Source organism: Pseudorca crassidens, chromosome 11 (assembly GCF_039906515.1).
Source record: "Pseudorca crassidens isolate mPseCra1 chromosome 11, mPseCra1.hap1, whole genome shotgun sequence".
Classification (NCBI taxonomy): domain Eukaryota; kingdom Metazoa; phylum Chordata; class Mammalia; order Artiodactyla; family Delphinidae; genus Pseudorca; species Pseudorca crassidens.
Window position 1 is genome coordinate 75,720,140 of NC_090306.1, and position 121,896 is coordinate 75,842,035.

Genomic DNA, 121,896 nt, shown 5'->3' on the forward strand with positions numbered 1-121,896 from the left:
CCTTGATGGCTGAATTGTGGTTATTATGTGGGAGAATGTCCTTGTCTTTTAGGAAGTTCACATTGACACTTCCAGTGAAACTGGGGCATCACGTCTGCAACTTTCAATTATTTCAGGAAAATAGCTAGCTAGCTAGCTAGACAGATAGATAAAGATAGATACATAGATAGATAATAATAAAGCAAAAGTATCAAAATGTTAGGAATTAAGGACTTTGGGTAAAAGGTATATGGCAGTTCTTTTTATTATTCTTTCAACTTTTCTGTGTCTAAAATTATTTCAAAATAAAAAGTAAAAAAAAAGAGAAAGAGAAAGAAACATTAAAGAGTATCTTAAAGCAAGAGACATTAGGTTACTTACCATTTCTCTTAAAGTGAGAAGGTTCGGGCTTCCCTGGTGGCGCAGTGGTTGAGAGTTTGTCTGCCGATGCAGGGGACACAGGTTCGTGCCCTGGTCCGGGAAGATCCCACATGCCGCGGAGCGGCTGGGCCCGTGAGCCATGGCCGCTGAGCCTGCGCGTCTGGAGCCTGTGCTCTGCAACAGGAGAGGCCACAACAGTGAGAGGCCCAAAGGTTCAATATTGCCATAAAACAAATATCTGTACCCATATCTGTTCTTATATAAGATATAGATAGACATCTATCTATCTATTTATATCTATCTTACATATGTACATGTATATAATTTTTCTGGGACCCTGCAGGCCTGCTGAATTAGAATATGGGTAGGAGGTGGGGGGTTGGTCCTAGAAAGCCCAGAGGTGACGATGGTACACAGCCAGCATGGCACGTCACCCTCTAAGCAAGTCCCCTCAGTTCCGGGAGCTCTTGGGTGGGTCTGGGAAGGAAGCAGCAGTTCTGCTTCTTGTCCTGGCTTCTCTCTCTTACATTCCAAGTCCAGTACCTACTGTCTTCTCTCTTTTGCTACTTCCTAGAGTGTAAATACCTGACAATGACTCAGCAAAGCTTCCCAAACTGTGTTTCTCGAAATGCTAATGTGTTCTCAGAAAACAAATGAAAACAGAAACAAATAATCCATTTGGTTCTGAGTTGAATCTGCTTAATATAATAGTTCCTTCCTGGACATTTATAAAATGCATTTGTTTATAAATGGCTTACAAGTGGCTGCATTTTGTGTAATTCAATATTTTGCAAACGTTTTTGGCCACGGAACACCTCCCCCCCCCCCCCCCCCCCCCACTTAACACCTATCACATAGCAGCCAGTGACACTTGTGTTTCTCCAGGTGCTTAGTCTCTAAGGCTGTGTGGATGCTGATGGGAAAGGTGTGATGCTGGTTTAGGATGCTGATGGGAAAGGCGCTGATGGGAAAGGGTGCTGATGGGAAAGGCGTGATGCTGATTTAGGATGCTGATGGGAAAGGCGCTGATGGGAAAGGATGCTGATGGGAAAGGCGTGAAGGTAGGATGCTGATGGGAAAGGCGTGAAGGTAGCCAGCCTCAGGCACGGCTCACTCAGGGCCTGGCTCAGGCCATTTGTTGTTATCCTCACGCATCTGCCTTCTTGCCTGTGTCAGCTTATGTGCAGAGTGACTTCCCACAAGAGATTTCAAGATGCTGGAAGCAGCAACTGGGTCTAATACTTCTGCCTTCGCAGACAGGCAAAGAACGTATTGTGCCCATCCTTCTCAGACGACCCTTGAACCAATCACCAGATCCAGGGAAATGGGATTGGCCTGTTCGCATGGACCAGCCAGGGCTCATCCATCCGTCCATGCTGGCTACGCGATGGTGAGGGGGTGGGATGGATGTTGGGGCCCGGGGTACCAGAACGTCCTCCACAATGTGGAATTTAAGTGAGCAGAGAACTGGGGTCTTGCAGTTGGCTCAGGTAAAACTCTCCCCACCCAAGTGTCCCCAGACAAACACCAGCTCCTCGGGCAGTTCTATACCCGGTTAGCCTGTCCTGGGGTGAGGAAGGGGCCCCCTGAGAGTAGAGGGCAGGGGCGAGGCTGACCCAGTGGCTGAGGAAAGGACAAGCATGCCAGTGAATTGAGTTGCCTTTTCCAGGTTTTTCTTCTCTTCTGCTATTTGCACGCTTTCCCGTGAATGGATTTTTCTTTTTCTTTAGCCCCACCTGGCAAGCCCTGGTCTCTAGGAGCCCGGCTCCATTCAGGACACTTCTGAAAAGAATACTGAACACAGTTTGCTTGCCAGTGCCCCCACTGGAGGCTGAATTCCAAAGGTTATTTTCTTTAAACCTTAGTCTCAACCTTTTGCCTCATAATTTTGAAGTAAAATCCATCTCGAGACAGGTCCTCACAAAGTGCTAAGAACTGAACAACGTGTCATTATTACACTTGCAGTAACTCCCAAACGGCATCAGTGAATTCAAATATTTGTACCTTTGCGTGGGTCAGCCAGGCTGTAGCCAAGGAGACTCCCATGCTAGGTTAACGCTGAAGCTTTAGTTTGATCTAATGCAAAGAAAGAACAGAAATCAACACAGGTCGCATTTCCCCTCCTTTCCTGTGAAATAGTTCATGTTAATGCCACAAGTACAGTGATTTCAGAGGACTACAGCTGGCTTTGAAGATGGGCCATCACTCATTCATCGCCCAGGTAGATGAGAGATGGCCTCAGCTGCTTACTGTAGGAAGCCTCAGAAAGTGCCCAGGCCTGTCCCAGAGCAGGTGTCCAATTAGATGTTCGCTCTCCTTGCTTCCATTCCTTCCCTGCTTCTTTTCCTTCCCCCAAACAACTGCCCCAGAGGAAAAGACCCAAAAAATTACTGAACGTTAATGTAACAAGTTACTCCTACAGCTACTCTCCAGTTGCCATTCCTGCAATTATCTGTCCCTTGTTTTTAGGTTACTGCCTAATTCATTTGATAAATTACTATGTGATGAGGTGTGTTATCACACACACACACACTTTTTTTTTTTTTTTTGCGGTACGCGGGCCTCTCACTGTTGTGGCCTCTCCCGTTGCGGAGCACAGGCTCCGGACGCGCAGGCTCAGCGGCCATGGCTCACGGGCCCAGCCGCTCCGCGGCATGTGGGATCTTCCCAGACTGGGACACGTACCCGTGTCCCCTGCATCGGCAGGCGGACTCTCAACCATTGCGCCACCAGGGGAGCCCCATACACACTTTTTTATTGAAGTATAGTTAATTTACAGTGCTGTGTTAGTTCCTGGTTTAGCACAGTGATTCAGTTATGCATCTATATGCATATAGCTTTTCACGTTCTTTTCCATTATGGTTTATTACAAGATATTGAATATAGTTCCCCTGTAGTTTATTTTATATATAGTAGTTTGTATCTGATAATCCCAAACTCCTAATTTATCCCTCTTCCCCGCTTTCCCCTTTGGTAACCATAAGTCTGTTCTCTATGTCTGTGAGTCTGTTTCTGTTTTTTAAATAAGTTGATTTGATTCTTATTTTAGATTCCACATATAAGTGACATCATATGATATTTGTCTTTGTCTGACTTACTTCGCTTAGTATGATAATCTCTGGGTCCATCCATGTTGCTGCAAATGGCATTATTTCTTTCTTTTTTATGGCTGAGTAATATTCCATTCAGACACATTTTTAATGTGAGAACTTCAATGCCTCAATTCAAAACAGTGACAAGAGCTGAGAAACTTAAGCCTTCTCCTCACCATCAAGCACTTGCTACTCTTTTAAACCAACCCTAGTGACGAATTGGGTTTAAATTTTTTTAGGGTCCCTTTGGGATACAAATAACCCCTTAAGGCCTACTGCTTGTCAAATATCTGCCTCAGAGGAGATTCAGAGCCTAACTATTGTAAGAGTTTCTTGAGGCTCAAAACTCCTCAAGGCCATCTTAGACGTGTGAATCTCCTCCAGTCCCAGAATGACTTCTACATTGACCAGTTTAGCAGATGTAACCCCAGGATCATAGAGTCTCAGGGTTGGAGCTGGTCTTGAATGTTCCATCATCTATTCTAAGCTACAATTTCCTTGCCAAGTGGTAAGCTAACCTCCCATAAGCTAGCCTCTGCCTGGCAGGGTCATCGAGATTCTTGCCTTCTTTATTTTCACGTATATCCTTCTAAAAATTCTTGCATTACCTGAAACAAATCAAATGGATGTCTAATCCTTAAACCCATAAGAATTTACCTAAGCGTTCTCACGTTTTCCAAGTCTTCTCCAGGCTAACCATCTGCAAACACTTAAACCCTCCTTCTGAAATGGCTTCCAGTTGCTGCAGCTTCTCCGCCCTCCCCCATCCTCTCTCTAAAGTTCTTGGTCCCACCTCCTCAGCCCCAATAACCAGCCTCACAAACGAAGCACATCAAATGGCAGCCCGTCCTAAGCGTGTGCTCTGTACCTCCGGCAGAAGCAGAAGGCTTTTATGAAATCAAATCAATATACATTATTTTGATGATCGTAGTAAAGATTTCCCTACCTAATCAGTCCCATGGCTCCCAAGGATTGTTAGAACCAAACTTGTGAAAAATGAACTAAAATGCTCTTGAGGGGAACATGATGAGGAATCTTCTGTTGATCTCCTGACCACTCCTCTCCATTGGGTAAGATAATCAAAAGTATTGGCTCTTAGTTCAACTTACTTAGCTAGTATTTGGAAAATAAGTATCTGAAAGAAAATGTAAATGTTCTTATGTATATTCATTTTTTGGCTGCAAGTAATAGAAAACCTAATAATTTCATAAACCTTAGGATACCATTGAATGCAGGTACCTGAAACTGGGTGCATGAAAAGGTCTATGCTTTTGCTTTTGTTTTCCACTCAAGGTTAGAATCTGTAATTCTGCCTCCAGAATTCTGCTTGGCATTTTCACATAACTGTGTTCAAGACTGAAAGTTCTGAAATGTGGAGCCACCGGCAGACTTCCCCTCCTGTCTCATTAGTCAGGGTGGAGACACCAGGCCAATCTGAGCTACAGGGAAGCAAGGAAGTGCGTTTCTGGCAAAGGGAGGTGGGATGGTCATGACCAGGCAAAGCGTCTGCTTCAGTGCGTTTAGAATGTGTAAAAATAGAGTTTTATTTTATTATAAAAGTTAATGCATAATTATTGAGAAAGTGAGAAAAAAAATCCCCCAATGCCACTACCCAAAGTCTTTTCTCAATGTACTATTTTAACACTGTTCTAATCATATTGTACAGTGTGAGTTTTTTTTTTTCACTTAACATTATTTTAAATCTCTATAGTTTTTGAAATATAGTTATTTTGAAATAAAATAGAAACCAAAGGAGGCAGCGTAGAACAGTGGAAAGAGGGCTGGCTCTGGTGTGAAGAGACCATGAGTGTGGCCCGGGTCCAGGCACTAATCCATCAGTGTATTTCCATTTCCTCAAAATAGAGAAAGGCATTTCCTTAGTTCTACCATTTCTGAGTCTTCACGATCATGAGAACTGTATCTTTGAGACACATAAACCATGCTGTTCAGATACTGATTCAACCCAGCAGGTCAGGACCACAAGGACAAACAGACAAGTGAACTGGAGGTTACCACCATGAGAAAGTGATGCATGACATGTAATAATATAAAATATAATATGTAATATGCACTATATCACATTACCAGTTCTTCCTATTTTTCAATGGAAGCCAGAAATCTGGATTTTCATGTGAAATTGGTCGCTTCTTAAACATGGGCACCTAGTTTGAAAAACAAAATACTCTAGAGGCCAAACAAAACATGTCTGTTGATTGCCTGTCGGCAACTCTGGCTAAAGCAGCAGCCAACTTGATCAACACTAGTTGATACTAACTAGTTAGTGTTGATAGTAATACTAACTAGTTTAACACTAGTTAAAAAGATGTACAGATGGGGGGTAAGAAGAGCTGCTTATAAGACATTTTGGCTCCACAGCAACTGGATTATTACAATCCGTCTAAAACTTCAAATGCTTATATTAATGGTGAATAAATATAATCTAGGATTTCATCATCTCTAGTTTTTTACATTGACAATATAACTACTTCCCATTGCTGATTCTGAAACACCCTTGGGTATGAACTGAGCTTTGATGTGCTCTCTTGTGTGCTCTCTTGGAAACAACTAAGTCAGGACCCTGCTAGGATGACTCCTTTCATATGTGTTTTTCATGATCATGATTTTTATGGTTCAAAATCAAGTCCTGTGTCTTTTGCCTCAATCATTCAGTTTAAGGACAAAATGAAAAAGGAAATGATGTAAGTCTTAGGTGTTCCCTTGAGTTAAGAACTGCCACCTCAAGCAGTTTGCTCTCTTCTCACCCTGATGTTGCACCTTTAATCTCTCCTTTTCAGAGAGAGAATGATCAACGTCACCAGTCACTGCAGGCCTTTGCACCCAGCAACTCTATCACTCTCTTAAGAGCAGTGCAGAAAGAGGATCTAACAACTTTGAACTTTTTACGTGATTTTTTACCTTCGACACAGTTGTTAATTAGAGTTCTAAAAAAGCAACAGCTCGCTACAAGAACATCAGGTTTTTAAATGATTCATCTTCTCACAGACCTTGATATTCAATCCAGGTGCAGGAATAAACAGTATAGCCCTTGGGTTCTATCCTCCGGGCTTGGAAATGCTTCAGTGAAATTCTATAGCGAAAGGCCCCTGTGCTTCCCCTGACTTTCTCTTTGTTCTACTAACTTTTTATCTCTGAAAAGCAAAGGGATTTCCTTTGGGGATTAAGCAGAGGAAACAACCTAAGGTAGCGATAGTGTTTCATTAGAATTATGAGATGCAAAATTATCCTGAAGTCAACTCAACAAGAAGTTCTTTGCCCCAGTCTTGGAAGGGTCCCCCTGTATATCCAGCAGAGAGCATCACAAGCCCTTGCCCCACTGAGGCTTCTCATCCTCTGTTCTCCTGGCGCCACGAATATCTTGGACAAACGGTGGGTTTTGAGTGAGGTGGAGAGTTGTCTCATCTGAATGTGATACATGACAATCTTTTTTCCTTTTTCTTTTTAAAACTTCTTACGTGTATTGTTTTGCTAACATGAAATCATTCTGAAATAAATATTTAAAAACGGATAGGTGCCATCCTCATCCTGCCACGTCCTGGTTTTGAGTCACTGAAAGCAACAGGTAGAAGAACAAGACAGATGATTAATTTTCTTAATGATAGATCTTAGAAGCTTCTGTTCAAAGAATGAGATGCAAGTGGAGAGTTTCCTGTTCACAGAAGACCAATGTGCTACTCTACAAACCGTTCCTAGTCACACTTCTTCCAAACTGGGAGTCTGCAGAAGGATTAGCATATGACGGTAAAAGAAAAGGATTTGTGTCAAAGCAGCTACACTAATGCCAGCCTGACATATCCATCTTCTGTCAACACAAAGCTGGATAAAAAGTACATACTTAGCTGCTATTCGAGAGTCACTAAAAATTCTTGAAATAAACAGCAACATAAATCACTTTTCTATTAGATTTCTCAAATATTCACATTCTGATTTATGGCTGACATTTACTTTAAAAATGTTCGATGGTAACCTGAATGGCCAAATTTTTTTTTTTTTTTTCCATACATGGGCCTCTCATTGTTGTGGCCTCTCCCGTTGCGGAGCACAGGCTCTGGACGCGCAGGCTCAGCGGCCATGGCTCACGGGCCCAGCCGCTCCGCGGCATGTGGGATCTTCCCGGACCGGGGTACGAACCCGCGTCCCCTACATAGGCAGGAGGACTCTCAACCACTGCGCCACCAGGGAGGCCCTGAATGGCCAAATTTTAAGTTAACTGTGTTTTTATTAATTACTTTAGAAGTAAAACAAGCTTTTTTTTTTATCCTTTTGGTTAATGATTAAAATTTTTGAAGAGCCAGCTATTTTTCACATTTCCTTATATAACTTTGTTGTATTTTCCTTTCACTTATTATGACTGCTCTTTACATTCTTAGGGATATCCTTGGTTCATACTTTTATTGTTTTGGCTGTATACCATCTAATTTGACATATTGCATTTCTATTTGTATTTTAAAATACTCTTCATGACATTTTGGGGTTTCTTCTCTGGTCCAAATATTATTTAGTGGAGTTTAAGTTTTCCTTTTCATATTTTCTGTGTGATTATTTTATTTTGTTATGTCTAATTTTAAGATTTACTCTCAATATATGGAATGTAGAGTTGTGACTTTATTATGTAGTGCAGAACATGGTCAATTTTTGTCTAAAATACACTTGGGCAAAAAAGCAAACTTGCTTATATTTCCACGTAGTTTTTTGCACAGATGTTATATCTGCCTTATTAATTTTGTATCACTTTGTGTCATGTGGATGAACTAAATTCTACTTCTGAACTGTTGATATTTCTAATTACATTCTGTATTTTATTTCTGTCAATTATTTCTATTCATGTATTTTGTAAATTTAGAAGTTTAAGATGACTGAGTTACTTCTCCTACTGCTTTTGTTGTGAAATCTACCTTATTATGAGAAGAATCTCAAATCAGAGTCTTTATTTTTAATAGAAACATGCTTGAGATTTGACCCAAAAGAAAATGCAACTGATGGACTTTGCAAACAAAAAAGTTGTTATACACACCCTCTCCACCCCCATTAACCTCTGCCTCTTGGCAAGCCATTGACCTATTTTCCTAGTAAGCCCAGGCTACCATTGTGTTATCAGGCTGAGTCACAGTTAGAGCTTATGGAGGACAACCTGGAAATTACACCGTGTTCCTAGATTCAATGTACATTCATAAATCCTCTGGTTCATGAGGTCTAAGATCTTGTGACTTGCTAAGGCAGAATGTTGTATCAGCCATCAAGGAAAATGAAGCATATAGTGTATTGATATAATTCCACTTAAATATCTACTATAGACCCATCTATTTTTATCATTAAAATTGCTCATGAGTTGAGCATAATTATTTGTCAGTAACCTCCAAATATTTGGATTTTTTTTCTCAACAGCCAAATATTTCTACCCACAAACAGACGGTTTATCTTCCAATCCTCTTGTATGTTCAGGCCAGTCAAGATGGCTGTTTTCTTGTTCTTTGTACATCCCCTCTTCCATCAGTCCTGCCTCACCTACATCCCACGCACGTGAATGTCCTTTCCCCTGCCCCAGCTAGTGCTTGCCCTAATCCTTAGGCCAGCACAGCTCCACTTGCTAGTTTATTAAAGGGAAATATCTACCCTCATGATGGTCATTAACCAGAGGGTCTGTGAGGGATGTGGCTCAGCTGCCGGTTCCCCTGGTAACTGATAAGCCAATCCGATGATAATTCCCCCTGTAAATGGTAGCCTCTTCCCCTCGGTAACGAAGATTGCCGCCATGTCCTGCCTGCCTGAGGCCACACAGAGTGGGAATGTTGCTCCAGGACCTTTTGCTTTCGTGAGTAAGATCCCCTGTCCAATAACCCATGGATGTCTCTGTGGCTGTCTCTGGGCTCTTTCTTTAGTCTCCGGGCTGGGCAAGTACAGGGCTTGCAGGCTTTGGCCACAGGAGGCCGGGGAAACTCCCATGAGCACCACGATGTCAGGAAATAAGGGCGGGGAATGGAAAGTTGTGAAGGTACCTCCACTGGTATCTGAGGCCTGAAAGTTGAGGGGGTAACCTCGGGCTGTCTGTCCACTAGCATGTGAGGCCCTGTGGCAGCTGACTACCGTGAGAGCTGTCTTTCTTTTCCATTATATTGACATACACTGTTAACCTCAGTCTCTTTCCAGTTGAGTGAGGTGGAGGGGAGTCTCAGCTGTGTCTAGTTGGGGCTGAGCGTGAGACTGGCTACGACCACAGGCCCCTCCACTGGGCCTGCGCAGGTGTCCGCCGGAACCTTGTGAACGTGGGCGGGCCTAGAGCCTAGTTACGCCTGCGCAGGAGGACCATACCCGCACGTTTTCCCAATCACCTGCCCCGCCCTGCCTACGCTGCCCACGCTTTAGCCCGCCCCGCAGCGTCACTCTAATCCGTCAGTCTCCAGCCCGGGCTTTCTCGGAGGCAGACTTGAGGCCTGTCCTCCCGGCTCCTCGCCTAGACTGCCTAGTGAAGAAACGCTCTCCTCGCTTCCACCGTCTGCATCTGGGCTTGCCGTGCGTCCGGCAAAACGAACTTGGTTTGGTGACCAATTCGGAAGCCAGCGGGAGGGAGTCCAGAGGAACCTTTGCCCGAGGGTCGTGGCCCCCGGGGGCACTGAGAGCCTGTGTGTGAGCACCAGTGGCGTCGGGTCCCTTGGTTCCAGCACCAGCCCCGGATTCCTCCAGGCGCCGCCGACCACCTGAGCTTGGTTTGGTTTTGCGTGGAGAAGCGGTTTGGGTATGAAGCCGCCTTTGGGTGAGTAACCTGGTTATGGAAACGCACCTGGCTCTAAATTGTTAGGCAGTTCTGAGCAGGTTGTGGTTGGAGGCCCCGCTGGCGGGGTTTTGGAAACAATAGGAAAGGTCTCAGCTGCTGAGGTCCTCCGTGCCTGCAGGAGAGGCCGGTCTCTGCTTTTTGGTCTTGTTTGTACTGGTCTCACGTGTCCAGGACCCTCTATATCTGATTGGCTTGTTAAGGATTGGATATTGGAGACTGAGCTTCTTGGTGACCACAGCAAGGACCCTTAGATTTCTTTACTGCAACCGTCTGGAAGCAGAGCCCCTTCAGAATGGGAGATGTTAATTCAACAACTTGCAATTCCCTCTAGGCTGCATTCTCCAAAATTGGGTACTTTGAGTTATGAATCCAGGTTGGAGACACTGTTTTAATTCTTGTTGTAAAATGACAGGTTTTGGAATGAGCTAGATGCATTCATGAATGGTAACGTGTTCTGTTGGGTTCAAATTTCCCACTCCAGAATTCAGTTAGGTGACACCACCCACGTGTGTCACAGAGACGCGTGCAATGGAAGAATAATTTATCTGAGTATGAGATGGAGACATCCTGGATTCTTATAGGCACGTTTAGAACAAATGCACATCATTACTAAGAAGTCTTCTCTTCGACCATGGTTGCCTTCCCCTATAGATCCCCTACTAGGGTCCTGACCCAGAATGCAGAGAGGCCGGGTCCCCCTGTGTGTTCCCTTCACCATAAACCATGAACATGCACATTCGTTTTGTCTTGGTGTCCCTGACAACACGACCCTTTACTCTCCAGGGGTTGGCCTGGTAAACATACCAAAGGCATCCAGCACGTGGGTGGTCTTGCTTTTCGCATTCTGGCTGACTGTGTATTTTACCAGGAAATCATGTGTTGAGTGAATAATGATGAGGTCAAGTTTGCCTGCCTCTGTGAGAGTGAAAAGATAGAACATGTATCACTTGAGTGGGTTTATTCCACTTTGGCTTTCCCCTGTTTAACATGTTCTCAGCATCTGTGCATTTCAGTCTCATCTCTCTCTCCCCCTTTTTCCTCCCTCCTCATCTCACTCCCAAAAGTCTTAGAATCAGTTATGAAAGCTACACAGTAGAGACGGTTTCTGTTCAGGCGCTTCTTTAAGCATCAAGAGCCTTATGTGTATATGTTTCCATTATAGTATATGATGGTATTTTCTGCATTTTAAAAAATTTGTAACAGAATTGCAAACAACGTAGGGACCACTTAGGATACTGCTTAAGTAAATGTGAGTACACGGTGTGCAACTCTTCACAAAGCATTCTTCTGGACAGTGTAGGTCATTGCTTTTCGTTCTTTTTTAAAATTTTTATTTTATTTCTTTTTTGAAGTATAGTATATGCAATACTCTAAATCCTTTGTTGTAATTTCAATAGTCTTCACAGCGTCTTCAACAGGACTGAATTCCATCTCAAGAAATCACATTTTTAAAAATTTATTTTTTAATTGACGTGTAGTTGATTTACAGTGTTGTGTTAATTTCTGCCGTACAGCAAAGTGCTTCAGTTGTACATATATATTCTTTTTCATAGTCTTTTCTATTATACTTTATTAGAAAATATTGCATTTTGTTCTCATCACAATCCAGACAATACACTTAATGTATGTAAGATTCCGCAGTATTGACAGATCCTTCTCTTGAGAGTCATGGTAGTCTTTGTGTCATTCTCTCCTCTCTGACCTTTTCGGAGGACACAGGTAAAGAACAGAACATCGCAATTGCGTTTTCACCTGCTTGTGAAACCCATCCCTTGCCTTCTTACTACCCCAAACTTCAAGATGTTCATTCCGCTTGCTTCCTTCTAGTTTCCTTTGCTTTGGCGGGGCGGGGGTGGTGTTGGTGGTGGAATCTTAGACTGTTTTCTTCAACATACGCTTTTAGCTTTTTATGTGTGCAGTTGCCCCCTGTAAGAAAGAGGAGATGAATGTCTGTCAGATGATGATCCAGCATTCCTTGCTTACTCTCACTGTCCTGAGCTGACTGATAATCACCAGGTGATACTTTTCATCATCCTCACCCAGGCACTCAATCTGTCCTGCTTAGTGCATTTTCCAGAGATCTTGTCTTACGATCCTAACTCCACACACGTGGAGTTTGCCCCAAGGCATCTCCATCTACAGTAAATTTATCATCTCAACTAATAATGATTCAGATAATGTCTGTGGGTCCATGAACACAGACTACTCTGCATTTATGTATAACTTCTTAAATCAGAGATTTCTAGTTTTCCAGATGTAGGTCTTATAAATATTTATGGCTAAATATTTAACTTGATTTGGTGATAATGTAATTTTTCTCTATTTCAAATTCACATTGTTCATCGCTGGCATCTAGGTAAGCTGTTTATTTTTGGCATATTGATTTTACATCCTGCAACCTGACTATTGTCATTTATTATAGAACTATTTTATCAACTTTCTGGGATTTTTTTTACATGAACAATTATGTCACCTGCACATAAAGACAGTTTTATTTTTCTTTTCAAATTCTAAACATTTCACCTCCTTTGTTTTATTGTTCTAGGTAGGTTTCTAGCGTGTTGAATAGGACGTCCTTGTCTTGTTCCTGATCTTAGGCTAAAATCATGCACTTTCTCAGGATTAAATATGATGTTATATTTAGCCTTTTTATAGATATTTACTATCAAGCTGAAAATTTCTCCCTCTATTAATAGTTTACTGTGATATTTTTCATGAATTTTTACTTTTTTCCAGGTGCTATTTTCTCTTGTTTTTTTTTTTGCGGTACGTGGGCCTCTCACTGTTGTGGCCTCTCCCGTTGTGGAGCACAGGCTTCGGACGCGCAGGCTCAGCGGCCATGGCTCACGGGCCCAGCCGCTCCGCGGCATGTGGGATCCTCCTGGACCGGGGCACGAACCCGTGTCCCCTGCATCGGCAGGCGGACTCTCAACCACTGCGCCACCAGGGAAGCCCCAGGTGCTATTTTCTGCATCAGTGCTAGGATTATATAATTTTCTTCTGCAGCCTGCTGAGTGAGGGGTTACTTTGAATTTTGGATTTTACCACTCTTACATACCTGTAATACATCCCCTTTGTTCATGATGTCTAAATCTATCTATCTATACAGATGTATACATACACCCATATATAATTTTTGTAAGTATTAGGCTGAGGGTATTCGCATATACAGTTATAAGAAATATTGATCTTAGGGTTTTTTCTTATAATTTCTTTATCTAATTTTTGTATTAGAGTAAACCCAGACATATAGAATGAGTTAGGAAGTGATTCCTCTGCTTCTCTTTTATGGAAAAGCTTACAGATCTTTGGCATTTTTATTCATTAAATTGTTAGTAGAATTTGCCAGTGAACCTATGGAGGCATGCTGCTTTCTTTTATTCTGAAAATTTATTAATTATTAATTTGATTTCTTTACTAGTGATAGGCCCATTCAGATTTTATATTTCATCTTGTAAAAGTTTTGGTAGTTTGTGTCTTTCATGAAATTGGTCCAGTTCATCTAAGTTACCAGATCTGTGAGCATAGAAGTGTTTGTAGTATTTCTTAACACAGATTGTATTATTATTAACATTGTCCTTATCATGACTCTTGGTTTTGCCTTCCAGCGTGCTTTGTAATTTTGTTGTTGTTGTTGAAAGTCCCATATTTTGTATCAGGTAATAGGAAGTAAAATCAACAAGACCTTTGTGTGAGGGTTTATGACAATCTGGCTGGTAGTTGTGCTATAATTAATATTTGTGGGTTTCACATTCCACTCAGGTCTCTTGACTGTGAGCTTCCTTAATTACTCCTCCTCAAAGAGAAACTGCATCTTGAAATTCTTTCTGTGGGATCTACAGTTTTTATATCCGACTCTATTGGTGTGATGCTGAGGTATGGGGAAGGGAATGCATTTTATAATATTATAACCAAATCAGTATTCATGTGGCTTTGTGTCTTTGGACTGAGACTTTCACAAGTGTTTCTCCAGTCAAATATGAAGTGTGGAATATGAAGATGGCTTTCCTTCAGCTGGGTTAAGACTGGCAAAATACTTTTTTCCTGGAGTGTAAGCTTTTATCATGGAAAATGCAGTGGCCATATTTCATGATAGTTTCTCTTCCTCACTCTTGACACAGCCACAGTGAGAAGTTTCTCGGTTTTCACTGTGAAAACCTGGTAGGGCACCTGGAGACACAGCCTATGAAGATGTGTGGACACCTGACTTTAGTTACCAGGATGTTTTCCTTCTCAGAGTCCACACTCCACCTCCAAGAATTTGACGAAATTACCATTTAATCTGAGCTACCCTGTGATGGCTCCAGACGCTTGTGCTTCAGCTTGGCAAGTCTCATCTCTGACTCTGTACACATCTGTCCCTCCAGAATTGGATGAATCTGTTGGCCCTTAGACCTCAGTTCTCTAATGCGGCCAAGAAAAGCTGATCTTTTTCATTTTGTTCATTTTCTTCTTCTAGGGACCTGAGTGATGACTTATAAACTTTACATGTGCAGCCGATATGAAAAGTCCTAGTAGTTTGTTTGATGTGTCTTCCAAAATAAATGTACTTCCCTCAGATTTAACAATGTTAAGATATAGCTTCCCTCTAACATACTTGGGAATTACACCTCTAAAACAGTGTGCATCTATCATGGTATCCATCCAGGAGATCCAGAGTTAAATTCAGTAACATTTTAACAACAAGGACCTATGCTGATCCTCACTATGCCGGTAGCATTTGTTGAATGGCGCCACCCAACACCATACTCACACGATACTCCTGATTTTTCTGCCCTCAAATATTATGACTGTCCTTTCAAATCATTATCTTGAACTATCCTTTCAGCAGCTTTCTCAGACTACATAACACATGGGAGGGAGGTCTGTACATAATGTAGCCAGTTTGCTCTAGAATTTCCACATGCGTTTAAAGGTGGTCCAAATTAATAGTTAAAATAGATGGGGCTACTTGAAGTGAAATATAAGAACAAATGTCTGAGGAGAAAAGACAGTACATTTGGCAAGTGTTATAATAGTATGAGGCAGGTACTCCTTAATGACATAAACAATGTGTTGAACTATTTGACAGGCCGTAGTGCCATTTATAGATGTAGAGATGATGAAGACGGTCTTGAGAGACAAGGAAAAGATGTTCAAAACAAAACAGTGTTACAAGCCGACATTCTAAGTGCAAGATTGCTAGGCAATGGGGTACACATGTGTGCTAGGTCAGCTGCTTTAACTTCCACAAATTGCTAGAGCAGGAAATTTAAATCATTTAATGGTATTTCTGGAAAGTAGAAAATTCCCACTTGTGGAGTTTTAAAGAGAGTGGCAAAGAGTGAAGCCTTTTATTATTTGTACAGTTCAGAGAAAACTGGTTTTACACAAGGGGGCAGCATGAACAGATGAGCTCTAACACTGCTGTCTCATCTCCAAGTGCAGGATGGAAGGTGGAAATAGGAAGTGCTATCATCAAAATCCAGGGGAAATCTGGGAGCAATGCAGACCAGAGATGTTCTCAAAGGTCTTGAAGTCAGAGGTTGTAGACGTGAAGGAGAAAGCACACATCCCCATCATCAGAACAAATCTGAAAAGTAATTCTGGCAATTTGGACACTAAAAAACCTCAGGCCATACGGGATCTCCTAGTGAATGGCATTAAGACTCATAAGGGAGCTGTGCATTGAATCAATTCTTGCACAAAAAGAATGTGGAAAGAGCAGAGACAGTTAAGAGGCACTGCAGACATCCAGGTAAGAGATGATGGTGGCCTGGGTTTTGGTGGCTGATGGAGGTGTGAGAAATGATCAGGTGTTTCATATGTTCTCATGAGATTTGCTGAAGGAATGGGAGTGGAGAGTGAGACCAAGGATTTAAGGATAACTCTGAGGTCTTCAGCCTGAGCGCCTTGAAGGAGAGTTGCCATTTATGGAGATGGGAAGACGAGGGGAGGAGCTGGCTGTGGGTGGGGGTGAGGCGCAGCAGAGTTTGGCTGTGGACATATTCAGAGGCTGCCTGCCATGTTGTCCAAGTGGACATGTTGATCATGCAGTGAACATGCAGCTAGGACAGATGAGAGGCTGGCATCTGACGAAAAGAAGCCTCAAAAGCATAAAAGAGGTGTTGGGGGGCTTATAAAATAACCCTCCTGAAAAAGTGTCAAGGCTTTTAAGCTTACATCATCACTGTTTTTATATCACTTATAAAGTTCTATGACTGTAAAAGGTGTGGCAATACCATGTTGCAGGAAGTGGCTATAGCTGGTCAGTGGTTTCTAAAGTGTGGGCCTGAGGCCAACAGCATTAAATCTCCTGTGAGCTTGTTAGAGATGCAGATTATTGGGCCTCACCAGACCAGACCTAGTGAATCATAAACCCGGGGCAAAGGGCCGGAACTGTTTTGACAACTTCTCCAGGAGATTGTTATGAAGGTTAAAGTTGAGTGAGCTAGATAAGAAGTTTAGCATTTCTAGATTTTAATCATTTAAAAAGAAACAACTTTTTTAAAGGTAAAATGTCTTTATTGTTTGAAGCATTAAAAAAGTAGATAAAAATTGGTATGACATTTCATTTCTTAGTCTTCTCAATGAGGTTATAAAAATACAGTGCCACTTAGTCTTATAAACTCTTGAATCTGTCTAGAAGTTCACACTTAGTATTATCTAAAAAGTCACTTAAAACACACGAGATGATAAAACAAAATCACCTCATAAATACAATCAAAATTGCTTTGAGAAATTTCTAAATATAGACTCCTAAATAGGACTTTTTTCTTTTCCAAAGCATAGACAGTATTTTCCCCATGATATGCCTACAGGCATCATAAATGTGGACTGCCTTCTCCTACCTTCTGTTCTAGATATAGGTTAACAGAAATGCAAACTGAATTCAGTTTTTTTCAATTTAATCTCTTATTTTGTTTAAGATAATATTCTTAATTTAAAACCAAGATCTTTTAGAATGCCTGGCTCATTTTCATTTTGTTTCAAATCACAATTCATTAAAAGGAAAATAGGAAGATGATGCAAATGTTCTTTATTCAGCTAAAAAATCACCCTAAACATTTCTGAAGAATGTGAACATACATGTGTGAATATTTTTAAATATTGCTGTTGCATCGTTCTGGGTTTTGAGGATTCTGCACTAACTTAATCTTCGTAAACTGAGATCACAGGTTTGGATACAACCCAAATCATTCAGTGCATTCATCTACGGAAGCAGATTTGTACACTTTACATATTTCTAACTCTTCTTTTAGGTTGGTCAAAGAATAAACAATGTATACCATAAATTAAATCGAAACCCCCTGCCGTATGTCCTGTATGTGCTGTTGCTAATTAAAATAAGTGTATTCTTGCTGTGGAAATTCTGCGGTTTGGGAGTTGTATGAGATCATCTTTTCAAGGCATAGGTAAAGAATTTTTTTTTAACAGAAAGAAATACAAATCAGATCATTAATTCATTCTCTGCATACAAAATGCTGTTTTAGAGGTAAGTGAATTATTTCACCCCAAGGGTACTGTTTACACTAAAGAAGTACACCAGGTGTTTAAGGAATTGCCTGAACATGGTCAATTTGGAATAACAGTGAAATAGAGATTTGACTACTTTACTGGCAGGATTTGGACTATTAATGAAAACTGACATTTAAAATAATATGGGGGAAAATACAGAGCCACTTGAACGTGTATCACTTTATTACTGCAATCATAAATGGTAATGATTTGAATTAGTCCTCGGCATTGATTTGTGTGTTTAAATTAGTCCTTAATTATGCCTTTTCTGCCTTTTGTTCACCCTTTTAAGAAATGCCATGATAATTAGCACATGGTTGTGTTGCATAAAGCATCTTGTACTACCTTCCTGAGTACGTGTACATGTGTTCATTTCTCGTGCCTCTGCTCATATCTTTCTATTCAACTTTTCTGTTGGATAGCATTGAAAAGCCTTTGCTGATTTTCAAGGCAGTCTTTCAGCTTATCCTCTGTCAAAGTCAGTCGCTGCTCCAGGATTGAAACAGTCTGCAAAAAAGGGGGACAAAATAATCAATGCCTGGTGACCTGGTGGTGAGGATGATGATGATAATCTCAGCATTGATCTTTTTCAGAACTGGAATGCCACCCTTTTGCCAGGAGGTTGGCTCAGAAATGAACCCTAGAACTTGCCCCACTTCTGTGCCCTAACACAAGGCAAAGCACTGTCAAGCAGTTTGAGGAAAAGAAAAAAAAGGAACCATTTGAGGAAAATGGAGTAAATGATCAAGCCTCTGTAGGCAATTCTGAAGTCTGATCTTCTAAAGCATCGCTGCCAGAGAACAGGCCACAGGAGGCATGTTAGGTAGTGTCACAGGTGACATGGAATGTGGGAGGTGGGGATGGAATGCCACATAACCCCACCGCTACTTAAATGGCATCACTGGTCCTTCTGTCACAATCAATCCATGATGGACCATACCTATATTACACTAGACGGCTGGATACCTAGCTTACTTTGAAAATATAATGACTGCTACCCCTTTCTGCACCCAGAAGATGACAGCAACTCCTAGGGTTGTTATGAAGACTGACTAAATGAAATACGGCACGTAAAATGCTTAAGCTGGTGCCTGCCACACAGGACTTCGTGAATCTTATTCTAACTCCTTCAGCTCGTGAGTATATAACTACACACACGCGTGCGACTACTTTTAAATCTAATTGTGATAGACTACTTCATCTTCAGTCTTTTATCTTTTAAATAAAACTATACGATAAAATAGATTCAGGAAGTTGCACAAAAAACATGTGGCACTTAATGAACTCTCACGAGAAAAGCACCCTTATGACCAACACCCAGGTCAAGAACTAGAACTCTGCCAGCCACCCCCGAGTGCCTCGCGTGCACCTTCCCCCATAACAGCCCCTATGCTGACCATTATAATAATCACTCTTCTGCAGGTCTTTATGGTTTTATCTTTCAAGTGTACATCCCTAGACACTATAACTATATCTTACCCATTTTCAAGATTTGATGTCATTTAAAGTCTTTTAATCTACAGATCCCTACTCTCTCCATTTATTTTCTTTATAATTTGTCTTTGGACAGGTTCAGGCCATTTGACCTGCAGCGCCTCTACCAGTCTGGATTTTAGGGACTGCGTACTCTGGGTACAGTTTAATCTGTTCTTCTACCCTCTGTATTTTATTTAAATTGGAAGCTGGATTCAAAGGCTTGGTAAGACTCAGGTTAGATCCCTTGGTAAGACTATTCTTTCTTTGGAGGGCACAATAATAACATTTGCTTCTTTTTCTGTGTTGTCAGTAGCTACTTAATGTCTAGATCTATCGATTCTTAGAGATTGCCAGTGATATTCTAATTCCATCATTTAAAAAATGTATTAGTTGGGATAATTTATACAAGACACTTCTCTCATATATTATTTGGTTACCTGGTAGTACAGTTCATGTAGGAAAAGCAGCATAATAAATGCTTGGTTACAACTGATTCCCTACCAGCCTCTGAAGGCAATCAGTTTTAAAAAAAAAAAACTAATACTTTTTGCTCTCATATTCCATACTATAGATGATTCATTGAAATTAACGGCAATGCTGATAATACTTTCTACTATTTCTTGAGTGCCTACTATGTGCCAAGCATTTTGCCTGATACTTATCACAATGTAAGATGCAAAAGCTTTTGATATGTGTATCATCAACACCTTTAACCCTGGTTAACTCCTCACCTACCAACCATCTTAAAAGTTATAATGAGAAAGTGATACTACAATCTGTACTGAATTATAAGCACTGCCACTGGGTTAGGAGATGTTCAGTCATCTGTAATTAAAGTGAATCTGAATGTGTTTATTTTACTTGTTATTTGCCCACAGATTCACATTGTTCCCATTTTGCAAGTGTGCTGTGCCTGCTTTTAACTTTTCATATTTGAAGGAAAGTCAGTCCTTAAAAATTAAAAGTAAAAAATTACAGACTTTCAATAAAGTTTAAAGGGATCCATTTTAACCTTAAATCAGGAAAAAAGAAGGCAAAATGAGTCACGAAGCTGACAGAGTAGAAGATGGAAAGAGCCTAAAGAGGACTTGCCACCCAATGTGACAGTGCAGGTGAGGAAGCCAGGGCCCTGGGAAACAGGCCAACCAAAACTAAAGCTGGCATGAAGCTGAGAGAAAAACTGCCTTTTAAAGGAAAGGAAAGTCCGATAAACACAGTCACCATTAATTTTGCAAAGCAAAAATTGATGATTTTCCTATTATTTTCATTGAACAGATCTTACGACTCCAAGGTCTCACAAGGCTCGTTCTCACAATTTGTCATGACCCCCATCCACATCCCTTAACTCCAAGGCCCTGAGATGTTATCTAAAGGGTAAAATTTTTAATTACTGGCTCTTAACCCAAAATGGAACCTTAAAAGTCCGATGCCAGGGCCTTGAATTCTCTGGAGATGAGACCTGGACGTCTGGATGATTCTTAACTAACTGCCCTGGCGATTAGAATGTACAGCCAGTGTTGAGAATAAGAATTAGATGATTTCTATGCATGAGCAATTTCAACTTGAAATATTTATTCTGCAAAAGTAACTGACGTCTTCTCTAGTTCACATTATAGCCTCTTTCTGTATAATTTAGGACAGTGTCTGATAAACAGAATGAGGATCCAGGGCAAAGAGGAACAATAAGAATTCTTCAAAGGAAACACTGAGCAGAACTGGAAGGGCAACCTCTGATGTATCCATCTTAATACACCGCTTCCATTAAATGACATCTGTATTTCCTGACCAAGAGTTGGAAGACCTTCGATATATTAAGATCCATGGTATCCCTTCTTGCAAAAGTATATTGGCATCAAAGGACTGCGTAATATTCTAAAAGGGGAATGTGGAAACCTCACCTCCAGAAGAACAGAGCATCATGTAAGGAGCTTTGGAATGAGGGAAGTTAAACATTGGACAGAGAGAACTTCTTCAGAGTGAAAAACTAAAGCAATGCCAAAATTTCATTCTAACCGAAATGATTAATCCCAATACATTTTTCTTATTGCCCTAAATATTTCTTTGATAATGTCCAAATCTGAATACATGGCATCAAAAATTCTTACGGCAAAACATTACTGTCCAAAATCAAATTAATACATTTGTAGCATGAAGTACATGGTCTCCTCTATTCGCTTGTGGGCCTCAGATGCTAGAGTACAGTGTGTGTGTGTGTGCACACATGCATACGTGTATATGTGTGCATGGGCTCTGACTTTGCCTCCATAAGGTTTAGAGCGGCTCAGCACAGCAGGCACTGCTATATTAACTACCACCTTTGAGCTTGCCTTGCTAAGAAAGAAAAACTTCTTACAACCAAGTGAAAAGTGCGCCAACCCACCTGTGTCAAAACATTGAGCTGTTCCATGATATGCTCTAAGGCGTCGGTCACAGCGAGTGGTATGCTTCGCTGATTCTCAGAAGGGAGGTCACTCATTTCTTCTGTTTTCTTTTTCAAGGTTGTAGGTGAACATTCTGATGACATTAAAGAAGGGTTCAAGAAATATCCGCAGATCTCTTCACCCTTGTCTGGTAGAGTATGAACAGTGGTCTCCGTTGTCTTTGACACCATAGAAAAGATAGGAAGAGTTATATTTTCCAAACTTTAAAATGATATATATTAACGTTTTCAACATTCCTCTTTTAAAAGCCCAGGTTTCATTTAATTGTTCATCTTCAACTACAGCAAATTATGGAAATTACAATTATAAGAAGGAAAAAAAGGCTAAAAAAGGATGGACAAAATTCACGATTCTCCTTGATTTTGTTTTTCAATAAAATTGTATGTATCTGTCTGAAAGATCAGGTGTTCTACCATTAAAAAGGTGGTTACATGCTAATTCTTCATTTTTAAAAAGTCACATCCATTAAGGTGAGTATTATTTGATTTCTATGGGGAGGAGACAAGATGGCAGAGTAGAAGGACTTCAGCTTACCTCCCCTCATGAAAACACCAAAATCACAGCTAACTGCTGAACAACAATCGAAAAAAGATGAGAACCTACCAAAAAGATACTCTACATCCAAAGACAAAGAAGAAGCCACACAAGACAGTAGGAGGGGTGCATTCACAGTATAATCAAATCCCATAACCACCAGGTGGGTGACCCACAAACTGGAAAATAATTATATCACAGAGGTTTTCCCACAGGAGTGAGAATTCTGAGCCCCAGCCAGGGGGACTGGCATCAGGAGGAAGAGGAGCCCCCAGAGCATTTGGCTTTGAAGTCCAGCAGGGCTAGAGTGCAGGAGCTCCACAGGACTGGGGGAAACAGAGACTCCACTCCTGGAGGGCCCACACAAGGTTTCATGTGCACTGAGATACAGGGCAAAGCAGTGACTCCACAGGAGCCTGGGCCAGACCTACCTGCGGGTCTTGGAGGGTCTCCTGGGGAGGCGGGGGTTGACTTTGGCTCACTGTGGGGACAAGGATGACAGTGGTGGAGGCCCCGGGGAATATTCATCTGCGTGAGCTCTACTGGAGGTCACCATTTTGGCACTGAGACCTGGCCCCACCCAACAACCTGCAGGCTCCAGTGCTAGGATGCCACAGGCCAAACAACCAACAGGGTGGGAACACACCACCACCCATCAGCAGACAGGCTGCCTAAAGTCATCCTGAGCCCACAGCCATCTCTAAACACACCCCTTGACATGGCCTTGCCCATCAGTGGGAAAAGATGCAGTTCCACCCATCAGTGGGCAGGCACCAGTCCCTCCCACCAGGAAACCTGCACAGCCCCCTGGACCAACCTCACCCACCAGGGTGCAGACACCAGAAGGTAGAGGAACTACAAACCTGCAGTCTCAGAAACGGAGACTGCAAACACAGGAGTTAGATAAAATGAAATGGCAGGGAAATATGTTCCAGACAAAGGAACAAGGTAAAACCCCAGAAGAACAACTAAGTGAAGTGGAGATAGACAAGCTTCCTGAAAAAAAAGAGTAATGATAGTAAAGACGATCCAAGATCTCACAAAAAGAATGAAGGCACAAGAAATGTTTAAAAAAGAGCTATAGAAGATTTAAAAATCAAAGAGGTGAACAATACAATAACTGAAATGAAAAATACTCTAGAAGGAATCAATTAACAGAATAAATGAGGCAGAAGAACAAGTGAGCTGGAAGATATTGCTGGAGATCACTGTCATGGAACATATTAAAGAAAAAAGAATGAATAGGAATAAGGACACTCTCAGAGACGTCTGGAACAACATTAAACACACCAACCTTCACATTATAGGGGTCCCAGAAGGAGAAGAGAGAGAAAGGGCCTGAGAAAATATTTGAAGAGGTAATAGCCAAAAACTTACGTAACAGGGGAAAGGAAACAGTCACCCAAGTCCAGGAAGCACAGAGAGTCCCGTACAGGATAAACCCAAGGAAGAACACAGCAAGACACACATTAATCAAATTGACAAAAATTCAAGGCAAGGAGAAAATACTAAAAGCAACAAGGGAAAAGCAACATGTAACATACAAGGGAATCCCCATAAGGTTATCAGCTGACTTTTCAGCAGAAACTCTGCAGGCCAGAAGGGAGTGGCATGATATATTTAAAGTGATGAAAGGGAAAAACCTACAACCAAGAATACTCTACCCAGCAAGGCTCTGGTTCAGATTTGAGGGAGAAATCAAAAGCTTTACAGACAAGCAAAAGCTAAGAGAATTCAGCACCACCAAACCAGCTTTATGACACATGCTAAAGGAACTTCTCTAGGCAGAAAAGAAAAGGCCACAACTAGAAAATTACAAATGGGAAAGCTCACTGATAAAGGCAAATGTAAAGGTAAGAAGTCATCCACATACAAATATGATATCAAAACCAGCAATCACGAGGAGAGTACAAATGCAGGATATATTGGAAATGCATTTGAAATTAAGAGACCAGCAACTTGAAACAATCTTGTGTGTGATATATACATACACACACACACACACACACACACACACACACACCTATATCAAAACCTCACGGTAACTTCAAACTGAAAATCTACAGTAGATACACCACACAAAAGAAAAAGCAATCCCAACACAATACTAAAGTTAGTCATCAAATCACAAGAAGAGAAGAGGAAGGGAAGAAAAAAGACCTAGAAAACCAAATCCAAAACAATTAACAAAATGGCAATAAAAACATACATATAATTACCTTAAACGAATTTAAGGTTCAAACCAAAAGACATAGACTGGCTGAACAGATACAAAAACGAGACCCATATATATGCTGTCTACAAGAGACCCACTTCAGATCTAGGGACACATACAGACTGAAAGTGAGGAAATGGAAAAAGGTATTCCACGCAAATGGAAATCAAAAGAAAGCTGGAGTAGCAATACTCATATCAGAAGAAACAGACTTTGAAATAAAGACTGTTACAAGAGACAAGGGCAGTACATGATGATCAAGGGATCAATCTGAGCAGAAGGTATAACAATTGAAATATATATACACCCAACATAGGAGCATCTCAATATATAAGGCAAACACTAACAGCCATAAAAAGAGAAACTGACAGTAACACAATAATTGGGGGGGGGGGTCTTTAACACCCCACTTACATCAATGGACAGATCCAGACAGAAGTTCAATAGGGAAACACAGGCCTTAAATGACATGTTAGACCAGATAGACTTAATTGATATTTATAGTGCCTTCCATTCAAAAGCAGCAGAATAGACATTCTTCTCAAGTGCACATGGAACATTCTCCAGGATAGATTACATGCTGGGCCACAAAGCAAACCTTGGTATATTTAAGAAAATGGAAGTCATATCAAGGATCTTTTTTGACCACAACGCTATGAGATTAGAAATCAACTACAAGGAAAAAACTAAAAAACACAAACACGTGGAGGCTAAACAATATGCTACTAAACAACCAATGGATCACTGAGGAAATCAATAAATACCTAAAGACAAATGAAAATGAAAGCACGATGTTCCAAAACCTGTGGGATGCAGCAAAAGCAGAGAAATTTACAGTGATACAGTCTTACCTCAGGAAACAAGAAAAATCTCAAATAAACCTAACCTTACACCTAAAGCAACTAGAGAAAGAACAACAGACAAAACCCAAAGTTAGTACAAGGAAAGAAATAAAGATCAGAGGAGAAATTAAAAAATAGAGACAAAGAAAACAATAGAAAAGATCAATGAAACTAAAAGCTGGTTCTTTGAAAAGATAAATAAAATTGATAAACCTTCAGCCAGACTCCTAAGGAAAAAAAAGGAGAGACCTCAAATCAATAAAATTCGAAATGAAAAAGTTGTTACAACAGACACCACAGAAATACAAAGGATCATAAGAGACTACTACAAGCAACTCTATACCAATAAAATGGGCAACCTAGAAAAAATGGAAAAATCCTTAGGTATAATATTCTAAGACTGAACCAGAAAGAAATAGAAAATATAAACAGACCAATCACAAGTACTGAAATTGAAACTGTGATTAAAAATCTTCCAACAAAGAAAAGTCCAGAATCAGATGGCTTCACAGGTGAATTCTATCAAACATTTAGAGAAGAGTTAATACCTGTCTTTCTGAAACTATTCTAAAAAATTGAACAGTATAGAGGTTCCTTAAAAAACTAAAAACAGGGCTTCCCTGGTGGTGCAGTGGTTGAGAGTCCGCCTGCCAATGCAGGGGACACGGGTTCGTGCTCCGGTTCAGGAAGATCCCACATGCTGCAGAGCGGCTGGGCCCATGAGCCATGGCCGCTGAACCTGCACTTCTGGAGCCTGTGCTCCGCAACGGGAGAGGCCACAACAGTGAGAGGCCCACTTACCGCAAAAAAAACAAACAACAAAAAAAAACAACTAAAAACAGAACTGCCATATGACCCAGCAATCCCACTCCTGGGCATATATCTGGAGAAAACCATAATTCAAAAAGATACATGCACCCCATTGTTCATTGCAGCACTATTTACAATAGCCAGGACACAGAAGCAACCTAAATGTTCATCGACAGATGAATGGGTAAAGATGTGGTACAGAAGATGTGGTACATATATACAATGAGATATTACTCAGACATAAAAAAGAATGAAATAATGCTATTTGCAGCAACATGGATGTACCTAAAGATTATCATACTAAGTGAAGTAAGTCAGACAGAGAAGGATAAATATATGGTATCACTTATATGTGGAATCTAAAAGGATGATACAAATGAACTTAATTACAAAAGAGAAACAGACTCACAGACTTTGAAGACAAACTTATGGTTACCAAAGGGGACAGGTCAGGGGGAGGGATAAATTAGGAGTTTTGGATTAACATCTACACACTACTATATATAAAATAGATAATCAACAAGGACCTACTTATAGCACAGGGAATTCTACTCAATATTCTGTAAAAACGTATATGGGAAAAGAATCTGAAAAAGAACGGAGATACATATATATATATGTGTGTGTGTGTGTGTGTGTGTATATATATATATATATATGTATAGCTGAATCACTTTGCTGTACACCTGAAAGTAACACAACATTGTAAATCAATTATACCCCAATATAAAATTAAAAACTATTACTTTAAAAAATGAAAATAATAAGCGTTGGTGGAGAAATTGGAACCCTCATGCATTGCTGTGGGAATATAAAATGGTCACCTGATTGGAAAACAGTTTGGCTATTCCTCAAAAGGTTACAACAGAGAATTAGCATACAATCTAGCAATTCCACTCCTGAGTATATATCCACAAGAACTGAAAGCAAGGACTTGAACAGATACTTGTACACCAATATTCATAGTGGCATTAGTCACAATAGTCAAAAGATAAAAACAACCCAGTACCAATCAACAAATAAATGTATAAACAAAATGTGGTACACATACAATTGAATATTATTTAACCATAAAAATAAATAGAATTCTACTACATGCTACAACATGGATTAACCTTGAAAACATACTAAGTGAAAACAAACAAGACACAAAAGAAAATACCATATGATTCCATTAATATGAGGTACCTGGAATAGGCAAATTCAGAGAGAGTATAGGTTACCACGAGCTGGAGGGGAGAAGAAACATGGAGCTTATGTACCCATTGCTTAATGAGGACAGAGTTTCTGTTTGAAATGATGACAAAGATCTCAAAATAGTGGTGATGGGTACATAACATCGTGAATACTTAACGCCAGGGAACTGTACACTTAAAAATGGTTAAAATGGTCAATTTTACAATATGTATATTTTACCACAATAAAACAAATAAGCCCTCCGAACATATAGCAATAAAAATCTAAAAATAAAATTAAAGGTGCTGGTCCTAGGCAGCCACCTCTGACTGGGGACATTGTATGGATGGCCATGCACAGCCATCCTCACCTTAAATAATTCCTGCTCAAAAGACAGACTTTTTTTTTTTTTTTTTAACACTGCTTCTGCTGTGCCTTCTCTGCCCTCCTAGCATGACTGAATCTTTTTTGATCTCCAAATTTCAGCTTAATTGTCACATCTTCAGAAAAGTAGTCCCTGACCACCCTAATGAAGGTGGTCTGTCTACTGGCTACCATGGCCTCCTGATTCTTCCGTAACTGATCAGAGTTGTCTTTTCCTTCTCTATTGTCTGTCTCCCTCAGTAGACTGTGCTATGCCTACTCTTCTGACCACTGTACCCCCTGGATTTAGCAGAAACATAAATATTTTTGAATATGTTAACCACTCACATGCAGAGTTTATCACCGTTCTCACAGATGGAAACCAAACTCTCTATGACCAGGACAGTCTTTTTTACACGGATCACAACATACCTAAGTATGTACACACATGGTCGCAAATATAACTAATTATAGTAGCAGCTCTGGCCCTTCGTGGGAAAAGCCTCAATCTAATTAACAAGTTGGTCATCGAACCCTGGGGGATTCCAGTCAGGGTGGTTAGTGAAAAAGGGCAGTAGGAGATGGGCAAAGAAAGATTTAAGGCCGTAGACAGTCTAGGCAGAAAAAGATCCCAATAACCTTAACAATAGTTTTCTTGTTTGGGACCCCCCCCCCAAAAAAAATATATATATATACTATCATATGACACATAAAAATGAATAGAAAAGGGAAAAGGGTATGGGCAGAGAGACAAAAAAAGTACGAGATCTCCATCCCACATTAGCCAACTGACAGATCTGTTCTCTGGTCTCTCAAAGCTATTTGGACCTAGATATGAGCAGATTCTTTCCCACCGACCAAGCCTGCCTTTGCTTCCTGTTTGTACAGGAAAAGAACAAGATGCACAGCTTGGGGAAGTTTCAATGCTCTCATTCATAAAATTTTAAAAAAAATGAAAAGGGAAAAAAATATATTTAAGATTCTGGGTTATTAAAAGTCTAGCAAATGAGGCTGCAGTACCTGCTTGCTCCCAGTACACTGAGGTCCTCTCCTACTTCAGAGTTGCTAATATTCATTTTTTGGGTGAATGCTTACTGAACACTGACATCATACTAAGCATTTACCAATGTTAAATGTGAGTACAATGTGATACCAGCAATCAAGGAGGAGTCTCTATTATGGGGAGAGAATTAAGACAGAGCAAGGCTCGGATCCCCTGCAGTGCCTGGCATATACCAGCAGTGAATAAGCAAGAAACACAAGCAAATGACTGTAAGAACAGAACAAATGCTTTGGAAGTCCATAAAAGGAAGAAATCACGCATGTTCCCTTACCTCTTACTTTCTTTGCAGACACTTGAAGTACAGCAGGGTAACAATAACATTCATTGATTGATTCAGCAAATGAAGGCCTCCTATACTTAGGCATTAAAGCTACAGCAAAGAACAAATCAGATATGGTACCTTCCTTCAGGAGCTTACAGTTCTCCAGGGAAGCAATTCCTTCAAATGGATGGCAGGGCAGTTACCACGCTTAAGTTCTCCTTGGATAAACTCATGGTTGCCATCTCAAAGATGGGAAATACAGCCTCACCAAGTGCACAGAATGAATGTGTGTGGCTAAGAAATCCTTCTCTCTACAGGTTAAAAGGCTCCACTTTCCCTCTGAACATACAAAATAGAGTAAAAAATACAGAGTTGACTGATGCAAACTACTTTGATAGTCCTGAGAGCTATATATAAAACCTGTTACATTCTGGGGACAAACGACTCTTAACAGGTTGTTTAAATGCCATGATTAATTTTAATGCATAAAGTTTCATTTGTCACATTAGAGAATGAATTCTTTTAATGCATCAACAGAAAGTGAAAACTGTGGCATCTGCAAGTAAATTTTTATTGGGAAGTTAACCATTCAACAATGCAATCAAGGTCTACACATTTCAACTACTACTATTTACATCATTAACAGTGAGACATTCAAGATACTGTGGTGCCCAATTACATACGGAAGCTCATGCATTATATTTATTCTCTTTCTTCCTCGCCTCTTCTCTCCCCCTCCTACTACCCTTCCTTCTTACCCACTCAACTGCCTGGGCTGGCAAGTCAGAACTAATCACTGGCACCACTTCACTCTCGAGGAGGCAAAAGACCTGTACTCTGAAAACTACAAGACGCGGATGAAAGAAATCAAAGATGACACAGACAGATGGAAAGATATACCACGTTCTTGGACTGGAAGAATCAATATTGTCAAAATGACTATACTACCCAAGGTAATCTATAGAGTCAGTGCAATCCCTATCAAATTACCAATGGCATTATTCACAGAACTAGAACAAATAATTTTTAAATTTGTGTGCAACACAAAAGACCCAGAATAGACAAAACAATCTTGAGAAAGAAAAACAGAGCTGGAGGAATAATGCTCCCTGACGTCAGTCTATACACAAAGCTATAGTCATCAAAACACTATGGTACTGGCACAAAAACAGAAATAGAGATGAACGGAACAGGATAGAAAGCCCAGAAATAAACCCACGCACTTATGGTCAATTAACCTACAACAAAGGAGGCAAGAATATACAATGAAGAAAAGACAGTCTCTTCAATAAGTGGTGCTGAGAAAACTGGACAGCTACATGTAAAGGAGTGAAATTAGAACATTCTCTAACACCATACACTCTCATAAGTCTTTGTTGATGCCATTAGTAGAGCATTCATCACTTCTCATTATATTTGTGCTTTCATGTCTAATATTCCCTACCAGGTCATGGGGATTACTCTCGAGGGTAGGAGCCATAACTTGGTCATCTTTCTTCCTCAGGTGCCTAGCATAGTGCATGAGACACATACAGGGCTTAACATTTGTTGAACTGAATTCAACTGACCGTCCTGCATCTGCTGAGCCATCCTCAAAATGTAAATATTAATAATTTGACAGTATTTGGAGAGAACTATTGATATAAACTCAAAGTCAAGCCAGTACGATTCTCTACTAAAAATTACTATCTTAAAGGCCTCCTCAAAGGCACAATGAGGGAGCAATGGAAGCATTTATCACTTAAGTGCAAATCACTTCTTGATTTTTATCCCCCAAAAGTGTATTTGATGGTTTCTGGTGAAATAGCATAAGGATCTTCTGACAAGTGTGAACATGCAAAAGGAGGTACTTCAGGTGTACAGATAAGCAGTGACCTGAACTGCAGATACATATTTAATAAATGGGTTAAAATAAGTCAGTTTGGGCTTATACTTAACATTTCTAGTTTTGATTTAATTCTGTAAGTAGAGAACAAAACAGACCAAAGTCAGCAAAGTCTATCCCAAAGTGGTCTTGATCCCTCTAGCTAAAGTGAGTTTTCCATCACTGAAGGTTCTAAAGTAGACTAGGGATGATCACTTATCAGGGATATTGTGAGAAGTATACAAACATCGGATCAGGAAATGCAAACTGAATGCCCTTTAAAAGTCTGTTCCATTCCTGACATTCTGAGATTTTTTTTTTTTTTTCTGCGGTACGCGGGCCTCTCCCTGCCGTGGCCTCTCCCGCTGCGGAGCATAGGCTCCGGACGCGCAGGCTCAGCGGCCATGGCTCACGGGCCCAGCCGCTCCGCGGCATGTGGGATCTTCCCGGACCGGGGCACGAACCCGCGTCCCCTGCATCAGCAGGCGGACTCTCAACCACTGCGCCACCAGGGAAGCCCCTGAGATTTTTTAAATCACTACACACACACACACACACACTCTTATAAAATGCCTGCCTGAAACAGACCAGGATAACAAAAAATACCTTTTGCCTGGACAAAAATAAAAGCAATTTCAAAGAAAGAATGGGTCATTTATCTTCAACAATAACAATTAGAATAGGGATTAGAAACTCCAATAATCTTTATATGGGATATAAAACAATGAAGACATACCATTTATTCAAACAAAATTGTTTTTACTTAGCACCTACGTGCCAGGAAAATTCTAGGTGCCAGAGATATAGGAGTATATTAGTTTCCTACCACTGCTGTAACAAATTACCACAAGTTTAGTGGCTTAAACCAACACAAATTTACTTACTATCTTGAAGTTCTGAAGGTCCAAATAGATCTTATGGGGCTAAAATCAAGGTGTCAGCAGAGCTGTGTTCCTTCTGGAGGCTCTAGGGGAGAATCTGTCCTGGCCTCTTCCAGCTCCTGAGGCTGCCTACATTCATGGCTCTAGGCTGCATCACTCCAATCTCTACTCCTCTGATTCCTATGGCTCCCTCTTCCCCTGTAAGGACCATTGTGACTGTATTGGACCATAATCTAGGATAATCTCCCCATCTCAAGATCCTTAACTTAATCACATTTGCAAAGCCCCTCTGCTGTGTAAAGAAACATATTCACAGATTCTGGGGATGAGAACTTGGACATCTTTACGGACCACTGCTCTGCCTAACACAAGAAATGATTACACAAAAGAGACCCTGTTGGGTTCCCTGGTGGCGCAGTGGTTGAGAGTCCGCCTGCCGATGCAGGGGACACGGGTTCGTGCCCTGGTCCAGGAAGATCCCACATGCCGCGGAGCGGCTGGGCCCGTGAGTGAGCCATGGCCGCTGAGCCTGCGCGTCCGGAGCCTGTGCTCCACAACAGGAGAGGCCACAACAGTGAGAGGCCCGCGTACCGCAAAAGAAAAAAAAAAAAAAAAAGAGACCCTGTTGACATGGGGTTATATTCCAGTGAATAAATATATAGATATGTGATGTAATGTCAGGTAGTAACAATGGTTATGAAGAAAAATAAAGCTGGGCAACGTGTTACATTATGATTTAGCTCCACTGATGATGCATTTTTAAATTGGGGGCATGTTAAGTTTGAGATGCCTATGAGCCCTCCAAGGGGAAGAATCATGAATACAATTGGAAATGTATGATTCTAGATTTCTGTGGAGAGGTTGGGGCTGAAGATATAAATTTGGGAGTTATCGGAATATATATACATATATTTACCAGTTTTTATAAAGGATACAAATGAACAGCCAGGTGAAGAGGTACATAAGGCAAGGTCTGGAAGGGTACCAATTGCGGAAGCTTCTGTTCCTTGGAGTTGGGGTATTCGGCATATAACTATTTACAGCCATGGCTCTATGATCAAACAAGAGGGAGAAGCCAAACAAGAGAACAGCTGCAAAGACTTTAGAAGGCAGGAAGAGAAGGAGCAGGAAAGGTGACTAACGACCCATGAGGTAGGAGGGGTACTGGACCCGAAGGTAGGTAAGGAAAAAGTTTCAAGGGGAAGGGAGTGATCACTAAGATCAAGTCCTATAGAAAGGCTAATTCGGATGAATACTGGGACCTTGACATGAGTGGAATGGTGGGGACAAAAGCTTAACTGAAGTGGATTCAGAAGAGTAGAAAGTGAAGAAATGAAGACTGAATATATGCCTTTCTTTTGAGGAGTTTTGCTATAAAGGGGAGCAGAGCAATGAGACAGGACTTGGAAATGGATGAGGGGTCAAATGAAGTTTTCCTTTTTAAAGATGGGAAATACATTACAAACGTGGGCTGATGGAAAAGATCGAACAGAAAGAGAGCACTGATGTCACAGGACGGTGAGGAGATAACTACTTGGTAAATGGATTGCTAGGCAGTACTGAGTGCCCCTGGAGCTTTGTATAAATAAATTTAAAGGGAGATCAGTCAGCATGGCAGTCTAGTCGAATTCAGTTGCTTGGGTGTAGGTAGAGAGTCGGCAGAAAAAAATAGATTTAACCAGGCTGAAGTTTTTTGGGGTGAGTACAATGGAGAGAGAAAGGGGCAAGCGTATGGCTACGATGATGGACTATAGAATCTAACCCCATAAAGGCGAGACACACAGACACAGAAGGTGGGCAATGAAAAGGCAGAGGCTCAGTGGACTGGAGGTCCTTCTGGGGTTGATGAATTATCAAAACTGAAGGACTAGAGGAAGTGGTGGCCAGTGTGTGGGAGGTTTTACACTGAGTTTACCGTTAACACAAAGGATTTAGACAGTCACTGAGTTCATCTGACCAAGAGAGGATGGCTGTCTTTCAGAAGTGACTCAGAGTGTTGCTCTGTCTTTGGTTCTTTCCTTGAGATCAAAAGCCAGTGTTAACCAAGAAGTGGATGGATTAATCAGAAAAACAGAATGAAGAGCTATGGAGTCACCCATGTGGGGCTGTCACAGGACCACAACACAGGCAAGATTCGTTCCCAATTTCTAAAACTCTTAAGAAGAAAAGGCTGTTAATCCTGAAGAAGAAAACCACATCTCTTCTATGTTATATCTGCACAGTGTATTGTATATCCTTGTAGGAACATACCCACCTGATCCAGTCTCATTGATTTAAAAATACTTCTAGGATAAAATCAGAGAATGTCATGTGAAATTTGTGTCTCCCAGACTAAAGTCGCTGAGCGGAGAAAGCCTTCTGTTTATCCCTTGGGAAAAATCATACATCTTTTTCTCAAAGAGAGAAAAAGAGGCTTTGGGGATAAGGTTTTACTGAGGGCTTTGATTTTTCTTCTTCAAACCAAATTGGACGTTTCATGTTTGTCAGAAGACTTGAAAAACCCCCCCGCCCCAATGCAACTATCAACTAGGAAATCTGAGTGATTAATTCAGTGCCCTTGAAAATGACAGCCGAGGCCATAAATCTATCTTTGTCTTTAATCTTTACTGTCATCTCCAGAGAAGCTTATTAATTTTGAAGCCATGAATAGGTAGGATACAGCTAGGACAAATAAAATCTGTACAAAACTTTCCTTTCATGTTTCACTATTTACATGATTAGGCAAACAAACTATGCATCCCTTAAAGGAATATTTGTCTTGTAATGCCTTATGCTGAGTCTAGAACTGTGCACTGCACCAGATAAATTTTAATTAATGATAAAGTACTTACCAGAATTATCTGGGGGAGGTGGAGGGAGACAGCAGGTAGTCAGTGAACTAGAATTAGTACTCTCTCTTCTGAGTTAATATAAAATTAAAAATTCTAATCCCAGTATTCTAGACAAGTAGAATACCAATAAAACTTTCTATAAATTCCAAAGAGAAAACAAGTAGTCATTACATCTTTTGTGAATCCTGCTGTTATACCCCAAAGGCCTACAGAATAAGGGATTCATTCTTATTATCTCTTCCATATAGAATCAACAAGAATATTTTATGCAAGTTGCTGAAATGACAAGGGCAGAAATCAACCATTATTTATAGCGATACCTTACTGTGTTCAAAAAAGGTGTGTGCACGTGTGAATCTAAATTCTGAGGCAGGTAATAACTTATATTGTACAATGATGTACTTTTTTAAAAGATATTTTACATTCAAGTAAGGATTACATCTTGGAGAAAACTGAAGTTTGACTTGGAAAACCACATTTGGTTTAGTTTCACCCACATCATGTCTCCAAAAAGCCATCTGTTCACCTTTCAGAAAGCTGCCCCTTCTTTGCATGCAGAACAGCAATCAAGTAAAATGAATACAGGCGTGAATAAGCAATGCAACCTCACTGCAACACTAACATTTCTGAATGAATCTGTAATCCCTCTTTTTATCTCATAATAACTGATTTTTTAAGTTCCAATTTTGCTTTCAAAAATTCGTTGAAAATAAAACTACTAAGTGAAGTAAGTCAGAAAGAGAAAAATATCACATGGTATCATTTATATGTGGAATCTAAAATATGACACAAATGAACCTATCTATGAAACAGAAACGGACTCACAGACATAGAGAACATACTTTGGGTTACCAAAAGGGTGGGGGAGGAATGGATTGGGAATTTGGGATTAGCAGATATAAACTATTATATGTAGAATGGATAAACCACAAGGTCCTATGGTATAGCAAGGCAACTATATTCAATACCCTGTGATAAACCATAATGGAAAAGAACATGAAAAAGAATGTATATGTATGTATAACTGAATCACTTTGCTGTATGGCAGAAATTAACACATTGTAAATCAACTACAATAAAGTAAAAATTTTTAAAAATTCAATGAAGAGATATAAGAATAATAAAGCAACCCTCTCCCCTACCTTAAGAAACAAAGTATACCCTTTTATGACCTATCTCCCTACCTTTCCCTCTTAAAGGATACCACCATCTTGAATATTGTGTCTATCATCCCAATCTATGTCCCTTTACTTTTATCACATAGGTAGACATCCCTCAACAGCAGTATTGCTTTTGTGTGTATTCGAGCTTCACATAAAATAGTATTAGATCTCTTTAGTATTTTCTGTTAACCAACATTGTTGGATTTGTCTATGGTGTTGCAGGTAGGTCTACTTCACTTATTTTCCCTGCCGAATAGTATTCCATTGATTGGGTATTCCACAATTTATGTGTCCTTTGTACTGTTAACTAGCATTGAATTCCACAGTAAGCATTCTTATAAATGTCTCCTGTACACAGGTAGGTGAGTTCCTCTAACGTGTCATAGTTCAGTTATAGTTTTACCAGATACTTTCCCAAATGGTAGAATCAACTTATTCTTCCATAAGCAGAAGAAAATCCCCCTTTTTCTACAAAGTCAAAAATATTTGATTGTCAGGCATTTTAAATTTTAACAAAATTATGGGCAGGAAATGGTATCCCATGGTTGTAATTTCATTGTTTGTTTCCTTGATTATTGGTAACTTGAGCATATTTTATGTGTATATTGATCATTCTTCTGCAAATTACCTATTTAAGTCCTCTGTCCACTTTTTAGTTGGTCTGCTTTTTTCTAATTTATATTTAAGAGTTCCTTCTATAGAGAGAAATACAAATCAAAACAACAATGAGGTACCACCTCACGCCAATTAGAATGGCCATCATTTAAAAGTCTACAAATAACAAATGCTGGAGAGCATGTGGAGAAAAGGAAACCCTGTTACACTGTTGCTGGGAATGTAAGTTGGTGTAACCACTGTAGAAAACAGTATGAAGGTTCCTCAGAAAACTAAAAATAGAACTACATATGATCCAGCAATCCCACTCCTGGGCATATATCCAGACAAAACTATAATTCAAAAAGACACATACATCCCTATGTTCTTAACAGCACTACTCACAACAGCCAAGACATGGAAGCAACCTATATGTCCTTCGACAGATGAATGGATATATAAGATGTGGTACATATATACAGTGGAACACTACTAATCCATAAAAAAGAATGCCATGTGCGGCAACATGGATACAACCAGAGATTATCATACTAAGTAAAGTAAGTCAGAAAGAGAAATACCATATGATATCACATATATGTGGAATCTAAAATATGACACAAATGAACCTATCTATGAAACAGAAACAGAATCAGGGATATAGAAAATAGACTGGTGGTTGCCAAGGGGAGAGGGAGGTGGGGGAGGGATGGAGTAGGAACTTGAGATTAGCAGATGCAAACTGTTATATAGAGAATGGATAAGCAACAAGGTCCTACTGTAGAGCACAGAGAACTATATTCAATGTCCTGTGATAAACCATAATGGAAAGAATGTGTGTGTATATATATATATATATATATATGTATAACTGAATCACTTTGCTATATGGCAGAAATTAACACAACATTGTAATTCAACTATACTTCAATAAAAATTTTAAAAAGTTGCTTATATATTATGGATACCAATACTTTGTTTATATCCACATCCCCTACTCTGTGGATTGTGTTCACTTTTATGGGATTTTTTCAGAAGTTTTTTGTTTTAAATGTAGTCAAATTTATTAAACTTTTTCTTTTATGATTTGTACATTTTATATTTTGCTTAAGCAATCCTTGCCTACCCAGAATACATAAATATATTCTTCTGTTTTCCTTTAGAAGTTCTGAAGTATGGGGTTTCACACTTAAGCCTTTAACCCATCTGGTATTGATTTCATTTGTGGTTAAAAGTAAGAATATAATTTTTTATTTTTCATATAGCTAGCTGTCCCAGCAACATTTATTGAACAGTTGACTTAGTGACAAACCCATCTTCATGGGTCTACAAAATCAGGCCTTTCATAGACCAACCATCTGCACTTGTGTGGGTCTGCTTATGTGCTCTCCATTGTGGACTCTTTGTCTCTCTAACAATATCACACTTAGAGCTTAAAGAGTCCCCAACCTTCAAATTTCTTCAAAATTGTCCTATTTTGGGACCTTTGCTCTTCCATGTATGCCATAAAATCAACTTTTTAGGTTTCATGAAAAATCTTAATAGGATGTTTATTGGAATTGCCTTGAATTTGTAGATTTATTCAGGGAGAACTAACGTCTTTATGACACTGAGCCTCCCTAACTACAAACATAATATTCCAAAACACGTGGAACATTTAATAAATTTCAACTTATCCTCTCGTGGAGGCCACTCTAATATTTTCTGTATCTTTTCAATTTTAGTATACGTGCTGCAAAAGCAAATACACCACCACCATTTTAGTATCATGATAATGTACATGGAGAGCCGACCAAACCAACAAGCCAAATGTTGTCCTCAAATAACTATCCTCATTATTTTTATGAAACACAAAATTATCAGAGTCAGGATTATTTAGAATAAATTTATGAAAAATTATTTCCTGGGCTTGCTGACTCTCTTAAGGTAAATAATGCCATTCTTTGACCTTTTTTACAGGCCTATTTTCTGTTCCTCAAAACTCTTCAAGTGCCAAGTTCAGGAGAAGTGAGCTGTGTGTTAAAAGTCATGAGACAATTTTTTTTTTTTTAATTGCACATACACAGTAACTCATGCTTTGCTCACTTCAATAAGACTAGCTTCTTTACTGTGTTTTAATACTATGAAGAGGCAATTTTAAGGCAGGAATTTATCCAATCATTTAACAAAGCTACATCCAGAAAACATCTTTTAGAGGGCAAATATTATATTTATTTATGTTCTATTCACCATCTAGCATAATGTGAACATTCTAGTACGATTAATGATAAAACTGTGATTATAACAGTATGTATATTCACAGCTGGGTATTGAGAACCACTCTTCTATTTATTGTTCATTATATCATTCAGAAGACAGAGAGTGAAAGCTTTCTATGAGATCGCAGTATACACAGTGCACTTTATGTAAGTTTGCTTCAATTTGCATTTGCAAAATAATGAAGTCTTTCCTCATCCTCCCCAAATAGATGCAATTTGCCTGTTCTAGATCTCTAGAAAAATTCAATTTTGTTTCTTAAAGGTAATTATCAATTTTCCCTGCATTTCTGCTGTTTGTGATACTGTATAATTATCCATGCTATCATATAATATGGCGCTATATTAATGGGGCATCAAGTCACACGGACTTGGGTTTAATCTTGTCTCTTCTGTGTACTGACTGTATGACCTTGGACAAATTACTTGGCTTCTCTAAGTGTTAGTTTCCTCACCTGTAAAATGAAGAAAATAACCCTGGGCTACATTATAAGGTTGCTGTGAGAATACAGGTAAAGAGTTTAATCTATAGTTTGTGATCAATTACCTATCATTATCAATATTATCAAATTGTGTCCTCCCCCCAACTCCACTAAAATCTAAATTGCACTTTTCTAGAAGGCAGAAGCCATAGCTCACCTTCTTTCGGATAGCTGACAATATGGTGAGTGCCTCCTATGTGTAAGGCATACATAAAGTAATTAATAAAATTTGTTGAATTAAAGATATTTTTCTATCCATTATATTCAAATTAAAAAAAAATTCTTCTGTCTGGTTTCTCAAATAAGTTAACAGGCTACTTAAGGGCAGGTGGAAGTTCAAAAAATAAATGAACAAGCCATACTAAATAAAGTAGTAAATGGATAAGCATATGCTGAATATACATTTAAAATGAAAATCACTGTTCAGCAAATCCAAAACAAAATATTAAGACATTTTCAGATATAGTTAAAAAAGAAAAAAGTTTCCATTTTCAAGCAGCTGCCTGAGAAATGTACATAATACTTTTTTAAAACACTTAGTAAACAAAGATACAACATCTTTTTAAAAATTCTGGTCCCATCATTTAATGCGTGAAAAATGATTTCCTAATAATAATACAGGAAGCCAATCTAACATCAAGCATTTAAATCTATGAATCTCATCTGAAATATTTAACCCCTTGATAAATATTATATAACTGGACATAGTTGAAAAATTATGGCATAAAATCTTCAGGACAAAGAGCTTATGAGTAGAAAATCAGTAACAAATACTTCATTATAAATAAGAGGCCATGATAACAATATTACTGTTTGATAGACATGCTATATTTTTCTTTCCTACAGTTTTGTATATAGAAAGGTATGGGTGTTTTGCTCCTTTCTAATTTTGCTGGTGGAAGAAACTCAGAAACCAAAGGATGACAACAATGACTGATAACTAACAAGGACCTACTGTATAGCACAGAGAATTATACTCAATATTATTTTAATAACCTGTAAGGGAAAAGAATCTGAAAAAAAAGTATATATATATATATATATATATATATAAAAATATATATATATATATATAAAACGGAAACTAACACATTATAAATCAACTATACTTCAATTAAAAAATTAATTTTAAAATGACTGTCTTTATAAAGAAAGATTTTCCTTTCTTTTTTTTTAAACCAATTATCATGGGGAAAATGGTCCAGGAGAATTAATGTTCAAATGCTACCATAAAGTTCAAAAATATTTTTCACAGATGTCATGAGTCAAAGAGAATATGAACTATATTCTATAACTTTATTAAAAGTGTGGTTAAGAATCATGAAAATTTATCTACACTAAACACACACCCAGAGGAGTAAGCAGGAAGTTCTTAAAAAAGGAAGCCGTGACACCACTAATGCACGTCTGCTACTTACAGCCATTAAATGCAACCAGTTTTATCTGCTTTATATTTCAGTCACAGTATTCACCAAATAACCAGCATTATTCAAGCAAACAGTCTTCTAATTACCACTCCCGATGAATGAGATGAGATTACTAGTGATCATCTATTTGTCATAATCATTACCGTATTTAGTATGAAGCTGCAGTTCAGGGATCACCCTGTGGGACCTCACGGCTTGATCAATCAATTAAAGATTCCCAGATCTATACTTCTGCCTGGATGCTCCATACCCAAGACCGGTCTCTGTCCTATCTTGGTAAACAGTGCCATTATCTACTCAGAAGCTTCAAATTTGGGAGCTATTCTAGAGTCTTCCCTCTCCTATGTCTAATCAGTAAACAGAACTTAACTCTTTCTCTTCAAGATCTCACAGCTCAGTCTCCTCTTCTTCATTTCCCCCTATGTTACTGCTCAAGATCAAGCACCCCCCCCGTATCTAGATTATGACTGCACTTGCCTCCTAATTTTCATGCCTCCCAGCCTCACCTCCCTCTAACCCCTCCTTTATCACATCTCTAGAGTAACTGTCCTAAAACTCAAATTTGCTCTTGTCATGGTTCCCTGAATTCACCATCCCCTCTTAAGCCTTGTCACCTATACAAATGCTGAACTCTGTCCGTGTTCTGCATAATGGTAGGCAAATTCTTAAAGAAACAGCTCAAGTTTCAACCATTTCCAGGAAGTTATCTCTGATTAAGTTTTCTGTCCCCCACCCAAATTTTCTAGCACTCACACACATGCTCATGTGTACACACACACACACACACACACATACACACTCCTTATTTAACCACTCCACTGATGTACTACTCCCATAGCAACTTAGGCATTTATCACTATTATTGGACTCTTTCATCTGTGCATTCTCATTCCTTGGTATATAATAGACGCACAGCAAATGTATTCAATAAAAGAAAGAATAATCTATTCTAGCTGTCTCTTTGCTCACCCTGCCCCCTCCACTCACTGTTCAACTCACTTCATACTGGCTCGCACCTGTATTAGTCCATTGAAAAAGCTCTCCAAAAGGTAACCAAAAATTTCTGCTAAATTGATTATTATAAAAATCCTTCTCTTGGCTTTCAGCAATGTCGACACTCCCATCTTCTTTAAACACTCCTCTCTTGGCTGTCCTGATACCACATTCTCCTGCCTATCCCTGGGCTCCAGCCCTCTTCTCAGTCACTAGAGCATACCAAGGTCCCTGCAAGCCAGTCTTTGCATACACAGTTCCCTCTGCCTAGAACACTCCACTACTCCTAATCTTCTCACATCCACTCTTACTGAAGCTTTAGATCAGCACTTCTCAAACTTTAATGAACACATAAATCACCTGGGGATCTTATTAAAATGCAGAGTCTGATGCAGTAGGTCTGGGGTGGGACCCAAGACTCTGCATTTCTAAGAAGCTCCCAGGTGATGCTCAAACAAACCATGGACCACATTTTGAATAGCAAGGTTTTATATCTCAGCTTAAAACAACTTTTTCAGGGAAACTTTCTCTGATTTCGCCTCACCTATACTCCTGACTTAGTCAAATGCCCACAATTCATACTGTCACTGTACTATGTAACTTTCCATGATAGCTTTTGCTTATCATTATAACCCACATTCATCCTCCTCCCTCTCAACCCCCTACTCCTATCTAGTGCCTGGCATGTTCATTTTTGAGAAATGAATGAACAATGTCTATTGAGTCAGCCCCTAACTTAGGCTGAGTCACTTCCCTTCGTGATGCTGCACACCAAAGGTTCACTGCCCTGAGCTCAGCTCCTGCAGAAATACAGCTCATCTGTGGTTAGTACTCTGAAAGATTTTCTATTCCTGCCAAGATTTACTCATTTGGGGTCTGCAGAGCTATGGCAGGAGAGTAATTAATTCCATATGTACTCGTTTTGCTACTCTAACAAGCTGGTTGGCCACAGTCTCCACATACAGTCTACTAGTACTCCAGATTTTCTTGTGCCAGGTATATAAGCAGCAGAGGAAAAAAAGCAAATCCTAGTTAATGTGGTCAGATCCAAATCTCCCACCCTGGTGTGAGGACTGGCACCAGGAAGGGTAGAGGCAGGAGGAAAAGACAAAAACTTTCAGTACATTCTGATTTTTTTCCATTAAAATTTCATTGTTTAGCTTCTCATAAAATTCATTTTTCCTTTATATTTAGGAAAATAAGTTTGACTAAAAATACTGTAGGAAAAATTATATAAGTTAATGGCTGGATACAACAGCTAGAACATTTGCATGAAATAAGTTGTGATGGGGAATATACTGGAAGAGCTTAATTGCATAAAACATGACAAGTAGAAGCAATGCCACTGTTGCCAAGAGAACTGCCTGGAAAAAGTGCCAAAGCAAAACTAAAAATAAACAAATAAAACATAATTTGAGAGAAACCCCAGGAATGTCATTTCGCTTGACTAATAAATACATAAAAATAATCATAGCACATAGTAACAGAAATAACAAGATCCTAATGCTTGATTAAAATATTAATCATATAATACCTTAGGGAAAACTATTGCTCTCTAAATAGAAAGTTTCAAATACATTTCAGGGAAGAGATAATTTATTTTTAAATAGAATTTATTTTTTCTCAATTCTGTGTCATAAACGTATCAGTTTACTCAATTTAAAAAATGGTGATATTTTAAAAAACATATTATTTGTTTAAAATTTTTCATGTCATTTAATTGTATATCAGAAAGAGGTTGTTTTCCCTGAGTTGGGAGGAAGAGGGTGTGACTCTCTGATAGATTAGTGCCCAAAATGTAAAACAGCCATAGTTTTATGGCATTTATAATTCACAGAACATATATAAACGATTTCTTGAAAAAGAACAAAGTTTTTAAATAGTGTTAACAGCTTGAATTTTTTTCAGTAATTTTACTGTGTACTGAATTTTACAGAAAGTACACAGAATTTTCTAAAAGTACAAATCTGGGAGAGTGCATTTCTTAGTCAAATTCTTCAAAATTTCAACTTATTTTCCAAAGCACACAACTGTCTTCACTTTATCTTAAAATAATGCATTTCCAGTTCTGTTTAAAACAAGTAATTGTTTATCAACAAATAATTAAAATTTCATTAGATGATTAATTATTATCCCTAAAATGCATTGTTTCTGAATTTAGAATAACATTTACTCTGGTACTTTGCCTGATGCTAGATGTCATTTAAAATGAATTTAGTTTACACAATATCAAGCTTAGAGAATGGACAAAATGGGACACAGATTCTTTCTACTGAACCTGTAGCTTCAAACAGAAGAACTTTCCGAGTGAATTACAAAATGTCTTTTAAAGTTTCAGCTATGGGAACAAGGTGTACTATTACTGTAACACTGTAATTATGGATTTGGGCATGCTTTCAAGCGTAGCCCATAAGATTTCCAGCCCAATAAACAGAATATTTACCAAGAAAACATAGCTCTGCTTAAAAATAAAAGTCAATGGAAAATAGGATTCACTTCATAAAATTCACACTGTAGCCAAATCTGATGGAAACTATCACCTATTCCACAAAGGAAATAATATCTGCACACACCAGAATGAATAGCAGTAACACCACCAAAGAAAACTTAGGCACACACAATTCTTGCCACAAAGAATACTCTTTCTTAAAAAAAAAAAAAAAAAAAAAAGAACAAACAAAAAAATGAAAATAATTGATTGGGTGAGGTTGGGGACCTGGGAAGAGCAGTAAAAGAAAAGTAACTACAAAGCCCTACCAAGGAGGTAAAGCCCATGCTCAATTCTTGTCAACTGGCATAGTGATGTTCTTTATAGCAATTCTTCTATTGACCCAGAATCAAATTCAGAATCATACACATGCATTTAGCTGTTGTTAAACATGGCATGGCTATATAATATTCCATCACTTGATGTACTATAGTTTTATTTAACTAATACTCTCTTAAAGGATATTTGACTTGTGTCCATTTGTTGTTATAAGTAATGCTGAAATAAACATCCTTGGATACAAGTCTTTTTCTGTACTTCTATTTCTCTAGGATGGTTTAGGATCTTTAGGATGATTATTCAGGATCCAGCAGGAAAACAGAAACCACAACAGTTATTTTAGCAGAGAGAATTTAATATAGGGAACTGGTTAAAAAGGTTTGGAAGTCTGCAAAGGCTAAAAGGGATCACAGAGGTGAGAAGAAATAGTAAATGCATGAAGCAACTAACTCTAGGGCTGAAGGAACAAAGGAAAGAAGTTGGTTTGTTAGAAACTTAGACACTTAGAGGCCCCTCACTGAGTTGAGATGGTTTGTTCATAGGAGGGAAGAGGAATGTTCATTAAAAAGACATTCTGAAAGGAAGAGGAAATGCCTGACATTCCTTTCCTCCATCTCCCCTTCAACTTAAAACAAACAACATGTAACTCTTATGTGCTTCAGTAAAATAATCCAAACAAATACATGAAAAGTAAAGGCATTTTGCCACCATAAATGCTGAAACCCACCAAAATTCTGTAGTGATCTGGAAAGCAGTTTAAAAAGAACATATGATATAAAAACTGGGCTTTACAGTGGCCATCATTATCTCAAGTAAAGGAAAAAGAAAATACGTAGGAATTAGGGGAAAAAAATTATACCAGAACATTCTTCAGTTGTAAAAGTCATTCCAAGTCAGTCTCAATGTTTAAATTATAGGGGTTGGTGGATCGGCTGGTTTGAAGCAGCAGAGTTTTCTGTGTGCTCAAGGATGTATGATTGTGCACACAGTATATCTTCTGCTGACGCCTGACTGTTTCAGAAAGTAAAAGCAAGGAGACTGAAAGACATAGATGGAACTCGGCAAGAACCAGCACTGGGCATCAGCAGCCAGTTCACTCAGATTACGAGGGTTTTAATCCCTCTGAAGTCCTAATATAGTTTACATAACCTGACTTCATAAAGCACAAAGAACTGACTGAAAAATTCATTTCAGCAGACTTGCTGACTACTTCCACCGAACAATTAGCTGTCAGGTGGCTAAGTAAAGGAGCAAAGCCAACTAGCTTCACTGTATAAGCAGCACCAAATTACTCAAAACCAGATGGGTGTAATGTACAGAACAGCTGAAAGGGAAGCTCGCTATCTTCCAGGCAACTCTGACAGACCTGCCAACGGCATTTAGCTCCATAGTAAACCATCCTCCAGGTCAGCAGGAAGCTCATTATGGGCTGACAGTCCAGGAGACAAGCACTTTGCAGAATGCTCCCCTAGTAATTTCCTGTGTGAAAAGCTCACTGCTGTTCCTGCATTCCTCAGGGTGCATTTCTTCTCATCTCCGAGGATGTTGCTCTTCCACAGGAAGAGGAAGGAACCAGTTGTTACTGGGTGTGTGGGCTGAGGCTGTCGGGCATTTTCTGCACGCCTCAGTTTCAACTGTGGGAACTGGGGATGTGGCTTAGATTCCCAGGCCTGTGACAGTCCAGATGACTGCAGCAGTTTAGAAATACAGTAGCTCAGGAAGTTGGAAGGCAGAAATAATACCTGGAACATCAAAACCTCCAGTTCCCAGAAATGTGCTAATTTTCTAAAGGAAATTAAAAAACGTATTTACTCTGTTGGGCTCCCAAATAGCATGTTTTATAAAATCCTTTTGTAGAGTTCTCTCTCTCTTTACATTTCATAAAGAAAAGTTTAAGTCCTAAATCACTTTTGTCAACAGGTTATAAAGACCAGTTTCACTGCATAAATTTTTAACTAGGACTATGCTTAAAAATTTACTTAGTATAAAATTTTTGGTAAAAGGAAACACTCATTAATGTAAGCTTTCTTTCTCGGTGACCTTGAAACTTAAAGGGAATGAGGCTCAAATTAGTTAAGTCGTTAAGGATAGTTAAATCAAACATTTGGGACTTATGATTATTATGATTTTTATCAAAAAGTATATTTTATTTGGAGGAAAAAATAAACCCTCTGACCCACACTATTACTCTCTTTTTACAATTGTACTATCTTAGTAAATCAACTTTAAAAAAAAAAAAGCCACATTGCTTTAACAGACTAAAAGTTTTAGTTGCTTTTTTTTCCCTATAATCCCCAAAACACATTTTGTTTTAAAGGTCAGCTATCACATTCACAACTGTTGGTAGTTCTTATAACATACAGGTCATGATGTACTTCTAAAGCAAGGATGCAACGAATTTGGAAATCGTCTCTTCCTCTCTAACGTTTTCTCTATCTCTAAAATAACTTGTATCTGAAAAAACCATAAATGTGTTTTCTATTCTAAAGGGTGAGAGATTTGTGGAAGTGTATTTCTTCTTATTTACTTGTTAGTTTTATCATGTACATCTTATTTTTAAAATGCTTTATCTCTTTCAAATTCAAAGGGTAATGTTTTAAAATTATTTCTCAGCCCTGATAAGAATTCATCTTTTACTCCTACTAAGCATCTTAACTTTTTGAGACACTGGATTAAAAAAAAAAAAAAAAAAAGAATCACTGTATCTCACTTGACATATTCACTATCATTTGAAATTAAGACTAAATAAGGATAAAAAAATATGAGGATAAAAAATGAGGATAATAAAATGAGGATAAACTGTGGAAAGCACCTCTGTGTACAGTCCATAGGCGGATTTTACAAATGCCTGTGTTCATTTTCTTTCAAACACTTCGAGTGGGAGCAGAAGAAAAGTCCCGAGGGCCACTGAACTGATGTCTAAAGATACCATGAACACGTCTGTTTCCTAAAGCTTAGCAAGCAACAACGTTACAAACATATCTAGTTTCAGAAATCATATGCCCCGAATTTACAAATCAAATGCTACCTTATAAACTGTTGCAAAGTTCAAACACTTAAAAAAGAATTTCACCTACCTCCAAATTTAGAAGCTGTTTATAGGTAAATGCAGGAATGTTAGCATACAGAAAAGCAGTGTAAGCAGGAGGTTTGCACAATATGATTTTTATTGATTTTCCTGGAAAGGTAAATGAGGTATCTGGGGACGATGCATCACATATTGCCATTTTACACTTTCAAGTTACAAATTTTAGTTTTGAACATTTAGGTTTCATACACTGTGTTCTTTCAAGTAAGTCTTTCCAAATCTTTGCTTACATAAGCAGTTAGGAACTGGAATAGCTCTGAACTGGTTACGCAATGTTGTCTAGTAACCAGGACGAACTGTTGCCACAACAACCATGGAGATATCCTCTCTGCAGCTGTAAGTTTACTCTTTGTATGTCCTTTTATTTTATCAATATATCAATATTTTTCAGAGAGCATATATCATATGACAATCTCCATGAAAGTGGATAACTTTTTTCTTCCTAAAAATAGGTTGATGCGACAGCCTTTCCAAAAGGGAAACCAATAAACATCGCTGAAAAATGCAAACCTGAAGGACACCTAGGAAGGAGGACTATGTTTTACCACTGTGGTTCTCAAAGTCACAGAAACAGCACAGCCTCCCTTGCTTTGATTCAGCTGATCACCTTCCTAATCCCAGAAAAGAAGATAGGAAAATCACAAATCTTTTTTTCTCTCAGCAACCCCTCTGGCCAAATGATGCTGAGCCAGGAGATAAGCTGGGCCACCCTGAGATTACTCAGGGCTGCGCTTTACTATCCCTGGGGAAAGGAGACGGAATCCCACAGCGGACATCCAGTCCATTGGCTCCACCTTCAAAATACATCCAGAATCAGATCGCTTAACACCACCTCCTCTGTTACGGCCCTGGATCAAGCCACTTCTGCCTTCTGTCTGATGATTTCATTAGCTTCCGAACTGGTCTCTTTGCTCCCCTCCACCATCACCCCCAGCTGATTCTCAACACAGTAGTCAGAGTGACCCTGTTAAAACACTCATGAGATTATGCCCCTTTCTCTGCAGGAAACCCTCCAGTGGCGGCTCCTCACTCCCAATCTGGCCTTCCAGCACTGCTCCCATGGCCTGGAGTACCTTCCCAGATAGTCATCTAACTTGTTCACGTCATTCCTTCAGTTCCTTCCACAAATGTCACCTTTCACATGACTCTTGTCCTGGCCATACTATCTAAATGCACCCTTCTTCCTACCTAACTTCGGTGCTATTTACACCTTTGCATTGTTTCCGTCTACTATACTATATGGTCTACTTTTTTTAAATCTGTGAATTGCTTGTCTCCTCCTCTAGAATATACAATGTAGGCTTCTCTGGGGCAGGTATATTTTGTTACTCAAGAAGTCCTGACTGAGAGCTAAAAATGTGTGTGAGTAGGTATGCTCCCAGCATCCTACCACATCTGCTATCCACTGAGTTAGGCAACGTAGAGACTCCAGATTAGACGGCTGCACTTTTATTACCATGGTACGTATTGTATTTTCAATTACTTCTAAGGCATCTACTTATACCTTGCTTTCCCCACCTGGAATGTCTCTATCAAAATCCTACCCATCTTCGGTCAGGTCAAGAACTGGTCAAATGTTTTCTGCTAGAGAAGTCTTCTAGTTTCCTCTAGCCCATTCATGACCTTTTCTGAATCCTTCTGTTAACAACCTTTCCTTTGACAATCATATACCCTTAGCATCTAGTATCTTGAAACTGCCACTTACTTCTTACACTGTTATTTCTCTCTGGCTTGGCTGTAAGTTTCTTGAGGTGAGGCGGCCAGCTTGACATCCTGTCTTCAGTATATCATATGATGCCTCCATGCAGTGTGGCTTTAAATATTTGACTGATGGAGCAAGAAAAGACTGTAGACCTTGATTTTCTTCTATGATATAACTTCAGATTCTCAGTTTATTGTAAATAATTAATTTAACCTGAAAACTGTCCCTAAATTCTAAAGAAAGGCATAAATACTACATTCATACTCTACACAGTTGCCAGAGTAAAGACAAGGACACTCTGAGTTCTCTGAGTCCAGTGTTTTGAGTCAATCAGAGTAATACTAGCAAGATCATCAATTTCATTATGTTCATTTGTTGGACAAATAGTAATAAAATACATCAAAACCTAGGAATATAGTTTACCTAAAAATAACAATTTTAATAATCCTAGAGTATTTTAAATAAGCTCTGTTTAGTATTTAAAAAAACACCACTTTATATAAGGACACAGAAGAGAAATTACTGTCTTATTTGCCTTTGGGGAGAGAGGAGCTGAGGATATAGCCACACCACATGTGCTAATGCTAAATGCCTTGTACAATTTTGATGACAAAACCTTCATCTATTTCTAATAGAATAAATGAAAACATTAAAAGACTCAATGGGAATCTTGAACTAAATAATCTTTAGAAGATCAGCAAATAGCAAGAGACAACATAATTGGAATAAGATTCAGAAATTTGAGATCAACATTTTTAAACTATGTCTATGTGACAGCCAGTATATCCCTTTACGGAAACTTTTTTTTTTACAACAAAGCTTTAAAAATGCAGATTGGGAACAGCTTATTTTAATCCCGAAATATTGTATCAAATTTCCTGCCTGGCATTAGAGACACAAGTGCAAGCCACAAAGATACCAACTGTTACACTGTATGCCATAATTTCTTCTCTGTTGTAAGAAGGCATCAGAGCATAGATATCAGTACACTTAGATCTAGAAATCATCCTGAATGTAATATTAAATCAAGTCAAAACAGGAACAGAAGCCAACTATTTCTTACACCATAAAAAACCTGCTTTTATCCTAAGAAATTTCACAAACTAAGTTTTAAAGAGTAACCTTTTTACATCTCATCTTGATGAAAATGAATTTCTAAAGAAACTTTCTTCCAGTCTGCAAAAACCAAACAAACAAATCCCCAAAATAAACAGCAACCACAATAACAAAAACCAAAACCATCTGTAAATACTGCTTTTTTTTCTTTTTTTCTTCCAATACTTCTCTGTGTCTTTTCATTATAATTACATGCAAAGTTCACACCACAATAGTGCTTCATGCCAGAATAGAAACAAATCTCCTTTACATTTATGTTTGATTTGTTGTGCAGAAGCAAAAGAAAAGCAGCCGATACAGAGGAGATGACAGATTAAGAATTACCACTAGATTAATGGAAAGGCAAACAATTACAGTGATTGCACTTTAGTTTTCTAACCACTTATCTATCAATGAGCTAAAAGAAAGACACATACATTGAAAATTTAAAGGAAAGCTCTTTAAAGATACTCTTTATAAAAATCTAAATGCTTCATGAATATCTGTCTTCAGAAAATGTGTCAGTAAAATAAATAAAATCAGGAGTCCTTATGTCTTGCCAGGAGGCAAGCAGCTATCTTCCAGATTGTAAAAAAATCTAAGGGGGACATCATTAGCCTAATTCGAAACCAACTTATAGCAAACAAGTTTTTGTTTTGTTTGTTTTATTTTTATGTAGCATCAAGCACACAACTCAAAGTAACAGTGGAGTCTTCCTTTTAATGCTTATGTGTGGGGCTGAACCATGGGAAATCACTGATATGTATTAGATCGTTTTTGCCTACAAAATGGCAATATCATATAATTCAGCCTAATAGTATCCCTAATGTGGGTAATAACTGTACTCTTCAGTCTTATTACTCTGCTTTGTAACACAACTGCAAACGTGTCACATGTTTATTATTAAAAATTGTCTTCCCTGTAGAGAACAGACTTGTGGTTGCCAAGGGGGAGGGGGGGAATGGACTGAGAGTTTGGGGTTAGCAGATGCAAACTATTACATATAGAATGGATACACAACAAGGTCCTACTATATAGCACAGGGAACTATATTCAATATCCTGAGATAAACCATAGTGGAAAAGAATATGAAAAAGAATTATATATATGTATAACTGAATTACTTTGCTGTACAGCAGACATTAACACAACATTGTAAATCAACTATACTTCAATTAAAAAAACAAAAAAAGAATTGTCTTTTTGAAATCCCGCGTACCCTGTATTCCCGAGTTAGGGTTCTATAACATGGACACTTGACTTTGGCACTTCTGCATTACCATCCAGGGACAGACACCCTGCTATCGCTTGCTAGGTGGCACTTATGCCCACCTCCATAGCACACTACTGAGAACACATGGATTCCTCAGGTCATGAGGTTTTGCAAATTTCAAAGGGTAATGGCAGGGAGAGTGAGTCTCAAAGCTCTGATCAAAGATTTTTGATGATCTCTGATATCTTCTAGGCCAGAAACACCCAATTTTAGTCTACCAACTACCTCACAAGAAGGCAGCACATCTCAAAAACCACCTACCTTTTGCTCCTCTCACCAGTGGGGCAAAAACCCAACTCACCAGAATTTGTAAATTTCAACAGTGAGACTTTTGAGTAATTCATTGAACATAAGTATTGAGCACCTACTATAAGCTAAGCACTGTGGCAAGAATTTGATGTCTAGTTAATTTTTTTTTTTTTTTTTTTTGCGGTACGCAGGCCTCTCACTGTTGTGGCCTCTCCCGTTGCGGAGCACTTGCTCCACGGCATGTGGGATCTTCCCGAACTAGGGCTCAAACCCGTGTCCCTTGCTTTGGCAGGCGAATTCTTAACCACTGCACCACCAGGGAAGTCCTCCCATTCGTTCTTATAGCTAGTTTTGCCCTGACTAGCAGAATTGATGGCAGAAATAATCTGCTTTGCAAAGATTAAGCAGACTCAAATTGAAATGCTAAAACTCTCAATTTTTGAAGTCTTTGGATACACTTAGTAAATAAATTATATGTATGAAATTTTTAAAAACAAAACTGCAAGTGTTAGAAATACTTCTTAATTTCTGGATTATCCTTCAAGAGAGACGAACAAAGGGAAATGATTGCTTTTCTTACACCTTCTAAGGAGACTAGACGTAAGTTTAGCACCTCTGAAAGGCAATTACCAAAGAAGGAAATCTGTTCTGTGACAGCAAGTGAAATGTCACATGGGTGGCACCTTAACGGGAGATGAGACGGTATGGCTTCTACTGAGCTCAAGGTCCTCAAATTGAAGCTTTTCTAGAAATTGGTACTGCTCCCCCTTGTGGTTATTTAGACACATTGTAAATACGACTTTTGTACAAGGTTTTTTCTATGCTAAGGTGTTAGGCTATTTAGCCCATTTTTTATGTTCTCTCCCACACACTTTTTTTTTTTTTTTTGTGGTACACGGGCGTCTCACTGTTGTGGCCTCTCCCGTTGCGGAGCAACAGGCTCTGGACGCACAGGCTCAGCGGCCATGGCTCACAGGCCCAGCCGCTCCGTGGCATGTGGGATCTTCCCGGACTGGGGCACGAACCCGTATCCCCTGCATCGGCAGGCAGACTCTCAACCACTGTGCCACCAGGGAAGCCCTCCCACACACTTTTTAAGGAAAATGGATTGTGCCAAACAATTAAATACCATTTAAATGCCAAAGAAAACTTACTGTGGTAGAATCAAAAGAAAGGACGTCCACAACAGGGGGAGTAGAGGTCTGCAAATCGACTACATCAAGCTTTGGATTAATCTGTATATATACATTAAAAAAAGCTAATATTAGATTTTTATACCATAGGAAAGTGGATGCCATTTCTAATAATCTAGAGGGTATTTCCTAACATATTCTAAAATGAAAATATCCATATATTAGCATGGATACAAAAATTTTAAATAAAATATGAGCCTATCAAATCTAACAATATATAAGAAAAGATCATTGTGAGCAAGTTGAATTTATCCCTGGAATAAAAAGTTGCTTTTACATTAGAAAATCAATGGGATTCACCTATTAAGGGATTTTAAAAATAAAATGAAATGACCCACCTCAAAAGATGCAGAAAAAAATCCTAGCCAGTTCAGTAAGACAAGAAAAGGAAATAAAAGCATTATGATGTAAGAATTAGAACAGAAGAAATAAAAATTGTCATTCATATATAATTATCTATAAAGAAATCCCAAAAGAATCTACTGCTGAATCATTAAAACTGAGAGTTTACTAGATCCAAAATTGATATACAAAGTCAATTACCTGTCTGTACTTCAGCACACAGAAAATGTAAATTTTTAAAAATCATAATTTATAATGCCATAGAAATTTTTAAATACATCAGGAAAAAACCCCCAAAATGCATATGACCTTTAAAGAAAAAAAACTCATATAAAGACATTAAAGAAGTCTTTAAAAAATAGGAAGCAATCCGATAAAGAGTTCAGAAGCAAAGCCCTGTATATATGGAAAACAAATACAAAGGAAAAATGGTGCCACAAATCAGTAGAGGAAGGATGACTTGTACCTAAGAAAACGGGCTCACTAAATAGATCCCTGCCTAATACTACATACAAAGATGGACAGCAGATAAATTATAAACCGAAATGGTATGTTAAAACTACAAAGTTAGTAGAAGTAAATGTGTAAGAATATCTTTCTGACCCAGGGTAGAGAAGAATATCTTAAAAGCTGCAAAAGTAAAACCATAAGGCAAAAACTAAATAAATTAAAAAAAAATTGATCCATCTGTTTGCCCCAAAATTAAGGATTTCTGTTTAACAATGGTTACCACAAAGTTAACAATCAGATAATGGAATAGGAGGAGATATTGTATCTGAAACTGAAAAAGGACAAATACCTAAAATATATAAGAAAAACCTACAAATCAATGTGAAAAGAAGAGCAATCCTAAGGAAAAAATTATAGAAAACCTAACAGTTATCTAGAATATGAAGAGATTTTCAGAAACATTAGTAGTAATTAGAAAAGGGACGATTAAAGCAAAATACTGCTTAACACCTACAAGACTGCAAAAGCTAGAAAGCTCAATGATGCTGACATTGTTTAGAGCAACACTGTAATGGCAAAAACAGAAACAAACCACAGTCTTGCAGAAACTAACACAACATTGTAAATCAACTATATGTCAATAAACAGTAAATTAATTAGAAAAACAAACCACAATCAGAAATCCCCACCTGTTTATCAACAGTAGAATAAATGTATAATCATGGGAATTACTACTGTAGTAAATTCACTGAAATCCTATACAGCTGTGAAAATGAATGAAATACAACTATGTGCAACAACATATGAATGTATGAATTCAGAATCCATGCACATGAATCTCAGGATTTTAATGCTAAATAAAGAAGGAGGCTATAGTAAAATATATGCAGTATGATTCCATTTATATAAAGTTTAAAACTATCCAAAATGAAAAAATATCTCATTACTGATTCAATCATAAATAGTAAAATTTGAAAGAAAAGCAAGGGAATAATTAGAGTGGTGACTACTTCTGAGGGAGATTATTTCAGAATTCAGAAAAACAAAAAGGGAAAGAAACCACATGATCACCATTTATTTACTAAACATTATGAATACAAAGAAGTAAACAAAGGGCAAGAGAGATAGCAGAACTTGGTATCAAATAAATACTACCAGCAAAAAGCATACTGATGAACCTCAAAGGAGAAACTTGACTGAGCACTTAGTGAGAAAGGCTTCCCGTGGAGGAAACAGAGCTTGTGATGGCTCCTTTAGAAAAGGTTTATAAAACAAAAGCAAAAAGAGAGAGACAGAGATGAGGTTACAAGCCTCCCTGAGCATAGAGGCAGAATGCTGACACGATACTGCTGCACAGGGCAGCGACAAGAGAGGGTGGCAAGGGTCAAATTGTGAGGGGTGAAGGAATTTGGGAAGGCACAGAAAAACTGGAGGCTAAAATGTGCTTTAGAAAGATCAATCTGACAGGAACATGTAGAGTATCAAGAATAAAGTAGGGGTTAACAGTGAGGACAACACTGCAACAGTCAGGGACTGTGGTAAGAGGAGTGGAATTATTGTAACAGCACTTATCAAGTTTGATGGGTACAGCTGTAGTTTTGGAAATATTAATAAGCATTTACATCTATCCAGCCACTTGTGTCAGAAGTAGAGGTGTATACTCCCAATAATCCCCACACTGCAGTAAAGAAGGAATTAGAACCATGTAGGTCTATCTGCTTGGCCCACCAACACCTATGTTTCTTTCTGGCCATTCCACAGAACAGAACGCACAACCTTCTTCCTATCAGCTCCAGAGTCCAGAGTTGAGGCAAAGATAAGAAACTTGAGGCTGACTCGCTTTCCTTTTAATCTTGGGTGAGCTGTCCAGAAAGAGTGCTTGCAGACACGTTATTCTCATTTATCTACTGCCACCTAGTGTAGATATGAAATTGTTTACCAATGAAAAATACAATCTGGTTTTGCCATCTGAAACTGGAATTGCTCAAAAAACCACTAAATCACATGGAAATGGTTAGCATTTCTCATAGAGAAATCCTTGAGCTTCTATGAGCTGGGAAACTTTTGATGTAACAATAGTTTACCGTATTGTACCACAGTTGCTGCCATATACATTAAATGGAGCAGGAAATTCTTACTAAGTAAAAGTTTACAGTCTTCTCTGAAAAGAAAATATGCTGAGGCAGTGACACTTACAGTTGAGTTCTTTGCAAGCTAACCTCCATGAATATTAACAGTACTATCTCTCCATTTTTATTAAAGGAAAGAACGCTTCAATAACTACAGTTGCCTTGAAATGGGGTTGGCTGCCTTATGAAAGGCTGATTTCTCCATCACCAAACAAGGGATTCATGCATGAGGGAGGGTTAGTATACACGACCTCACCAATACCATCCCACTCTGAGGTTCTGGTGTATCCATCACACTGAGGAGTCCATGAGCACAAACCCTGCTCTGACAAATTCTGAAGGGCAAGAAATATGCCCATCTTGTTCACTGCTGCACACTCTAAAGCTAGTACGATGTCCAATATCTGTTAACAGGATGAGATTAACTTTTTATTCTACTGAAGCACTGCATCAAAATAGTTAAAGGTACAGAATGGAACCAGAGTGACTGGGTTGGAATTCTCATGTTGTTACTTACTAGCTTTAAGATTTAATTCACAGACTAGGAACCAAGATGGCAGAGTAGGAGGACGTGCTCTCACTCCCTCTTGTGAGAACACCAGAATCACAACTAGCTGCTGGACAATCATCAACAGGAAGACACTGGAACTCACCAAAAAAGATACCCCATATCCAAAGACAAAGGAGAAGCCACAATGAGACGGTAGGAGGGGTGCAATCACAGTAACATCAAATCCCATAACTGCTGGGTGGGTGACTCACAGATTGGCGAACACTTATACCACAGAAGTCCACCTGCTGGAGTGAAGGTTCTGGGCCCCATGTCAGGCTTCCCAACCTGGGGGTCCGGCAACGGGAGGAGGAATTCCTAGAGAATCAGACTTTGAAGGCTAGTGGGATTTGACTGCAGGACTTCAACAGGACTGCGGGAAACAGACTCCACTCTTGGGGGACACACACAAAGTAGTGTGCACATCAGGACCCAGGGGAAGGAGCAGTGACCCCAGGGGAGACTGAACCAGACCTACCTGCTAGTGTTGGAGGGTCTCCTGAAGAGATGGGGGGTGGCTGTGGCTCACCATGGGGACAAGGACACTGGCAACAGAAGTTCTGGGAAGTACTGCTTAGGGTGAGCCCTCCCAGAATCTGTCATTAGCACCACCAGAGAGCCCAGGTAGGCTCCAGTGTTGTAGGCTCCAGTGTTGCCTCAGGCCAAACAACCAACTGGGAGGGAACCCAGCCCCACCCATCAGCAGTCAAGCATATTAAAGTTTTACTGAGCTCTGCCCACCATAGCAACAGCCAGCTCTACCCACCACCACTCCCTCCCATCAGGAAACTTACACAAGCTTCTTAGATAGCCTCATCCACCAGAGGGCAGACAGCAGAAGCAAGAAGAACTACAATCCTGCAGCCTGGGGAAAAAAAACCACATACACAGAAAGACAAGGTGAAAAGGCAGAGGGCTATGTACCAGATGAAGGAACAAGATAAAACCCCAGAAAAACAACTAAATGAAGTGGAGATAGGCAACCTTCCAGAAAAAGAATTCAGAATAATGATAGTGAAGATGATCCAGGACCTCAGGAAAAGAATGGAGGCAAAGATCGAGAAGATGCAAGAAATGTTTAACAAAGACCTAGAAGAATTAAAGAACAAACAAACAGAGATGAACAATACAATAACTGAAATGAAAATTACACTACAATGAATCAATAGCAGAATAACTGAGGCAGAAGAACAGATGAGTGACCTGGAAGACAGAATGGTGGAATTCACTGATGTGGAACAGAATAAAGAAAAAAGAATGAAAAGAAATGAAGACAGCCCAAGAGAGGTCTAGGACAACATTAAACACAACAACATTTGCATTATAGGGGTCACAGAAGGAGAAGAGAGAGAGAAAGGACCTGAGAAAATATTTGAAGAGATTATAATTGAAAACTTCCTTAACATGGGAAAGGAAATAGCCACCCAAGTCCAGGAAGCGCAGAGAGTCCCATACAGGATAAACTCAAGGAGAAACACTCCGAGACACACAGTAATCAAACTGGCAAAAATTAAAGACAAAGAAAAATTACTGAAAGCAGTAAGGGAAAAATGACAAATACCATAGAAGGGAACTTCCATAAGGTTAACAGCTGATTTCTCAGCAGAAACTACAAGCCACAGGGGAGTGCCATGATATACTTAAAGTGATGAAAGGGAAGAACCTACAACCAAGGTTACTCTACCCAACAAGGACCTCATTCATATTAGATGCAGAAATCAAAAGCTATACAGAGAAGCAAAAGCTAAGAGAATTCAACACCACCAAACCAGCTCCACAACAAATGCTAAAGGAACTTCTCTAACTGGGAAACACAAGAGAACAAAAGGACCTACAAAAGCAAACCAAAAACAATTAAGAAAATGGTCATAGGAACATACATATCGATAATTACCTTAAACGTGAATGGATTAAATGCTCCAACCAAAAGACACAGGCTTGCCGAATGGATAGAAAAACAAGACCCATCTATGCGCTGTCTACAAGAGACCCACATAAGACCTAGGGACATATACAGACTGAAAGTGAGGGGATGGAAAAAGATATTCCATGCAAATGGAAATCAAAAGAAAGCTGGAGTAGCAATACTCATATCAGATAAAATAGACTTTAAAATAAAGAATGTTATAAGAGACAAGGAAGGACACTACATAATGATCAAGGGATCAATCCAAGAAGAAGATATAACAATTATAAATATATATGCACTCAACATAGGAGCACCTCAATACATAAGGCAACTGCTAACAGCTATAAAAGAGGAAATCAACAGTAACACAATAATTGTGGGGGACTTTAACACCTCACTTACATCAATGGACAGATCATCCAAAATGAAAATAAATAAGGAAACAGAAGCTTTAAATGACACAATAGACCAGATAGATTTAATTGATATTTATAGGACATTCCATCCAAAAACAGCAGATTACACTTTCTTCTCAAGTGCGTACGGAACATTCGCCAGGATAGATCACATCTTGGGTCACAAATCAAGCCTCAGTAGATTTAAGAAAACTGAAATCATAGCAAGCATCTTTTCTGACCACAACGCTATGAGATTAGAAATCAATTATAGGGAAAAAAACGTAAAACACACACACACGGAGGCTAAACAATACATTACTAAATAACCAAGAGATCACTGAAGAAATCAAAGAGGAAATCAAAAAATACCTAGAGACAAATGACAATGAAAACACGATGATCCAAAACCTATGGGATGCAGCAAAGCAGTTCTAAGAGGGAAGTAGCTTTATAGCTATACAAGCCTACCTCAAGAAACAAGAATAATCTCAAATAAACAATCTAACGTTACACCTAAAGGAACTAGAGAAAGAACAAACAAAACCCAAAGTTAGCAGAAGGAAAGAAATCATAAAGATCAGAGCAGAAATAAATGAAATAGAAACAAAGAAAACAATAGCAAAGATCAATAAAACTAAAAGCTGGTTCTTTGAGAAGATAAACAAAATTGATAAACCATTAGCCAGACTCATCAAGAAAAAGAGGGAGAGGACTCACATCAATAAAATTAGAAATGAAAAAGAAGAAGTTACAACAGACACCACAGAAATACAAAGCATCCTAAGAGACTAAGAGACTACTACAAGCAACTCTATGCCAATAAAAGGGACAACCTGGAAGAAATGGACAAATTCCTAGAAAGGTATAACTTTCCAAGACTGAACCAGGAAGAAATAGAAAATATGAACAGACCAATCACAAGTAATGAAATTCAAACTGTGATGAAAAATCTTCAAAGAAACAAAAGTCCAGGACCAGATGGCTTCACAGGTGAATTCTATCAAACATTTAGAGAAGAGCTAACACCTATCCTTCTCAAACTCTTCCAACAAATTGCAGAGGAAGGAGCATTCCCTAATTCATTCTATGAGGCCACCATCACCCTGATACCAAAACCAGACAAAGATACTACAAAAAAAGAAAATTATAGACCAATATCGCTGATGAATATAGATGCAAAAATCCTCAACAAAATACTAGCAAACAGAATCCAACAACACATTAAAAGGATCATACACCATGATCAAGTGGGATTTATCCCAGGGATGCAAGGATTCTTCAATATATGCAAATCAATCAACGTGATACACCATATTAACAAATGAAGAATAAAAAGCATATGATCATCTCAATAGATGCAGAAAAAGCTTTTGACAAAATTCAACATCCATTTATGATAAAAAGTCCTCAAAAAGTGGGCATAGAGGGAACCTACCTCAACACAGTAAAGGCCATGTACGACAAACCCACAGCAAACATCATTCTCAATGGTGAAAAACTGAAAGCATTTCCTCTAAGATCAGGAACATGACAAGGATGTCCACCCTCACCACTATTATTCAACATAGTTTTGGAAGTTCTAGACATGGCAATCAGAGGAGAAAAAGAAATAAAAGGAATACAAATTGGAAAAGAAGAAGTCAAACTGTCACTGTTTGCAGATGACATGATACTATACATAGAGAATCCTAAAGATCCCACCAGAAAACTACTAGAGCTAATCAATGGCTTTGGTAAAGTTGCAGGATACAAAATTAATGCACAGAAATCTCTTGCATTCCTATACACTAATGATGAAAAATCTGAAAGAGAAATTAAGGAAACACTCCCATTTACCACTGCAACAAAAAGAATAAAATACCTAGGAATAAACCTACCTAGGGAGACAAAAGACCTGTATGCAGAAAACTATAAGACACTGATGAAAGAAATTAAAAGATGATACCAACAGATGGAGAGATATACCATGTTCTTGGATTGAAAGGATCAATATTGTGAAAATGATTCTACTACCCAAAGCAATCTACAGATTCAATGCAATCCCTATCAAATTACCAATGGCATGCTTTAGGGAACTAGAACAAAAAATCTTAAAATTTGTATGGAGACACAAAAGACCCTGAAAAGCGAAAGCAGTCTTGAGGGAAAAAAAAAGGAGCTGCAGGAATCAGACTCCCTGACTTCAGCCTATGCTACAAAGCTACAGTAATCAAGACAATATGGTACTGGCACAGAAACAGAAACATAGATCAATGGAACAAGATAGAAAGCTCAGAGATAAACCCACGTACCTATGGTCAATGAATCTACGACAAAGGAGGCAAGGATATACAATGAGAAAAGACAGTCTCTTCAATAAATGGTGCTGGGAAAACTGGACAGCTACATGTAAAAGAATGAAATTGGAACACTCCCTAACACCATACACAAAAATAAACTCAAAATGGATTAGAGACCTAAATGTAAGACCGGACACTATAAAACTCTTAGAGGAAAATATAGGAAGAACACTCTTTAACATAAATCACAGCAAGATCTTTTGTGATCCACCTCCTAGAGTAATGAAATAAAAACAAAAATAAACAAATGGGACCTAATGAAACTTCAAAGTTTTTGCACAGCAAAGGAAACCACAAACAAGACGAAAAGACAACCCTCAGAATGGGAGAAAATATTTGCAAACGAAGCAACAGACAAAGGATTAATCTCCAAAATATACAAACAGCTCATGCAGCTCAATATTAAAACAACAAACAACCCAATCCAAAAATGGGCAGAAGACCTAAGTAGTCATTTCTCCAAAGACATACAGATGGCCAAGAAACACATGAAAAGCTGCTCAACATCACTACTTATTAGAGAAACACAAATCAAAACTACAATGAGGTATCTATCGCCTCATACCAGTTAGAATGGGCATCATCAGAAAATCTACAAACAACAAATGCTGGAGAGGGTGTGGAGAAAATGGAACCCTCTTGCACTGTTGGTGGCAATGTAAATTGATACAGCCACTATGGAGAACAGTATGGAGGTTCCTTAAAAAACTAAAAATAGAATTACCATATGATCCAGCAATCCCACTACTGGGTATATACCCAGAGAAAACCATCATTCAAAAAGACATATGCACCCCAATGTTCATTGCAGCACTATTTACAGTAGCCAGGTCATGGAAGCAACCTAAATGCCCATCGACAGACGAATGGATAAAGAAGATGTGGCACATATATACAATGGAATATTACTCAGCCATAAAAAGGAATGAAATTGGGTCATTTGTTGAGACGTGGATGGATCTAGAGACTGTCATACAGAGTGAAGTAAGTCAGAAAGAGAAAAACAAATATCGTATATTAACGCATGTAATGTGGAACCTAGAAAAATGGTACAGATGAACTGGTTTGCAGGGCAGAAGTTGAGACACAGATGTAGAGAACAAACATGGAAACCAAGGAGCGAAATGCAGGTGGTGGTGGTGGTGTGATGAACTGGGAGATTGGGATTGACATGTATACACTGATGTGTATAAAACTGATGACTAATAAGAACCTGCTAGGCTTCACTGGTGGCGCAGTGGTTGAGAGTCCGCCTGCCGATGCAGGGTACACGGGTTCGTGCCCTGGTCCGGGAAGATTCCACATGCCGCGGAGCGGCTGGGCCCATGAGCCATGGCCGCTGAGCCTGCGCGTCTGGAGCCTGTGCTCCACAACGGGAGAGGCCGCAACAGTGAGAGGCCCGTGTACCACAAAAAAAAAAAAAAAAGAAAAAAAAGAAAAAGAACCTGCTGTATTAAAAAAATAATTAATTAAATAAAATTTAAAAATTAAAAAAAGATTTAATTCACATGTGCCTCAATTTCTCATGGGATAAAAATGGTGCTTGCTTTATAGAGTTTTAAGGAAGATTTAATGACAATTTGTGTAAGGCTATTAGAAAAATGTTGCATGTGTTAGATATTAGTATTATTACTGCTATTATTATTATGTAATCTCTGAAGAACAGTTTTTGAGGTCCAAAACAGTGTAGACATATAGCACAGCTAGAACTAAATTACAAAACTGATAGAGGAGTGGTCTTTTTTTTAATCATAAATCATAATGTTTCAACCTTAATAGAAGGTTGAGATAAAACCCAATCTCAGACTCCAAGACTTAAAATTGATCACTTGTAGTTTTGAACTATGAATCGTGGCCAGACTACCATAAAATATCATTATACAAATATTTGGTTAAGTTAAAGGAAGTTTTCCTTCCTGATCAATGTCGTACAGAATTTCCTATGCAATGTGTAGATTAAGGTAATCTCAAGTGGCCATTACAAAATTAGAAGCCATCAAAACAATTATTTTATTAACAAATTCTTTTTAACAAACTAACCATTACCCCTTCCTACAATATTCGGCAACTCTCCTAGCATAGCTATTTTGATGCCTTTTTGTCACCAAGATCTACCACCATCCCTTAGAATGGCTCTACGTCTTCCCATCAAAATATGCAAAAGGGTAGGGAACTGCTTGGGAGAAAAGTGTCAGGCACACACATTAAGTTAGTTCCTCCTTCAAGAAGGAAAGTTTGGTTTTGTCTGGGCGGCTGGACTAGGCAGTCCAGCTCGTGACAGTCTGAAGAAGACAAAGTCAGCACAAATTCGTGATGTGCCATTGAGCAATGCAGGCAGGGTTAAGATACCTTGTTTTAAAAGTGGGCTTCTTTCCCACCAAAAAAAGCAAGAAGTTGTTCTTATGTTTTAATTAAGACAGAGTGCCCAGGCCAGGAGCGTTACAAAGGCTCCCCAGTTAGATGAGCAGAAAGGACAGAGGAGGGGTCTGACACAGCAAGGGAAAGGATTTCATGCTTCCTGCCTTCTTTCATGTGGCCTTCTTCTCTCATTTATTCTAAAAGCAATCTGGCTATCACCCTCTCTATCTGTGTAGGAATTAGTAATTTATATCTGTAGTCAGCTGGTACCCAAGGTCTAAGACTCCACAGGATTCCCCACCTTCAAACAAGTGATGACTTTAAGGCTGACAAATGGATGGCTTTTGCAAAAGGCCAAATAATTTCACCCAGAAGACTGAGATTATATGCGATTCAGATGAGCCTCACAGAAAACACAATAAAATACAAATCATAGGAAAGCTATGTTACTTCAAACTCAGAAATGAAGTATTCGTGGTTACTGTAAAAAGAGAAAGCTGGGGAAATTAGATTATTTAGATGCCATTTATTTCACATCTTCTAATAATACATTTTTATTCCTTTAGTCAGGAATTCTGACCTCAAAAAAAAAAAAAAAGTTTAGCGCTTCCCTGGTGGCGCAGTGGTTGGGAGTCCGCCTGCCGACGCAGGGGACACGGGTTCGTGCCCGGGTCTGGGAAGATCCCACATGGCACGGAGCGGCTGGGCCTGTGAGCCGTGGCCGCTGAGCCTGCGCGTCTGGAGCCTGTGCTCCGCAATGGGAGAGGCCACAACAGTGAGAGGCTGGCGTATCGAAAAAAAAAAAAAAAGGTTTACTAGTTTCCAAATATTTCCAAAGTAACATATGTAAGCTGACCTTGCCTAAAGCTTTGGAAAAAAAAAATCTAATCCATCAAATTTAGTATTTCAAAGTAAAATTTGCTAATCTTAAATGAGCACAGTACAACTTCTGATTCATACTATTCTAAATGATATTTAAAAATTTATAGTCTTTTGGCTCTAAGAGGGATTCACAGACCTTACTTTAAAAAATAATTTGATATTTAATAATTATTTATTCATAATATTAAAGATGTTCTCTGTCCAGAAAACTTTACACCCTTGCTTTATTATAAGAGATTTTAAGGGAAAAAAAAAATGAACAGTTGGTTGTTCATATGCAGAATCGTGTATCATAAAATCTCTGGCATTTCATATCACAAAATCTGAATTTTGACAAATATTAAGTCATACTGTATACTTAATTTAAGCAGATAATAAATGTAAAGTGCCCAGGTAGTAACTGATATTTAATAAACGTTCAATACTCTCTATTACGTACTGGCATCTAGTAAGAACCAAGCCTTTTGGTAAATATGAAAAATAAAAATAGTAAGTAGAGTTGTAGAGAATATCTATGTGCACAATCTGTATACTCTCCCGGGACATTTCTCTCATCACTGTCCTGTATACAAACCATATTTAGAGTGGTAAATCATGATTACTTGTTTACGCTTAGGGAGACAGAGCATTGGTTCCCCCAATCATCTTCTGTAACTAAGATAAGGGAAAGAAATGGATAATGACTCTTTATGAATTGGTCTCTGATCCCCTAGGATTAGAAACTGACATTCACTTTCTCAGAAGTGCCATTTTCGAAAATTTTTGTGGTAGATAAATGATAGATACTACAGTTGCTACTATAAGTTTATTTCAGTCCCCATTCAGTGAGTATGTATGAGTGTGTACAGATAATTTAAACTGTACACAGAGGCTGACTTTCTTAAGGCAACAAACGTAATTCAGTCACAGTGTTCAAGATTCTGTATACTGTAACTGAGGTGTAACTCCAAGATGAAAAGCCAGTTTTTAATAGATTTTTTAAGGGTATATGTGAAAAATATGGGTTGAGAGTGGCTCTGCATGCCCTGGGTCATCTTGACCTAGCCATAGAAAGCAACCCAGCTGGTTTTACTGCTTTCTGGCTCCACTGTCAGAGAAGAGCTACTTAGAGAACTTGTTGACACTTTAAAGGAAGTCTAGGGCTTCCCTGGTGGCGCAGTGGTTGAGTCCGCCTGCCGATGCAGGGGACACGGGTTCGTGCCCCAGTCCGGGAGGATCCCACATGCTGCGGAGCGGCTGGGCCCGTGAGCCGTGGCCGCTGGGCCTGTGCGTCCGGAGCCTGTGCTCTGCAACGGGAGAGGCCACAGCGGTGAGAGACCCACGTACCGCAAAAAAAAAAAAAAAAAAAGAAAGTCTAGCACTCTTAAGTGAGCTGGGGCTGAGAGTAAATCACAGAGAAAATGGCTTGAATCCTCAGTGCTGAGGCAGTGTGATGTCATGGAAGTATAAATGAATTAGGAGTAAGGAGACCTGGGCTCAGCCTGCAGCTCTGTCACCTACCACACTGGAAAGGTAGGTGGCTAAGCGGATGAGAGGGCAGCAGCAATGTTGCTGATCAGGCCCAGCTAAGCTACAGAAATACTAGAATAAAAAACACCAAGAGTCAATAAAACCAGCTTAGGTAAAACAAGAAAAGAAAACTCAAGTTAAAATATATTTCACATATATTTGATGTGAACGCATGGGATCACAGGGGATCAACAAATGCATCCATAATTGCAGAAACTGAAACAAAAATGTGGTGAACCACGAATTACATTACATTCTTTCTTTCAAAGAAATGAAAGAGGGGGAAATGATAATACAGTAAGTGGCATGAAGATGTAGTAAAGCACAATGGTAAACACTTTAGTTAGAAGGTCTGGAAAGATGGTCGGAAGTTGGAGAGGACAAAAATTATAGCAAAGAACTGAAAATAAACACTACCATTGAAAAACAAGGAAAGAAATCCCCAAAATGTGGCTAGATTAAACAAAATCTAAAAAACAGTCTAAAAGAATTAGAAGTTTTAAAAACTTAAATTTATGCATGCGTGCACATGCACACACCCATACACAAAACCTGAGACTAAAAGAAATACCTTGAGGTAAGAGAAAAGGCTAAGACCAAGGAAACCAAAATTAAAGAACTGACATGGGGTAAGGAAGCCAGAGACCACAGAAGGGGGTCTGGAACTACAGCATGAATAACAAGCAGGAGGTGGCTGTGAACTGCCACTCAGGAATAATATCTTAAGAATTTTTAAGCATCTACTTGAAAAGCAAAGAAAGACTCTGCCAGTGATTGGGAAAAAAATTCAGATGAACAGATAATAGTAATTCCTGATATCTGCTCTTTCTGAGAGAAAAAACAACTTAAGAAGAATCATGCAATGGGAATTCCCTGGCAGTCCAGTGGTTAGGATTCGGCGCTTTCACTGCTGTGGACCCGGGTTCAATCCCTGGTTGGGGAACGAAGATCCCACAAGCCAGCAAAAAAAAAAAAAAAAAAAAGAATCATGCAAAATGGAAAGAAATAGACTAATACCAGCAAAGTACCCAGCAAAGACGGAACTTTTTTCTTTGAAGAGAGTAGAACATTTAAATCTATAGGACCTAAGGGAACTTGCCAACAAAAATTTACAGCTAAACAGATAATTATATACTTGAAAATATATGTTGGCAAACAGTAAAATGGTCTCAACTATTAGGTTTAATGCTTAAGTCTCTTCTTTTTACTGTTCATAAGACCTTTTATTTTTTTATTGTAAAAGGGCTTCAAGATACCTATTTCAATAACTGCTCTAAAAATTCTTGCCCTTCAGCCCTGTTCTCTTGACAGCCATCACATGAGCTCCCTAAACGTGCCTAGAATATGAAGCCAGCTCAGACTTTACAGTCATCAGAGGTCTTAGATTTGATTCCTCATTTCCATTATTATTAACACAATTTTTAAGTTTTATTTCTAAATCTTCAAGAAGCAAATATGAGAGGCTTTAGTACTATTACACACTACCTTATTTACAGTTTTATTTTATTAGTGAAAATAATTGTTTCTTGAAGTGCTGCTGTTTTAAAGCAGGACTAGGTTTCATCTAATTAAGTATAATTTCAAGCATCTAGTTGACCAACAGCCCCAAAGTGTACACTTAACAAATGGTAGGGCAAATATGCACAAAGTACTCACTTCAACAGTTTCAATTTTTCCCTCCCGGGGATGTGGTGTCCTTGGGTAGATATCGAGAAGATGTGGTGGTGAATCAAAGTGTAATCTTTTGAGGTTTCTTTTAATAACGTCTTTACAATTCAGTTCATCAAAGTTAGTCTTCCACAATAAGACCTATACAAATTAATCAGGTTGGTAGTTATTGACTTGCATGTACAAGCAGTAGAAGTAAATTTTTTAAAAAATGAATATATAGAATTGTCTCTCAAAATAGTCAGGAAGGCTAGATATATATTCTGACAACATTACATCTCAACACTTTTTTTTTTTAAAGGGTGATAGGGAGAGATTTAGCATTTCAAATTGCCTTTATGTCCAGTTTAAAATTCATATTAAGAAAATAACTTATTATCTTAAAATCCTCTTTTATTTTTCCCAAAGCCCAAAATCATGTTTTTGGCTTTACTGTCCACCTTATTCAATAAATCTGGCTCTGAATGACTTTTGGTCATTTCAAATAAATGCAGATTTGCTATACAAACAATTTAATTTTACCATCCTCAAGGAGCTTAATCAACATTTGAAAAACAAGGCATACAGACAATAGATTAGGCAATAATTCAAGTGAAAGGGCCACACCAATATTAGGTATTCAGTAAGTGTCAGTTTTATGTATTATAATTAAGTGTAAAGATGAGCAAAAGAAAGTAACTGCTATTTGAGTTCCAAAAACTATCAGAACTGGAAGTATTTCAGCTATGAGACAGCAGACTTCCTGGCACTAAATTAAAATATAAACTCATTGATAATCATCTTAACATACACAAACTAGCTGGTTGTAAAAATCTTAGCTAAGGTCTCAGATTCCATGCCCCTAACCAAATCAAAGAGGGAGCCGAGAGATTTACAAACCTGTGCATCTGCACCTCCTGATGTAAACAGCTCTCCACCTTTTGAAAATGTAACAGTGAAGACAGGCCCCTAAGAAATAAAGGGAGATAAAAGAAAAACTTACTTGGTAATGTGTTCTCATGGCCAAGAAGGCCGTGAGTATTAATTTTTCATCCTAACTTGTGCAGACTATTTATGCAATGTCTTGAGAACATATCCAGCTGTTAGTAACTTATGCAGGCAAAGAGAATCAAAGAATCAACCCAATTACATTAAAACATCTATAAATGATACTAAGTGAAAAAAGAGATGCTAATAAAAATGAGAAAATACACTCTTCTCCCCTTTAAAGAAAAGCTTGTGCATAGGTAAGTTAGTAAGAATTTCTGTTAAGATTTTCTGGCTTTGGATTCTTTATTCAACAAATCACTAGCAGAAACTGAATGATAATTCTGTAGGTGATGGGAATGAGGCTGCATGAACAAAGCTTATTTCCTGACCACAACAGGCTTCACTGAGTTCTCCCTTCATGTGGGCAATATTGAGCCACTCAAAGTTTTAAGAGCAGGACATGGATAGAAGAGCTGTGATTGATGAAAATTGATATCACGATTGTGAGAATGATGAGTTGGAGTCAGAACAAATGGTTGCAGGGCAGTTAGGAAGTTACTGCAATTATCTAGGTGAGAGGTAACAGGAACACGAAATGGAGCAATGGCTGTGGAGCTGGACAAGACTATACCCGGCACAGTCACAACATGACCTCTAGGTCAATTTTCAGTCAGGATAAGAGTAAATCTTCCTCATTTCAAAAATATTCGTATACTGTTTGTTTTTAATATGTCCTTAATCTATGCAAGAAAATCTTGAAGGAAAAACATCTTATATTTTTCAGGTAGACCATCCCACAGACTCAGGTTATTATAGCCTCATAAACACCTTCACCTCCAGACTGTGAAATATTCCATATTCATGTGTAGTGCTTTTATCCTAAATTATTTTATTTATCTTTTTTCTATTACTCTGTCCTTCTTCCATGGATATTTTAATCTTTGGCCACTTTTATTTGTTGTTCATCCAGCCTAAATCCATGGGTACACATATATCTGAGCTGGTTAGTGTCTATTTCTGCTTCACTCTAACACAGCTGCAGAACAAATGATAAAGCAAGCAGGAAGTCCGGCAGGATACATGAAGGCAGAAAAAAAAACTTCTCCCTTAGACCACAAAACCCATTCTATTTCTGGATATAAATAACTTATACTTGGTTAAAAGGAAGTACCTAGTACATCTTATTAAAAAAAAAAAGAGGATGCATTCTAAAAAATTTAGAGAAGTTTGAATATTTACCCAGAAAGGAAAGATAGTTTCTACACTTAAAAAGTTTTTCTTTAGTACATTATATACTAGTGTATATGTGTGTTTGTGTGTGTGTGTGTGATTGAATAGGCTCAATAGATAGCACCCCACTTCCCCACTGGTTTCCTAAAACAATTGAAAAATAAGACAAAAGAAATATTATCTTTCTTACTGATGAAGGCTTATAAAGAGAAAATGTGGCTTTATCTGTGGGCAACTGGGCTTTCTAGGACTGAATCCCAGAATGAGTCAGATTTGAGTACCCAGTCACAGGCAAGGCTGGACAAGGGCAGGCCTCCCCACAAGAAATATCAGAGGAAAACCATACAGACAGGTACAGGCTCCCAAGAGTAGAAGGCATTGGGCTCGACTTGTCAAATTTCTCCTTCTAAACTCGCCAATCAGATTAGTGAAAGGATAGAGTGAGGGGGTGTGGAGGCTAAGAGGGTCAAAGCTAGTGGGACAGCCTCCACATGAGGGGAAGGATCAGAAGTAAGAAAAACATGTATCCATCACCATTTAACTAGTCAAACCTATACTACATACTGAGGAAGATAGCAGTAAAGGATTAAGTTAATATCCACTGAAAGATACACATTGATTTTGACATGAATTACAATAAATAATATTTATTTAAAGATAAAAAATAATATTTATTTTAAAATAAAAAACATAGCCTTGGAAGCAAAAAAAAAAACAAAACACATTGTGGTAGCAGCAATGTGTGCTACACTTGGAAAAATAATAAAGCCATATAATAAAATGGATCAAAACTTTTAAAGATATATTATTTAAGAAGTAAAAATCTTACTGTTCATACCGTATGTCCTTGAAGTGTATATATAAGCCTTCCTTCTAAGAGGTCCAGAATCTTAAGCATACCATCTGAAGAAGCAGTGATGAGATAGTTACCCGAAGGATGGAATGACACACAATTAACTCCACCGCTGTGAACTGATTTGTAGAAAATTAAAGCAAAAAGTTCAGAGAATAATTCTTAATTCTAGAGATGCCCCTTTACCCTATTAGCAATACCAGGCTGAAAGAATCAATTCGGGGCAATGTCTCCACAGCAACCAAAATTCCACATAGCTCATGACACAGAATAGCTTTACAAATGAGAGTAAGTCATGGAAGAATGATCTTAATAAACACATAACTATAAAATCTTCAGATATATTACCAATATAAGCAACCATTGATTACCACCAGCTCACATAAGGTATACACCTTAGTCTTAAACTAAATTTAATTACCAGTTAGTTGCTTGGGTCAAGGGGTGAAGAGTATGGAGATATATGTGGAGAAGGGCAGTCTTGCCAGCTTGAGAATTCATTTCTGGACAACCTCCTTCCAATAGGAGGCAGCATAACACAGCGATCAAAAGTTTGTTCATCACTGTATTTTATAAAAATGTACTTTATAAACAGAAAGTCCCACATCAGTTCTATCAATATTTTAGCAAGTAACTTAGCCCCTTTAAGCCTCAGTTTCCTTATCTTTAAAGTGGAGGTAACAGTAATACCTCTTAGGGCTGTTGTGAGGATTTAGCACAGTGTCTGCTACATTATAGTTATTAAGAAAGGGAAACGTGGGGCTTCCCTGGTGGTGCAGTGGTTGAGAGTCCACCTGCCAATGCAGGGGACACGGGTTCATGCCCCGGTCCGGGAAGATCCCACATGCTGCAGAGCGGCTCGGCCCGTGAGCCATGGCTGCTGAGCCTGCGCGTCCGGAGCCTGTGCTCCACAACGGGAGAGGCCACAACAGTGAGAGGCCCACGTACCGCAAAAAACAAACAAACAAAAACCAAAAAAAAAAAAAAAGGGAAATGTGGATTTAATATAAATCTAATATACACTAAGAAATCAATTCATTTCTCTTTCAACTTCAATATATGGGCACAGTAGGATGTTGTTTTCTACCAGTTATAACACCTATCTGTGCTCAGGTATCTCCTTCTGAGTCAATTTCTATCCTGGATTCTTTTTTTTTTTGCGGTACACGGGCCTCTCACTGTTGTGGCCTCTCCCGTTATGGAGCACAGGCTCCGGACGCACAGGCTCAGCGGCCATGGCTTACGGGCCCAGCCGCTCCGCGGTACATGGGATCTTCCAGGACCGGGCACGAACCCGTGTCCACTCCATCGGCAGGCGGACTCTCAACCACTGCGCCACCAGGGAAGCCGTATCCTGGAGTCTTATACAAAGCAGATAATTAAGTTTGAAAATCTTACAGTAACCTTTTTTCTTCTTCTTTATTATTATTATTTTTTTTTACAGCCCTGGCAGCATTTTTAAGGTCCCTCCACCCCCTTCTGTACGCTGGCCTCTACTCCAGCTCTTCTACTCTAACTCTTCTCTAGTCAGTTCAAAGTCAGCCTATCTTTCTCATTAAGAGGGCTAAGCCACACTGAGAAGGATAGTCTGTCAGCGTTAAGAACTTCCTAGAGGAGCCCATTTTACAACTGAATTTTGTTATGGAAATTGTTACCTTGATAATGCTGGAGTAACTTGTTCACTCTTATATCCCAGATTTTCACGGTATGATCAGAACCTGCTGAAGCTATGCATGTACCATTAGGGTTAAAATCCACAAAATTTGCAAACCTAGGAGGAAAGAATAAGATGGTCTAATAGTTTGATTTCTCTTTACTCTCATTTCTTTATTTGAATTGTAATAATTAAATGTCTCCGTATCAAACTAACCCATATAAATGCAAAAAGAGAATGGACTTACCCTACAAAATCTGAGAAGTTATTAACACATTGCTTATTTGTGGTATCCCAGATTTTAATAGTTTTATCCTCACTACATGATACAATTAGTCTTCCATCAGGTGAAAACCTGGAAAGCATAAGAAAGATAATTGTTCTGGAAGGCTCCTGACAATCACCCCCACCCCCACCATGACATACACATGACATGCATGTACATACATATTAAATACCCTAGGCCAGTGTTAGCACACCACGCAGCAAACTCCTATTCTGCTACCAACACCTTTTCCAACTAAAAATAAGCACAACGAATGACACTGATAGACCATTAAAAAGATGAAAATATACTATACAGATTAACTGAGAGTATTTTAACCTTTTATTCTTTTATATTTAAATAATTTAGTTTCAAGGTAGTTTCTGTCTGAGGTCTGCACTGCTTCCAAGCCAAGTACCTTGTTTTTGGGGTTTTTTTTGTTTTTTTTTCTTTTTGTGGCATGCGGGCCTCTCACTGTTGTGGTCTCTCCCTTTGCAGAGCACAGGGTCCGGACGCGCAGGCTCAGCAGCCATGGCTCACGGGCCCAGCCACTCTGTGGCACATGGGATCCTCCCGGACCGGGGCACGAACCCGTGTCCCCTGCATCGGCAGGCGGATTCTCAACCACTGTGCCACCAGGGAAGCCCCAAGTACCTTGTTTTTTAAAAGTATTCTCTATTTCTTTCTACTGTCATTTTCTGGTGTTATCCATATGACCCAAGAGAGCATCTATTACTCATCCTACCAACTCTACAGTGAGGCTTTTTGTAAGAAAAGAACTGGTGTGTTGAGAATTAAAATTGAATGCTATCATCAACAAAAGAACCAACTCCTCAAGCCTGTAACTTCCCGGATTGGGGAGGCCAGAGAGCTCCAACAGACTGAAAATAGGATAACTCATTTATACAAAACTGAAGTTCCTTCAGAGACACACCTATTATCCACATGCCCCATTAAAAAACAAATGAGAAAATTCTCAGACATCTTGTCTACTGCTTTTATACTCTTTCCCTTTAAAATCCTTTCCAAGGTTATTTTTCTCTCTTAAGTGCCTTTTTAGAATGGAGATAGAAGAGCAGAAGGCTGAAAAGAAAATGAAAAAGTTTAGACTATTAAGAAACTATGGAGCAGAAGCAAAAAGAACTACAATTGTGCAGCCTGTGGAACAAAAACCACATTCACAGAAAGATAGACAAGATAAAAGGCACAGGGCTATGTACCAGATGAAGGAACAAGATAAAATCCCAGAAAAACAACTAAATGAAGCGGAGATAGGGCAACCTTCCAGAAAAAGAATTCAGAATAATGATAGTGAAGATGATCCAGGACGTCGGAAAAAGAATGGAGGCAAAGATCGAGAAGATGCAAGAAATGTTTAACAAAGACCTAGAAGAATTAAAGAACAAACAGAGACGAACAATGCAATAACTGAAATGAAAACTACACTACAAGGAATCAATAGCAGAATAACTGAGGCAGAAGAACAGATGAGTGACCTGGAAGACAGAATGGTGGAATTCACTGATGTGGAACAGAATAAAGAAAAAAGAATGAAAAGAAATGAAGACAGCCTAAGAGACCTCTGAGACAACATTAAACTCAACAACATTGGCAATACAGGGGTCCCAGAAGGAGAAGAGAGAGAGAAAGGACCCGAGAAAATATTTGAAGAGATTACAGTCGAAAACTTCCTTAACATGGGTAAGGAAATAGCCACCCAAGTCCAGGAAGCACAGAGAGTCCCATACAGGATAAACCCAAGGAGAAACACATTGAGACACACAGTAATCAAACTGGCAAAAATTAAAGACAAAGAAAAATTATTGAAAGCAGCAAGGGAAAAATGACAAATACCATAGAAGAGAACTCCCATAGGGTTAACAGCTGATTTCTCAGCAGAAACTCTACAAGCCAGAAAGGAGTGGTATGATATACTTTAAGTGATGAAAGGGAAGAACCTACAACCAAGTTACTCTGCCCTGCAAGGATCTCATTCAGATTCAATGGAGAAATCAAAAGCTTTACACACAAGCAAAAGCTAAGAGAATTCAACACCACCAAACCAGCTCCACAACAAATGCTAAAGGAACTTCTAAGTAGGAAATACAAGAGAACAAAATGACCTACAAAAGCAAACCAAAAACAATTAAGAAAATGGTCATAGGAACATACATATCGATAATTACCTTAAACGTGAATGGATTAAATGCTCCAACCAAAAGACACAGGCTTGCCGAATGGATAGAAAAACAAGACCCATCTATGTGCTGTCTACAAGAGACCCACATAAGACCTAGGGACACATACAGACTGAAAGTGAGGGGATGGAAAAAGATATTCCATGCAAATGGAAATCAAAAGAAAGCTGGAGTAGCAATACTCATATCAGATAAAATAGACTTTAAAATAAAGAATGTTACAAGAGACAAGGAAGGACACTACATAATGATCAAGGGATCAATCCAAGAAGAAGATATAATAATTATAAATATATATGCACTCAACATAGGAGCACCTCAATACATAAGGCAACTGCTAACAGCTATAAAAGAGGAAATCGAAAGTAACACAATAATTGTGGGGAACTTTAACATCTCACTTACACCAATGGACAGATCATCCAAAATGAAAATAAATAAGGAAACACAAGCTTTAAATGACACAATAGACCAGATAGATTTAATTGATATTTATAGGACATTCCATCCAAAAACAGCAGATTACACTTTCTTCTCAAGTGCGCACAGAACATTCTCCAGGATAGAACACATCTTGGGTCACAAATCAAGCCTCAGTAAATTTAAGAAAATTGAAATCATATCAAGCATCTTTTCTGACAACAACGCTATGAGATTAGAAACCAATTACAGGGGAAAAAACGTAAAAAACACACACACATGGAGGCTAAACAATACGTTACTAAATAACCGAGAGATCACCAAAGAAATCAAAGAGAAAATAAAAAAATACCTAGAGACAAATGACAATGAAAACATGATGATCCAAAATCTATGGGATGCAGCAAAAGCAGTTCTAAGAGGGAAGTTTATAGCTATACAAGCCTACCTCAAGAAACAAGAAAAATCTCAAATAAACAATCTAACGTTACACCTAAAGGAACTAGAGAAAGAACAAACAAAACCCAAAGTTAACAGAAGGAAAGAAATCATAAAGATCAGAGCAGAAATAAATGAAATAGAAACAAAGAAAACAATAGCAAAGATCAATAAAACTAAAAGCTGGTTCTTTGAGAAGATAAACAAAATTGATAAACCATTAGCCAGACTCATCAAGAAAAAGAGGGAGAGGACTCACATCAATAATATTAGAAATGAAAAAGAGGAAGCTACAACAGACACCACAGAAATACAAAGCACCTTAATAGACTACTACAAGCAACTCTATGCCAATAAAAGGGACAACCTGGAAGAAATGGACAAATTCTTAGAAAGGTATAACCTTCCAAGACTGAACCAGGAAGAAATAGAAAATATGAACAGAACAATCACAAGTAATGAAATTCAAACTGTGATTAAAAATCTTCCAACAAACAAGAGTCCAGGACCAGATGGCTTCACAGGCGAATTCTGTCAAACATTTAGAGAAGAGCTAACACCCATCCTTCTCAAGCTCTTCCAACAAATTGTGGAGGAAGGAACACTCCCAAACTCATTCTATGAGGCCACCATCACCCTGATACCAAAACCAGACAAAGATACCACAAAAAAAGAAAATTACAGACCAATATCATTGATGCATATAGATGCAAAAATCCTCAACAAAATACTAGCAAACAGAATCCAACAACACATTTAAAGGATCACACACCATGATCAAGTGGGATTTATCCCAGGGATGCAAGGATTCTTCAGTACATGTAATTCAATCAATGTGATACACCATATTAACAAATTGAAGAATAAAAACCACATGATCATCTCAATAGATGCAGAAAAAGCTTTTGAAAAAATTCAACACCCATTTATGATAAAAACTCTCCAGAAAGTGGGCATAGACAGAAGCTACCTTAACATAATAAAGGCCATATATGACAAACCCACAGCAAACATCATTCTCAATGGTGAAAAACCGCAAGCCTTTCCTCTAAGATGAGAAACGTGACAAGGATGTCCGCTCTCACCACTATTATTCAACATAGTTTTGGAAGTCCTAGCCACGGCAACCAGAGAAGAAAAAGAAATAAAAGGAATACAAATTGGAAAAGAAGAAGTCAAACTGTCACTGTTTGCAGATGACATGATATTATACATAGAGAATCCTAAAGATCCCACCAGAAAACTACTAGAGCTAATCAATGACTTTGGTAAAGTTGCAGGATACAAAATTAATGCACAGAAATCTCTTGCATTCCTATACACTAATGATGAAAAATCTGAAAGAGAAATTAAGGAAACACTCCCATTTACCACTGCAACAAAAAGAATAAAATACCTAGGAATAAACCTACCTAGGGAGACAAAAGACCTGTATGCAGAAATCTATAAGACACTGATGAAAGAAATGAAAGATGATACCAACAGATGGAGAGATATACCACGTTCTTGGATTGGAAGAATCAATATTGTGAAAGCAATCTACAGATTCAATGCAATCCCTATCAAATTACCAATGGCATGTTTTAGGGAACTAGAATAAAAAATCTTAAAATTTGTATGGAGACACAAAAGACCCCGAATAGCAAAAGCAGTTTTGAGGGAAAAAAACGGAGCTGCAGGAATCAGACTCCCTGACTTCAGACTATGCTACAAAGCTACAGTAATCAAGACAATATGGTACTGGCACAAAAGCAGGAACATAGATCAATGGAACAAGATAGAAAGCCCAGAGATAAACCCACGCACCTATGGTCAACGAATCTATGACAAAGGAGGCAAGGATATACAGTGGAGAAAAGACAGTCTCTTCAATAAGTGGTGCTGGGAAAACTGGTCAGCTACATGTAAAAGAATGAAATCAGAACACTTCCTAATACCATACACAAAAATAAACTCAAAATGGATTAGAGACCTAAATGTAAGACTGGACACTATAAAACTCTTAGAGGAAAACATAGGAGGAACACTCTTTGACATAAATCACAGCAAGATCTTTTGTGATCCACCTCCTAGAGTAATGGAAATAAAAACAAAAATAAACAAATGGGACCTAATGAAACTTCAAAGCTTTCGCACAGCAAAGGAAACCATAAACAAGACAAAAAGACAACCCTCAGAATGGGAGAAAATATTTGCAAACGAAGCAAGGGACAAAGGATTAATCTCCAAAATATATAAACAGCTCATGAAGCTCAATACTAAAACAACAAACAATCCAATCCAAAAATGGGCAGAAGACCTAAATAGACATTTCTCCAAAGAAGACATACAGATGGCCAAGAAACACATGAAAAGCTGCTCAACATCACTACTTATTAGAGAAATGCAAATCAAAACTACAATGAGGTATCACCTCACACCAGTTAGAATGGGCATCATCAGAGAATCTACAATCAGCAAACCCTGGAGAGGGTGTGGAGAAAAGGGAACCCTCTTGCACTGTTGGTGGGAATGTAAGTTGATACAACCACTATGGAGAACAGTATGGAGGTTCCTTAAAAAACTGAACATAGAATTACCATATGATCCAGCAATCCCACTACTGGGCATATACCCAGAGAAAACCATCATTCAAAAAGACACACGCACCCCAATGTTCACTGCAGCACTACTTACAGTAGCCAGGACATGGAAGCAACCTGAATGCCCATCGACAGACGAATGGATAAAGAAGATGTGGTACATATATACAATGGAATATTACTCAGCCATAAAAAGGAATGAAATTGGGTCATTTGTTGAGACGTGGATGGATCTAGAGACTGTCATACAGAGTGAAGTAAGTCAGAAAGAGAAACACGAATATCGTATATTAATGCATATATGTGGAACCTAGAAAAACGGTACAGATGAACCGGTTTGCAGGGCAGAAATTGAGACACAGACGTAGAGAACAAACGTATGAACACCAAGGGGGGAAAGCAGCGGGGGGGGGTGGTCGTGGTGGTGTGATGAATTGGGCGATTGAGATTGACATGTATACAGTGATGTGTATAAAACTGATGACTAATAAGGACCTGCTGTATAAAAAAAATTAAATTAAAAAAACAAAGAAACTATGAACAGTAATTTTGCTATTAATATTTTAGCAATAACAAAAACCAAAAAAAGATTTAGGTCACAGACCGATTATGTTTCAATTTTATTTGTAGTTTCCCTCTCTGCCCAGATTACTATAAAAGTGATTAACTAAGGGTGTGGGTTATAAGTGAAGGTTTTTCTTTTTGTTTTCTCACTGTCCCCTCCCCTGCCCCTCCCATTCTTAAGGTTGGCCGACAAATAATTCTTCCTAACAGAAGCTTTCAATCTGGAATTTATGAATTCACCATATTTTAAAAGCAACATAGATGAATAATTAAGTTCTATGTGAAATCGTTTTTAAAAATTCAAGAAAATAACCTTGCAAGGAAATATTTTCCACACCGGGCAGTTCAGCTTGATTTTATCATAATATTTTATTAATCTTTTCCTTTAGGAAAATATGTGAGGAAGATTCAAATATGAAAGACAGTTTTACAGAAATGCTCCAAATAGATGTAACTTATTTTGTATAGACACTGGGGAAGAAAAATCTATTCAGTATCCCCATGAAAATAAACTTTACATAGTAATTGTAAACAACTAATATAAGAAATCAAATTGTGTTTATTAATAAGCTGTCTTCTAAAAAATTATTTAATGTGAGCATTCTAAATGATAAGAATATTTCTAGTTGATGAGTTGATTCTGACATTTTAAGAAAGCAATGATTAAAAAAATGTAATAGAATGGAAGGATTAGGTTAAAAGCAAAGTACAAATATACTCATTCTATGATATTATTGGCCAAATACCACCACCACCACCACCATCATCATCATTACCCTGTCAACATTTACTGAGCATCTGTGTCCTAGAATGGTTCTTAACACTTTACCTGTAGCAACTGATTTAATCCTCAGAATAACCCTACAAAACAATTGCTATTGCCGGCCTCCATTTACAGATGAATAAACCAAGGCACATAAAGGGTCAGTAACTGCCAGTCACACAGCCAGGAAGATGTGAACTAGTCAGTCTGGCTCCAGAGCCAGATCTCTCAGCCACTCTGTTTACGTCTCTGACAGAAAGGAAAGTTTCTTTTACCGGCCAAAGTAGAGCACAGGAAGTTCTGTGTGGCTTGTGTAACCACAGAAAGTTCTAAAGTGGAGAAAAACCACTGGCAATGCTCTTAGGAGGCTATATCACTGGGCTCTGCCTGACAGGCTAACCACTAGGCAATCCCTTAATAAAAATCTCTGTGTCTGCTGCCATACCCGATCAGTGTCCTTGAGGAGTTTATGGGGAAGATAGTCATTCACTGGCTCATTCGAATATTTACTGAGCACCCGCCAGAACCAGGCACTGGTCACTGGCCTAGGTAATAGGAATACCACAGTGAAGGAGCCTGCTAAGACCCCTACTCTCATGAGGATTTCATACTAGGAAGGAGGGAGGGCACACAAATAATATAATTTTAGATAATGGTAAGAACAGAGTTGGTAACAAAAAGGTGCCAATTAGTTACCAGAAGAAACAGGATTTTAAAGAAACTTGTGAATTAAGGAAAAGAAGGTATCTCGACCAGCCAGAAATTCATCCTAAGCAGGAGGGGCCATAGCCTGGGAGAAATTTCCCCAGCACTAGAGAAATGAAGGGAATGTGAACCTCAGATAAGTGGGGAGTGGAGAAGCCGACTGGGATGAAAGAAGGCGGTGGCTGAGGGGGGCGTTTCTACCACCCCCCTCTGCACGACCAAAGCAGGGGTCAGGCTTAGGTCCTCTCACTTGCTCTGGACACTGTGTATAATCCCCGCATAAACTCTCTGTTGGCTCTTTTCGCCTTTGGAGGGGTTGAAAGTGAGGATGGCGGTTTGTATCTTCTCCTTTTTTTTTTTTTTTTTTTCCCTCCGGTACGCGGGCCTTTCACTGTTGTGGCCTCTCCCATTGCGGAGCACAGGCTCCGGACACGCAGGCTCAGCAGCCATGGCTCACGGGCCCAGCTGCTCTGCGGCATGTGGGATCTTCCTGCACCAGGGCACAAACCCGTGTCCCCTGCATCGGCAGGCGGACTCTCAACCACTGCGCCACCGGGGAAGCCCCTCCCTTTTATTTTTAATTAGATACATCAGAAATAGGTTCGTGCCAATAAAACAGGCTTCTCTTTGCCCTGACTTTGATCAGGAAAGGATAGTCCTTTTTTTGTCAGGGCTCAAACAACATCTGATGGGGTTATTAATTTGAAGAACGTTAAGAGGATATAAAATTTCTATCAAGACATAAAAAAAATTTCTAACACTCTAATTCAGTATCACCTAACCACCTTTTAAAACTTCCAGCAAGTGTGTCAAGAAGATGGATGTCACATTAGTCAACAGTGACTAATGGATCAGCAGACGTGAACTGTCTGTAAGGCATTTGCGAAGTTAACTACTTCCTATTCAAGCCTTTAAAATGTACTGGTACTCTTTGGAGAAAATGAGGAAATTCTTGAACTTTCTTCTGGAAAAACTGGTTCACATGTCCTTGAGAGTAGCCCAAGTTATGTAACAGGAGTTCTTTAACTTTGAATCTATGGAGTTCCTGAAACTATGTATAAAATTATATGTCCATAAGTACAGTCACTGAGTTATTCGTTCATTAGCGAGCCAAACATGTCCATGAACCCTGAGAAGTTTTAAAGTGTTTTCATAAGAAATCAAAATTTTCATTCGGCTATTTCTTATCATTAGACTAAATAGTCTACAAAAATACAATATATACGTGCATGTATCAAATCACCACATCGTACACCTTACGCTTACACACAGTTATATGTCAATTATATCTTCATAAAGCTGGTGGGGGAGGAACAAGGACACACAGCCCCCATCCCTGCCAGACACTCAACTGCATGGAGGAAGGGCTAAGCCTTCTGAGATGAGAGCTTGTGACTCAACCGTCCGCCCTCCAAACAGGAGGAGGACACAGAAGACTAATTTGAGAGTTAGATACGCCACATTTAGGAACTAGATATCGTCCCTGAGGACCAACCTGGACTCCAGGGGCTGAAGGATATCTATTTAGCATCCAATGTCAGCCACACTCACCAGCTCCACCTCTGGTTGGGGGGGAGGGGGGCAGGGTAAAAAAAAGGAAAAGAAATTAAAAATAAGGGAGGACAGAAAGGGAATAGTGGGAGAGAAGGAAAAAATGAAGGAAATACAGAAAGCAAAATATTCTCCAAAAAAAACCCCAAAACCAAAACCCTACATTTTTGGCCCTCAGGGCTCTGAGACCAGAGTAGGCACTGTTCCATGTCCCTTAAGAAACAAATCATTAGTAAGTGGTACTCTGAAGCCAGCAGCTATTCAATAGGAGGGGAAAGCAGTAAAAAGCAGTGAAAATAAGACTACCCAGTCAGTGCAGAGTCCTGAATTCTAAAGCCAATTTTGCAACTGCCCAGCTATGTAACCTTGTGAAACTCATAACCACCCTGGCCACCATTTTCTATTTGGATAATGAGAAATTCTGGCTTGCATTCAGGCCTAAAACTTGCACAGACATTAAAAAAAAAAAAAATTGGCAGTCTCAGAGTTTGCTTTGATGGGATTTTGGGTTTACATAGTGAAGGTGGAGTTCAAGGCAATAAGCAAAACGGTTATGCTTTTTAAGTGTTGGTCAGCATTAGAGGAGAAACCGTCTTTTGGTCGCAGTAACAAGATTCATTCCTATAACTGCTGAGAGACAAAAAGCAGATGAAAGAGACATAAGAAGATTTAAGTATGCCATGAAACATGCTAATTATTGCTGGGTCATTTACCATTTACACGCCCAGACTCCTCTCCCGGGATTTCCACCCATAAGTACAACTGCCTACTAAGCGTTTCCTCTTGGATATCCTGCAGGCACCTCTGACTCTGAACTTGTCCAAATCTGAACTCATTATCTTCCTCCCCGAACTGCTCCTCCAGCGTTTCTTTTCTCAGTAGATGGTTTCTCAAGACAGAAACCTAGGAGTCAAGTTTGATTCCTTTCTCCTCCACTTGCTGCCACATTCCAATCCATTATCAGGCCCTTCCTCTTCCAACCATAACAGGCCCTGCTGACATTCCATTCTCCACAATCAATAAAAGTGATCTTTAAATCTTAAATAAATTTTTTTCTGATTAAAACCTTTCGGTGGTTTCACATTTCCCTTGGGAAAAAGTGACACCCTTACCACTGCTTCCTGGGTCCTCGAGGATCTGCCCTCCTGTCTCTTCATCTCCATCACCTTACTCTTCTTGGCACCACACCCCTCTTCTCTCGGGTCTTTCTCTTGCCTCAGGTGTTCCCTCACATGCTGTTCCCTTTGCTTCAAACACCACTCCCTACTCTTTATCTAGTTTTTTTTTTTTAATTTATTTCATTCACTTATTTTTGGTTGCATTGGGTCTTCGTTGCTGCGCATGGGCTTTCTCTAGTTGTGGCGAGCAGGGGCTACTCTTCGTTGCAGTGCGTGGCCTTCTCATTGTGGTGGTTTCTCTTGTTGAGGAGTGCGGGCTCTAGGGTGCATGGGCTTCAGTAGTTGCAGCATGTGGGCTCAGTAGTTGTGGTTCACAGACTCTAGAGCACAGGCTCAGTAGTTGTGGCACATGAGCTTAGTTGCTCCGTGGCATGTGGGATCTTCTGGGACCAGGGCTCGAACCTGTGTCCCCTGCATTGGCAGGCAGATTCTTAACCACTGCGCCACCAGGGAAGCCCTCTTTATCTAGTTTTAAATACCTAAGGGGATTTTACTCATCCTTCAAGTCTCTGCTCAGGGTCACTTCCTCAGGAAAAGCTTTCCTGAACTCCTCCCCGCAGTAGGTCTGCTCTCCAGTATGCATCTTAGAGTAGCTAGCTCACAGTCACACTTACAACCAATTATTCTGTTTGCTTCCCTAAGAGAATGTGAACTCCAAGAAGAGAGAAACAACATCTGTCTTATTCACTCACTGCTGTATCCCCAGGCACAGTATATGGTACTGAGTAGGTCCTCAGTAAATATGTAGGGCATTAAAAAACTTTTCAAGGGGATTTTCATCAGCCAATGAACGCTGATGTTTAAAATCTTTGCAATTATTTGCACAACATAAATGTACTTAATGCCATTGAACTGTATACTTGAAAGTGGTTAAATGGTAAATTTCATATTATATATAGTTTACTGCAATAAAGAAAAATCCTTGCAATTCAGATGATCAAAGGTCACTTGTAACACTACCAAACACTGAAAAGTAAGGTCAGATTTCCCCCCTAAAATTAATGCTAGAAAGACAAAGTTGGAAAAGTCGTTCATCAGCCGCTACTTTTTTTTGCCTGAGGACACCTAAAGAAACATAAGTGATACCACAACACACATTATTTTTTAAAATACAGGATTATAACAATTTGAACTTTTAGAAAAATTCACCTGCCACTAAAAATAAATATTTCTCAACCCGCATATGTAGATATTTCAAACGATACATGTTTTCTTCATTACTCGTTAAAGACAAATTGCTTGTTTAAAAAAACTGGGAAATATAGTAAGTAAAAAAAGTCCACAGTGCAGCACCCAAACAAAATCATGTAATATTTTATGTATGTAGGTACTTTATCTTTTGTTCGTGTACAGATCTTTTATATTATAATCATGAGTTCTGAATTTTGCCCTTCTTACCCCACACATAAACATGTTTTTATGTCACTACTTACATATATTCACCTTTTAGTGGCTAAATAATAATCTAAATTTTTTTAACCAGTTTTCTTTATTTGGAAAACTTGGTTATTTCCAGTTTCTCATCATTATAAATTAAACTGAAAGCGGTATCTTTAAATACAAAGCTTTTCCTTTAAATACAAAAGAGTATTTATTTAGGATAGATTTACAGTTGTGGACTCACTGCAACAAAGACTCCTGATATATTTTGCAAATTGATTTCTAAAAAGACTAGAGTAATTTATATTTTTAAAGCATGAATATATCTCCCAATAGATGATATATCTTAAAAATAAGAAATATTTCTGTGAATCAAGATGTATGATCATAAACGATAGTTAGTCCAGAAAATATAGCTACTCATCTCTTCTTACACCAATGGGCACCATCTCTGTGCCACATGGAGTAGGTCTGGACTCCAGGGACAAACTCATAATAAGTACTAGGCCCAGAGAGAGACACAGAATTTTAATTACTCAAGTCCATGGCACATTTAAAATTCAAATACTTAAGGGAGAAATAATTGCTCTGTTGACCCTCTACATTCATTTAAATATGCTGTCCATGCATTGGAAGGAAAAGCAGTATCACTTAGACCATTTTTAATGTTTAGTTGTTTAATTTATCTACAATTTTTGTTAATGTGTGGTGTGCAATATAGATCCAACTTTAAATTTTTCCAAATAGAAACATAATTATCTTAACTACATCTAAAACAACTATTTTAATATATTAAATAACTATTTAATATTATCTTTTTTAACATCTTTATTGAAGTATAATTGCTTTACATGTTGTGTTAGTCTCTGCTGTATAACAAAGTGAATCAGCTATACATACACCTATATCCCCATATCCCCTCCCTCTTGCGTATCCCTCCCACCCTCCGTCTCCCACCCCTCTAGGTGGTCACAAAGCACCGAGGTGATCTCCCTGTGCTATGCGGCTGCTTCCCATTAGCTACCTGTTTTACATCTGGTAGTGTACATATGTCCATGCCACTCTCTTACTTCGTCCCAGCTTCCCCTTCCCCCTCCCCGTGTCCTCAAGTCCATTCTCTACGTCTGCATCTTTATTTCTGTCCTGCCCCTAGGTTCTTGAGAACCATTTTTCTTTAGAGTCCATATATATGTGTTAGCATACAGTATTTGTTTTTCTCTTTCTGACTTACTTCACTCTGTATGACAGACTCTTGGTCCATCCACCTCACTACAAATAACTCAATTTCGTATCTTTTTATGGCTGAGTGATATTCCATTGTATATGTGTGTCACATCTTCTTTATCCATTCATCTGTCGATGGACACTTAGGTTGCTTCCATGTCCTGGCTATTGTAAATAGAGCTTAGTAACTCTTTAATATTATCTTAACATTTTAAATAACTATTCATCCATTTCCCCACTGATTGGAAATGCCATCTTTATCAGGAAACATATATGGATCTGCATCTGAGCTTTCTATAACCTATTTTCCTAACGTGGTACCATGATCACCACACTTTAATTTCTATAGCTTTATACTGTGTTCTGAGAGCTGGTTAAACAAATTTCTTCCAATTTTTTCTGGTCATTTTTTTCTTGGCTATTTTCACACATTTAACTCATCTGTACAAACTCTGAAACTGGCTTGGCAGTTTCCACTAAATTCCTTCGGCAAAACTTCACGTTCCGGATAGGAGCAGTAATGATGATCAGACTTACTTCCCTACCATAAACAATCATACAACTCAGCAAAATACATGAAGCAATTGTTTTTAGGCACTGGACAAGAGACAGCACAGGGCTATGAAACTTGACAGACAGAAAACAAATGAGATAAACACAAAATCCATCCCAGATTTCTACCCAGGAGCATTTTCAGGCATGGCATAAGGACGCAGAGTCCAAGGAAACAGCTGCAGTCTCACTGAGCAGAGGAAATAGCAATTAGAATTCAGAACTACTAAAGGGCTGGAATTTTGTGGGCAGGGTAGGTGAGAGGACCTGTGAAGAGCAGAAATCCCCCAAAATCTGCCGAGGAGTCTCACTGAGTCTTCGGTCAAATACAAACCTGATAATGCACAGGACAAGAAGGCTTGGCAGAGAACAACGGAGACTGTGAGCCAAAGCAAGATTCCTGAGGTTACACAGTACTGAGAGATGTTCAAGTTCTGAACCGATTTGGCTGAACACTCCAGGCATCCAGCTGAGGCCCTAGAAAGTCCACTAGTACTATAGCCCAAGAGTAAAGGCCACTCTGGATCCAGCCTAAAGTCTAAATCCAACACCATCTGGCCAGGCCAGCAGAAAGTTAATTGTTTACCAAAACAAAACTCAACACTTTTCAGAAGATGATAGAGTAACTCATACTCTCAAACACTGAGCAATGTTTGTGCATACAACAAAAAACTTAAAAAATACAGAGAAGCAAAAAATTTTGATCAAGATATGACATAAATGTTAGAATTAACAGACAAGGACTTTAAAATTGTTATTATAAATATGTTCAAGGATTTAAAAGAAAAGATGGGCATAATGAGCAAACAAATGGAAAATCTCATCAGAGAAATGGATAAGCTTACAATAGATTGGACAGTGCAGGGAAAAAAATACCACTGAACTTGAAAACAGGCCAATAGAAACTATGCAAACTGAAGCACAAAGAGAAGTTTGGGAAAATGAACAAAGCCTCAATAAATGATGGGACAATATCAAGTGGTCAAATGTGAATTTGGAGTTCCAGAAAAAGATGAGAAAAAAATTAGGGCAGAGAAATAATGTATGAAGAAAAGAGAAAAACTTTCTAAATATGATGAAAAAAGATCAATCCACAGATCCATGCAGTTCAATGAACCACAAGAAAAATATACAAAACCATACCCAGGTTCATCATGGTCAAATCACTAAAAACAGAAGATTAAGCAAAAAAAAATCTTAGAGCAGCAGAGAAAAAAAAGACACATTACATACAGGAGAATAACGATAAAAATGACTGTTGCTTTCATTTAAAAAAAAATGCAAACCAGAAGACAATGGAATGATATCTTTAAAGTGCTGAGAGAAAAATTATCCACTGAAATAAAATTCTACATCTCAGCAAAAATATCCTTTAAAAAGGAAAAACAAAAAGCTGAGAGAATTCATCACCAGGAGTCCTGGGTTACAAGAAACAGTAAATGAAGTTTTTTAGGGTGAAGAGAAATGATATTAGATGGAAACTTGGATCTACACAAAGGAAAAGAGTGCAGGAAAAGGTAAATATAAAAGCCTGTTTTGTTTCTTTAGAAGAAAATGGTTGCTTAATGTATTATGGGTATATATGATATGTAGAAGTAAAACTGTCAAGAGGTGGGTGAATGGAGATGTATTTTTTTAAGTTCTAACATTAGAACTTTTATAAGTTCTAACGTTATATATAGAACAGCATAAAATTAATTCTAGACTATGATATGCTAAGGTTACCACTAAACAAAAATATAAGACCAAAGTTACCACTAAACAAAAATAAAGCTAAAAAGACAATAGAGGGACTTCCCTGGTGGCACAGGTGGCACATGGATAAGACTCCATGCTCCCAATGCAGGGGGCCCAGGTTCGGTCCCTGATGAGGGAACTAGAGCCCACATGCATGCCACAACTAAGGAGCCCACTAGCCGCAACTGAGGAGCCTGCCTGCCACAACTAAGACCCCAGGCAGCCAAATAAATAAATATTTTAAATAAATAAATAAAAAGACAATAGAGGAGATAAAATGGGATACTAAGAAATACTTGATTGATCCAAAAGAAAAGGAGTAAAAAGAAATAAACAAATAAGACAAATAGAAAACAAAGAGCAAGATGGTAGTGTTAAAATAAATCTAACCATAGGACTAGTTACATAAATTTAAGTGGACTAAGCACTCCAATTAAAAGGCAGAGATTTTCAGACACAAGCAGTTAAAAATAAAGTTACCCTCTATAGTTAAGTACATAAAATGCATTCAAAGGTTAATAGTAGTTACCCATAGCAGCAACCCCAAACACTATGCGCAAATGTGTGAAATGACTTTGGAACACAACCTAAAGGTGACTCCAGTAGAACTGCAAGGAGAAAAGGCTGGAGTGTGAGGGTAGTTAATAGCTGACATTATTTACATTCATTAACTTGTTCAGTTTTCAGGATGACTCTCTGAGGAAGGTACTCCTTTGTATCCATTTTATAAGGGAGCAGACTAAGGACCAGAGGAGTTATGTCACGTTTGCAGGATCACATGCTAGTGAAACCAATCAGCTCTACTGCACCACCTAAAAGATACTATGTCAAGAGAGAGGAGGTGCCCAGGAACCACCCGAGGCAAGAGCAAGAGCAATCATCCATCAGGGTGTCTCCAGCCTGGCCCAGGGAAGAGAGTACCTGACCAGCAGAACTGACTGTGCAGTTTCCTCGGCAGGTACGTATATGTGGAGGAGATAAGCCCATCTTACTACCCTAACCTGAAAAAACTATCCATCAGGATTTTTTTCAACAAACTTTCTTGCCTTAGTTCCAGGGCCCACTGAGCCCTTATTCTGACTTTGTTGACAGAGTGGAAGAAGGCCCTGACCGAGGCATGCAAATGCCCTAGCCCCTCTGAAGGTTAGCGCTGTCACTGTCAATAAATTGTAAATTTGGCTTCTGTTTCAGACTCTCCTACGTTTATTAAGCCTGACTTAGTTCCCCCCTGAGCCTCCTCACCTCGGGCCAAAACAGAACTTCTGATCCTTCAGACATTTAGAAGAAAGTCCTGGACTAGAAGGACCCCATCAAGGCGAAGCTCTCACAGGAAGTTGCACAAGCACTGAGAGGCCGGGCCTGAGTGGTCAGTTAGGCCCTCCCAACTCTCTTGGACTCCATCTGCATTAAGAGGAGTCAAGAAAAAAGATGGTAATAAATGTGTGAGAAAGAACTCATGTTGTCGAGCACATCTATGGAAAGCCGGCCAAAAGAGGAAATCTTTATTCATTAAATTTAGCCAAATTTGTTACCAAAGAACATTCCTCCAGAGAGGCCTCTGCAGAATTCCACAGGAATCACTCACTCCAAACAGTAAGAGAACAACTGATTGAAAAATCAATCCATCAATCAATCCCTCAGATCCACAAGGTACCAGCAAAATAAAGGCATTCCATTAAGACCAGGTGTGCAGAGTATAAAAATTATCAATCTGATCAAAAATAAAACAAAACGAAAAAGTAGTGAAGCCACTTAAATATTCCTCATGTATAACATGCATGTATAGTACTCCTGAATTTGGTATAAAAAAATCCACAAAAATGACTCTTTCCTGAAGAAGCCCATGAAAACTCCCACCAAAGCCACCTGCACATTAGCGGTCAACCTTTCATGGATTCATTCGACCCACATTTTTACACAACTCCTCTGAGCCTTCCTCACCCTATAACTAACACTCTGCAGTGTCTCTCACACTGTATCTGACTCTAAATTCAACACTCTCCCCCGATACCCACACCTTATTAGTTCTCCCACTCCAGTCAATATCACCTTAATAGAGCTGCCTTCCCTGGCCACCATATGTAGAAGAGCACCTCCCATCCCCGTCACTCTCTGTCCTGTTACCCGCTACAGCACTTTTCTGCAGAGCACATATCACTAGTATATTTGGTTATTGTCTGTCTCCTTTTGATAGAAGGAGTTCCATGACAGTAGGAATTTTGTCTGATTTACTTTCTGCGGTATTTACAGAATTTAGAATGGTCCCTGGCATGAGAATACACAATGAATAAAATACTTGTAATTCAAAGTCTAATAGGGAAGTGAGGCCTAAACTGGCAAACAGACCTCATTAACAGGGTAATGTGGTGGCATAAAGGAATCATAAGAGGCTCCCCCTGGGAGAGTTGGAAACACTTCTTAGAGGAAGAGATGCAAAGCAGGCTGGTGAAGGGAGGGTGGAATTGGGGGCATTCCAGGTATGGCAGGCAACATGTGAAGGGGCACAGAACACAACAGAGCATCGCACACTTGGGGAACCTTGTGTAGCTGCAATAAGGTGAATGGTGAAAAGGAAAGAAAGGCGAGCTTGTAACAGGAAGGCAGAGCAGATGTGGCAGGACAAGTGTGCCTGGACAGGAGTCACCGAGTGGCTTTAACCTAAGGAAGAGCACAATCAGATTTGCGTTTCACAAAAGTCTCTTTGGAGGCCGTAGGGGAAGGAGGGAATAAATGCCAATCTGTGGTCATGGAAAACATTTAGGAGTTTATTGCAAAAGTCTCCACAAGTGATAATGATGCTGAAAACTAAGGCCGTGTTGGGGATGGAGATAAAACAGGAATCACGAGTGCACATGACTGGATGCAAGGATCAATCCCATTTTTCCAAAACTCTGCTTCACTATCACTTCCTATGGAAAGTGCCTTTTAAAAAAAGAGTGAAAAGAAATATTTTAAGGCTCATGTCTCTGTCTCCCTCTCCGGCCCCTCCCCACTCCCACTAATAATTCCAGGCATGGCTGTACCTAGAAACCACACCATGTAATCAGACAACAATTTCTGTCTTCCTCTCACAGCTCCGCTCTCCTCTGAAAGAACCAGCATCATTCTTAGGTCAGTATTTTGTGCACGGTGTCCCTCAGCAGTTCAGGTTTAAATAAGCCTCAAGATAGAAATCCCACAACAAAGGACTACAGTTCTAACAAGGCTCACTCTCTCCTGTAGGAAGGGAGATGCTCTGTCCCGTATGGCAAACCTGAGCTGAGCCTCCTGCTGGACTGGAGACAGGGCCACCACAGTACATAGAGGGACCGTCGGGGAGGGCTGGTTCCTCAGGGAAAATGTGGGCACTACCACCAGAAAACGGGGAATGATGTTAGGCAAAGTGCAAAATTCCACCATGGCTTTCTTCTCTTGATTTAAGGAAAAACAACATTTTCAAAGGCTCCCCCCACTTCCCGAGTTTCACCCTAGCAGACGGTGCTCAGCTGGAGGCACGGCAGTCCTGTGGCATCACTCAGTCCCAAACGCTGTAAACTTACATTTCTCACCCTCGCAACAGTCCACTTTGAGGAGCCTCATCACCCTCACTTTCCACAGAGGCAGAGAGCCGTGAACCGAAACATGCCCGAGGGTAACAAGGTGCTATATGTGGGCACGTGAATCTTGGACTATCTCATGCCAACCCTCTAAACGCAAAGTCATGCCAGTAGAATAGACCAATTAATAAAGAAGAGCTCAGATCACGCTTCTTCCAGATTCCAAGCTCTCTGGTGCCTCCGTATCACCTGCAGGATGAAGTCCAAAGTCTTTTCACATCATCCAGGACCCTGAACGCTGAGCCTTCCCATCTCCTCCTACACCTCACCCCACCTTATTTCCTGAGCATGGCCATAGCTGAACAGTTGACAGAGCACCACACTCTCTCAGTCACGGTGCTCACTCCCACTGATTCCCTCTGGAAGGTCTGCCACCCGCTTCCCGTCTGACGATTCGCCACTCCCTCCTCTTCTCCTCTCCCCGCCCCCCTCAGTTAGGGGCTCACAATGTCTCTTTTGACTTTTCCTCACACAAGCCTAGTTCAATGCTCCACTCGCACACTCCCTCGTCATGTATATCATTTTCCCATAGGACACACCCTTTTATAATTATTTATATATATATTTTTTCCCTTGAATTATAAAAGCTCCTTGAGGCTAAGATGGTGTCTTTCATCTCACCATACTTAACACCCAGCACAGATGTGTGGATCGTATCGGGGGCTATGCTTATTAAAGGAATGTTTTGATGACGAAAATTTCACATTGGTGATCTTTCAACCTTTCATAAGTTCTATCTTACATTAGTGTTACCTTTTTTCCTTTTTAACATTTATATTATACATAGATAATTCAATACAAGGGCAAGGAATAAAGTATTTCCTAGAATCTACTCCAGGAAAAATTTTCTCTTATCTGAACAATTTGATAGGATTCCTTCTTGTTATTAGAAAATGGAAATATGTCAGCCTCCATCATTCCATTAATACCTGGGCTGCAGGAAACTCAGGCTACACCTCATGCCAAAACTGCACTAACCCAGGTTACGTGGTTCTAGATAGAACTGTCTCTCCATTCCCTCCAGTGACTGATGTATACATAGGTATGTCAGTTATTATAAACCACTTTAAATTCTTTATGAAAGGAAACAGAGATACATAGATCACAGTGGATAAATAACAGCTCTTATTATTAGTCAGAATATAGAGGACACATTCTGTCTTGATTAGTTAAATCAATATTCAGTGCTTTTGCTTATGTTGAGCTCCCTGATGAAAGTAACAGAAATCAGTCTCTTTACTGAACATATCCAGAGTTGGTACATAGTGGGAGTTAAATGACCCTTCCTAGTACCCGGCCCTGCCACCTATACCTCTGCTCCCCAGGCCCCAACCACTAGATAATAGATCTCTGCCTCCTCTTATTTACAACATCATTTCATAAATAAATACAAATCGTGCCACCCCCTTAGGTGGGGAAAAATGATCAATTCAAGTTACATAATACATGTAAAAATTAAAAAAGAATGAGATGTCCAATGATGGTGATGGGGATGATGGCTAAGATTTATCTACTGATTAGTATGGGGGCTTTTAAATTTACTCATTTAAATACCATGACAACCTAGGTGGCAGGTTACTGTTATCATCCTAATTTTACAGATAAGAAAACTGAGGCATGAGAAATCAGATAATTTCCCCAAAGGTCATATAGCTAGTAAGTGGTGGGGCTGGGATTTGAATCTATATATTTGTAACCACACAGACATATGGCATATATGGAAAATAACACTAAGATGGCCAGAGCCAAGAGTAGCTAAGCCCTTTAGAAGGAAAAAAAAAAGAAAAACTATTGACTAAAAGTATGATCTTCTATCCTTTTTTAGTCTGCTTAGACTCATTACCATAAATTATAATCAACACCTCCTGGGCAATAATGCCCCCCAGAGAGCATAACAAGGGTTAAGAGTTTGGACTGTAAGGCAAGACAGAGAGCTGGGCTCATATGCTCACTCCACCACATCCTAGCTGTGGACACCTGGCATGTTATGTCATATGGTGTGCACAAATCCAGGTGACCACAGGGTTCACAGCTTCCCCCACTGATTACCTCTGTACCAGCCCCCTTCTTGTGAGAACTCTCCTCTCTCTGCATCACCAGAAAACATGGTTGGTATGACCCCTCCTCCCCAGCCAGGGTAGCTTGTCTCAGTTGGCTGCCTGGATAAATTTGAACAATCACAGTGTCTCACTGCCTGGTGAAGGGATGGGTACAGGGTCCTAGCTGGGCCAGAGTCACCCCTGGGTACTTTTCTAACTGGATCTGGGAGAAGCTTTTCCTCTCAAAGCTTAGAGTTTCCTCTCAAAGCTTAGGGTTTCTCAGAGAGTAAAGCTGGCATGTTAGAGAGGCCTAGAGAGAGCTAACAGCATTGGAGTCCCTCGTTCTGGTCTCTCCTTCCAACTCCAAGGTTATCAAACAGGCAACAAAACCACCTTGAGAAGTGAAAAAGAATGGGTTTCTGTCACTTTCAGCTAGATGAGCTCTAACTCTAACTCTGAAACTTAGTTTCCTCATCTGTAAAATGGGGAATTTAGAACAACAGCCCTTCCCTCCCTGGCCAGTTCCGATGGGGAAAGGAGATATGTATTTTAAGTACTATAGCACTGTGTCTTAGGAATAGAGGGCTCCGCGGCTATTAGCAGACCTTAATAACACAATAGCACTTGTCCCAACAGACTGTTGCCAAAGATTATGGAGTCATTCTTGGTTTCTCTCTTTCTCGTCACATCCAACACGACAGCAAGTACTTTTGGTTGTAACTTCAAACTACAGTTGACCCTTGAGCAACACGGGGGTTAGGGGCACCAACACTCCACAGAGTCAAAAATCCGTGTGTGACTTAGTTTGCCCTTGGAATCCAAGGTTCCTCCGTATTCACGCTTCCACATCTGTGGATTCAACCAACCTCGGTTTGTGAAGTACACTAGTATTTATCGACACTACTGAAAAAAATGCACGTATGAGTGGACCCCTGCAGCCCAAACCTGTGTTGTTCAAGGGTCAACTGTATAGATTATCTAAAAATCCAACCGCTTCTCAAAATCTCCACGGCCACTACCCTGGACCAAACCGGGATGAGAACCACTGCAACAGCCTGCACCTCCGGGCTCTGCCCTGACTTCTGACAGTCTACTCACCACACAGTGGTCAGAGGGGTCCCGTTAAACTGTAAGTCAGGGAGATGAACATGCTCCAACGGCGCATCTACTCAGCGTGCCCGTCAGGGCTGTTCCCCGGCTTCGCCGCACTCTTGGCCGCCCCTGTCTTCTTGTCCTCACACAGCGACCCAGCTCCCGCCTGAGGGCCTTCACTCCTGCTTCCTCCACGCGGACTTTCCTTTCCCAAACATCTTCAACCCTCACTCCCTGCCCTCCCTCTGCTCAAAGGCCACCCTCTCTGGGAGCAGTCGCTGAACACCCTGTTTAAACTGGCAGCCCCCCTTCCCATCTGTTTCTCCCCATAGCACTTACCACCATCTGACTTACCATATCCAGTTTCCCATTTGTTTATTGTCTGTCTCCCCTCCCCAGAATATAAGCTTCACGAGAGCAGCGGTTTCTGACCGTTTTGTTTACTATTGTTCCTGGCACATAGCAAGCACACAATACATATTTGCTGAATGAATGAACAAATGAATGAATGAATTTGCCCTCAATCTCCTTTTCTGGGAGTCGGGGGGGTAAAACATGGACTATAGCAGGAAAAAAAAATGTGGAAACCTTACTGTGAAACTTTGCACTTACTTGGCACAGCGAACCCAGTGTGTGTGTTGGTACAGAGAATATAAGAAGCGCTGGCGATACATGTTCCATACTTTGATAGATTTGTCTTCAGAAGCTGTAGCAAGAAACTGGCCATCGGCTGAAAAGTCCACACTTCTAACTGGAGCTGTGTGAGCTTTAAATTCAGAGGATTTCCCTCTCCTGGAGACAAACAGTTTAATATTTATAACATTTGATTTAATTATCAGTATACAGACTTTGAAACATATAAAATAGTTTGTTGTAAAAACTGACAGAAGTGTGAAAAGGCTGTGTTGTACTGTACTCTTCACTGACACTGTTCCAAGCTGGTTTTGTTAAAGTCACAGCTGACACTAAACAAGTGAGAGCCTAGTGGTCCCCACCCTGAAATGCATTTGCTGACTTTGCTTTAATTGGAAGCTACGGAATAATATTTTGAACAAGTTCCTGTTGTTCCTCTAGAAAGAGCAACATACAGTTTAAATGAACTGCAAGCTAGAAAACCTAAGATTCATTAAATGAAGAGCTCTAAGGTAGGGTTTTCAAACTGGGCTCACGTGGAAATTGTGTGGACTGGCAGTCTGGCTTGGGAAGGAGGAGATGTTCCCTATGTCACTTGCCTCCATGCAGAATGTCCCTGGGTGATCTGACTTTCCCGCTTTCACCCACCAGCAATGCGAACTGAGATCCTGAGGTATACCTAAGGCCTTGCTCAGCCCTGAGCCCAATCTTACATTCATAAGCAAAACAAAAGATAAATGGTAATAACATATTGATCCTTCAGTTCTCAACACCTTGAAATTTCAGATACTTTTTCTTTCTTGGCTAGGGTGGGAAAAAGAGAATAGGAAAAAAAAGGTGGAGAAAATAATGTGTGGCATATAAGGAGAAGCAGCAGGAAAAATGCTGACATAATTAGGGGTAGGCTAGTAGACAGCGCTGGAGTTAAATGGTGACATTTGGGAAATGCTACTTTGTGTCAGCGTTTCCAAGTTCCCAAGGTACTTTCACTTTATACTACATTTAGCCTTAGCAATTTTTCCATTCAGAAAATCATATTTATACAGGTGATGCCTTATGGGAAAAATCACCACAAGTGTTTGAAGAAGATCAGGCAGCAGAATTTGCAGAAGCCTGGAAGTTACACTCAGCTCCTCCCCAACATCCGATAGGTCAGCAACCTATTTAATGTGATAGTGAGACTGCTATCACCTCCTAAATATCTTTTGAATCCCTCCTCTTCTTTCCATCCCAGCTATGCTTGCATTAAGGTAGATATACATACCCTCAATATCCTTCACCTAGATTACTGCAAAAGCCTCTTAACTGGTCTTCCTGCTCTAATCTTTCATCTCCCTCCAGTCACCTACATACTGTGCTTACAGCCTTGCTAAATGTATAATTCTAAGCGTGTAAATCCCAGTGTAAACGTGTCATGGGCTGCTCTCCAAGAAAAAGTACAACGCCCAAGCTCTCTGGCGAGACATCCTGCCACTGCACTGACCTTTGTACTCTTACAACAGTCTCACTGCTTCAAACACACCTCTGGCTTTGTACTTACAGCTTTCTTAGCCTGACTACTTTCCCCTACCAGCAAAGCCCCCTTGACCAACCCAGACAGGCTTAATTGTTCCCTTTTTATTATAGCTATTTTGCTTATTACATTATACAGTAATTTTTGTTTTAAAATAGTCCTGTTTCTCTCCTATTAGGCAGTAATTTTTTGAGGACAGGAAAGTTGATTATTCATCTCTAAAAGACCAGCATCTAGCACAATGTCAGGCATGGAAAAAGAATTTTTTTTGCTGAATTCAGTACATTTTGCTGAATTCTGTACAGTACATTTTGCTGAATTCTGCTGGGAAGAGTCAATACTTAATGGTTCTTAGATCCGTCCTGGCTTTCCCTTCCAGTGGCCTGTAGAAGGCAGAGGTGACTTTGTCATAAATCTCCATCACCTGATATATGACATACCAAGAATACTTAAAATCAATATTTAAAAACAAAATAGGAGGGAGCATTCAGGGACTACTAGGTCAGTGAGGTTTCAAGGGAAAGTTCTTTGAGTAGAAGTCAGGAGTACAGTATGGCCTGATTTTAGGTATAAAGCCTAGAGAAAACAAAGAAAAGACTTGGCATCTGCTATGGCCAGGAAGCCAAGAGACAGCTGGTATCATCAAAGTCTGCCCTGAACTTTCTTCTGCACTCCATACTGCAGGAGGCTTTCCTGCTTGCATTCTTTCTAAAAGCCGCTCCTCTCGGCTACAGGCTGGCCCAACAGCCAGATCCAGGTCCGGTCTCAACAGGAAGCATCTAGGAAACCGAGATAAGAGTGCCTAGTGTTTGTTGTGCTGGTGCTTAACTGGTTTCTAGTTCCTCACATTGCCTTCACATGGACTTTCCACCTCCCACACGTTCACCTGCCCTTTCCGCCCAAATTCTCTTGACTGCCGACTGTGATGAACGCCAGGCCAGACCTGCCTCCGAACTCGCTCCTACTATGCTTTCTTAGCCTTCCCGCCACCAGTTCTGGTGTTTGCTCATCCGGCTGCCCACAATTCCCCTCATCCCTGTGCACACACGCCACTCCTCCCCATGGGAGGTGGAATCCATCCATTTCTCCTCCCTTTGAATCTCGGCTGGTGCTGTGACTTACTTTGACCAACAGAATGTGGCAGAAGGGATACATACTGTGCAAGTTTCAGGACCAGCCTTTAAAAAGTCTAGCAGCTCTGGCTTTTACCATCCTAGAATCCAGCTGCCATGCTGTAAGGAGGTCCTTATAGTGCTGGAGGACCACGGTGCCCCAGCCAATAGCCGGCACTAAGGCCACAGGTGTATGAGGGAGGCACTGGACCTGCCAGCCCAGCTGCCAGCTTAATGAAGCTGCGTGAGTAAGAGCCAACATCAATGGGGCAGAGGAGTCATCCAGGAACCCAGAAAATTGTGAGAAATGATAGTTATTGTATTAAGCTACTAAGTTTTGAGGACTGTTATGCAGCAATAGGTAACTGGTTAGTTTCCTTCTCCTTGCCATGACCCACTATTGCCCTGGCACCACTGTGATCTGATTTAGGAAGAGGAACTAGACGTGTCTACACAAGCCTAATTGTTGTACTTAGATTAGCCAGTACAAGTTAATGATTTAGTGTGCTTTCACCTCATCTACCCTCGTGCAGTTTACTGAGATTTCCCTGAATTAGCGATGGGAGACAGGCTGTGCTGAGAATAACAAACCACTAGTCCTAAATTCCTAAAGTGAAGGATTTTAAAAAATGCTTTCACTTTTGGACCCCAAATCAGCCTCTTGTCCTTACAATTCCCTCTACATTGCCATCTGCAGTATCATAATATGTCACTTCTCCTCAGCAGTGTTTGCTACCTCGGGATAATGTTCAGATTTCTCAGTATGGAGATCCTTTGGGTAGTGGCAGGAAAAAAGTGCCCACTGGCAGGGAAATGCCCCTGGAACTTTCATTCATTTGCGAGTGCCTGAGCCTCTTCAGGCACGTACCACAAATCAAATCCTGCCACAACAGAGTGAAGGAAAACACTCGTTTCTTATTATCCTAAGTATTTATGAAGGAAGTGATATGATGTGTGAGATTTGTTCTAGTAATACGTATTCCAGAAAAGAAAAAAAAAAGGTGTGTGGCAACGGGGGAACAGATGAAACAAGACTGACAGAACACTGATAACTGCTGGATATGGGGGATGGTTATGTGGGGAGGGAGTTGTCACGTCACCCATTCTATTTTCATGTATGCTTGAAATTCTTTATAATTAAGAGTTTAAGAACTTTTAAAATAATCAAGGCTCAATAATTGCTTAAAATAGATGGGCTATCAGCTAGGATTTAAAAAACCTCTTATAGAGAGGTTTGCTATGACAGGATAGGACTGTGCACAAATGCAATGAGGTTTATACATTTGTCAGAAATTCTCTTTAACAAGAAAATTCTGGAGCCCAAATGAATGATATGCATCAAAGAATAGCTAGCCCCGGGGTTTTTAATAGAGATTCAAAGTCCCCTCAAGGATCCGCGATGGGTGGTAGTAGGTTAATAAACTGTAAAATCTTGATTAGACAGGCTGATGTATATCTCTCTGGGGAGACGATCTAAAGCTTACATCAGATTTATAAAGGGATTGATAACCATCACCCTTCCTAACCACCGCCCCCGCCCCCGCCCCAAGAAAACCTTAGGACATATTAAGCATATTTCCATGGTTAGAAATAGTTTTCAAACAGAAGACACAATTATGAGTTAAAGATGAGGAAAAAATGGTAATGAAATAGTCTGACTTTACGACAAGGGCAGTACACCTTGTTTGTGACTCAGACTAAAGATGTGCAGGTAACTAGGGGTGTGGGCATTCCAAGAATCGCACAGGGAACAGCCCGCCTCCAGTATTCTTTCACATTTCTAAATCCAGAGCATAACAGGTGTTCGTTTCTCTTACTTATCAGGAATCCAGAGTCTAACGGTCCTGTCTCGTGAAGCAGATGCCAGTAAGTTTCCAAGTGGAGAAAACTGCACGCTGGTTACAATGTCCTTGTGACCCACATATCTGAAAGCTCTAGCTTGCGGCTTGAAACTCCACAGCATGAGAAACGTATCCCAAGAACCGGTAGCTATTAAGAAATAGAAGAACAAAACCACTGTGTGTTAAAACACGAATGTAGGCATGTCTCATTACAATGGGCAGCATATCTAAGAACAAGACGTCCAGGTAACAGAGGGGCCTGGAGGTTGTGAGACAGACCAAGCAATGGCAAAAACATTTGTAAAAGAAACCCAAAGCCACATCACTAATATGCAAGCTTGGCTGTGTCCTATGTAGCCACAGAGCAGGATTATTGGCCCCTGTATTTGGTTAGAACTCAATGACTATTTACTAGAAGAAGGCAGCACAATACAACAGAGACACAGGAGTAGGAGTCAGTTCTGTCTCTCTCAGGCTGACTGCGAAAGTAACTTAATCTTTGTGTCATAAGGACTGAATGCTTTTCCTGAGAGGGCTGGATGAGAATGATTTTTTTAAACTGTTTATGCAGAGATAACTTCACAGTTATAGAACAGTCATAAAAATAGTATAAAGAACATTAATATACCCTTTACCAGATCCACCTGTTGTTACTATTTTGCCCCATTTGGTTTATAATTTGCTCCTGTGCGCACTCTTTTTCTGTACACAAGCATTGTATGTGTGGGCACACATACAAACACACAATTTTTTCTTCCTAAGCGATTCTGGGGTAAGTAAATTCATCATCATGGCACCTTTATTCCTAAATACTTAAGTGTATTTTTCTAAGAATAAAGATATTCTTTTACATACCAATAGCACTATAATCAATTTCAGAAAATTTACCAGTGACAGTACTTTAATCTACTGCTTTCCAGTTTTGTTAATTGACCAGTAATGTCTTTTATAGCTAGATAAGGTAATCTTAAAACACACTTTTTGCTCTGTTATGACATTCTACAATTAATAAAAGAGTCATGTGTTTCAGACATTAACTTAAGGCTTTAAGAAAAGGAAAACAAATGAAATCAACAGTGGAAATAAATGCCTTAAACAAGGAATGAAGAAATAAACAAATGAAAGATAGATCTAACTCTTGCCCTAAAACCAAATTTTATATATTCATGTAGCCCCAAAATAGCCCCAGTGAGAGGAACCAGGTCAATGAGAATCACTAAGTCTAGACTGTAGAATGTTTAGAAAAAAAAAACTTTATAAACTTGAAATACAATTAGTATTACTGTTAGAAGAGAAATATAAAGTCACTGAAAACCTTCTAAGTTCCTTAGCCATAGATAAAATTCATTTGGACTTGGCCTATGCAATGTTTCCATGTAAAATAGTTAAAGTGAGTTTATAAGCTGTATACTACCCCCTTTTTTTAAAAGTACAAAAAGTTGACATTCCATTACAGCTCATCAAATTATTAAATAAATCAGGGTTTGAATTATCTGGGGCTAATGTGGACAAACTAGGGAAAACAATGAATTATCATGTACATTATATTGGGGACTCTGAGTTCTAAGGTATGCTACAAACAAGAGCTACAAAAGGGAGTAAGACACAACCTCGCGCCCTCAGGGAATCACAACAGAGCAGGAGATGCTTCATTAGACTATAATATCATACATGTTCAGAGGACTTTTATATATTATTTTTTTTTCTTCCAGGTTTGAGATATACATCATGAAATGATTACCACTATAGGTTTAGTGAATATTCATCATTTCATATTTCTCATTAAAGAAAAAGAAAAAAAAATTTGTTCTCCTTGTGATGAGAACTCTTAGGATTTACTCTCTTAACTTTCACATATAACAGACAGCAGTGTGAATTATATTAATCATGTTGTACATTACATCCCTAGTACTTATAAGTGGAAGCTTAAACCTTTTGACCATATTCTTAATGTTATATGGGGTAGTTAGTGGTCCTTTCCAAGGAAGGGACATGCGAGCAGAGACTTGAGTGAAATGAGGAGTGATCCAGGCTAAGACGTAAAGAAAGAGCACTCTGGGCAGGAGGGCTCCACATGTGAGGGCCTGAGACAGCCATGCACTTGTCAACCTGAGGAACAGCAAGGAGACCAGCATGTCCACAGGGGAGGGGAGAAAAAGAGAACAAGGGATGGAAGCCCAGAGAGAAGCTGATGCCAGCAAGGAGCCATGGTGAGAGGTGTGTATTTAGTTCTCAGCCACTGAAGGATTATAAGCAGGAGGACCTTGTGATCTGATTTAAGAAAACTGCTGCTCTGACAGTGAGAAAAGGATGATCTTTGCAAAAATGACGTTGGGTCCACTGGGTATTCACAAGGAAAAAAAATGTACCTTGACTTCTACACTATACTGTACACAAAAGTAATTCCGCATGGATTGCGGATCTAAATGTGATCGGTAAAACAATAAGCTTTTAGGAGAGAACTTAGGGGAATATCTTCATGGCCATTGGGGTAGGCAACGATTGCTTAGATAATACCGGAAAATGACTAAATTACTAAAATTACTAAAAGAAAAGAATGATAATTTGTACTACACTAAAATTAAGAAATTTTGCTCATTGAAAGATACCGCCAAGCAAGTGAAAATGCAAGCCACAGAGACGAAAAAGATATTTACAATACATTTATCCAACATATAATAAAGAATATATAAAGAATCCTACAAATCAATAAGGAAAGGCAGTAAAATACGACAGGCAAATACATAGGCAAAGGGCTTAAATAGGCACTTCATAAAGGAGGCTATGCAAATGGCCGATAAACATGAAAAGGTGCTCAAATCCATTAGTCACTAGGAAAGTGCAAATTAAAACCACAATAAGATATCACTACACTCTCATTAGAATGGCTACAACAAAAGAGATAAATAGTACCAAATCTTGGTGAGTATGTGTAACAAGTGGAGCTCTCAAATAATGGTGGTCGTTTTAAGCACCCTTGGAAAATTGTTTTGAAATCTGTTGAAGCTGAATGTACACTTACCATCTGACTCAGAATTTGACGCCTAGATATATACCTACAGAAATTCTTATGCATGTTTAGCAGAAGACATGTACAATAATGTTGTGGAAGTACTATTCTAAGAAGACCAAAACTAGAAACCCAACTGTCCATCAAAGTAAAACGGATACAAAAGCTGTGGTATATTCATACCGTGCACCTAACGTGTAATTAAATTTCATTTATACGAAGTTCAAGAAGCAGCAAAACTAATCTATGGAGTTAGAAGTCAGCATAGAGATCATGTGGGTGGTAGGAAGGGAGGACAGTGGCTAGAAGGGAGCACAAGAGAGCTTCTCACTCTGGATGTTGGCAAAATGGGCATGTCACAGTTGTGGAAATTCTGCAAGCTGTCCAATTGTGGTAAATATCTTACACTTTAATAAAATGTTTAGACGAAACGAACAAAAAATCTCACTCTGGCTGTTGTGTGGAGTATGCACAGCAGGAAGAAGGAAATCACTCAGGAGGCTATTGTAATAATCCGGCCAGAAGGTGGTGGTTTGGACTAGGCTGAAGGCTATGGAAATAGTAGAAGCAGTCAAAACCAAGATATATCATAAAGACGGGAGTCCACAAGGCTTGCAAACACATTAGATGTGAAGGGGAAAGAAAGAAAAGAAACAAAGGTGCCCAGCTTTTGGTGTGCGCACCCAGGTAAATCTTAGAGAGATTTAATGAAATTAAGGCATTTAAAGTATTAAGTGAAATAATACTCAGAAGACATGCGTGGCACATAGAAAACGCTCAAATGTAGCTATTATTACTGTCGTTTTAATTTGTGTTACTGTCAGCAGCAACAGTGTAGATAATACATTAAAGACTGGAAACTGGATGGGATCACTCAGGCAGTGAGTCTAGATAAAGAAGAGGGTGCAGATACTTAACCTGGAGAGAAGGGAGAGACAGGAAGGAGCCATAAATGGAGGGGGAGGGGGCAAGGAGACTGGTGTCCAGGAATTCAGGATGTGTTCCAAGAGGCTGACGGGCTGTGTGAAGTGCTTTGAAGAGATCTGGTTAAGATCAGGCCTGAACACGACCAGCTACATAATTTGGGGGGTCCAGTGTAAATGTGGAGGCCCTTGTGGGAAATCATTAAGAATTTCAAGACCATGATAGCAGAGCATTAAACCAAGTATGAGACCTACGCAACGATACAGGTCATTTGCCCAAGAAGCCAGCCCTAGGCCCGAGGATCAAACGTTGGCTTGGCAACAAGATTTGTTTCAGTGAAGTGGTGGGATCAAAGCTGGAATGGTGTGGGTGGAGGAGAAAATGGGAGGGAGGCAGTGGAGGGAGTTAATACACAATTGATCCATGAACTCACTGAAGGTTTACAGGGTCACTAATGTTTAATATGACAAGGACCAGAAAAAATGTTATTATAGGATCATGGTGAAGCAACAATTGATTAGGGGTGGCATGGGCTGGGTGGGGGGGAGGGGCAGAGGGCAGAGCCAGAGGAATGAGAACATGACACTTAACTGAGAAGGTGCCACAGGACTTGAGCCTTTACATATTTTGTCAGAAAAGGAAAAGGACATCTTAAGCAGAGTAGATGCTCAAAAATCATAAATTTAGAGTTGATGGCTACATTAAAGCAACACTTGGCTATTATCAGCCTGAGACCCGCTAAAGAGAAGTGATGAGAGGGCAGGATGAACGCGTGGTTTAAAGGACAGCAAAACCTTACAGCAAGGTGGCATTTCCAAGCCCTAATAATTATGAAACACTAGAAGCAGGGATGTCCCAATTACAACTGTGTGGCTCAGGGTACACTCTACTTTTTCTTCCAAATTTCAAGAAAACAGAAAAAAAGACTAACAATCTACAAAAAGCCCATGAATGCATTCTTATTGGAAACTCTGAAAACCAACACTGAATTTCCCTCCTTACTTCCTTAACCCTGCGCCACCAAACCCTAATACCACAATAATAAAAGGTGTTTGATTATTGGTGTCAATGTTGTACAGTGTCAACCTGGAATTTGCTTTCATACATTTCTAGTGAACCACACCCTCTATAAACATTACCACATCATTTAAAATGTCAAAGCTTGTACCTAATCGTCATCTGACTCATCTATTTTAAGATAAACTATCAAAGGGAGGAAGTTAAAAATTTAACTAGTAAATCTACCCATTAAAAAAAAAAGTATTTATATTTTATAACAATAATCTATTGTTTCAAGAAATCCTCATTAGGACAAAAGAAAGAACAAAGTCCACAGTCACCTAGGCCAGTGTCAGGTCTCTGGAGGTGACAACAAAGAGCATACTAATGGTTTGCTCTCCATAATGTCCAAAAGGCCAACAGTTATTGCGTCACCTCAAGTAGCAATAACTTTCTTTCCTCAACCCGAGCTCTCTCATTGATTTAACCAAAATCAACTACAGTTAAATGGAGGTTTGCTTTGCGAGGAATACCTTTTTCTGGAAAGAGATGGTACTGCCTCCCAATTATTGCATTTGTTGTTAAATTATCTTTTCTAACGGTAATAAATGTATATGATGCAGAATTCTAGTATTACAAGAGTATTTACCAAATTTCCTTCCAGCCCTTGGCCACCTGGTTTCCCTTCCTAGAGGCATAGTTAACATATTTGTTTAAGCACATAGGAGAGAGGATACTCATTTCATTGAGTATCCTCCCGTGTGTTTAAGCAAATATGTGTGTCAAATTACTTTTTTTTCTGGATTTTTTTCTTCCATTTTTATTGAGATATAATTGACATACAGCACTGTATAAGTTTACGGTGTACAGCATAATGATTTGACTTACACACATCAAATGATGACCACAGTAAGTTTAGTGAACATCCACCATCTCATAGAGATCCAGTAATGAAATAGGGAAAAAAATATTTTTCCTCATGAGAACTCTTAAGAGTTTACTCTCTTAACAGCTTTTATATACAACGTACAGCAGTGTCAATTATAGTTATACACCCCTAGTACTTATTTACCTTACATCTGGAGGCTTGTACCTTCTGACGACCTCCATCCAAATCCCCCTTCCCCCACCACTGCCTCTGGTAATCACAAATCTGATCTTTTTTAATGAGTTTGTTTTTTTCCTGTTGTTTCCTTGCCATTAGATTCAGGATATACACTTTTGACAAGAACACCACAAAAATTATGTTGTGCCCTTATCAGTGCATCGTTATCAGGGTACACTTGGTATCTGTCCCAGTACTGGTGAGATTAACTTTGATCACTTGGCTTAGGTAGTTTTTGCCTTGTAAAGTTAGTATTTTTCCACTTTGTAATTAATCAGTATTTTTTCGGGAGATACCGTAAACTATATAAATATCCTCTTCCTCAATAAACTGTCACCCACTAATTTTAATTAATTAATTTATTTATTTTTGGCTGCGTAAGGTCTTTGTTGCTGTGAGAGGGCTGTCTCTAGTCACGGAGACCGGGGGCTACTCTTCTTTGCAGTATGTGGGCTTCTCATTGCGGTGGCTTCTCTTGTGTGTTGCGGAGCATGGGCTCTAGGCACGTGGGCTTCAGCAGTTGTGGCGCACAGGCTTAGTTGCTCCGCGGCATGTGGGATCTTCCCGGACCAGGGCTTGAACCCGTGTCTCCTGCATTGGTGGGCGGATTTTCAACCACTGTGCCACCAGGGAAGTCCATCACCCACTAATTTTAGCATCCTTCAATGATTTTCCAACCCATTATTCTTCCTATGGTTTACTAATTAATGTTTAATTAATGAACTAATGTTTAATTTGTTAATTTGTTACTTTAAGGAAGAATCTTCTCTTTTTCTCCACTTATCTACTTATTCAGATACTTGTTCGTATCAGTGTGAACTCAGATTATTTTACTCAGTGGGTTATAATTCAAAGCTATCATTATTTATTTTGACTCATATTGTTCCAGATTTGGCTAGTAAGAGCCCCTTAAAGCTGGCCTCTGTGTCCTTCTGATATGTGTCCATCATTTTGAATACTTCCTTACTTCTAGAATTACAAGATGTTCCAAGATGTACTTTCCCTGCTCCAGCCCTGGAATAGGTCTTTTCTCCCCAAGAAGCTCTGATTCCTCTTAATAGAGAGTGGTATTTAGAAACCAAGATCTGGAAACTATGTTTGCTCATTGCTACTGCTGTGACAGCTAACAGAACTAAGAAATAAGGTATAAATAGAAATCTCAGCAGGCAGAACTAAGAAAGCAGATATAAATAGAAAGCTGTATCTATCAATATGTAGAAATGAAGATAAAGATATTAAAAACCATGAGTTCATATTGATAACTCTAATTCCATCTAACAGCACCAAATACATTCCAGCCCTCCCTCTTCTTAGATTTATAACTCTCTTCCCCCACAGTAAAAAATCTGGCTCACGTTACACTCAATATATTTTTGTTCAAGTCTAGAGCACGCAAACGGTTTCAGAATCACTAACCCACACCCCTGCAAAAAGCGGTGCTACTAACTAGAGTTCAGGGTGCAGTTTTACTCCTTTTGATCTTGCCAGCCTTGGTTTTATTCTTTATTAGAGCAAATCTACTTCAGTTTTAAATTTAGTTTTCGGGCATGCCCTTTATTTCAGATGTGGTCCTGATGCCTAAGGCCTGGCCTCCCTGGTGTCTCGCCTGAGATGCTGGGCAAGATCTCCCCTTTGTCTGAGCTAGAGCTGGAGCGCTCTAGCCCGGCATGGTCACTGGGCTCACCACTCCTCTTTCAGCCCGGCAGGAAGGGGTCTCCGATAGACCTCACACTCTCTCAACTTGCACCTCAGCCAAAACTGCAGCAGGCCCCACAGACATCTGAGGCCATGTACCCCACTCAGCAGCAGCTTCTCAGGAACCCTGCCACACGCATTCAGCCCGGACACAGGCAGAAGAACTAAGACCTCTGCTCCGCTTTGCTCTACCTCTGCTGTGCAGCAGGAAGAGTGCCCCCGGGGAGAAAGCCAAGTAGGGAGGAGCTCACCTTCGTTGCAAGAAGGTGTTTCCTTCTTGCAAGGATCACCGGTTTACATTCCCTGTTTGCTCAATGCCCGAAAACAGTTGCCTCATATGTCTCATTTTACAGTTGTTTTCAGCTGGAGGGCAAGTTTGGTTACCAGTTACTATCGTGTCTGGAGGCAGAAGTTGGCCTTAGTCTTTTTAATAGCTGCATAGTATTCTATGGTGTAGCTATACCTTAATTTATCTAAGCAGTCTACCCTATTTAGGTTGTTTACAAATGATGCTGCAATGTACATGTGTCATTTCTGACATATGCAAAATAACACTGTGATAAATGCCCAAAAGAATTATTGATGGGTCAAAGAGTACATATTTTAGAATTTACTAAAAAGGTCCATGTTCATAATATAGTATCTTTCACAACTTTATAAATTTGGATTATATTCCTCTTAGGCCTTTTCATTCCATAATCAAGAGAGTCCTAATAACTCAATCACCTCCATATAGAAATTCTTGAATTTTTCAATTATTGCAGAAGTCCCTCAATATATTTCCTACCCTCATTATGTTCTGCTTTAAAACCCACTACCAGAATGAAACTCAGCTCTCTAGTTTGAGGGCACCATGATTTTGTACTTTCTGTTGCATTTCCAGGTTCATGGTGGTCTTTGGTTCACAACAGAAACACTGGACCACCTTCTTCAGGAAAATATAAACAAGGAAATCTTCTAAGGAAATCTAAGAGAAGGAGTTCACTGTAAGTATTTTTTTTTTTTTTTTTTTTTTGCGGTACGCGGGCCTCTCACTGTTGTGGCCTCTCCTGTTGCGGAGCACAGGCTCCGGACGCGCAGGCTTAGCGGCCATGGCTCACGGGCCCAGCCGCTCCGCGGCATGTGGGATCCTCCCAGACCGGCGCACGAACCTGCGTCCCCTGCATCGGCAGGTGGACTCTCAACCACTGCGCCACCAGGGAAGCCCAACTATAAGTATTTTTAAGAAAAGAAAAATAAAATGTAATCCCCAGGCATACACATCCATAAACCCAGACAGAAGGGAGATGGTTGCACAATAAAAAGATAATATTCTAACCGTAACTAGATAAACTTTAATACCCTATCTAATACTTTCAGAATTGTTTGTACAATCCAAGCACTATATAATAGTATAATTAAGTGATGGCACTGACTTAAAATTCCTGTCTGAATGAGGGAATAATTTTCTTGCTAGCTGACACTAAGTAGTTAGCTTGCTGGTGTAAGCAGAGTCTCAGAGGAGTTGTGACTGCTTTAAGAATAATCTTTAGTAATGACAATGTGGAGAAATTTAACGTATTCAAATTCTGTATCTCGATGAGGAGTGACAATCTTAACACAAACCCTTCTCGAGTTGTCACTGTGGGCCGAGTACTTTTAAGAACTTGGTAAACATCCTTTTACATAATCCTCACAACGAGGTAGGTGACCATTATTATCCCTTTTTTACAGATGAGGAAATGAGGCTTGATGAGGTGAAGTAACTTGCCCAGAGTCACGCACGTTGAAAGGAGTAGAGCTCCGTGTTTAACCGGGTCTATCAGACTCCACAGCCGGGGCATTTAACCAAGAACCCAGTGCTTGGAGAAGCTCTGGGGATTTACTGATTATCCCCATTGGAATTACTTGGGGACCTTGTGAAAAACGTGTATTTCTAGTAAGTTACATTCTCTGGAGTAAAACCCAGGAATCTGAACTTTTGATCACTTTCTCAGTCCATTCTGATATATGTGGACATCTGAGAAATACTGCACTCTGCTACTGCCTCTCAGTGTGTACCCGAGCTTACTTTAGCGCTTGGGAGCAATTTTTAAAACTATAACAGTAGGAGGAACTTAAGTAAATCTGCTACACAGGTTGCCATCAAGAACCAGAATAGAAAAAGAATTTCTGGCAAACTTTAATTATAGTTTCACTGTGAGGAAAATAACTTAAAAATTCACAATTTCATTCTGCCTCTATTCAGAAAGAAAAAGGAGATATAAACTTGTCCTATACTGTCATTTACTCTACAAACGTCCCACAGATTAAATAGGGAATGAATCGATGACAGGGTAACCTTGAACACAAAAAGAGGAAAAGGTGACAACATCAATGTTAAAATATATCGTTTTAAATGGAAACTTCTAAAGTGCAGCTCAGATTGTGCACGTCACATGAAAATGCTCTTAAACTCTTCTAACACTTGTATAAACTTAAGTGTGCCCCTCTGGGAAACTGCCCTAATGGAAAAGAGTGTGGCTCCAGAGGCCGACTGGAAGTCAGGCTCACCCAAGCTCTGCTGCTTACTAGCTATACCGCCTCAGCAAAGTTACTCAACTTCCAGTTTCTGTCTGCATAAAGAGGGATGGTATTTCACAGGTGGTCATTTTTTCCCATCCTCTCCTCTCTGATCACCTTCCAACTCATCCTGTGAAACCCAAGAGCCCACCACCTTCCAAGAGGCTACTGAGTATAAATCCACCATGCTTCATGCTGTTTCCTCCAGTCATGAGCAGGAATTTAAGCCTTCAGCCTCTCTGGTCATCAATTACCCTGCACTATCTCCCATAATGCTCCAGATAGCCCCTTAGCTGACCCTGGTACCCATGCCTGCTCTCCTTCCCCAAAGCTACCACGGGCCAGAGAAACACCCACTACATGATCCCTCTTGTATACACATCCTCCTCTCTGAAAGTCCCTCCTCCTACTAACCTACTTACACTTTGACTCTGCTCGGGGACATCAAGTTCCCTGCAGCCCTTTCAAGCAACAATCATTTTCTCTTTCACACTTCAGGTCTTTCTCTCCGTTCTAACTCCTGGTATTATTAGTTCATTCAACAGATATCTCACCCCTACCACATGTAAGGCATGGTGGGCGGGGTGGGGAGAGTCCTGAGTAACGATACAGGCAAAAATCTCTGAATAGGGAGCTTAATTTTTTTTTTTTAATTTAAGTTTGTGTGAAGCTTTATTTCATTTACGTAACTTCTTTGGGTTTCAGTAGATGCATTGTTTTAATGAACATTTCAATAAATGCAAAATCAAATATGCTGGCAGGTCACAAACTTATCTGAAAATTGCAGGAGAGCTCTTGACTCGGGCAGCATTTTCAAGTGCTAAAATCTATATTGCATCTCAGACACAGGATCTTAATGGAAGAAAATATCTTTCTCCAAAGCCATGTGAACAGTACACCTATCACCGTTCTCCCAGCAAAATCTGCTTTAGCCATGATAACACCCAAAGCAAAGACCAATGATTATCTTGCCAGCACTTGTCCATGTGCCTCTTTGTGCTGAGCTACTTTATTTGTAAAACAGGGAGCCCTGGTATAGGCTTAAATTTAAGCAGAGAAGAGGGAAACAAGTCAATTAGCAGGCAAGCATATCACTTTAAATTGTGCTAAGAGACATGAACGATAAAGCAGGATGTCACATGAGAATTTTTCATGGGCATAGAATACTTTATTCAGATGGAGTAATCAGTGGCATTTTAAGTGGAGGCGTGAAGCACAGGAAGGAGCCAGCCAACCAGAGTGAGGTGGTGATGAATATTTCAGACTAAAGGGACAACCAGGCCTCTCCAAAGACCTTTTCTTCCATGCTTCCTCAGCAGCCCATTCCATGGTCAAACCCTGGATTTTGTCGCCAGCAGAACCAACACTTCCCTGATTGCTAAATGAAACCCACTACCCTTTGATAACATGCTTTTCTTATAGCTTCTTTTCTGGATGAGCTTCTAAGTCATCCAGAACTCCAATCCATTGACCTATGTTCTCCACTGAGGCTCTCTATCACTATCTTCATTTCACTATCTGATTTATAATCCTCACTTCTCTCCTTATCCAAATTATAAACCCCTTCTTACACATATATTCAATCTTTTGACTTTTCCTCCTTCCTTTAAATTCCCCTGGCAAAATCCCAGTCGCTCTGCCTTTTCTGAGACTATATCTGTGCCAGTGAGAATTGCTAGACACACTCCCAGGAAGACTGGAAATACTATAAATTCATGATCGCTAATTGCACACGGATCTTCCACACTACCCAGTGGTGCTCAATTCTATAACAGTTCGCTTCCCCACTCTTTCTAATGACTATTTAATATCTTCTTCTCTCTCTTCTACATTTTTACTCCACTCTATCTACACCTTGGCTTTCATAATACCTTACTATAATGGGTTCCCCTCCTATTTTTCCGACTATTCCTTCTTTGATTCTTTTGTCATTTCCTCTTCTGATCCAAAGGTTGGAGAGCCTTAGGACTCAGAAATGGACCATTTGCCCTCATTGTTCTATGTTTTTCCCAGGTGACCTCATCTATTCCCATGACTTTAAATACCATTTGTATGCTAGTAACTCCCAAATTTCTCTTTCCCAGGCTATCACCGAGTTTGAAGACCACCATCCTAGTCTGAACCACCATCATCTCCTGCTGATATAATAGCTCCTAACTGATTTCTCTACTCACAGTGGTTCAATCTCCACGTAGTAACCAGAGTGATCTTTTTGAGGTATAAATCATATTGTATCATTCCCTCATTTAAAATCCTTCAACAAATTTCCATGACTCTCAGAACAAAAGCCTAAAACATGCCCTCTTAGTTTCCTGTGGCTGCCATAACAAATTACCAAAAGCTTGGAGGCTTAAAGCAACAGAAATTTATTCTCTCACGGTTCTGGAGGCCAGAAGTCCAAAATCAAGGTGTTGGCAGGACCACACTCCCTCTAAAGGCTCTAGAGATTTCATTCCTTGCCTTTTCCAGCTTCTGGCGCCTCCAGGAGCTCCTTGGCCAGTGGCTCTATCATTCCGATCTCTGACTTCATGTGGCCTCCTCCTCTTATCTCCTCTGTATGTCTCATTTTAGGGCCCACCCAGATAGTTCAGGAGGATCCCTGCTCAAGATCCTTGATTACATCTGCAAAGACCTTTTCTTTCAAATAAAGTCACATTTACAAGTTCCAGGGATTAGGACATGGACATATCTTTTGGGGGGTCGCCGTTTAACCCACTATAGCCTCCAAAGACAACTCAAGCTGCCTCGGCCTCCCCCTGCAATTTCACCTCCTAAAGCTCTCTTTCTTCCTTTGTTTACAGGCTCTACCCATTCTGGCCTTCTTTTATTTCCTTGATCAAGGACAAGCTCTTTCCCACCCTTGATTTTTGCTTATTCTATTCTGTCTCTAGTCTTTGCCTAGCTAGCTCCTCCTTCAGGTCTTGAGCTAAATCTAACTTCCACGGAGAAGTGTTCTTTGACCCCATAAACTTAAGTACTTTGCCCCAGTTTTCATCCCTCAAAGAAACCTGTTCCTTTTCTTCACAGCATTTGGTTGTTTTCCAGTTTGAAGTTGTATCTGCACATGATTTGTATGTTTACTTGTTAATATCTGTCTCTATCACTGGACTGTGAATTCTTCCTACCATCATAAGAAGCACACCTGTTTTGTACATCTCTGTATGTACACCCAAGCATAAGACAGCACCTGACACATAGCAGAATTAACTTTAAAGAAAAAAAAAAGAGTACTAAGTAAATAGAGTACCTCCTATTCCTTTTATGAAGAGGATTAGATAAGTGTAAATAAATGGGTTAGAATGATGATCAGACAGCTGAGGACACTGCTGGCCTGCAGCAGACATCCCTTCCCAGCCAGCCTGGGAAATGATCAAGTTGGGCACAAAAGGAAAAGTAGTATATGACTACTAACTAGCAAGTTAGAAGGAGTTCTCTAGTCTTCAGTTCTGCCACAGACAATTATATACTCTGGGAACTCGTTTCACCTTTTATAATAATCTCTACCTCCTGTTCAAAAGGATTGAGGTTTTTTTGAAATCTTAAGAAAAAACTCCAATACAAACTGGTTTCCACCTGCACCCTCATACGAAGCTCGGAGATTCACATATTTATCTAACTTCCTTAATTCTGCTGAATTACAGCATGACTCAAGTATCAACAATAAATACTGCTGGCCTGTTTTAAAGTCTAGTATGCACAGAGGGACAGAGAAAAGAGCAATCTTTTCTGAGACACATGAAATTCTCCAGCCTCTTTTTCTCCCCTGAACTTTTTTTTAATTGAGATACAATTCACATACCACAAATTCACCCTTTTAAAGTGTACAATTCAGTGTTTTGCCCAAAGTTGTACAACCACTGTCACTAATTCCAGAACATTCTCATCACCATCACCACACCCTCCAAAAAAACCCATCCTCATTAGCAATCATTCTGTATTCCTGCCTCCCCCAGGCCCTGGCAGCCACTAATATTGTCTCTACGGATTTTCCAGTGTTTTCTAACGTTCATGAAACTGAAACACAGAGAGATGAAATGATCTGCATAGGGTTGCAGTCACTTAGAAACTTACTAGCAAGATTATATTACTCATTATTAGGAAGATCATAACATATATTTACAGTAACGTTTTAAACTGTACATAAAAAAAAAGATCAGTGAAAATATGTTTAGCTTGACTACACATATCCTAAATGTGGCTATAAGACATCTGATATACAAAGCGGAGTCCTTGGGCTGGTGATGCTCAGGCAGTGTTTCAGGCCAGGGAGAGGCAGGGGTGGAGGGTGTTTGGAGGGAATCACTAAAAGAGGGACAGAGATGCTACCGGTGGACAGGAATTGCACTTAGGGACAGGGTGATGCAGAGAGAAGGTTGAGGGAAATGGGAAGCTATGCAGTTTACAGGACAGACATTTCTTTTCGGCCCAGGGTTCTGAAATTTGTGCTAAGGTGCCCACGTACCCACTTGCCTCCTTCTATAGTGTCCCCAATTTGTCCCAGAGATCTCCGATCATTTCCAGTTTGTTTATGAGTAGTTAATGCACGAGTAGTGTTAACACCACTTCAGAATACTTGCTGGTTAATGACACTTTGCAAGATAATACATGAAATTCAACTTTTTAAAATATTCTACTGCCTGCATTGTCAAATAAGTAAAATAATTACAAGCTAACTTACTTCTATTACCATCAATAAATGTGTACACAGGAAGAGTGACCCCAGGGACTAAAATCATCAGAATCCATTTGCAAAAATAATTAGGCACACATTTTATTTTATATGTCTTAATCAATATTGCAAATACCATTAACAAACGGAAAAAAGGATGGAAACCGCTCATCACACACAAAAAAATTCATCGTTCAAAAGAGATTAATCTGAACCTCAACATTCCTTGTGCTCATTTTAAAACATTATTAAAACATCAATGGAAAAGGACAAAAAAGTCAAAACTAAGTATTTTATTAATTAAAATTGAGACCCTAAACCAACTAAAATTACACAACTGAAAAATAACCTCCTATCATCAACCTAGAAAAGTGAGATTTGCCAACAATTAATGAATACTCAGGAGCCTACTACTGGGTGCACAGACAAATTTTCGTTTACAAACAAGTTATTCTGAGTTATAGAGATCCTGTAGATGACCAGATTATCATTTTTTTAAATGGCTGCTAAAAATGACTATTTACTCAACATATTCATAGAACTGAACACTAAATAACATAGTGACCATTTAAAGTTGAAACTTCTTGTCTACCAAATTTTTTATAAAACTGTTTTTAAGCATATAAATTAAAAGATCAACTCTTAATTATCTACTGCAAAAGAGAGCTTTGGTACCAATAAATTAGAAGTAGGCAATCAAAATATACTTTGTAGTTTTACAGTGTATTTTAGGAATTAAATTGGAAATGCCTATATATGAAAATTGGGTCTCATTCTTCCGTTACCTACATTACTGTGAGGAATGAACAGCCCACTGATTCCAAATTACTGATATAAATAAAACACTAGCCTAAAATTTCTTCCAAAAAGATTAACAGGTCACACCCTGCAATTTAGGCAAAAGGTAAATAAAGAATTAAGCGCTTTACTTTTCAATGCTCCCTTTTTTTTCGATGGGAGCAGCAAGATTCTAGAATAAAAATAATTCCAGTAAGTACATTTAGAATATGTCAATCTTAGTTTCCCATTTGATAGGGGGCTAAGAAGAACAACAAAAATAAATAAAAAGAGAAAGGGTGATTTTAAAGACGAAAAGGCAGACTGAGCAAGGGGTGAGGGTGCATATGGGTTTAGGAGCATATCTGCTGCCAATTAACCACATCAGAGCAGATTACAAACCCTCCTAAATTGTACCCAGGGCCATGCACACTGCACATGGAATCTGGACAATTCTTTGCTGCATAACATACAGAAAGTTATTAACACATTTTTATTTTAAGAAACAAAAGAGAAACAAAATATTCAAAATACATAGCAATTTTACTTTTTGAAATGGTTATCCTACAAACTTTTCTTAAATTTAGATTTTGCAAAGTTCCTACTCTCCAAGTCATCAAGTAGACACCGAAAACAACTTCCGAGTACTGTGGACTGATGCTTTATGGAGCATGCATTTTTCACAAATCTAGAACACAACGAACTAATTAAGATTTAATTCTGAATTCAGCCTATGATTGAATTCTGGATACAACATTAGAATAAAACCAGTAAAAATAATTTTTTTAAGTATGTTTACTTCTTGCATAATTTAGTTTGGAAAATATTCATATTCTTAACCCAAAAGATAACTTTTAGAGTTTGAAAGATTAAAGATAAAAAACAAAAATTGGTTCAGCAATTGTCAAAATAAAATGAATACAAACACTGACCACAACTCTCCATTCAATCCAAAATAAACCACTTCAGTTGAGCTCAGCTCACTTAATTTTTAAAACCATTTCTTTTTTTCCAGCTTCATAACTGGACTGAACGTTGCACAACAACATTACCTACGTTAGCAGGGAGGAAATAAAGGTGTTGTAAAGATTGCACAGTGACTGAATGTACAAGCATAACATTTCAGAGCTGGAGAGATCTTCAAGACCTGCTCCAGCACCCACATTTTACAGATGAGAAACTGAGGCCCAAACTAAGTCAATCAAATGACTTGACCAAAGTCACAATCATCGGCTGAGCCATTCATTCAGTCAGTCATTCACCCACAACTACTGACAGCTGCCTAAGCACCAGGCTCAGGGTTAGGTGCAGAAAACAACCTGGAAGGCAGCATCCACCATTGCCAAGGCTATCTTTTCCCCTTGTTTTCTTAAAATTGATCCTTAAAAGTCCTAATCAGCAAGAAGTCTGTAGGAGTGTTCCACAGCCTTTGTAGATGTGGGCCCACTTTCAGTTTCACACATTTCAGTAAATGCAGCTGTCCTCTATTGTGTTAATTTTAAGTGATTAAGCATTTACTTTAAGTGATTAAGCATTAACAAAGAGAAGCACAGTATTCTGAATGAGTCCCTCTCCAATACATTCATAACTTAAGGAAGTGCAATCAGAAAATGCCCTACACACACAAACAAGTTAACAGAGAGGACAGCTTACAAAATCAGAGTGATGTGAGGTATCAATATAGGTCAGTTAAGTCCAATAGCTCAAGTTTGCAGTCTGGAATGTAAATATCTCTCATTTCATTCAGATATGGGTATATTTTTCTGAGATGTCTGTATGTTAAAAAGACCTCTAAACTTACATTCAAATTCACATCTAATGACACATATGTCTAAACCAGGTCCTTCTCCTTAAGATTAACTTTCCTTGATTTCTATTTGAGTAAAGGAAAATTAGAATTAAAAAAATAAACAAAACCTAAAATTTAATGTGCTGGCTAAAGGAAATTCAAATTCTATGTACAATAAAAATAGCAATAGCTCAAACTGCACATTTCTGAGTTGTTTTTTTGGTTTTTTTTGATGGGATGTGCAGTGAACTTACCCATCAAAATAAATCATCCCTCGTTTTGCATGGACTTTTACGTTCTTTAACATTAAGTCCGGCACTTAAATGTTTTGTGTATCTCAAGTCAAATTCATTAAGAAGAGACCATATTGACAAAGCTCTTAAATAAAACCCATAAGTAAGGCACTTTGAAATATTAAACAGCAGCTCTCTGTGTACCCAGTTTCAGTGTTTTTACCAAAATGATCCACAGCTTTTACAGAGCTCTTGCAGATGACCACTGGGTGAATGCTGATAAACTTAATCTTCACTGAGGCTCTCTGAAGGCTGACTTTGCTCAAGCTATCGTCAGCTCAGGACGAGAAAGTGCTGTTATGCTCTTCTATTTCTCAAACTTCCAGATTTGATTTTTATCTAGAGCATCACAAGTTCTCATTTGAACATCAGGTCGGCCCTCAGGTGTCCGGTAAGCACTAAGACACAGTCCTGAGTGGGGATGAAAAATGGTTCCATCTTCTTTAAAATACCAAATAATGTTTGCTGGAACAGGAAACCCATCTCTGGGACAATTTTGCATTCCCACGTGACTTTTTTGCTCAGGAACCTCTGCACATAACTCTGTCACTGAATTAAACCTTATTTCTTTGTTCGAAGTATATTCAAAGAATTGATTGCCTCCTTGACCATGGCATCCAAACAGTGAAAGGTTAGCACCTGTGGGGTTGTTGTCAGGAGAATTATAATCTAAACATTCAGAAGAGATCCCAATACTGCGAATAGCTCCGTGCCAGCCTGGCCTATCCTCTGGAACATGTAAATTAGAAAACACATTTTTCAAATACCAGTCGAAGCTCTTGCACCTCAGCCGTTCTCGTAATAACTTTCTTTCAGAAATATCGCCATAAGCTTCTTTCCTTGCTGGAGGGTTTCGATTGTAGAAATGCTCTTTGTACCCGTCCATCCACACTTCCGCTGCCCGAGCAGTATTCTGCAGGAAATTGGGCCGAGCATATGGCGCCCGCTTGGGGAAAACGTGGCCCACGTGAGAACAGGGGTGGATCTCCAGTTTACCTCCACACTGCCACACCCTAAAAGACAGCTCCAGATTTTCACCTCCCCACACTTCCATCCCAGTGTCATAAGTTCCAAGGTACTGAAAATATTTTTTGCTGACAGCAAACAGTCCTCCAGCCATGGTGGGTGATCTGATTGGGTCAATTCTCGATTTCCTCCTCTCCCTTTCATGTTTGGGGACAGAATGCCACTGGAACGTTAGACGCCAGTCAAACCCACCAATCATGGGCTCCCCAGTCTGCATATAGAATTCAAAAGTATTCCAATCAATGGTGTCTATAACAGGACAAACAATTGCTGTTTCATCTTTAGCAATCCTTTCCAAAAGTGGCTCCAGCCAACCAGTATTACACTCACAGTGACAATCCAGGAAAGTGAGGACATCCCCAGTGGCAAAAGTGGCCCCAATCAGACGGGCCCTAACCAGCCCCTCCCGCTTATTTGTTCTAATCAAGCGGACTCTATCGAGATTGCTGATATAAGTTTCAAGTTGTGTCTTCAAATAAACTCTGTCGCTCAAGTCATCGACTAAGATGATCTCCTTCAAAAGGACTGCAGGAGAAGTTTCTAAAACACTGTGGATGGTGCGGAGCAAAGTCGACCAGGCTTCATTATAGAAAGCAACGATAACAGAAGTGGTGGGAAGTCTCCTATAGTTAAATTTCTTGGATTTACACTCATACATTCTTTTATCCTCTATGTGGCGGTGCAGGGAAATCCTGTCACTGAGGTAAATATTAATGGCATATCTCTCAATGAGTTCTTCTTGCTGCTTCAGTTCACCCTCCTTGAGCTGGAGTGTGCTGGCCTTCCCCCACTCCCCAAGTGCATGGGAATCTGCAGGGGGCTTCTCATAAAGCGGTCGAGACAAATCCACTGCTTTCTCCCCGGAGTCTGAGAGCTGTCTTGGGCCCCGCTCCCTGGTAAGGCCGGCTCCTGGGGAGGCATGGAGAGTGGAGACGGAGAGTTCCACCAGGAGATAGGCCACTGTTAAAAGCGCCAGCAGCAGGCAGCTTTTGCCTGCCCACGTCCACCTCACGGCCATCCGGATCCTCATTGCTGGGGCGCGGACGCGGCCACCAGAGCCACCACGCAGGGGAAGGGCTGCGGGACCCGACGCTGGAATTCCGGGCTCAGGTAGAAGCGAACTTCCCAGCAGGTTCCTCCTTTCATGCAGGCGCTCGGCTCCTTTCCAGCCGCGGGGGCTCCCCGGGGGTCACTTAAGACCACCCCGTGCTCGGCCTCCGGAACAGCCCCAACGCCTCTCTCCCCACTTCCTCCTGCTGGTCTCACAACTTTTCACAAACTCTCCAGCCAACACCCCTCCCTCCCGGGGCCGAGGACAAACTCCGCCCCTTCCCACTTACTCCTCCTGGTGGTTAGTTCGCGAAAGTCGTCGGCCAGGCCCAAGCCTACAGGCGACCCTGCGGGGCCGGGCTGTGGGCCGGGATGACCAAGGTGGCCCCAGCTCGGGCCCACTCTGGCTCCGAATGCATCTCGGCCGCTTTCAACACCACCTCCACCCATACGTCCTCAGTGGTTCTCGCGGGGGCCCGGCGTGGACAGGAGGCAAGGGTTCTGACCGGTTGAGCGTCTCATTACAAAAAGAAAAAAAGAAAACTTACCAAGTTGTTTGCCGTCGGGACTAAAGTCCACGGAGGTGATCGCCGCTTTGTGGCCCTTAAAATAGCGCTGCAGAACGGGGTCCTCCTGGGAAGGAAAGTTGTCAAGTTTTGAAAGCAGATGCTGACCTCGAATTTGGGGGGGTCGGGCATCAACGCTGTCCCCTCCCCCGGAGGCCGGCCCGGGAACGGCCGCATCGAAGGTGGGTGTGCAGAGCAGGAGCGCCCCGCGCGAGCACACGCGGCCACCGCTACAGGGGGACGCCGAGCGCCAACTTCCCCAGCAGAGCCGGCCGAATCCTCCACTCGCGCTTCCCAGAACCGAGCGCACGCGAGGGACCACCTGGGCAGCTCCATTTAAATGCACGTTCCGGGACCCCGCCCGCTGGCACGCAGTCACAGGTGCGAGGCGGGATCCGGGCTTCGGTACTTTTCAAAAACTTCCCAGGTGATTCTGACGCAGGCTCTCCACGGAAACCCTCAGAATTCTGGGGTCCATGGAGCTGCCGTGGCTGTCGGAACTCCGGGACTCGGGGAGGAGTGCCCGGGAGCTCGGCCAGGGCTCTGCGCTCCCGGTGTCCCAGTGGCAGAGGACGAGTCACCGGCGCCCCGAAGCGAGGGGCGAGGAGCTAGCGGCTCGGGACCCAACTGAGGACGTCTGCCTCCATCTCCCGCCAGGTGCGGGCGCGGCCCCGACCTGGCTCCCCAGCCGGCGGGACCGGCTCTGGGGAGGCGCACCCCAGCCCGTCCTTACCGGGGCGGAGGCCATGGGGGGAGCGGTTGGCTCCTGGCTCCTGCCCCCTGCCCCCTGCCCGTGTGGGGAATCGGGGAAAGGGAAGGGGCGAGGTAAGAAGGGGGACCTTGCGGCGCCCGGAACAGTCTGCCCGGAGCGGCAGCGCCTCGCGGTCACTACAACAACGGCCCACTCAAACCCCGCGCTCCAGGCATGGCCAGCCGAGCCCCGAGGCTCCGCCCGCGCCGTAGAGAGCCTGGCCTCCGCCACCTGGCAAGCGGGAAGCCCCGGGGTCAGGTGCCGGCACACATCAAAGCCAACTTTTACTAACACCTGCGCTCCCCACGACTTGACACAAGTAGGAGGGTAGTAACCGGGATAGAAAAGAGACCGATGCGTGGGAGAGGGTAATGAGCCTGTGATCGATGCAATCAGAGTTCTATTACACGTTAAAGAGACAGCCCGCGCGAATTTCAAGCTGGTCCCAGACAGCTTATGACGCACAAGAGAGTTTGATGCGAAATGGGGCCGCTTGCTATTTATTAATATACCCAAAGGAACTAAACCTCTGGAGGACAGGCTTGAATTTATTTAATCACAAGTTTTCACACAATGCCTGGCTTGTTGTAAATACTGTATAAACGTGATGAATGAATTAGTTGTGAATCCACTTAATGTTTTTCTGCTGTGCGTTTTCTATTCCAATCTCATTTGCATATGCTTTAGAGCAGCAAATTGATACAGCAGCATATTTAAACTTTTTAGGAAGACGTAGAAAGGAACATATTGTTTTGTTTAAATTATTGGGCAGTATAGTAACAATAGCCTTTGCTACAGTAGGCTTTCTTGCACAGAATATCATTGAGCTTCAGCAACACTATGAAGTTAATAGAGTTACAAAATGTTACCAACCTTTACAAATTATAAACTTGATTCTTATTTTAATTTAATTATCAACGATCACACACAGCTCTTCCAGTTCCAAGTCCATACCCTTTTTTACCCTGCCTCAAAGCTTGAAGGACTCAGCTGAAAATTATATACAGAAGATTCTTGGCAGCATAAGATGGCATAATAGACCACAGCTGGTAAGATACACATTCTATGCAAATGAAAGATAAACTATACACCAAAATTACAGATTAACTAGTTGTCTAGTGATAGAATTTAGTTTTAATGAGTACTATACATAGCAATCAAGCAAGTAGGAAATAGCTTTAGACTGCAACATTAGTTCAAGTATATGTTTGTCGAATATCTCCTGTATATTTGGCTCTGAGGAGTACAAAGGTGACTGAGGTATTTTCCCGGCCTTTAAGAACTCAACAATCTAGGTTTC

The 121,896-nt window shown here is 39.7% G+C and overlaps 2 protein-coding genes and 1 non-coding gene across 5 annotated transcripts; all 3 read right to left on the reverse strand.

Annotated features, from left to right (window-relative positions):
• Positions 1-16,717: 16,717 nt before the first annotated feature.
• On the reverse strand, positions 16,718-120,916 carry POC1B (POC1 centriolar protein B). Of its 3 annotated transcripts, none has more exons than XM_067697513.1 (12): positions 120,579-120,916; positions 119,828-119,912; positions 99,378-99,549; positions 94,915-95,094; positions 72,266-72,373; positions 72,020-72,135; positions 70,350-70,483; positions 68,192-68,260; positions 67,301-67,453; positions 52,740-52,820; positions 21,596-21,814; positions 16,718-18,246 (listed from the first exon to the last, which is right to left on the reverse strand). In XM_067697513.1, the coding sequence occupies exons 1-12, from the start codon at positions 120,591-120,593 to the stop codon at positions 18,142-18,144; spliced, it is 1,437 nt and encodes a 478-aa protein (XP_067553614.1). In that variant the 5' UTR covers positions 120,594-120,916; the 3' UTR covers positions 16,718-18,141. The 3 variants fall into 3 exon arrangements, with proteins under 3 accessions (XP_067553614.1, XP_067553611.1, XP_067553612.1); XM_067697510.1 differs by having other exon boundaries at positions 70,350-70,414; positions 120,579-120,741; XM_067697511.1 differs by lacking the exon at positions 52,740-52,820 and having other exon boundaries at positions 120,579-120,741.
• Positions 37,897-37,998, reverse strand: LOC137203037 (U6 spliceosomal RNA). Its single transcript, XR_010932869.1, has one exon. It is a non-coding gene; the product is annotated as a U6 spliceosomal RNA (small nuclear RNA).
• GALNT4 (polypeptide N-acetylgalactosaminyltransferase 4) lies at positions 114,431-119,546 on the reverse strand. The gene has a single exon (XM_067697509.1). The coding sequence runs from the start codon at positions 119,257-119,259 to the stop codon at positions 117,511-117,513; it is 1,749 nt and encodes a 582-aa protein (XP_067553610.1). The 5' UTR covers positions 119,260-119,546; the 3' UTR covers positions 114,431-117,510.
• Positions 120,917-121,896: the final 980 nt, after the last annotated feature.

Excerpts from the sequence above, each read along its gene's own strand:
- GALNT4 (XM_067697509.1), bottom strand. The coding sequence starts at position 119,259 with ATGAGGATCCGGATGGCCGTGAGGTGGACGTGGGCAGGCAAAAGCTGC.
- POC1B (XM_067697513.1), bottom strand. Across the intron at positions 72,374-94,914 it reads CACTGGGTTCGCTGTGCCAA|GTTTTCACCTGATGGAAGAC; the intron begins GTAAGTGCAAAG and ends TATGCTTTCCAG. Across the intron at positions 21,815-52,739 it reads TTTCTTTTGATTCTACCACA|ACAACGGAGACCACTGTTCA; the intron begins GTAAGTTTTCTT and ends ATGGTGTCAAAG.